This window comes from Globicephala melas, chromosome 2 (assembly GCF_963455315.2).
Source record: "Globicephala melas chromosome 2, mGloMel1.2, whole genome shotgun sequence".
NCBI classification, from domain to species: Eukaryota; Metazoa; Chordata; class Mammalia; order Artiodactyla; family Delphinidae; genus Globicephala; species Globicephala melas.
In genome coordinates, this window is record NC_083315.2 from 165,265,603 (window position 1) to 165,375,388 (window position 109,786).

General features: G+C 45.3%; 1 protein-coding gene and 2 non-coding genes across 4 annotated transcripts; all 3 read right to left on the reverse strand.

Moving 5' to 3' along the window:
• Positions 1–18,219: 18,219 nt before the first annotated feature.
• On the reverse strand, positions 18,220–101,535 carry FBLN5 (fibulin 5). 2 transcript variants are annotated; one of them, XM_060295197.2, is made up of 12 exons: positions 101,439–101,535; positions 101,068–101,275; positions 97,504–97,558; positions 95,296–95,347; positions 91,234–91,488; positions 43,208–43,330; positions 40,215–40,331; positions 36,524–36,643; positions 31,996–32,118; positions 30,802–30,928; positions 27,019–27,214; positions 18,222–19,268 (listed from the first exon to the last, which is right to left on the reverse strand). In XM_060295197.2, exons 2-12 carry the CDS (start codon positions 101,082–101,084, stop codon positions 19,107–19,109), a joined length of 1,347 nt encoding a protein of 448 aa, XP_060151180.1. In that variant the 5' UTR covers positions 101,085–101,275; positions 101,439–101,535; the 3' UTR covers positions 18,222–19,106. The 2 variants fall into 2 exon arrangements, with proteins under 2 accessions (XP_060151182.1, XP_060151180.1); XM_060295199.2 differs by lacking the exon at positions 91,234–91,488 and having other exon boundaries at positions 18,220–19,268; positions 101,068–101,532.
• On the reverse strand, positions 68,749–68,883 carry LOC115867400 (small nucleolar RNA SNORA1). Its single transcript, XR_004045110.1, has one exon. It is a non-coding gene; the product is annotated as a small nucleolar RNA SNORA1 (small nucleolar RNA).
• Positions 101,536–105,871: 4,336 nt separating the features above from the next.
• Positions 105,872–106,017, reverse strand: LOC115867427 (U4 spliceosomal RNA). The gene has a single exon (XR_004045133.2). It is a non-coding gene; the product is annotated as a U4 spliceosomal RNA (small nuclear RNA).
• Positions 106,018–109,786: the final 3,769 nt, after the last annotated feature.

Genomic DNA, 109,786 nt, shown 5'->3' on the forward strand with positions numbered 1-109,786 from the left:
CTGCCTTTCACTAGCCTCTCCCACCCTGCTAGTTTATGATGGGACTGAAAATGTTGGGATATTTTTTGAGGAAATGTGGGAGGTCAGCAATCCATTTCCTACTTGATGTGGGTTTCATTTACCAGAAGGAGAAACAACAACAACAATGCAAGCGCACTTCCAGCACAGCTGGACAGCATCTCCGTGCACTGGCTTTTAAAGAGCTATCCTATCACTCCGCGAGGTGACAGCACTCAGGGGACAGGACAGGGTCTGTGAAGGCCAGTGAAGCATACCCTTCCATTCCTGAAAAACATCCCCTCAGGAAACAACTTGGCGTTTCCGGCAAAACATGAACTTGCTTGGCAGTCTGACCAACTCATCGCTCCTGTTCATCACATACTGCTTGTCTGATTAATAACAATAACTAGTCCAAAAACAGAGTGACTACAACTTCAAAAGGAAAGGGGGAAACAGGAGATAAACAGTGCCCTCGCCAAACAAACACATGTGCACACAGGTTCCCACCCCCCTAAACATAGAAAGTCACTTTAAAAATGTCGAGAAATACAAAATGACTCAATCAAAACCACTTTACGTTACTGGAAACAAGGTTGAAAATTACTTCTCATCTCCCATCCAAATATGTTTGGAATGATACTAGCTGCCATTCTTCATTGACTTACCATGTGCCAAGCACTGTGTTAACGGTTCATATACATACACTTTTTAAAATTCTTGCAAAAACCCTGCAGAGAAGATATCTAAACTTTACAGATAAGTAACCTTTCCAAGATCACAAAGAAGTGATCAAGGAGCCAGGATTTAACCCAAGGTTGTTTGTGACGCTAAAAGTCAAGCTTATTTTATGAAATCGCAGGCTTGATTGGTAAACTGTGAAGCCCAGGCGTAGTTGTTTTCACATAAACCCAAGCCATTCCTCAAGGCCCATGGAAATTATCACCTCATCTATAAATACTTGACTTGTTCTAGGCAAAGCTCTGATGGTTATAAGTAATAGAAATCCACTCAGATTCATTCAACTGAAAGTGGATGGGATCCTAGTCCCAGCCCTATCCTGGTAAGAGAACAATGGAAACATATAGGAACTCAGGATCTGAACAAGTGGACCTCAGAAAGGTCAGGACCTGAAGCAGCCCAACACCCCTCAGTCCCTACCAGGTCTCTGAGCTCCAGGTTTAGCCCTTAATTTTAAATAGCCTCCTGATGCTCTCCAATTGCCTTCTATTGCCTTCTATTTATTTTCTAGGTTTCTAGAGAACCACATCTTATCATCATGATATCTGCAACGCCTAGCAGAGTGCTAAGAACACAGTGGACACTTAAAAATGGTTTGTTTTATTAGAGTTCATTGTGGGGTAGAACAATGCAGATGATCAAGAAGAATTCCTTTATTCCTTCCTTTGCCCACAAAAAGATCATCGGAATTAGAAAGAGAATATCAAATGTGATCCCAAGTCTTTAACCTCACTGGCTTAGCTACAGCACATGCAGAGAAGGAAATGAATTTGACCCTTTAGTACACAAACTCCAAGTCTCCTTCCAAATCTTAGAAGGAGATGCCTCAAAGAGGCATCTAGGCCAATAGCTCTCAACCTGGAGTAACGCTCCCATGAACTATATCCTTGCTCTGATGCCATCCTCTTACCACCCATTCAGAGAAGTCTACTAGAATTAAAATAAATGACTCTTACACTATTATAGTGGTAAGCTTTATTCCGCTCTGCTTTGCAAAAGAAAAATTAGTTTCAAAACCTAAGTATTAAATTATTAGTAACTAATTATTAGTAAACATATTAAATTGGTATTGTGATTGAGAGTGGTTAATATAAGACCTTCTGCTGCCCACAGCTGAGATGACACTAATTCTATCAATAAGAATGTTTTCTGCCATTAATAACAGAAAACCCAGCTTGAATAGTCATAAACATACGGAAACGTAAGAGCTGGCGTGGTGGCTTGAAACATGCTCGTAATTCTTTGAAATTCCTCTCATCAAGGTTGGGATCTATGTCCTCTCCCCTGTGTCTAGGGTAACCATAGTGACTGACTGACCAAGAGACTACTGTGGAGATGACAGAATGTGGAGATAACAGAATATGCCATCCAAGGCTAGGTCATAAAAGCAATACAATTTCTGCTTGGTTCTCTCTGTTTGCTTACTCTTGGAATCCAGCCACCATGATTTGAGGAAGCCCAAGCAGTTTGTGGAGAGGTCCACATGACAAGGGCCATGACTCTCACATTGACTGAGCCAGCACCAACTCTCCAGCTATGTGGTGAGCCATCTAGAAGTGGATTCTCCAGCCCCTAGTTGAGCTGCTCCAGCTGATACCTCATAGAGCAGAGAAAAGCCTTCCCCACTGAGCCCAGCTGACATTGCAGATTCATGAACTAAATAATGATAACATGTCGTTTTAAGTCACTATGTTTGGGGAAGGTTTGTTACACAGCAATAGGTAATTGATATGTCTAACCTAAAAGGAAGCCCAAAGGTAGATCAGATTTCAACAGATTGATGATTGATTCAACAATTCAATTTCAGATTGATTCAACAATTCAATCATTTATTATTGACAGTTTTTCTTCCCTTTTGTCTGTTCTAGATTATGTGAACATCATCCTAAATCTAGTTCCCTCATGTTTATAGAATGGCTTCCAGGAACAATTAGACCTTCCTCTTTCTTTCTTTTTTTTTTTTAACTTATTTAATTAATTGATTTATTTATGGCTGCTTTGGGCCTTTGCTGCACGCGGGCTTTCTCTAGTTGCAGCGAACGGGGGCTACTCTTTGTTGCAGTGCATGGGCTTCTCATTGCATTGGATTCTCTTGTTGTGGAGCGCGGGCTCTAGGCACACGGGCTTCAGTAGTTGTAGCTCGCAGGCTCTAGAGCACCAGCTCAGTAGTTGTGGAGCATGGGCTTAGTTGCTCCATGGCACATGGCATCTTCCCAGACCAGGGCTTGAACCTGTGTACCCTTCATTGGCAGACGGATTCTTAACCACTGCACCACCAGGGAAGCCCTTGCTTAGCCCTTCTTAGTCACTATCTCCCCATCCTTCACTAGTTTCCTTTCACTGCTCTGGACCATCTCCAGATTCCACCTTCCTTCTTCACTTCCTGGACTGGCTAAAAGTAATGAGGACTCAACTTTTCTACCTGAAGTTTTCCTGCTCATCACTTTTGACATTGTGCTGACCCCTTTAAACACAGCACAACACTGTGATGGAGTTCAGCAAATATTTCATTTCCCAAAATTGAATAGGATAGTTCTGGAAAAAAAATAACTTTGTGGATTAAGTTTAGGATGTCCAGAGTAGACATCTATTCAGAGTCTGATCATGGGAACCACACCTCCTTCCACTCCAAACTTGTACTCCTAGGAGAAGCTACTATATCTTCCCATGATTTCACTCCCCTAATCAGTTGATTGGTTCATGAGAAGGCATCTCACCTGAGCAGTGTCAATCACAATCTTTCTCTAGAATCTTTTTTTCCAAACTATAACCAGGAAAGAACAGTTAGTCTTCTTTTTAGCAATAGAAGACACTTCGGTGGCCATGTCTCCTAGGAAGAAGTCAATATATAATAAAAGAGAGTGAAGTTGATATGCTTCCAAAGGCATTAGACTTCCTGGTTCCATTCAGTCCTGAGGGAAGATGCACCCTGTTGTTCCCTCGTACATAAGCCACATCAGGTATAAACCCATAAATGGCATCCTTTGCCTAAAGTAATGCATGTTTAGTTTCTGACCCTTAAACACAAGAGACTTGATATGAGTTCTCAAAAAACTAGGTCCCTGTAAGATTCTTTGAAACTGGGTCTTTGGCATTTTCATCCCATTGTGATTTGCATACATTTTCATTTGCTTTAAGTGCTCACCTCTTAGTATTTTGTTTATGACATGGAAAAAAAAAAAAAGGAAGGGCAGCCCCAAAATACTATTTAAGGGAAGCCCCAAAATACTATTTAAATGTAAATTAATATGATTAAGGCCACAACAGCGGAGTATATATATAAATATTTTCATTGGCACGTTGAGTTGATCTTGGGCTGAATGACAATTTCAGTGTTGTGAACAAAACTTCCTATAAACAAGATGTGAGGGCTTCCCTGGTGGGGCAGTGGTTGAGAGTCCGCCTGCCGATGCAGAGGACACGGGTTCATGCCCTGGTCCAGGAAGATCTCACATGCCGCGGAGCGGCTGGGCACGTGAGCCATGGCCGCTGAGCCTGCACGTCCGGAGCCTGTGCTCCGCAGTGGGAGAGGCCACAACAGTGAGAGGCCCACATACCGCAAAAAAAAAAAAAAAAAGTGAAGTGAATGGAACTTTTGTCCACCATCCCTCCATCCACTCTTTGGTTATGCTCCCTCTGGTGCAGATAATGTGTCAGAGTGTGTCTGATCCCAAGTTCTAAAAGTAGCCAATGCTCTGCAGCCACTGGATGCTGTTGCAGAAGCATCAAGATGGAGGCGATGGTGAAGAAAGAGGTTATTAAAATGATCTAAGGCCCTTTCACTTATAACTAGCACATAACCTTACTTCTCCATTCAAAGCATCAACACATCTAAGGCTCCCACAAAAGTCTCAGGATGCAAATTTCCCATTTGTGACTCCTTTTTCCCTTCCTAATCACCCACATAGAACTTTACAAAGAAGACACAGGGACTCAAGAAGCACAGTTGCCCGGGGCCATTCAGTGTACGGACAAACAGACCTACACACTGTACTATAATATAGCAAAGTGTAGCCACAAGGTTTAAAATGATAATTCTGAATCATCATCAAGTAAAACTTTGCACATAGCATAGTCTGGCTACTGAGGCAAGAAAGTGGTCAATACTTCATTTTAAAAATCCATCAACATGACTAAAATTATTTTAAAGGTTTATTGCTTCAGAAAGTATGTTCTGAATTGTCTGAAACACATTTGAAAAATGATTCGTTTTTCAATTATTCAAAAGAACCTTTGTTTTTGGGTATCGTTATTTATCCAATGGTTCAGTAAGTTAATTGTAAGCATTAGATGCCCATAACATAAAAATCCCTACTTAGCGTTGTACAGTAGGTGAAAATGAACAATCTCCCAACAATAATAAATATATTCCATTGGGATAAAAATGTTTTGCCTCACTAACCTTGACTTTTAATTTGTAAGGGAAATCTGTCTTTGGTCAAATTTCCTACAGGTAAAGATTGTTGAAAAAAATGAATTATTGTGGGCTTTGGATTTTTCTTTTATCCCCACCAATAGATCACTAAATTGTTGTTAATTGTTTGAAACAAATCATCTCCCACTTTCCTACCTTAATAGATGTAATATAATATGTAAGCCATACAGAAGAAAGGCATGTTTGCATTTCTCGCTGTTCTCTCAGAACAGTGAGAGGGCCAGAGGCACTGGGTGAGAGAAGAGAGGATGAAGAGTAGAAACTGGGGACAGAGGAATATGGGGTGGGATTCGGGGTAAAAGGAGATAGTGTGGGCCATTGTAAAGACATTTGCTTTTACTCTGAATAGACTGAGAAGCCACTGGAGGATTTGGAGTAGAGGAATGACATGAACTGATTTAACATTTATATAGATCAGCTGCTGGGTTGAGAATAGATTGTAGAGAGCAGGAGGAAAGGTGGAAGCAGAGAAACTGCTAGCTGATGAACTAGAATAGAGGTGAGGGAGATGGGTCACTGGGACCAAGGTGGTAATAGGGCAGTAGTGAAGATGTGAGGATTAAATGATATAACACATGCACAGAAAACAGCATCATGATTGGCACAGTCAGTGCCCAGTAGACACTGGCTAGTATTAGTATTACATCATTCTGAACCCCAAGACTCATCAGTAAATGGTTGGTTGATTGAATGGCAGAGCCAGGTGAGTGATTACAAATTAGAGGGTCAATAGTAGGATTAGAAAAGGAACTTTTAATTTTTTTTTTAACATTTCTGCATAGATCAACCAAAATGAAGTGGAATTGAATCAAACCTAAAGAGTTCATGCTCCCCCTCATTGAACTGTCTGCTTGGATTGTTTTTTAAATTACACACACACACACACACACACACACGAAAAATCGAAGAATCTGTGGTCAAAATGGTTGTTGAATTGCTGCCATTGACCAGAATCCAGCCTGACCTTGCAGCACTCCTAGATATTAAAAATCCTTTCCATGGTCTTACATTTTTTGGTTTAACAACTATAAGAGGCCATGAACTCCAATATCTGAAGCAAACGTGTTAAACATCTGGGATCTGGCACGAGTTTCGCCTGTGGGATGCTTTGTTTGGGCAAACTTTTATTGAATTGAAAAATAAGTAAGGACTGAGTTTCAAAATATTCGTGTAACCTAGTAAAACTATTTCTCTGAAGCCCGAGTCAAAATACAGAGTTCTTCAAACCAACAAATAAACCTAATTTAAAATCAGGCTAGAAATCAGTTCTTAAAACACAAAGTGGTGTCTAAAGGGAATCAAGCGGACGTATCCAGAGCTCTTGCTCCAACAAGAAGACGGCTAGTCTGAATTAAGTGGATTTTTCTAGACTAAAGGCTGCAGTTCACAACTACTCGAAGAAAGTCCATGACATTTGCAGGAAGGGCACCAGTCTGCAGTTTGGGGCAAGCTCTGTCACTTAAACACAGATGATCTTGGGCAACTTACTTTACCTCTAGACTTAAGTTTCCTGTATATCCCATAAAAATTGGAAAGAACAACCACCCCATGGGTCTTAGAAATTTACAAGCATAAAAAAATAGAATAATAAGGGTGACAGAACATTTAAAAGCTCCTATAGGTACATAGGAGAAGAGGAAATATTGTAAGGAGGAAATAGAATGCAAGAGATTATTATTAGAAGATGCAAGAGATCAAACAAGCTGAACAAAGCTTTCAAAGAAGAGAAGCCAAGGGTGGTCTTCTGGAGTGTTCTTCAGGGCAGGCTTGTATTCTTTTAGTATCTCCCCGAAGTGCCCAGGGCAGCATCCACTGACTGACAGACAAACACATCCCTCTCAGCTTCCACCATCTACATCCTGACATTCTAAAGGGTGGGGTGAGGGTTACGGTTAAGGCCAACAACCTATTCCATTGTGTCTGGCAGGCAGAAGGATGGAAGTAAAGCAGGAACATGTCTTCTGAAAGGGGGACAGAAATCGTTTTTAAAACCCACCTTTCCCTTTTAAGAGGAAAAGTATTTTCAATCAACCAACCATTTACTGATGAGTCTTGGGGTTCAGAATGATGTAATACTAATACTAGCCAGTGTCTACTGGGCGCTACTCCCTGCAAAGTATTTTGTGCAGCTGAGTATCTGGAGGGGTTTTGGCCTGAATGGTGAGCTGGGAGCTGAGTTTGAGAGTAGGCATTCTGCATCCTAGAGCCAGATGAATCTGGAGTTTGTGGACTTCACGGGAAGCAGGGACAAAGAGGCAAGTTGAATGGAAGAGGAAGAATAGGGCGTGGCAGAGGACCTACTGAAACAGCAGGGATGGAGAGCTGAAATGTAAATTACTCTCTGTCCCACCCTCCACTCTCAAATCCTCAGTAAATTTTGACTCCATACACAAATGAAAACAGTGTTTGTATTAGTTTCCTAGGACTGCTGTAACAAAGTACCACAAACTGGTGGCTTAAAACAACAGAAATTTATTCTCTCCCAAGTCTGGAGGCTAGAATTCCCAAATCAAGGTTTCAGCAGGACCATGCTCTATCTGACGCTCTAGGGAAGAACCCTTCCTTGCCTCTCTCCCAGCTTCTGGTGGCTCCTGGAAATCCTTGGCATTCCTTGGCTTATAGCTACATCACTACTCTTCTGCCTCCATATTCACGTGGTCTTTTTCTCTCTGTATATCTTTGATATGTCCTCTCCTCTTCTTATAAGGACGTTAGTCATTGGATTTGGGGCTCACCCTACTCCATTGTGACCTCATCTTAATTTGATAGATTATCTGTGCAAAGACCCTATTTCCAAATAAGGCCAACTCTGATGTTCTGAACGGGTATGAATTTGCGGGGGACACTATTCAATCCACTACAGTGTTGTTGCATCATTTTTTGCGTAAAAATCAGTTTCATGTCAGAATCAACTGGCAAGGGACTGGGGGTCGGGGGACTGTGTTGGTGGTGAAATGGCCTATGAACCAAGTAAATTCAGAGAAGTTCAGAGTTTGAAGTCAGAGGTGACCACCTCCCATGAGAGTGTTCAGAAATCTGGAAAGGCTTTGGAATTCTACAGGGCATGGAATGAGGAGCTCAAAGCAATATTATCTAGATCTCATGTACCAGGAGACCATAGCTGACTTCCGGGTTATCGATGAAAGAAAGACACCTGGAAGAGGGGGAAACAAGTGGAAGAGAAGGAGGAAGAGGAAAAAAGGTGGGGAGATGAATAAGAAAGACAGACGAGTTTCTAAAGGGAGACCAAGGAAAAAGAAAGCAGGGATAAGGAACTAATGTAAGACCTGGTATATTAAAAGTGCTCAAGATAGGGCTTCCCTGGTGGCGCAGTGATTGAGAGTCTGCCTGCTAATGCAGGGGACACAGGTTCGAGGCCTGGTCTGGGAAGATCCCACAGGCCGCGGAGCAACTAGGCCCGTGAGCCACAACTACTGAGCCTGCGCGTCTGGAGCCTGTGCTCCGCAACAAGAGAGGCTGCGATAGTGAGAGGCCCGCGCACTGCGATGAAGAGTGGCCCCCGCTTGCCACAACTAGAGAAAGCCCTCGCACAGAAACAAAGACCCAACACAGCAAAATTAATTAATTAATTAATTAACTCCTACCCCCAACATCTTCTTTTAAAAAAAAAAGTGCTGAAGATAAGTTTGGAGAAGAAAGAAAAGGAGAAAGGGAGGGAGGAAGAGATGTGCATGGGAGGCCTCACACAGTGTCACCAAAATTGCCTCCACTGTCACCCAGAGCTGTCCGTATCGTGGTGGCTTGCTCATGACCCTGATCAATTTCAAAGACGAGAGCACCATGTGGGAACCCTTATTGCTTCTCTCTCTGTATCAGTGTTCTGTGGACTAAAGAGGTCGCAGTCCATTTTCCATCCAAGGGCCCTGAAGTCTTTTTTTCCGATAACGCATATTCTGTCTCAACTCTAATTTGAGTTGCCACATACTTGTGATCTCCTTGTGGTTTTTGCTGTCCCTCATTGTGCCACAGTTTACCTTACTGAATTCCCATGAAAGGACATGACAGTTGTCTAAATTAGTGAATGTCCTTCAGCACGGAAGGGCAAGGAGAACGCTTGTGGATTAAGCGAATAGCTTTCAGATCACTTGAGATACAGTTTAAATAGCTCAGGATTGGAAAGATTCTGTGGTTTAGGGGAAAGAGAACTACTAGGCCAGGAATCGGGAGACCTATAGGTCAATCTACCACCAGGTTACCTGGAGCAAGTCAATTCCCTATTCTCAGCCTCGGAATCTTCATTATAAGGCAATTGGACCTCATGACATGATTTCTAGATCCTTTCGGTTGTCATGGTCTATATGGACGCATTATCAATAAAATCCAATTAAAATGACCTCCTTAGGACATCAACAGTGTATTGGAAGAGTGAAAATGTGGCTGGAAACCACATTCCCACTTTGTACAAAGTTGAGATGAAATGGACCTGATTTCAAGTTGAAATGAAATGAAATGAAATGAAATGAAATGAAATGAGAAGGAAACTGCTAAGAGTATGCTGAGAGAAGTGAGGCCACTTTGGTCCTTCAAGTTCCAAGAACTGTTTATAAACTGAGTCATTGCTCGGGTGAATGGCTTGGATACTTGGAATATTTGAGGTGAAGAAAGGCATGGGGCAATTGCTGCTTGCTAGGATAATAGGGAAGAAAATCACAAAGCATTTCCACATACATCACCTTATTTCTCAAAACAACAAGGAGGTATCATTAACCCCATTTCACAGATGAGGAAAGTAAGGCTCAGAGAACCCAGGCAACTTATTCCAGGTCACAGACTGATAAATGGCAGAACTGGGACCCAAACCCAGGTCTATTCAACTCCAATCCCAGTGTTCCCTCTGCATCCCCAGATTGACACTATTATACCCAGTTGTCTGAGCCAGAACAAAATTCCTGTAAAGAAGCTGAGCTGTGCATACCTCATTTTTTCATCCTCTAGTGTAAAGAACACTTTCTAGTGTAAAGGCATACTTTCAAATTGAGAGTGATGGTTATCTGGCCAGAGGCCAGAGCAAAGAACTGTTTGAGCAGGGATTCTTAAGCAGGTCAAATCCAAGAACAGAGTAGAAACTTGAAAAATATTTGTTGAGGAGTCAAGTGAGTACAGGGTTCGAGGTTAATATTTTTTCAGGTTACAGGGAAAATCTGAGGCTCAGAGAGGCCAAGTGTCTTGCGCTAGGTCAAGAGAGACCTAGAAAAGTTCTCTCTTTGTCCAGAGAGAGCTGGAAAAAGAACCAAAGATGTCTAGACTTCCAGACTAGAGATATTCCCACCGCATCACCATAACTCCTAAGGCCAATAGAATTTTTCCTATACATTTAATTAAATGCAGTATACTTTAGGGGGAAATGAATGCTAACCTCCAGCCGAAAACATTTATTTGCCTAATGGGTTAATAAGAAAATGACTCTGCTGTTTCGGAATAGATGGCATGGTTAATGTAATTTTCAGTTTTGATATTGGTCCATGAGTCATTTTTGTTTATCTTAGCATTCTTTCCTCAGGTGTGGTATGTACTGACCATAATTACTGGGAATAGGAGCCCCGTCACTCACTCAGGAAGCAATTGACGGACTCTCAGGGAGTGGATGACTGCTTTCATGAGTGTATTTGGTCTTTTAGGTCAAAAAATGGATCCTTGGGCTTCTCATCCTCAAGGAGCCACCTCATCTGCATCCCCGGGACCACTTCTCAAAGGACCCCAGAACTCAATCTCTAGCGTCAAAATCTCTCCTCCAACACATACTTCTGACCATCTTCAGAATACCTCCACCTGGATGTGTTACAGCCGCCTCAAAGCCAGCAGATTCTACCTGTCCAAGGCTATCTAACTGTGCAGTTAAGACCTATGCACCTCCCTGTATGTAAATTATACCTCCACACAAAAATAAAAATAATAGAGCAAGTTTAAAATGGAGTTCATCTTCCCCTACTTCCCAAACCCCTCCTCCTGAGGTATTTCTCGGCTTGGTTCAGGGTGTGCCTTAGCTCCGTAAGCCTCCACACCCAGTAAATCAGCAAGACCTATTGATTCCATCTACTACAGTTCCCCTGACTCTTTCCCCTTCTCTCCATTTTCTCTTGTCAGTTCCCATCATCATATTCACTTGAATGACCCTGACCCCCTACTTTGTGCCAGGTGCTATGCTAGCCCTTAAGCCTATAGTGATGAGCAACGTGTAAATGGTGTTTTGAAGGAGTTTGCAGTTTAGAACTCTGCACGATAATCACAACCACAGGAACACAGGTAACAGGAGTGTTTCTTTCTACACAGGAGTAGAGGGCGGAGTTGGCAGTGTGGTTGCAGGGTTTCAGGGATGGGTCTGGAAAGCTCAGAGAGGAGCTGATCTCTGAGGGGAATACTGACAGATGAAGAGGCATCTGGCAAGTGGACGAAGAGAAGCGCTGCCAGTGAGAGGAGTTCTAGCAGGAGCAGCTGAAGGGAATATACAAGCCTTTCAGGTTAGGGGAGAGGGGTGTTGTTTGTTTGAGAATTTGTTATGAAGGAGGGGAAAGTGATTGGAGATGGAACTGGAGAAAAAGGCAAGAACCAGAACATGGAAGGCTTTGTCAGTCATGTTCAGGAGTTTGAACTTTACCCCATGGGCAGAGGCGGGGCTGGGGGTCAGTAAAGACTTTTAAGCAAGGAACTAGTCAGCCTTCTCTTCAGAAAGATCAACTTAGAGGTAATGATCTTTTATGTGAACAACCTGCAGTATTCTGCTTGATTCCCATTTCTCCCATCTCCATACACCACTTCCAAAGTGATCTTCCTAAAAATAAGAGAACGTCCCTTTCCTAATTAAAAAGCAAAGCAGGGGCTTCCCTGGTGGTGCAGTGGTTGAGAGTCCGCCTGCCGATGCAGGGGACACGGGTTCGTTCCCCGGTCCGGGAAGATCCCACATGCCGCGAAGCGGCTGGGCCCGTGAGCCGTGGCCGCTGGGCCTGCGCGTCCGGAGCCTGTGCTCTGCAACGGGAGAGGCCACTGCAGTGAGAGGCCCACATACCGCAAAAAAAAACAAAAAAAAGCAAAACAAAATAAAATACAAACCCTACCATAGTTCCCCCCATAGCAGACAGTAGAAATTCCCAAACTCTAAGGAAAATTATTACTGGAGACGTTGATAGTTGTTCTGGGGGAAAAAAACATTTCCCTTCCAAATAAGTTTGATTCACCTATATACAAAAATTAACCAGGTTTCCTTTTCATTGTAGGACTTCTCAGAGGCTTTAATTTTCTAATATCAATTGTGAATCTTTCAAAAAGGGACTCATAATTCAGATTCCCCAATCTAGTAAACAAGCGAACTCCTCAGTCTTGGAGCACTGGTTAGCATCTCGCTGGGCTAGTGTTCTGTGAAATTCTGGTCTCTACAATAAAGTACAAACTCATTTAGATGAATAGGGCCATCAATAATGTAAAGAATTCCATTGCTCCCTTCCGTACACACACCCTTGAATCCTCTGCTCCAACCACATTGGTCTTCTCAGTGTCCTTTCCTTCCTATGCTTGAGGACTTCACGGTCATCCTTTAAGTCACAACTAAATCCCAATTCACTGTGAAAAAGGGGTGTACGGGTGAAGGTTGCAAAGATATAGGTGGATCTGCGGAAAGGTTACTGTCCATAAAACCACAGTATGTTCTATTAGGGAATAGTTTGGATGAATAATTCTATAATCTGTGAATTTACGAAAAGTGCTAGCCTACATTTTACAAAGAAAGTTAAGGGTGATTTGTTACTGGCAGAGAAACCCTGGTCTTTAGAGACCGTGCACGGTCCTGAGTTTAAACGGACTCCAGTTTTCCCCAGACTCTGCTCCAGATTACACGAAGACTATAGGCACCACGTCAAGCTGCTAGATGCCACGATGGACTAGGGACAGAGAGTATTGGAAAGATTCTTTAAAGTGCATTTCTGGTAATGAGTGGGGGTAGCCTGGCTCCTGACGAAGGGGTGTTGGAATGAAGGAAGTCGAGCCTGGAAAGGAGAGACTGCAGGTCAGAAGGGACTCTGAGAGTGAGTCCTCAGGAAGAACAGCCACAGGGAAGACCCAGGGTCAGATCACTGGATAAAGATTCTTTCTTTTTTGAGCAGGAATGACAGGAGAAAAATGAGAAAAGGGAAGTCGTGTCTTTGCTCAGGAAGGGGTGTTCTGGAGACTGGAGAGAGGTTCTGTGTGCTTGGGAAAGAAGAGCAGAGGAGGTGGAGGGAGAAGGGATCAAAATGTATCCATAGTCTTGTACTTTGCCCCTCAGACCCAGCTGTGCTTTCACTGGACAGGACCCGACCACCAACTCGCAACTTTGGGATGGAGATCAGGCAGTAGGGGTCAGGGGACAGTGCAGAAAAGGAAAGAAGAGAGAGAATAAAGGGAAGAAATGAGAGGAGGAAGAGGAGGAGAATGAAGGAGGCTCCTAACCCCAAGCCCACAAGCTTACTCAGAAGTAAAGCAAGGAAACCGAGTTCACATTCCCGAGGAGGAACAAGAGAAGCTCCATCTCTATCCTCGTCCTCTTCTTTCGCACCTCAGCCTTCAGCAGGTTGTTGAGGAATCAACAAAGGAATGGAGTGGGGCTAAGTGAAGTCTGGTGAAAATTAAGAACCAGAGTAGCCTTGAGGCAGTCTCCCAAGATGGAAGCTTGCAGCTGGAGGGAGGGAGTGTGAAGAGCAGAATATTTATTAGCTGAGTATTAGCAGAGTACTGGCTCAGTATTAGCTGGAGGAAGCAACATCCTTTCCTTCCAGAGCCTGGCCCTTCTCTACAGCTGCTCCAAATGAGGCAACCAGCTCCTTTTCCACTTGTCTTATTGTCCCAAATTCTTGCAGTACACCTGGGAGCTCTTCGCCACCTACTTGAGAAAAGTCCTGGCTTTTATGATGGAAAGTGATGCCAAGAGTTTTAAAAGTTGTACTGAGGGCCCTAAGAGGTTATACATTGAAAGTTCCAACAACAAAAGCAGGAAGCAAGAGGGCCTAGCTCTCCCCCAGTGTGCATAGATTCCGAGCTGAAAGGATTCTCTTGACTAACCGCGGTTTTACTGAAAAAAGTCAATTATGATTTCAATAGTGCCTTTGCACTTAAAAATGCTGCCTCTGCAGCAGTGTTATTGGCCCACATATCTGCTTTTCCGAAAGACTGGGAAAATGCTGTGTGGAAATGCCAAGCTTGGGGTGGACATCTCTGTGGGGGTCTTTTTTAAAGTGGAACTGGAAGAAAATGAAACAAAATAAGACAACACAAAATTGTAAGACTACAGAATCACTGTAAAGAGCTAAGTTATTTGCGAATACCACAGCTTGGTTTCAATAACTTTTTTTTTTTTTTGGTAAAATTTTTAAGAGCAGAGGATGGAGGACATTAACAAATATAAGAGCAATCGATGCTCCTCTTTATGGACAAATTATAAGTGGTTGGTACATTAAAGCTCAGAAGAACACAAGGCATGTGTTTGAAGTCTAGTAGCTACCTTGTGATAGAAGCCAGTTCTGCAAGATCAAATGCATTCTCAGTAGAAAGTAGGAGAGCAAGAATTGGAAAAGAGGCTACGTAGAAACCAAAACAATCCTCCCCAAACAAAAACTACTTTCATGGCATCCAGCTATCCAATGACTCTCTGGTAGCCCTAAGTCAGCATTAAATTAAAAACATCAAATCTTGATAAATAGGTATCATAAGGACCTTGGTGTTTGCATCCATGCACAGTTTACTCCTACATTCATCTTACATTATTGCTCAAGAATACTCCAAATTCCTGAAAAAAGTGTTGCTAGTCACTGCCTGTCAACATGTCGTTACCTCTTTGAGAGAACACCAACAATGACAATATAATCGATCTGTGTTGACACCTATTTTCTTACCCTAATGATCTGTTTCACTGATGGATGCTGGTGAAGATTCAGTACTAGGAAGCATTAGCAAGTCAAAGATTCTAATTGGATGCTGCCACTTCCCCTGCCTCCCCACCCCCGGCAAAAAAAAAACTACCAAAGTGATAAATCTTGCCTCAGTGCACTCCTTTTTGTCCTGAAACTTCTTGATTATTTTTTTTAAAAACATCTCTTAGTTACTTATGTTAGGGATTCTAATGAAGCTATCAGCCATCTGCTAAGTAAAGGCACTAAGAAAATTGAGAACAAAAATATCAACAAGAAAGAACAATCTGTGTATCTCTATGATAGTTGATGAGCATTGGCCAATTTCAAAATAATGAAGAGCTTTACTAAAAGTTTGCTTTTCTTTTTCCATAGAGATTAAAACATTGCATTTCAAGGTACATACAAACAGTATCCAAAAGAAAGAAAATTTTTAGCTAACATTGATTTTGTGTTTCCTTTCAGTGTATTTAGTAAGCCTAAGCAGAGACATCTTATTCTAAATTTCAAACATGTTTCTGAGAATGTTCATAAGAATTTTTGTTGTATGAAATAGACATGTCAATAATTATGAAAATCTAACCAAAATCATTTTGTTCACACTGCTAAAATGCACCCACCACACTGTATTCCAGTTTTGTCTCAGAAGCCACATAAACCCTTAGATAAATATCTTATCAGGGGCTTGTATCTATCTTGTTCATCTCTCTGAATCCAGAAACTGGCCCAACCAAAGTGGGGTGGGTAGGTGCTTAACCAAAGTGTGTTCTCCTCTTACAAAGAAAACCTTCTACAAACAGGATTTCATGCGCTGAGAGGAGAGAAAAGAATAGTTGCTCCTTTATCGCATAATCTCTCTCTGGGTGACCCTCTTGGCTCACCCAGATGAAGAGTTTGTACATATTACAGTAAACACTCAGTCCACAAGCATACATTGAAACCACCGAAAATGAGGTAATCAGACCTGCTGAAATGTTTTCACCATCTGGGAAAATAACACCCCAAGGGCCAAGACAGTTACCTAAGAAAATTGCGAAGTAAGTTTTCCAGGCCCGAGAGGCTACAGGTAGGTGGATTCTGTGCCAGTTAGCAAGTGTTATGATTGGCAAATGGCTGTGAAACTCTCAAATTGCAGTTTAATGGAAATGCTGGCTGTCATCCCCAAAGTACATTTCAAGAAATCACAAAACTTTAGAATTAAAGGCAGCTGAATGGAAGGTTTCATCCACATTGAACCCAGAAGCTTAGGTGGTAACGCAAGAACTTTTGCAGGTGTCCCAGCTCTTAATCTGGCACCTCTTCCACCACAGAGTCCTTCATTCTTCCAGCCCTGATGGAACAGAACGGAGCGGGGTTCATGTGACAAGCTCTCTGCCCAGCTCGGAGATGGGGCAACGCTGATGAGGGGGGACAGGTGTGGAACGGCCTGATACCTCAGGGTCCAAGGGGACAGCCAGCTCCAGCAGACTCCCGCGGAGGGGGCACAATGCTGAGATTTGAAGAGCAGGCTTCTCCCCAGTCTTGTGAAAATAATAACACCCGACTGTTCCCAAGGGGTGGCCGAAGGCAGCAGCTTTACGGGTTCTGGGAGCCTCTGTAACTGTTTCCCAAATGTCTGGGGTTTGGCCCTACAGTACGTACACGCTTAGCCCCAGGGCATTTTCCCCTTAAGTTTTCAGTTTAGGGTATTTTAAGGTAAATTGATCCCACATGCTTCTGATTCATTTACACTGAACTCATCAGACTATGTTTGGAAAGAACAAGCTGCAGGCCAAGAAGTCCTTTGAGGCTGCTTTTATGAGTCTTTCTGTGCCCTTTTTCTTAGAAGTAGGAAGCCACGTCTTGACATGAACAAATAAAATGCAAGTCCTAGAGACTCAGGTCTGGTTCCAAATGTGGCACCTCTGAAACCCATGGGTCCTCAAATCACCAAGACAAGGCTGCCCCTCCTTCTTTTTCAGAAGTTAAAGGAAACCTTACCCTCGAGCTGTGTTGAGCCTGAGTCAGTCATTCGGAGCGGCTCACATCAGCCTTCAGCATTCTAACTCCACACCCAGTCCTGACACCTAAGCCTCCCCACCCAGGGGGAGCCCAGGGCTCAGGGCCACCACGGCTCTCTGCTCTGTGGAGCTGGGTCTGCACACTGGCAAGTCTGTAGGAAATTGTCCTTTCTCTTCTGAGCTATGAAACTGGGGCTGTGTGTTGTTGATTTGTTGCTGGTGCTACTGTTAACATCACTTGAACCTGACGGAGTGGGCACAGTGGGGAATGGTTTGGAAGAGCTTTGTTTTAGGAAGGAAGAATTAACATATCCCCTCTGGAGGCCGACCGGAACCAGGAAATGTTTGACTTTACTCCTTCCCCTTTTAGTATAAAAGAAGCCTGAGGTCTAACTCAGGCAAGATGGTTCTTTGCAACATGAGGCCACCGTCTTCTCGGTCTGCTGGCTTTCCAAATAAAGTTGCTATTCCTTGCCTCAATAATTAGTTGCTCAATTTATTGGCCTGTCATGCAGCAAGCAATACGAGCTTGGACTCGGTAACAGGGTTGACTCCTGGGATGGGACGCAAAGGTAGCTGTCCCCACCTGTCCTCCCATCTGTGATTTGCACTGTTGACTCTCTTTGTCCCTGCCTGGGGTACCAAGATTGAAGGGAATTCAGGTCCCTGACCAGGAAAAGAAAAATGAACCCTACAAGTAAGAAAAGATGTTGAGGGCAAGGTGACCAGGGCTTGGGCCACATTTGTCTCCCTCTCTTTATGCAATGAGCTCTCAACTCCACCTACTTATTAAAGGTTTTAAGTTTCCCCATGCCTGGGCCCTACCTAAGACTGACTAAATCAGAATCTCTGGGGGTGAGGCCCAGGAAGTCAGGTTTTCTTCTAGAAAGCTCCACTGGTTATCTACTACGCAGTCAGGGATGAGGACCACTGATTTAAAGTAACTTGATACATTCCTGTTCTGGAAAAGTACCTGGAAATAATCTACATCATGGGGGGTTGTTTGCTGTCCTCCAATTGAACGGAATAAGATTCAGGCTTGATGCTCTCCCCTCCCTCCTCCACCACCATTTCTCTCCCCACCCTCTCTCCTTATCATGTTGTTAACAATGATCTCACTCTCCAGAGAGCTTTTCAAGCCAGTACACAATAAACTAAAGAGAACAAGAACCAACCCCAAATGCTCAATCATCTACGATGTCAAAATGAACCAAACACAAGATCTCTTCAAATATTTAATCAGTTTGGAGACCTCTGCCTTCCAACCCAGTTGTGTAAAAATTCTAAAGGAAGCATGATGAAGGGGTCCTCAAAGAAAACGTTGGGCTAAAATGGAGAGGAGACTGGGTTTGGGAAGACAGAACATAACACGTGCCTTAAGGCCTTTTGAAGGAATTCTACCGTGGATTAAAAAAAAAAAAAATACTCAAATGAACAAGAAAGGATTAAACAGTTATACAGATTTAAGGACAACTAAAACTTCTTTTATGGCTGAAAATACCAGACATGGCTTTGAAATAGACTCTTTAAAAACCCTTAGATCCTGCGGTAGTTTCTTTCCATAGCCTTCTCTGTACATGCAAGAAGCAAGCTAGCTACACCCAGCATCCCCAGGAGCATTTTGGGCCTTGGCAAAGAAGCAATCAGCAAGAGATAGAAAGAAGGCCTGGAGCAGGTGAGAGGAAGCGGTTCACAGTTTTTGAACGTGGACTCAGACCCCAGCCAACCTAATCTATTTTCTTTGAAAAATATGGAAATAAACTGAAGGCCTTGAAAAATCACCGTCAATCTCAGGTTAGGGTGCCAATGATAATGCTTTTTGATAACTGTGTCATAGCAACTGGGGAAGCATGTCCTTCAAAGTGACGGGACGGGGTTTATAATAATACAGGCGTGGTCAGGACTCGGGGCTGACTCCCCAGGAGACATTCGGCAGGAAGGGCATCACGTCTTTCTCACTCTCATTCTCCCTCTGGTTCCTTCGCTTCTCCTGTCCCTTGGTGCTGTTGAGAGGCAGTGTCAGAGGCTCCAGACCAGGGCTCAGAACGGGTACTGAGACACGTATATCCGCAGTCGGATCACGGAGCTGCCTCTGAAGTTGATGACGGTGTTGACAGTGATCATTTCCAAGTCCAGCTGTATTTCCCGGGGCCCTTTGATGGGGCGTGTCATCACCAGGGTGGCACTGATGGGGCCTGTTTGCTGTGGACGGAACCGGGGATACCAGTTAGAGAAAGTCTGACTGGCTTAAGGAACCAGGGTGAGCCTGACCCCAGAAGCTGTTGAACAACGGCAGAGAGGGTGAGGAAAGCTGTCCGTCAGGAGACGTGGCCTCTGGGACAGTCACCAAAGCGGAAGGCCAGGTGGTCTGGCCACAGCCGGCCTCTGTGGCCCCAATCGGGGCGCTCCTCTTTGCCCACTGCTGGCAGACAGCCATCCCTCGATGCCAGGCTCTTCCCCCGACTTCGTTCATGCTCCACCTGGCTTCTCCCTGCTGTCCCTTCAGGTCCCACCTGAAATATCACCTCCCCGGAGGAGCTTCTGTGCTTTCCCCCATCTAATTCAGGTCCCTCTGACCCTCTGCCAGTGCACCCTCTCCTCCGCCTAAGAAGGAAGGTGTTCGTTACCATGTGTCATAGTCCACGCTAGACTATGAACTCTGTAAGAGCAAGGACCGGGGGCAGGTTTTGCACCCCTGAACCCCCCAGCACCCAGCACGGTGTCTAGCATGTGGTTAAGTGTTCAGTGACTGTATCTCGAATGAAAGAATGAATAATTGTCCAAGCTAACTACGTGACTCAGGGCTGTCACTTCACTTCTCTGTGCCTCGTCTCTAAAATGAGGGTTTGTACCAGATCAGTAGTTCCCAAGTAAACAGCTCCAAAGCACCTGGGACACTTTTTAAACTAACAATTCCAGGGGCCGATGCTAGGATTTTCTGCTTCAGTGGATTTTTCGATGATGCCTGGAGAAGTGTGACCTGTTTACCAGCCTCCAGGTGGTTCTGAGCGTAGCCCCTGCTGGGGGTCCCGGCTGGACACTCTGCACTCACCTACAGCTTCACCACTCTGTGACCCTCTCGCTGTGGTCCTGATAACTTCATGTGAGCTTTTTTCCTCCTCTGAATCTTTTTCTGAAGCTTTCAAGGAGGTAAGGAGAGAGGACTGACATAACTGAGCTTCCGCCCTGTGTGAGGCGCTCTTCCGGCCACTTTTATGTATATGTGCTTATTTAATCCCCATAAAAGCTCTGAGAGTCCTGGCTACTCAAAGTGTGGTCCCTGGACCAGCATCATCGGCATCATCAGGGTGCTTATGAGAAATGCAGGATCTCAGGCCCCCGTAAGACCCACTGAGCCAGAATCTGGAGCTTAACACAATCTGCAGGTGATTCATGGGCCCATTAACAATTGAAAGGTGCTCATCTAAAAGCACAGGACCCAGGCTGGGGAACCTAACTGCCATACTAAAGGTATGTCTCATTATTTCTGTTTTTCACTGTTCCTTGTGAACTGAGGCTCCATGAGTTAAGTCATTGCTTAGGGTCACTCGATCAGTCAGGGGCAGAGACAAGGGATACCATTCTGGTGCTTTTGTCTGACTCCAAACCCCAGGCCTTTTTTACTGCACAACAATTATCAGAAAAGACTGATGCATATTTTACTTCTTCCTAGCACTGCCCTGAAGGACAGATGCTTGGGGTCGGGGGTCAGTGTAACGGCCAGAGAGTGGGTCCCTGGAAAGGAAATAGCATAAGGGAACAGGACATCTGGATAATCCCTTCCTACAAGCTGCAGAGTCCAATGCTGTGCTCAGAAACTGAAAGCAACAAGCTCTGCAAAATCAAGAAACTTGGCTTCTTTAAAGCCACACCAGGCATTTTATCTGTCTCCTTGAAGGGAGGGCTCCCCATAAAGTTCTGGACAGCCCCAAGAGCTGCCACAGGTAGGCCAAGGGCAGGGCAGGGCAGACAGGTGTCACCCAGGTAGTGGGACCTCCCCTGGGCTATCAGCAGCTTTACAGCCACGCCATTTCCTCTTGGCATCAGCTCCCTCCATTCCCGTCAGCATCCGCGCAATTGACACCCTCTCACGCAGAGTATCGCTAGCACTTCCTTGTCAACTCTTGCAAAACCTCGGAGCCCTGGGCCAGGACTTCAGAGGGTACAGCCAAACAGGGAAATGCCCAGGACATTTACATATACAAATACCTCACCAGCTTTCACTGTTTGCATGAACAAAGGCCAGGAGCTGAGGACCCTGAGCTGAGGGCGGGCCTGGAGGGAGAGCTGCAGAGGCTGGGACGGGGAATGGAACAGCTGGAAACTTCCCAGTTGTCCCTTTGGGCTGTCCTTGTAAATGTCTCCAGAGTGTGAGAGCATCGTTGCCTCTCCTATTTGGAAGTAATCTTAGAGCTCAGACAGTCTGATCCCCACCAGGGTCAGATCTACAGCAGCCTGAGAAAGGCCTGCCCACAAGCACTCAGAGGACTTAAGTGCCTGCCAAGACAGCTAAGGACCGACATCTCCACTCCTCACTGGGCTTTTAGGGCAGAGCCAGGGCATTAATGAAATAGGCCTCCCAAGAGGCTCTCGTCATTGGTGGACTTGGTGGTCACTGGTACAAAGTGATGACGGTGACGGTGATGGTGGTTGATACTAGGCATTTGGTTATGACCTTGCATACATCCCTTATTTAATCCTCATAACCCTATAAAGTAAGTAGGTTAAGTACACTAGCACATGGTACTAGAGCATCTGACTCCAGAAATCAAGCTTCTAGCCACTAAGCTGTACGATAAGGTCTCAAGTGTCTCTCAATTTCCTGACGTCCCGTGGCACTCGCTCTAGTTGAGAATCACTCCTTTGCATTGTAAATGTTTGCCTGGTTGTTTTCCCCTCCCTACCACAGTGTGGATTCCTGGGGGCAGAGGCCACATCCTGTTTGTCCCTAAACTCTCAATGCCTGACTCAGAGCTGCACATGCAGCGGTGCTGAATTAACCTCCATGACAGAAGAAGGAGTGAGTGACTGAATGCCTGTGAAGCTGCCCGCATGGGAGTAGCTTGCAAACAGCCCACCCGCTGTCTGGCGGTCTGTCTTCCGTGGCCCTGCTCCTACACATGCTCGGGTCTGTTCTGAGTCAACTCGCGGGATGGCACTGTCTGACATGGGGCAAGCAGCCAGGCCACAGCAAGTCAGCTTCCCTTGGCCCGGCCACGTGATCCCCGTGCACTTGGCCACAGCCTGTACCCTGTGACCGTGCTCCTTCTTCTGGCCCTACTTGTGTCCCTAAGTCACCTGGCCAAAGCCAATCACCAGTCCTCTGTCCAGGGCTCAGTGTGAGACAGATCGCCAACGGGGCTCATGAAAGGGACATGCGCCTGCATATGCACCTGTGCATTTGTGTGCACGTGTGCATACCTGTACCTATGCATACAAGCAAGTGTGTGTGCATGTGAGTGTGTGTGTGCATGAGAGTGTGTGTGCATGAGTGAGTGTGCATTTGGTGGGTGTAGCTGTGCATACCTGTGTGTGTGTGTGTGTGTGTGCACGCGTGTGCATGCATGTGTGGGTTTGTATGCATGTGGCTTGCCTGCTGTGTGAAAGGAAGCTCTTCCCAGGTGCTCGTAATACAGTCAGTGACTCTCAGGGTGGCAGAGCCTGAAGAGCCGTCAAGCCCCACCCCTCACAGGATGCTCCAGTCCCTTGAGCATCTCTGGCCTCTCCAGGGCCCAGCAGCCCACAAACTCTTAACAACAGTAGCAGCAGCAGCAGAAACGATGCTATCGATACAATCGTAACTAATGCTTATTGGACACTTTCTATTGTGATCAGATGTTAAGGTAGACTTTTCTTGTTACCTCAATCTCGGCTGAGACCCCAAAGCTAGGAAAGTAGGTGAAGATACCCTGCATCCTAAAGAGAAATGGGAGCGTATGTACAGATACTGGTGGTAGACTGCCCGAGTTCGAATCCTGCTCTGGGGCTTCCTAGCTGTGAGATCTCCACAAGTTACTTCGCCTCCCTGTGCCTCAGTGCTCTCATCTGTAAAGTCGGGAAGGTCAAGCAGGCCCCAGAGTACAGGATTGTGGTGAAGATAAAAGGAGTGAGACATGAAAAGTCCTTGGAGTGTGTCCGGCCCCGTACAGGATTTGCTGCCAGCGCTGTCTGTGTAGTTCCTGTTGCTGTTGTTATACGATAGAAGTGTATTAAACACACTTACCAGCCCCAAAATCAAGCAAGAGGGGCTTTCACTGCGGGTCCCTTGACATTAAAGGATGCAGAGAGCAGCATCAGATTTCCCCGGAGAAGTCTAGGGAAGAGAGCCCCAGAGCTGCCTTGCACCACGGGGAGGAGACGGGGCTGCAGGGGAGCGGCTGTTGGTGTCCTGAAGGCCCCGTGTAAGGTCTGCCCGCCAGCGTGAGGCAACACACACACACACACACACACACACACACACTTTCTGAGAGAGGTTTGCGGTGACAAGCAGCCAACTAGAGGCCCTCGCCCACATCTGGGAATGGTCAGTGCAAAGTCCTCAGGGAAATCTCCAAAGAACCCACAAAGCATCCCATTAAAGCAAGAGCATTTGGGCTGTGCCCCAGAGTGAGGAAGAAGGCCTGCCTACAATGGCTCCATCCCTCCTAACCACTCCCCTTCCACCATCTGCATCCCCAAAACCCTGGAGGAGGAGCCAGGGCAGCACGGTCGGTGTGGGGAGGGGAAGAGGAAGGCAGTACAGAGGCCAAGCTGGAGGGGGAAGGGGAGGGGGGAGGGGGGAGGGGGAGGGGGTGCTGGGTGGAACTTTACACTGAAGGAGAGACTGGGTAGTTGAAGTTTCCACGTAAAGCAGCTGGTTTGATAAAAACAGCCGTTCTGTTCTCCAGGCACTGTGCTAAGTAGATGATCTCATCCAATCCTAAAGTAGATACTGTCATTATCCCCTCTTTACAGATGAGGAAACTGAGGCTCAGAGAAGTTAGGTAACCTGCCCAAGGTCATACGGTTGGTAAGTTATAGAACGCAAACGAGGCAGGTCAGCCTGTCTCCAGAGCCGACATTGGAATGACTCTGTGGGGCCTCCTGAGGAGGGCACTGCAGCTTTGCACAGCTTGGAAAGGGAAAGCCCTGCTTCCTCCAACAGATTTCTGTCTTCCTGGCCCCATGCCCTGTGGCGTCACAGGGCCCCTGCACCGAGCCTGTTTTCTCTTCCCACGGGCAGCCTTCGAGATCTTTCCAGCCAGGATCCACCTCCCCATCCCTAAGTTCCTTCAGCCATTCCCAGGGCAGGTCTATGTTCCCTCACCCCCTTCGTGTCCTGACAACCTCATCTGAATAAATACTAAAGAATTAGGGCCCTTCTCAATGTTCTCGGAGAGAGAGCAAACCACATACAGCTCAAAGTTTTGTGAGTTTCAAGGGTCCCCTAGTCGCTGTGACAATCCAGGCACTAGAGGAAGCTGCCAGGAAGGGGCCCTCCCACGTGTTCACTCCACCTGTAGAAGAAGACAATCTTCTTCCCACTCTTCCCCCGCCCCCCCCCCCACACACACCATTGTGGTGTGGCTCTTACAAGTCAGCCTCACAGGGAACATTTGGGTCTAGGGAATTTTAGGAGGTGGTGACCTGGGAGTGAAATCTTGCCAAGACAAGGCCACTTCCTGCAGATCCTCTATTCTGCTGGGGGGTGGGGGGGGGGTGGAAGGGTAACTGGAAGCAGGTAATGTGGGTGATGGTATTTTAAATCCCCAAGAGGGGCATCTCTGTGCCCTGTGATTGGGACCCACTGTGTCTGTACAAATGACAGAGGCCAGATTAGAGAATCCTAGGTGGGCTAGGCTTATGCTCGGGGGGTTGGGGGGGTGCGTCGGGGGGTGGAAAGCCCCCAGAGGCTCAGGCAGGTGGGCTGTGCTGGGTGGCTATGGCTTACGGGTTTGGAGAAAGGACTGACAGAGGCGCAGCTCATCTTTTTCATCTTGAGAAGTTCCTCTATCCTCAGCTCATTCCATCTTCTTCCAAAGCCCTTGACCTCACTACACTGATCTACAGAGGCTGGGTCCGCAGGTATGTTATCACACATGACCCAGCCCTGTTAGGGTCTTGCCAAAAACGTATTAGTGAGGAAACAGGCACGATACCAGCTCCTGGGGCCTTTTCTAATCTGTTTTAATCCTGCTTCTGAGACCTCTCTGTTTTCCGACAGTCCCAGCACCAGAGGCAAGGACTGGAAGATTCTGCCCCGGGGCTGGGGAGAGGGCAGGGAAAGATCTCAGATATGTGGTTCCCTCACAGGCCAGTGGGCTGTGTCCCATGAAAGTGTGTAAACTTCTGAGTCTAGCGCCCCACAGGGACCCTGGAAGACCACATACTGTATTCGTTAGTAATGCAGATTCCTAGGCTGAATCATGGCCCCCCAAAGTATCAGGTCTTAATCCCTGGAACCTGTAAATGTTATAAGGAAAAGGGATCTTTGCAGACATGATGAAGTTAAGGATCTGGTCACGGGGAGATTATCCTGGATTACCCAGATAGGCCTTCAACCCAGTCACTGTCAATTCTAAGAGACAGAGGGAGATTTGATACACACAGAAGAGGAGGAGCCTCTGTCACAATGTGACAAGGGATGCAGAGATTGGAGTGATGTGGTCACGAGCCAAGAAATGCTGGCAGTCACCAGAAACTGGAAGAGAGAAGGAATGGATTCTCCCCTGGAGCCTCCAGAGGGAGCATGGCCCTGCTGACATCTTGATTTCAGGGCAGTGAAAATGACTTCAGACTTTTGGCTTCCAGAATAAATTTCTGTTGCCTTAAGCCACCAAGTTAATGGCAATCTGTCACAGCAGCCACTGGAAACGGACACACTAGGCCTTAGCCCCCATCTTCTGAAATAGATTCTCTAGAGAGGACGCTCTGGAATTCCTTTTTTCAACAAGCACCCAAATTCACACTGAAATGTGAAAAGCATCGCTCTAAGCCAGGGGGCTGTAAAGACAAGTGATCACCCCAGAGGTTGCAGGAGATGAAGCTCAATAATAGAAATGGTACAGTATTGGGTGTATGTAATTTACAAAGAAGCAAATCTATTTTAGGGTGTGTGCTCTAAATTTTTTTCCCGATATGGATAAGCTGGTGCTGCCCCATCGAACTTTCTATGATGACAGAATTATTCTATATCTGAGTTAGTACAGCAGCCACATGTGGCTACTGAGCCCTTGAAATGTGGCTAGTGCAACAGAAGAACCTAATTTTTAACTTTACTTCATTTTCATTAGTTTAAATTTAAAAAGCCACGCGGCCACTGTGTTGGACAGTGCAGGTTACAGCCCACTTCTGTGAGGAATGCCTTTAAGTTCACTGCCATGGATGTGCCACGAGGGCAGGGATTCAGGACTGTTTTGTTCACTAGAAGTCCTTCTAGTTCCTAGAAGGCCATAGTAGGTACTTGATGAGTATTTGTCAAACGAGTGGATGGAAAAAAATGGATATGTGAATTCCTCTCCCACAGGATTGCAGGAGGAATCTGAAGAAGAATATACATATGTAGATAGATACAGATACAGATATATCTATATAAATATAACTGAATCACTTTGCTGTACACCTGAAACTAACACGACATTGTAAACTAACTATACTACAATTTTTTTTTAATGGTTAAAAAAAAGAAAAAAGAAGAATTGCAGGAGGAAAGAGACCTACAATTGCATCTTGGCCTGATTTCTCACTGCAGTTGAGGGTTCTGAGGCACACAGAGGAGAAGCAACTTTCGCAAGACCACACAGAAAGTGAGAGGAGCCAGGACATTGGAGTCTGACTCACATCCGCTTCCCTCTCCTGCCTTTACACCTGCCCCTCCTGGCTGCACTCTGGCCTATTTCTAGAAGCATGTTCCAGGCTAGACAACAGAACACCTTGTTGAAGATGGTGACCATCACTCAGCACCCCTTCTTACCCGCATATAGAATTCTCTGCCCTCATTCCCAGACTTGATCTGGAAAATGTAATAAGCCCCAGGGTAGCGGGTCGTTGCTTGCATTTGGAAGATGTCAGCAGGAACAGAGCGTCCAGACACCACGTCCATATCCCGGTACAAGATGGTGAAGGGCTGGTCTCTGCAGCCAGGATTCTCAGCGGGACACATACAGCGGCTGTCGGAAAGGGAAATCATGTGAGAACTCAGGAAATCCTTTCCAGATGCTGGATGTGCCTACTTCCTCGCTTAAAACACTGAAAAGGAGGCCACCCCGTTTTCACCATCCAAATGCTGTCACTGTAGAGGCTCTCTGCTCCCGGCTCCGGGCTAAAAGCTCTCCAGCATGTAGGTGAGCTCTCTGTTTCCTAGAGAATGTCCTGTTCTGGCCAGTCAGCTATTCTTGCTACTAGAGCATAAACCTGAGATGTCTGGTTTTCAGAACACTGGGGACATCCTCTAATGCACTTCACATTTGTCACATATTTAGTCAGAAAAATGGACTGCATAGCCTGTCACTTCCCCAGCCATCCATACTCATTGAGAAATTTTAAAAGTGAGAAAGTACATTAGACTGACACGTCTTGAGTGGTCACTCTACATTTTCTATTGCACTTACCCCAGTCTGTGTGGAATATAATTCAATATTTTCTTTCTCTAAACAAGCACTCAGAACTCACTGTGTATAAGATACAACATTAGGACATGACTTTAAGATGTTAGGACATTATTGCAACAATAAATAAGATCCTGATCTTAAATTCACTCTCTAACAGGTGAAATAAATCACAGACACAAATACTTCTAATACAAAGCATCTAATTTGTAACACTAGTAATAGCATTATCATAGTATGAAGTTGAGTCATTACCAAGGTATGCCTGTTATAGACACCCCTTGATTTATCCCTAAGCACCCCCGTCTCTCACCTCATCCCTGAGACTCCCCCTAGGGGGTCAGAGTGCAGAACAAGATAAGAACATCTGTTGATCTATGCCTTGGTGGCCAAAACCGGGAGTAAGCCTTGCTGTGCTTCTGTCACTTTCCCTAACTTCCAATCTATCTTCGAAACCTATCAGTTCTACTTCTAAAATGTAGTCCAAATCCAACCACTCCATCTCCACTGTCAGTGCACTGTCTCACTCACTGTCTCACCTGGACCTCTGTGACAGCCTCCTGTGATGGAGTAGAAGGTACTCCCACTCCAATCTGTTACGCCACAGGCAGAGTGCCCCTTGTGGAACGTAAGTCAGATTACGTCTCTATCCTGCTTCAAGGTTCTACGGTGGCACCCATCGCAACTTGGACAAAAACGAAACACCCATTTCAGCCTCTAAAACCTCATGGGGTCTGGTCTCTGTCAGTTTCTCTAACCTCCTCTTGGGTCACTGTCCATGTCGTTCATGAGGCTGCCGTTTCTTCCGGTCCCTGAAGACATCAAGGTCACTCTTGTCTCATAGTCTTTGCACACACTGTTCCCTTTGCTCATCCACCCTCTGTTAACATCGATTCCCCTTTCCATTCCAGCCCAAGGGTCATTTCCTCAGAGGGGCTTTCGGATTATCCAGGCTAGACCAGGTCCAGCCTACTCTTTCATTTTGTAAATTTCTGTTCTTCCTGTTCACAGCCCCTGTTATCATCTATGATCATGGATTCATTATATGACCATTTGTTTACTGTCTTCTCTTCCACTAGCATAAGAGCAAACACCACAGCACCTGGGAGCAGATGTGGCACAGAACAGGAGCTCAACTAACCTTTCATAAGTGAATGTCTAGAAAGAATTTTTAAAGTTCTGTTTTTTAAGGCTCCATCAAAATATCCAAGTCAAAATGTCCCGGGTGCCAAAATGGTCGCGTTAAAATGTCACGTGTCACACAGAAAAGAATTGTTTCCTAAAAGAAGCCTGAAGGAGGGAGAGATGGCTCCTAGCTGAAGAGGATCACAGACAGCTGGGAGGGGTGACACTGGAGCTCAGATCTGAAAGATGGGGCAAATCTGTCCGTGTGGCAATGGCAGGAATGCCTTGCATATGACAGAAAATGTGGGCATGGAAGCCAGAAGGCTGGACACTCTGCGGCATGGGTGAAGGTGAGAGCTGGTCCTGTTCAGGTTGGCGGGAGTGCAGGACACCTGAACGAGGAAATGAGCTGGATGCGGGTGGCTGGAGTGAAACTGGAATGGGGCCTGGAGACAGGGAGTCTCCCAGCGTTCTCAGTGGCTAGTTGGGGACCTCGCCAGTAACACCAGCTCAGTGCTGCAAGCTGCAGGTCAGGTCCGCACCACAGACAACAGTGGCCTGGAGAAACCCAGGGAGAACCAGGATGGGAGCTGAGGGCAGCCTGAAGCTCTGCTCTGCTGCAAAGTGCCCTGGAACCAGAAATCAAAGAACCCTATACTAAAGGCTACTTAGAAGCACAGCTCTTAGCAACAAGTGAAGACGTCTCTAAGGGACCAGCCTGTCCCTGCTTTGTCCTCTTCTGTCCAGCTTTTGATCAGAGCAGGAAGCACAGCTGTGGATTTCTCTTAGAAACTGCATCCCTAGAGGGAATGAATGATAGGCATGTCCATTCATCCCTTTATCTCCAGTGGGAGGGCTGGGCGATGCTCAGGGCATTTGACTGGAAGAGAGAAGGGCAAAAAAGACATCCCTGCATGTGTGCATGTGAGTGTGTGTGTGTGTGTGTGTGCACACGCATGCACATGGGCTGAGGAGGAACTCAGATGGTTAAATAGGAGCTAAAGAGAAGGAAAAGGAATTCCTAATACACCAGGGGCAGAAAAACACTGTCCTAGGGCATTCACCTTGTAGAGGTTGTCTTCAATTTAGTTCTCTCCTCAACTCTAATATTTGCCATCTGGTGACTTTGTAAAATCACTATTGTGGGACTTCCCTGGTGGTGCAGTGGTTAAGAATCCGCCTGCCAATGCAGGTTTGATCCCTGGTCCAGGAAGATCCCACAGACCGCGGAGCAACTAAGCCCCTGTGCCACAACTACTGAGCCTGCGTTCTAGAGCCTGCGAGCCACAACTACTGAGCCCACGTGCCACAGCTACTGAGTTTGTGTGCTGCAACTACTGAAGCCCGCATGCCTAGAGCCTGTGTTCTGCAACAAGAGAAGCCACCGCAATGAGAAGCCCGCACACTGCCACTAGAGAAAGCCCACGCGCAGCAACAAAAACCCAACTCAACCAAAAATAAATAAATAAATTTAAAAAATCACTATTGTGACATCAAAAACTTGATTAGAGCAAGCTAGGTACCCTCGGTTATTGAGAACTCTCTGTTGACCTCTCTAACCCCTCACTACTCCCAGCAAGGTCCAGGGAGACTGGAAGCACTCGTTTCATCTGGGGGCTTGTCTGCAAGGCTGAGTCTCGCATCACCCCAGGCCCACAGAATGAGAATCTGCCTGCTAACAAGATCCTGGGTGGTTCCTATGCATGTGACCTTTGAGAAGTCCAGCTCTAGAAGACTCTGTGTATCCAGAACAAAGTCCCTAAAGAGAAAAGGAGGTTCATGAACCCTGCCTCTCCTTTTGGTTAGCTTTCTAGAAAATCTTCATATAGCTCTGGCATGAGTGGGGGAGTGGTAGAGAACAGTGTGTGTGTGTGTGTGTGTGTGTGTGTGTGTGTGTTGTGTAGTAGGCAGTAGGCCAGGTCTCCCAATGTCCTGGAGGTACACTCTCCTTTACACCACACTGGCAGCCTTCTGAACCAGGCCCCTCACCATGTTCCCATTTCCCAGGGGAAGCCATGACTTACTTATCGCTGATCCGCAGATAAGGCTCCTCGCAGCGGATGGGGTCAATGCACTTGAAGCCCCCTTGCAAATTGTAGCAAGTCTGCTGCAGGATGCACGTGTGGTTTCTGTGCTCACACTCATTGATGTCTGAAATGCACAGTAGACAGGAGGATGGTCACAGGCCAGATGGGTGGGAATGGCGAGGGGGCTGCCTGGGTCTTTCTATAGAGCTATGCTAGCCAATAAGGCAGCCACTGGCCACACGTGCTCACTGAGCCCTTGAAATGTGGCTAGTCCAAACCGAGATGTGCTGTTGCATGGAAACTATATACCAGATTTCGACGACTTAGTAAAACCAAAGAATGTAAAATACCTTCTCAATAATTTTTATATTGAGTACATAGTGGAATGGTAATATTTTGGATATATTGCATAAATAAAATATGTTCTTAAAATTAATCTTGCCTGTTTCTTTTTACTGCTTTAATGTGACGAGGACATGTGACTGGGACATTTTAAATTACATACGTGGCTCACATTTGTAGCTCACAATATATTTCTACTGCCTGGCACTGCTGTGTGGAGAATTCTTGCTTAGTGTTTGGGTTAGGCAGGTTCAAGGAGCTGAAAATGAGTCTGTTGCTCAGCTACCAGCCTTCTCCACTTGCCCCAGTGAGTGGAGCATGGGAGGGAAATCATCTCAAACAGCCAATCTGGAGGAGACCCACCCCTTTCACAGACTGGGGTCCTGACCCTTGGAGGGACACAGCAGTTAGAGGTGAGAGGTATCCCCAGCATCCACTCTCTAGGAAGTCAGTAGAGAAAAGCTGACCAGGCTTCCCTGCAGGGGCCATGAGAAAACCTGCTCATGGACCAGGGCCAGGCCATAAGATGTCCTGGTCGGGTACGGAGCAGTCCCCAGAGGGGCCGCAGAGATCTGCCTGGGAAGGCACGACCAGCCACCTGTACCTCCAGAGTTCATTCCAGAAGCGAGAGTGGCCTTGTCCTTTCTGAGGCCAAAGGATGGATTGCAGGGCAGGAAGGCACCAACCCTGGCATCCTGCCCAGAGCCTGCCACTCTGGGAGTCACCAGCACCCACTCACACCCTCACCTCTGCCACCTTCCCCAGGTGAAGACATCCAGGTGACCCCCCCGAGCCAGCCCCACCTCACACCTCCCCTCTGAACAGCCAGGTCCCTCTGAACAGCCTTACCCTGGCAGCTTCGGTTGTCATCCAGCAGAATGTACCCAGCTGGGCAGGAGCAGAAGTACGTGCCAGGCTGGTTCACACACTCATGTTGGCAGAGGAACTCAGAGAAGCTGCACTCGTCCATATCTGCGAGAGACAAGTTACACCTGCTATTTATAATCACAGACTACCCAGGGATGAGAGCTTAGTGCTACTTCAGCTTTATTTATTCCAGCTTCCACACTCTCCTGACACATAGGATAGCTTTACTGCCAAGAAGTTGCTAACTCACTACTTGAACACTTCTGGTGACGGGGAGCTCACTATCTATCAAGGCTGCCCATTGATATCTGGACAGCTCTAATTGTTAGAAAATTCTCTCCTACATGGAGTTGAAATCTGTCGCCATCAAGCTTCTAACGCCCTTTGCCTCTGGCTCAGCTACGTCATCTACTCATCACTGGCTCATTTTTGCTGTACAGGTGAATCCACCCTCCACCTCTGGAGGGGAGATTTGTTTGTCTGCTGGAGTTTTCTGGGTGCAGAACTCTTCCCCCAGACGTAAAAACATTCACTGGCCCCAGTCTTCTGAAAGGGCAACTTTACCAGGGCTAACTCCCCTCTAATCTCCTGCAAGTTGAGAAACAATATTATTCCTAAATTCGCAACTAAAAGGGACATCTCCAGAAGGCCAGGGGGTGTGAATTATATTAAAACTCCAGGGACTTCCCTGGTGGTCCAGTGGTTAAGACTTCGCCTTCCAATGCAGGGGATAAGGGTTTGATCCCTGGTCGGGGAGCTAAGATCCCACATGCCTCCCGGCCAAAAAACCAAAACATAAAACAGAAGCAATATTGTAACAAATTCAATAAAGACTTTAGAAATGGTCCACATCAAAAAAGTCTTTTAGAAAAAGCAAACAGGGCTTCCCTGGTGGCGCAGTGGTTGAGAATCTGCCTGCCAATGCAGGGGACACGGGTTCAAGCCCTGGTCTGGGAAGATCCCACATGCCGTGGAACAACTAGGCCCGTGTGCCACAACTGCTGAGCCTGCGTGTCTGGAGCCTGTGCTCCGCAACAAGAGAGGCCGGGGTAGTGAGAGGACCATGCACCGCGATGAAGAGTGGCCCCCACTTGCCACAACTATCGAAAGCCCTCGCACAAAAACCAAGACTGAACACAGGCAAAAATAAATAAATAAACAAATGTGGGGTTTAAAAAAAAGAAAAAAATTACATTAAAAAAAAAACAAAAAAAAACCCAAACGAACAAAAACAACTTCATTGTGCCCAAAAACCTCCTTGAAAGAGAAAACTGCAGTGGCATGGGGTGGCCCTCCTGCCTCAGGTGATCCCTGGGACGTGGGACCTGGCGCTGGGCCAACTCTCCAGCCGCAGAGGTGGGGACGTGAAGGGGGAGCCATAGAACTTTTACACTGTGGCCGCTGATGCAGAAGCAGGCGTTCCAGAAAAGCCAACTCTTCATCACACACAGCGTTTGGCAACAGAGCCCCCATTTGAGCCTCATGCGATAAGTACGCCAAAGAAAACATGTTTTTCTTTCATTTGTTGTTTCCCGAAAACTTGCTTTCTCTGTTTTCCCCATGTGATGTGTCCTCGGATTGCTCTCTGGAATCACCCAGAGAGGGTGTCAGCGCACGTGAGGCTCCTTCTCCACCATCTGATAATTCCAGGTGTTACATGCCTGACGTCTCTCACATTCGAGAGGGAAAAACTCCTTCCCTTTTCTCCCAGGGGCCTTTGGGCGACAGGTTATGAGCCAGCAGAATTGGGAGGCTGATTTGAAAATTTAAATGATAGGGAGGGTGGGAGGGAGACGCAAGAGGGAAGAGATATGGGGATATATGTATAGCTGATTCACTATGTTATAAAGCAGAAACTAACACAACACTGTAAAGCAATTATACTCCAATAAAGATGTTAAAAAAAAAAACAAACTCACACTCAGTGAGTCAGATCTGCTCTGTCCTGCCCGCCTCCAGCTCCCCGGGAGCCTCAGAGAGTCTGGTCTTGGCCCCAGACAACATAACAGAGTGTCCTGCTTATTTCCCTTAAACTTGTAGATTCCATTCATACCTTTAGTAGAAGCAGTGATAAAAGCTGTCATTTCCTGAGAGCTCGCTGCGTACCAAGCCCTGGCTTAGATGCTTACATGCCTCATTTTATTTAATCCTCACCTCGGCCCTAGAAGGAGGTGCGATTACTAACCACACCTTACAGAGAGAAAATGGAGACTCACAGAACTTAGGTAACTTAACTAAATTTCCTGATACTGAGTAAGCAGGAAAGCTGGGATTTGAACCCAGCCAGCGGCCCTCCAGATCCTACACTCGTCAGCACAGCGCCATAATGTCTCCCTAAATGTAAGTCATGCTCAGGACTTGAAACTGGTGGATCTGGGGAGTCCTAGGGTCGGGAAATCCCCTGAGCGGGGCTAGCCCCAGTGCAGGTGGAGAGGGTAGCACCCACCTCCACCTAACAGACCCGCTCAGTTTATCTCGGTCAAAATCCCCAGACTTTACTAAGGGCTGTGGCTCCATCCTCCACTTGAAATACAAAAGCTGAAATACAAGGCTGGTTCTGGCAGAGAGCCCACATGAGGCCATTTTCACGCAATCACATGAGAACCCACCATGGTTTCCAGGGTCAGCTCACTTAGCAAATCTCTAAGGGACACGGCTAGGAAGGGTCTGGGGCTGCACGGAGGGGCCCCACCAGCTGGGATAACACAGTGAAGGTAACAGTTCCTGGGGGCGAAACAAGCAGCACAGAAAGGCAGTAAGTAGGAGGGGACAGACAGCAAACTCCCTGAAAACATCCCTGCCTACTCTTGGGCCAGCCCTAAAGCCCGCAGGGGACAAGAAGGTGGGCATCGTGGTGAACGTGCAGAAGATGGCCATTTTGGTTAAAGTGAGTCAACTGAAAATCTTTGCCAAACCACCACGGATGGCTTCTTGAAAAGCGTAAAGTCCCTTACACCTACACTTAGAGGAAGTAAGTTAACACATAATGACACTTAGTTACTACAGCTCATTTAATCTTTATGAGCACCCTGTGAAGGTGTTTGTTTGTTGGTTTGTTTTGTAACAAATGGGGAAACTGAGGCTCAGGAAGTGACTTGGCCAGGGAAAGTACTAAACAGGAGAACCAGACTTTGAACTTGGCTCTGTCTGACTCCACAGTCGCTCTCCCATACCTCCTGCGCAGGCGCCCAATAGCCATCTGTGGATGGGCAGACAATTCTCCAAAAACAAATATTCCCATCTCATAATGCTAAACTTTCCACCTTTTAGTTCCTTGGCCCAGATTCCCCAAAGGAGTGCCATGGCAGGAGGAAGGGGGCGGGCGGTGAAACCTAGGAAGAAAGTGGCTTTTCATGACTGAGGGTATTTTATGGCTGTTTCTGGGACTGACATTTAATCGATCTAAGGCTCTCTGTAACTGCCTACTTGCAGCTCTGGCTTTCCTGGCCCTGGGGAGAAGTGTTCATTTGTTTCAGAGAATTCTGTCCCTAGAACACTCCAGTCCTAAGTGAAGCTATTACACAAGCCCCATTCATGAAACCCAGGATTAGGAAACTTTCCACTCTGGAGGACAAAAAGATTTTCACACCCTCGGGTATGGCCCACTCATTGTGAAAAATACAGGGAAGCATCATTAATTTGTACTGTGCTCGTTTACAATTGCTGATGATGCTAAAAGTGGATGGAATAGAGTTTAATTCAACATTTACAAAAAAATAGGGCAAGAAAGAAAAGAAGGAAACATTAAGCAAAAGATGAGCTGTATATGGCTCTGTGCAGGATGCTACAGGGACAAGTATGAGTAAGATGCTGTCTCTATTCTCAAGGAGCTTACAAGAGTTTACACGTTTCTAAGAAAGTTATAATAGTGTCCATACGCTAGCTTGGGCAGAGTCATAGCTTCTTGGGCTTGGAAGGAATTTGCAAGAGGTCAACTGAGCCATCTATGTTTTCACAACAAATTAAGATTTTACTCATTCAACATCCAACCATTCATTAGTTGATTTGCAAACTAGTTATTGCATGCTCGCAGTGTGCCAGGCCTGGAGCTAGGCACTGATTGTAGAGATTTTAATAGTTTACATACACAGTCTCATTCATTCAACACTCCCCCTCCCAACCCTACCCTGTGAGACTTGCTCTTATTTCTGCTATGATTCTATTAGTACTATCTGCTCTATCCCCAAGACTTGACTCAGTGCTGGGTGAGGACAGATAACTCAACCCAACATGCAATATTAGGCAACTCCTTTTGCTCTTCAACGTCATGTCAGACCCTAAAAAGTAGCTCCACTGATTTTTGCACTAAGGGTCAAATGACAAGGACATGGGACTGCACTCCACCTTTCGGGAAGTGACTCATCTCTGTTTTGTGTGGTTGTGACCCACTGCACTGGAAAATGTCCCAAACTGGAGATGTGTCTGGGAAATGAGAGGAAACACCTGTGAAGAAAGCCCCCGCCCCTGTGCCCCTAGTACAGGTGGAAATCTCTAACGCCAAGCCCATTACCACTGCAATGAACTCCATCATCCTCAAGTTCATATCCCGGGTCGCAGCGGCAAATGAAAGAGCCATAGGTGTTGACGCAGGTTTGCACGCAGGGGTTCTCAGTTGCACACTCGTTCACGTCTGTGGAAAACCAAAGCACATCACTGACCATTCCCCCAACAGAACATTTGTACTAACCAGGCAGTAAAATGCACCAGCAACAAAATTACTACCACTAGGAGACCAGATCCACAGGCACCAAGGATCTCCATCTAGGACCAATCAGATGGAGAGCTCAGACCCCAAAGTGTTCACTGAAGAACCAGGGCCTCCATTCATATGTCCCTTCTGGGATTGCAAGCTGGGAAGGGTGGAAATGGCATGTATACATATCATATACATGTATACACATGTACACGTATACACCTCCTAGGAAGTCCACTCTCCAAGGCTCACCAACGGGAATTTCTAGGCAACATCTGCTCTTTCCCATCACCAATTGAATTCATCTCCAATTAGCTCTTCCCTCACCTCCATTGACTTTGAAGTTTCAGGTAAAGAGGTAAATAATCATGACAATTTAAATAATAACTCTATTCATTATTGCTGTGGACTGAATTGTGTCCCCTCCAAAATTCATATGCTGAAACCCTCACCCCCAAATGTGATGATATTTGGAGATGGGGCCTTTAGGAGGTAATTTAGGTTAAATGAACTCATAGGGTGGGGCCCTCATGATGGGATTAGTGCCCTTATAAAAAAGAAGCACCAGAGAGCTTGCTCTTGTTCTTTCTACCATGTGAGACATAGGGAGAAGGCGGCCACCTACAAGCCAGGAAGAGAAGCCTCACAAGCACCCAACCACGCTGGCACCTTAACCTTGGACTTTCAGCCTCCCCCCCGTGAGAAAATAAATTTCTGTTGTTTCAGCCACCCAGTTTATGGTATTTTGTCATGGCAGCCTGAGCTGACTAAGACAGTTAGACAGAAATAATGTCGCTGATTATTACAAAAGGATCTCACACTCACAGGGTACTTACAGCCCTGTTTCAGCACCATCACCCCATGTTACAAGTTCAGTAGAATAAGGAGAAGACCAAAAAGGCTCACAAGGAAACTTTAAGGAGTGATGGAATATTCATTATCTTGAGGTGGTGATAGTTTCGTGGGGGTATACATAAGTCAAAGTGCATGAAATCATGTATCTTTAATAGTGCAGTTCATTTTACGTCAATTATACGTCAACAAAGATGTTTACCTCTCTTTTGAGGTTGAGAGATGTGCCCAAGTCCCCAAGCTAACAAGGGCACAGTTGAAACTGGGACATAAGTCAGGGGTCTTTCCACAATACCCAAGATTCATTCCGCACAGCTCGGAGAAGGGGGAGGGAAGGAGGGAGCCCCTGTGTACAATGGCATCAGCTGACCCGTTCTGAGCTCCCCCATCCTGCTGCCACGCTCCATAGGGCAATGACCAAAGTTCCAGCTGAGAGAATTTCTATCCCCTTCAAAGTCCAGGTTAACCTCTGGAGACTCTTAACAGAGATTTGAGGGCTTTCAGAGCTAAAAGGTAAGTGGCTTGAGAAGTTTTTCTTACAGAAGAGGGCAATCCCATGCCCACACAGCTCCTGCTTCCTGGCATCTTTGAAACTTTCAGAGGGGAAAGAAAAAACAGATGGCCATGCATGGAGGGTCCAGTGAGATACCAGTCTCCACTGGTGCCCAATGGGAGTCTAGAGGCTGTCCACCCAGAAGGCCAGGAAAATGTCGTGGTGCCAGGCTGTCGAGTGCAAGTTCAGGCAGAACAACACTAATGAGCATTAAGGGCTGCAGTCCTCGGCTTCCGGCCGGATGCTGGCCATGCAAGGTGAATGAGCTTACGGCCCACCCTCTCACAGCTCTCAGCTGCTTGCGCTTCTGCCCCCTGGGGCCCTGGCTGCCCTCTCCTGCCAGCCCTGGCCTGCACACGTGCCCAAATGCCCTTTGGAGTCCTTTGGGAGAAGACCGCATCCCACTCTGACCTGCTGGACAGTAAAGCTGGATCCTTGGTTCTACACTCATCTCAGAGCTGTGTGACTCTGGCCAAGCTGCTTAACCTTTCTGGTCCTCGATTTCCTCATCTGCCCTGCCTACCTCATAAGGTTATTGTTGGAGTTCAGTGAAATGAACAAACGTGACAATGCTTTGAAGAGGGAGGGCAAAGCACTCTTCCTTGCTTGATGTGTTAGGAATACAAAAGCTCGCCAGAGTATGTAACATCCTGTGTTGCCGCGGGCCCTGCTGATGCAATATCCCAGTGGCCAAGTGCCCAGTGTCCAGGCCTGGATGCCGTGCCTGCTGCTTAATCACACTGCTGGACTTGGCACTGAGAGGTATGTTCACTGTTCCTCGTCAAAGGCCGGTCCCTGAAGGACACATGGGCCTTTTGGCTCTTCTGTGCGTGGCTGTTCCTTAGTGGACGCTGGGGGACAACCTGGGCTGGCAACTCGAGCATCCAGCCCTGGCACAGAGAAGCCTGCATCTGCTCTGAGCCGCTTATCACAGCAGCAAAGGAGCCAGGCGCCTGCTCCCTGCTCTATCAGCTCCCTCAACCTCCCAGCCCAGGCTCTGCTCTCAAAAGAAAATGAGTTCTCCCGGCGAGAGGAACGCAGTCGAGACTTCTTGGAACAAGCAGCAGAACCAACTTTGGAAGAGAGACTGAGAAAGAATCCAGGATCCAGCTCTTTAACGCTGATGCCTTCCTGTTTACCCAATGATTTCGATACGATTAAACTAATGGAGACATAATCTCCTCCAAGTAGCTGGCCAGGAGCCTGCCAGCCAGACCTCGAATGGTGTGACAAGGAAATGGATCCTGCAAAACCTGGTGACAGGCTCCAAACAAAGACCTCATTCTGAGTCTCCGGCGCTGCCTCCACCCTGGATGGGGCAGCTGCCAGGGCCTGGAGGCCTGGGCAGCGGGCTGGGGGCGGGGAGCTTGAGGCCAGACAGGACTTGCACTAATTCTTGGGTCTTAAGTCCCCCACTCACTTCCTGAGCAGAAGAAGCCTTCAGATGGAGGCAATAGGCCTGGAACTTGTTTTTCTTACTTATCAGTATTTGAAGCGATCATGTGAAAGTCAGAAAATGCCTTTGTTTCTTTCATTCTGTTACTGCGGGGAATGCTGGGTTGTAGGGGAGGTGACCACCACCTCCAGACGCTCTGCTAAATAACAGGCCCTCCTAACACGGGTGAGGGGAAACTGGACGGAGAGGCATCAAAGTCGCCCGTGAAAACCCCGCATAGGGTGTACCTGAATATTTCACAATTCATCCAGAATCAGAAGCCCTCTTTCCTCATCTCTCTTTGGGCCTCAGGAATTGAACTCAGGCTATAGGACATGTGAGAACATTCCAGGTTGGCCAAAAATGCTGGCAAGGCTACTTGTGGATAGCAGATACACAGAGAGAAGCAAATCCATGAAACCATAAGCTCCCAGCTGGTGGATAACTGTGGTTCTAATTTCAGCAGTACTCAGAGGACACTCTGACATGTTTCACATAACCTCAGTTAGGATCTCAGGTTTCCGTAAACAATGGGATGGGCAGGCAGGGACAATGAGTGGAAATACACTTTAACAACAGTGTTTCCTACCAACATAAACTGTCAGACTCTGAAGAAGACAGCATCGAGGGTTTCACATTGTGTTCGAGTTGTCATTCACATCACATACCTTGGCAAGACCTCCCATCCTCGTTGAGGGTGAAACCAGGGTTGCACGTACAGGAATAAGATCCAGGAACATTCGCACACAGCTGCTGGCAGTAGCCGTAGCGACATTCATCAATGTCTGGAAACAGAATTGCAAGCCAGGTAAGATATGTTTTCTTCTCAATCACCGATGCCACCCCAGCATCATTACTGCCTGTCTCTTCTGGATCAGCATCACAAGGGGAAGCACAGCGGAACTAACACAACAATAGCACCTACGAAGTGTCAGGGATGGTGACACCCTCTGGATTCTGGGCTCAATCTCTCTACCATCCTCCCTGACCCATCTCAGTGCTATGAACACCTGAACCTATATTGAAAGTTGTAGAAGAAATTTCTGCTTAGAGTGGAACATTGGTCAAGATGGCCTCTAAGATTTTAAGCAAATCTAAGATTTAACGCTAAGGTTTATCCAACACCAAGAGTCACCCTAAGATCCTACTTAAACGTGTCATTGCCCTGGAAAGGGACAAGTTGGCTTAAAGTGTCAGGGGTATCCATAGCCTGGCTCCTGTAGGCTCTTTGCCAGCTCCACTAATGATGAATATGTCCAGCTGTCAGGAACAAGAGTGAGTGTAGGCCAGGCCAAGCTGGGTAGCGCTGTGGTCTTGAGACCTACGAATCCAGGAACACAAGGATGCCGGAGTTGGCCTTGGATCTCCTCCTTGTAGCAGAGTGGACATAAAACTCTGGATAAACACACTTCTTGCAAGCCATGATTGGCCTTTCCTGAGCAAGCAGCTATGTGGGTGAATGGTTCCTTTTAGCAGAGCCAGGCTGACATGTACCAGTCAACAGGGAGGCTGACGTCATTGGGAAAGCACTTCTTAATACCCCAAGCTGATGGGCTGACGGGCTGACAGCTGGAGAATTCACTCCTGCAGGATAGGGTGTTTCGAATGAAGCCTCCAGGTGGGGACCGAGTCTCACCTGACTATAGCTGTAACTGGTCCTTATTTCATCCTCACCTCCCCCTAAACGTTCCCCCTCTGGTACACCACTTCCTTTGGAACCAGGGTCCACCAAGGGCTCCGAAGGCCAGCTCAGAACTTGTCTCTGTGCCTGGTTTCTACTACCTACTGCCAAAAAGGACCCCATCTCCACCTTACTCATTGTTCAGCCCTCCTCAGGAACCATGCCCTGCCCTTGTCATTCTGTTTCATCTCTGAGTTGCAGCTACTTCTAACCTGGCTCACCCCACTGCCCACCAAGTGCCCTGCAGCTCCTGCTTATAAAGCACATTGACCTCTGCAGTTGCTGATCCTGACCTCCTACGTGGGTGCAGTTGGGCACGTCCCCAAGCCAGGGAGGCAGCAGGGGGAAAAGAGGGCATCTTCTGCCTAGGGGTACCTTGGAAGAAAGGCGATTCCCAGCCCCTTATTTTTCTGCAAAAGCAATGCCTGCAAAGTCGCACAGAGTGGGGGGTGGACGGCTATGGAATTTGCATTTTGAAACAGAAAGAAGAGTTTGGCTGAGAGAAGGCATGAGTTTAGCCCATACTGAGGAAAGCTCTTCACTTTGGATGTAAAGTGTAAGCAGGCCATGCATGCGGCACCACGTCAGGCCTCCAGGAGCATCCCTCCCAAAACTTCATGCTCTGTGGAAGAGAACAACCCCCCCGGTAGAGGAATGTCCCAATTACTGCCCCCACTCAGATGGGGAGAGCTTTCCTGGCCCCAAGGTCTCTGAAATCTGGCCTGTATGTCCTGGTCACCTGGTTCTCTCTAGCACCTTCTTGTGGTGGAAAAAAACTGGACTGAGAAACAGGAGACAGATTTTAGACCCACTCACTCTAACTTTGTCCAACACGTTGCTCTTCTTTGAGTCTCAGTTTCCAACTCTATAGAAGTTGGATGACATAACATCTAACACCCCATCCAGCTCTGAAATTCTACATACTGACTCTTCCCATACAAATAACTCACACGGGTCTGCTTATGTTCAAATCAGTGGCGTCAAATTTTCCATAATAGCTGAGGTTGGTTAAAATGCAAAGCAATCATCATATTTACACATGCTCGTGTGCAGCCAGCTCTTTGGTGCCTGGAAAGGGGAACCGAGTCAAGCCTAGGCTGGCTTGTCAGAGCCCAGGATGCTCTGGACAGGGCTCTAGAGGAGACCTCAGCTCAGTCTCAATCAAGAAAGACCTGGAAAGAAGAACCTTGTTGTTTGTTTGTTTCCATGATGTTGTTTGGATTTGTTTCTCAGCTCCTCCAGAACTGACTTCCGGGAGACAGAAGAGTGTCGTAGAGGATTTAAACTAGTAGGGCTTTTCCAAGAAAACAGCAAAGAAATCTCACCCTACAAAGAGAAACTGAAGTGACAGCCAGAGATTGCTATGAATTCATTCACTTGACTAAACCAAAAACTAAAGGAGAAGAAAGGAAAACAGCCCTCCAGTAAAAATAAACAGAGAGATCATATAGCCGATGCCAACCGCAAGGGACAAAATTCTCAATTGGTGCTGACTGACTCCTTAAAAAAAGACCAGAGCTAGTGGGGTGGGCATGGGGTAGGGGCTGTGATGGGGTATTAGGAGGAGATGATATTAGACCAGATTCCACTGATCCACATTTGAGACTTGGGACATTTCTGTGACTAAGCAAGAATTCCCTTCTCTTGGTATGATTTCTAACTGGGACAGAACAACCATCACCCCTATCACTTCCTGCCTTGGTTATCAACTTCCTAAAGGCAGAAAGAAGGTCTAGGTAGAATCAAACATGAACCCTTAAAAAGTACGTTCAAAAACTCTGATGACGACATGCAGTGATGCGGTGACGGTGGTAACTGATTTTAAAGGGTGGGACTACACGTAAGCTCAACAGCCTTCTGCCTCCCCCACCCCCAAAGAAAAGCCCGCTGCCCTTAGACCACCAGCCATGCCCACATTTCACTATACCCGACACAAGCATTAACTCTCAAGAGTTTCTGTGTAGCCCATAGAGCTGTTACCTAAGCACTGGCCTTCGAGCAGCCAATAGCCGTCAGTGCAGGAGCAGGTGTACCCTCCTTCTGTGTTGATGCAAATCTGGGTAGGGTTGCACTGGTGGGAATCCGTTGCACACTCGTCCACATCTGTAACACAGACATATTCCAAAGAATGTCACTTACATGTTTAAAGCCCTGCAGCCACTAGAGGTGCCAGCTGCTTGCTTGTCTGGCTGGGAGGCAGTTGATAATGTCCCTGGGTGATATCCAAGGAGACGGAAGCACCTCCCTAACAGGTACCACTAGGAGACCCTGACCTTTTCGGAGGGGGTAGAGCTAATCTGCTCCCTGGAAATCCACAAGGGAAATGGCCAAAAAGAGAACACACATCCTTAAGCACTTTTCTGCCATCCTAGCCCATCATTCTCTGAAAGCAAGTTCAACCATTACTTGGTTTAGAAACGCGTTTTGTATTAGGCTTACCCATTCACATATTAAACCGGTCTGTTGTGTACCTGCCGTGTGCGCAGAGCTATGATAAACACCACTGAGAACATAACAGAAGAAAAAGGAACGTCCCTCGCCAGCGGAATCTTGTAGTCAAGTCACTTGATTACATCCATGCCCCAAAATCTTTCAACGTAGAGCTCCTGTTCCTTCATGAAGCTTCCCAGAGCCCTCCAGTCTTCCTTCCACGCCAGAGCTCCGAGGGCTGATCTCTTGCTGCCCTCTGCTTACATTGGGTTTCTCCAAGCTGCTGCGTCCCCATCTGTCTGCCAGTGTGCAGGTACTTATGTCCAAGCCAGTCGGTCCCGTTTCCTTAACTGGGAGCTCAGAGCACAGAGACCAAGTTGATTTCATGGCCACATTTCTCATCTGTTGTACACAGCACTCAGAACTGTTTCACCTGAAACGAATCCTTCTTCCCTTTCTCCCCACACTGCACTCTAGAAAGAGTGCTCAACCCTATAAGCGGTCCTCCTGACACCACGCTCTTACTTTGACCTAAAGGACAAGACCCCCTAGACCTTTGGCTATGAAGGGATTCACCCAGCGCCCTGGATCCGCCTGGCCAGGCCCCACCTCTCCTCATCACTCCTGCCCTCACCTGCCTGCACTTTAGGGCTCCTGCCTTTTGCCCCCTCCTCACTACAGGCAGGGTTTGCTCATCTACCCCTTCTCCCCGCCTCTCCAGAACGGACCATCGTGCCATCGGAAATAACTTTAAAACTGCACTTCACTGAGCCTGCGCAGTGCGCCCGACTCCTCATTTTTTCTCACAGTTGCTCCATGCGGTGAGCTGGTGACCCCCACTTACATATGGGAAAACGGTGCTGAAGGTGCTGAATCACCAAGGCCAGAGCCGAGTCCAGGCTTCTCCACCTGCTGCCTCCCAACCCCCTCTGTGCAGGAGTGACAGAGGTCACACTGCGAGGCCCAGGCAGGTCAAGCAGAGGAGAGAGGGCTGAGCTTTTGCTACCTTTTCCTGCCCCGCCTGGAAAATTGTCTGCCTCTTGACATCACAGATGGCAGACTGTGGTGGGGCTGGGGGGCACCTAGGATTCCAAAGTGTAAGCTCCTTGGGTAGCACAGGTGTGCACTCAGGAAGCAAGCACAGCTGGTCCAGTGAAACGTCCAGCCAGGTAAGCAATGGTCTCCAGGCTCCAAGCGACACCACCACAATCCACCACCATCGGCATCACTGGTCAACACCAATGACGCTGGTCCGTTCCCATCGCACCCTCAATGACCAGCCCGCAAAACATGGACCACCTCCAAGAACCCGCTTCCAGGGCGGCAGCAGCCTCTGCTCCACCCTGACACGTGACGACGCGCAGCCTCGGTGGCAAAGACCCGCCGCCGTTCTCAGCTGCAAGAGCTCCTGCCTTTGCCCTGGGCCTCGCTTCCAGCCCCAGGTCTGCCCACCCAGCAAAGCCTCCCAGGGGAACCGGCCAGCAGCCGCTCCTACTCAAATCCATATCGAAGCCTGGGGTAACAACACCACTATTGGCCAGTACATATTTACATGTCTTCAGCGGGAAGTGATAGATGGCAATTGTACCCTGGGAACAACATTGCCTTAGGAATTTGTGCTCTTTTTCCTGCTTCAAGGGGAACGCAGGGTGAGGGAGACTTAAGGGGCAACAGAGCTGTTAGAGAGACTTGGTGATAGCAAGTTCCCAAGGCTCTGTGCTTGTGTAAACTGGGTGCACACAACGTGCCCCCGAAGTCCTGCACCGTGGAACCAAACGCTCAGGAGGGGCCAGACTGGGCTCAGAAGGGCACGTGAGGTCTAAATGTGTTTGCGCACGTGCAAACTATTCAAACCCAGAAACAAAATCTCTAAAGTTTAAAAAAAAAAAAAAACTCCACCACTTTTACTGAGTTAAAGAATTAACTCAGTTATACCACATTTCTGTTGATGTACGTTCAAAAACCTCCTTGAATTGATTGATTGAATGGGTTGAATCAATCAACTGACACTGGATTGTCAACATAAATATATTTTGAGAACTCAATAAGTTTGGAGTCTTTGGTGGATGTATGTCCCATCTTTATAACCTCAAAACATACCTGGGGCTTCCCTGGTGGCGCAGTCGTTAAGAATCCGCCTGCCAATGCAGGGGACACGAGTTCAAGCCCTGGTCTGGGAAGGTCCCACATGCCGCGGAGCAACTAAGCCCACGAGCCACAACTACTGAGCCTGTGCTCTAGAGCCCGTGAGCCGCAACTACTGAAGTCCGCGCGCCTAGAGCCCATGCTCTGCAACGAGAAGTCACTGCAATGAGAAGCCCGCGCACCGCAACGAAGAGTAGTCCCCGCTCGCCACAACTAGAGAAAGCCCACGCGCAGCAACAAAGACCCAACACAGACAAAAATTAAAAATTAAAAACAAACCTGGTTTAACCTGGGTCCATAGTAAATGTTTAATAACTATTTGGTGAATGAATGAATGAATGAATGAATGAACACATGGGCAACAAACTTTAAGGCCTTTGAGCCCCCAGACAAGCTTTTCCCAGCCAACTTGCTGACAAGTGCCTGGACTTTGAAAACCACCACCCCACAGAAAACCCCCATCAGCTTGCACACCTGTGGGGCTGAAACTGGGGAAGTTCATGCTGTGGGTTCCACACGAGGCTAAAAGACTCATCACACATTCCAGCTCACAGCTAAATTGTTTACATTAAATACATTTGACTTAAATAACAGAAGGAAAAGTACGTTGAACACTCCAAGGACATTCTTTGGCAAAGGGGCCTTTTCTGCATCAGTGGAAAAGTACAAGTTACGGCAACCTGAGTAAGTGTCATTATCCTTGGACGCAAACCATGCCTGTTACTCCTTTCCTTTTCTGTGGGATGTTTAGGAAACATCCCTTAAGAGAAAAGAATGCTGGGTTCATTCAATCATTCATGTACTCATTCACTTATTAATTCTTCATGTTCTACTGTGTGTGTGTGTGTGTGTGTGTGTGTGTGTGTGTGTGTGTCCTCCTAAATTTCTAGGCCACTGGGAGAGCTGGTGTCGAGTGCAGTCCCTCTAGCTGTATGGTTCACGGAAGCAGAGGGTCCCTCCAGGGGGCTGTGGCCCTGGGCAGCTGCCTGGGCCCTTCGAGGATTCCAGCACAGCAACCATGGCTCATCTCTCCCCAGCTGGGACAACCGTCCCAGGCGACCAGCACCCTGGCTACTGAAGGAAAGTGCTCACTGACATCTCCAAAACCAGATCAAAGCCCAGCACTGTGCCTACCCAGGAAAAAATCATCCTCCATGTTGAGCAGCACAGCTCTGCTGCCCCACGCAGCTCTGAGCTGTCACTCCTTCCTTCAGACATCCCCAGGGTAGCCTTCAATTACACTCTCAATCTCAAACAACAACTGCTCACGTACGAAAGTCCTCAAAGCAGTCAACCTCATTTCCTTGACACCCTTCCAGAAGGCAGAAGTGAGCTCCCGGCCTTGGGACAGCAGCCTGCACGGCAGGGATATTCATGTAGGATGTCATACCGATAGCTGTGTCCCATGTCCCCAGCAGGTGTGCTAAGGCAGTGTGAGTGAAGAACGTCCTTCCAGTCCCGTCAAGATCTCACAGAGGTGCCAGATGGAGGAACTGGGCTCAGACTTCAGAATACACCTGCCCAACAAACTGGAACAACAAAAGGAACAGAATCTTCCAGGCTGAGACCTTAGTAGACATTTCTCCAAAGAAGACATACAGATGGCCAGTAGGCACATGAAAAGATGCTCAACATCACTAATTACTAGAGAAATGCAAATCAAAACTACAATATGGTACCACTTCACAGGGATCAGAATGGCCATCATTAAAAAGTCTACAAATAACAAATGCTGGAGAGGGTGTGGAGAAAAGGGAACCCTCCTGCACTGTTGATGGCAAGGTAAGTTGGTGCAGCCACTATGGAGAACAGCGTGGATGTTCCTCAGAAAACGAAAAATAGAATTAGCATATGACCCAGCAATCCCACTCCCGGGCATATACCCAGACCAAACTATAATTCAAAAAGACACATGCACCCCTATGTTCATAGCAGCACTATTCACAATAGATAAAACATGGAAACAACCTAAATGCCCATCGACAGATGAATGGGTAAAGAAGATGTGGTACACGTATACAATGGAATACTACTCAGCCATAAAAAAGAATGAAATAATGCCATTTGCAGCAACATGGATGGACGTAGAGATTATCATACTAAGTGAAGCCAGAAAGAGAAAGACAAATACCATATGGTATCACTTATATGAGAAATCTAAACTATGGCACTAATGAACCTATCTACAAAACAGAAACAGACTCACAGACATAGAGGACAAACTTGTGGTTGCCAAAGGGAAGGGGGGTGGGGGAGGGAAGGACCAGGGGTGTGGGGTTAGCAGATGCGGACTAGTATATATAGGATGGATAAACAACAAGGTCCTACTGCATAGCACTGGGAACTATATTCAATATCCTGTGATAAACCACAATGGAAAAGAAAATTTAGAAAAAGGAATGTCTATATGTGTATAACTGAGTCACTTTTCTGTACAGCAGAGATGGACACAACATTGTAAATCAAATACAGTAAAAAAAAATAAAATTAGAATCTTTTAAAAATTTTTAAATTTTATTTATCTTTTTATACAGCAGGTTCTTATTAGTTATCTATTTTATACATATTAGCGTATACATGTCCATCCCAATCTCCCAATTCATACCACCACCACCACCACTCCCCCCCACCCCACTGCCACTTTCCAGGCTGACTTAAGGGACAACATGAGAAAAGGCCACAGCCTACAAATCTGCTAGAAGGTTTAGCCCTTGGAGCAGGAGTTCTGTGATGGAGGCAGGTGGTGATTGGCAGGTCCCCCCTCTCTCTTGTCAGACGGAGTTCTCACAGGGCGTCGTGACTATCATGCTATTGGTTTATGCCTATTATATGTCCTTCCTTGGGAGTGGGTTAGTTCTCAGCATACAACCCATTTTTCTGTCCCCCGTAAAACTAATGGTTCCAAGTATGATCTTAGGGTTAACTCACAGGTTGTTATATAAAAATCTCTACTGGCAGGTATAATGGACAACGTACTGCTATAAATATGCATGAATATGTTTGAATACAAATAATACGCGTATGTACGCCAGCTACTTATTATATTTGAATGTACATATTATATACCTACACGCATTTACATTTCAGCATTCCTAAAAGTTCAAGGGAAAATAGTTAAACTGTTTTCATAACACAAATTCTCATTGAAATAAATATCCTTTAAAAATGGTAAAACAAAGCAAAACAAAACAAAAACTAATGGTTCCGCCACACCCACAGGGAGAACATTTCCTAAGCCATTCTGCCAGCACTAAAGCTTAAGAGAAAAAAGACCAAAGGGCTGTGACTTCCCCAGAAAGGGCTACTGGGTAAAAAAAATAAGAACTTTGAGAGGCAGGCAGAGCTGGGTGTGAATCCAGGCTCCTGCACTTAATAACTGAATATTACTGACAAGTTGATTGATCTCAGGGATGCTCAGATTCTCTGCAAAATAGAGCTGCAGCAGCCTGCCTCCTAGGCTGCCAGGAGAGTTCACAAATCAGCGTGTTCGCAGGTCCCATCACCATTGCCTGGCGCATAGGAGGTGCCCAGGAAATTATAGTTCCCTTCCCCGGTGAGGTGCTGCTTCTAACAGCCAAGAAAGATAGGGGAAGCTTGGTTTCCAATACTGTCAATAAGGCAGGGCTGACTTTGTGAGCCTGTGTACACACCCTCGGCTGAATGTCTCCGTTCTTGAGTGAGAACGGCCATCAGCCAAAGGGAAACATTCTCACTGGGTGACACGGGGAGAAACTGTCGAAAAACGTTCGGAAGACTGCACCTTTCCAAAGTCCTCCATGAGTCCTTTTTTGGACACGGCCGAATCACTTCCTTGGTAGTAAATTTTTACCCAGTGAAACAACATGTTTTCCCAGCCCGTTTTTGTTCCTTCCTCGCTCAAGCTAATGGGGCTTGATAAGAAAGAAGAAAATAACAAGGCACATTCCAACGCCTCCAATTGAAGCCAGTTTTAGGCCTGCTGCTGGGCTGGATGGGGGCCAATTTTCATCAAGACGACCTCAGTGAAGGCTGGAAGCTACACAGACAGGACAGACTTCCCAAACACCTGCTTAATTAAAGAGCTCAGCATTTGAGAACTTGCTTGTTGAATTCCCAGTATGTCTGCATTCCACGTGTCTTATAGGTCCTGGGCAGTCACCAGGAACCAGATTTTTCTGTGTTTACAGCATTTGTCCCAGTCCTTGATATCAAGCTTAGAATACAAAGCTTGCTCGTTTTGTGCCTCTAATTAGGCAACAAATATGTGATCCATTTTCCAAACAACTAAAAATCCTCTCCTTCTGGATGAAACCAGCTGGACTGTAGCTTCCAACCTCTGCACGGGTTCTATTTTTCTATCCATAAAGCGAGAACTTGGAGGAGAGCTCCGAAAGGCCCTTCTAGCCGTGCCTTCTACAGAAACAAAGTATGAAGATAATGGGGGTCACATTGTTTGGTTCTTGGGTAATTATTTTCATCCAGAGTGCTTGGTAAACATCAGCTGACTCTAGCTGCTTTCAAACTGGGCAGGGAACTGGCTAAGCTCATTCAACTTTTTTTTTTTTTAAAAGGTTTTTGCTCATTCAACTTTTGACAACGTATGAATTGTTACTGCAGTTCCAGGGGTGGGGTGGGAGCAAGGGGTTAGTGACATATATGTTCCTTCTTGAGCATCATGAATTGTCCTGAGAGGAAGGGGACAAGGCTGCTTATTGCCAATGTAGACATGTTTGTGTTTTTTTTTTTTTTTTTTTTTTTTTTGCGGTACGCGGGCCTCTCACTGCTGTGGCCTCTCCCGTTGCGGAGCACAGGCTCCAGACGCGCAGGCTCAGCGGCCATGGCTCACGGGCCCAGCCGCTCCGCGGCATGTGGGATCCTCCTGGACCGGGGCACGAACTCGTGTCCCCTGCATCGGCAGGAGGACTCTCAACCACTGCACCACCAGGGAAGCCCGACATGGTATTTTTTTAAAGGGCATGAGGCTTTAGCCATTATTGTGATTATAAACCAGACAAACATGGAGCTCAAACTAGATTGTCATTTACCAAAAGTCCTGCCGTTTGCCCATCAACAGAGAAGGATTTTTGAAACTATACAAGTCAGTGGTTCCCAAACCTAGCTACACAAGAGAATCACTGGGCTAAATCAGAAAGTCTAGGGTGGAGGATTGGAAAGCTGTTTAAAGTTACCTAAATGATTCCAATGTAAAGCCATATCTGGAACTTGCTGTGCCAGACGAGTACTTCTTGAACTGTAATGTGCATATGAATCAGTGGGGATCTTGTTGAAATGCAGGCACTAATTTGGTCAGTTCTGCATTTCTAAGTTCCAAGTCTGCTGGCCCAGGAACCACACTTCGAGAGGCAAGGTGCTAGATTATTGTGGGTGATGTTTGGTTCTCTATCCATGCAACTTACTCAGAGTTTAAGAAGCTGTTCAGGAGAGTCTAGGAGGGAATTAAGGGTTCAAAAATCAAGCTGGCAATCCCTAACCAGATTATTCTCTAAGATCAAACCTGCTGGTTACAATAGTATTGTGATTTTTAAGAGTCTTATTCAAGACGTTCTCAGCACAGCCTAAACCACAGTCTAAAAAATGCTTTTCTGGGGCTACAGACTCAGCCATTACTCATGTCCACCTGCAGCGGCTGGGCCCAGAGCACTGTGTACCTTCAGAAGGTTCTCCTCCTTTCAGTTTGCTGGTGGTGTTTTGATTGCCTAAGAGTTAACTCAGTTCCCTGAATCTTAACTAAGTTCTTGGCAATACTGGCCCCCAAAGTGATGACAAAAAGTGCAAAAGATTCCAATTAGGAGCAAAGACAACGTTTTTCCTTCAATACCGACCATCCCTTGTTCAGTAACGCAGTCTATAAATATCATAGCTCTTAAATCATGTCATCTCCACCGCATCTCCCCATAGGCTCTGGCTCCCCTTTCCCTCTGAGCATATTCCTCCCCCATACCCTTCTCTCCTGATGCTGTCACAGTTCACGGTGTCACCGTTGTCCTGAACCTGGGGCTAGAAAGCTTAGCCACCCTTAAGTCCTTCCCCCCAAACCCTACTCTCACACAATTCACATCCTGGAAATTCTGCAAATTCTTTCTTTCCATCCCTTACCCCCAAATATTCCAAGGCCTTGCTGTCTTTTCTCTAAACGGTTGGAATAACTCTGTACTAGTCTGCCAGCCTCCAGCCTCTCCCGCTGGAAGCAAGTGAAACACAACCTCCAGAATGATCCAAGACATGGAAACGATCATGGGGCCCCACTGCTCAACACTTCACTTCCCTCCTTAGAAACCACACAGCTTTCTTTTTACACCTCGGCAACAGAGCACGTCAAGCCTACTTTTATACTCACACATGTGCTAATTAAACACATCTGGTTTTATAGCATTTCACACTGTATGACAGAATTAGCTGTGCAGGGCTCCATCTCCCTCCACCAAACCGCGAGTTCCCGGAAAACGAGAAATGGGTCTCATTCACATTTGTGTCCTAAGCACCTAACATAGTGCCTGGTGTGATGGAGAGCATGGAAGTGAATGATACTGGAAATGAAGATACTTTGTCCTTGGACTTTTCTGAAGGCAAGAGGGGGAAGTCAGTTATACCACAGGACAAGAGAGGAAGCCAGTTGGGCCAACCACCTCTTCGGTGGCCCCATGTCTCACGCCATGGGATGGAGGATATCTGGGAACAGTGCCTGCCCAGCAGAGCCCCAGGCCCCCACCTCTAGTGCCCGGGGCCTCATCCCTGTCCCAGTCTTTGCCCAGGGCTGATCTGAGAGTGTCCTCAACCTCCAGAGGCTTTGACATGCCATGTGCTTGGCCTGATGGAGGGAGTTATGCTTCCTCCTTCCTCATAAAGAGCCGTACATCTCAGACGAGGAAGAAGTTTATTCTCAACAATCACAGGAGGGAGGAACATCAGAGGAAAGAAAAGACACACCTTTTCCTGGCCTGAAAATGGGCACCAGCAGGACCCCTTAGGGCACAACCAGCCCAATCCATTTTGCAGGCTCAGGACCAAACCCTTGGCCTGGTGCAGGCTGTGAGATTACCAGGGTATGCAAATTCACCCCAAGGAATCAATCAGCCTGTCGTCAGCAGCAAACACTCCCTGCCAGTCCCTCTCAGAGCACGAGAATGGAATCTGCACATGTTCTCCTCCCCACGCCGGGGTCAGAGACTCTGCTACCACTTCTGACTCCATCACTAACTAACCAGGGCACCCATGTATATGTCATTGGCCTGCATTTGCTTCCCTGCCTCTGAAATGGGGCCACCATCACCTGCCCTCCTAGGACTTGCAGGCTAGTGGGGAAGGCAGGCGGTGAACAGAAACCAGTGTGGAGAGCACTGCAGAGGCCTATGGGAACACATAACAGCGAGTGTCCCACATCTGGGAGGTGAGGCCAGGTCTTGACCACGGACAGTGACATAGGGGAACACTTCCTTCACATACACCCATTCCTGGAACCCTAGGACAAGGGAGGGGAGTCACAGATGGCTCTTTCAACATAACAAGTTACAAGCAGCAGGCAAGCAGGTGATTAAGAATATAAATATTTCGAGAGAACTTCAAGGGGGCGGAGGAATAAGACATGGAGATCACCTTCCTCCCCACAAATACATCAGAAATACATCTACATGTGGAGTAACTCCTACAGAACACCTACTGAACGCTGGCAGAAGACCTCAGACTTCCCAAAAGGTAAGAAACTTCCCACGTACCTGGGTAGGGAAAAGAAAAAAGAAAAAACAGAGACAAAAGAATAGGGACGGGACCTGCACCAGTGGGAGGGAGCTGTAAAGGAGGAAAGGTTTCCACACATGAGGAAGCCCCTTCACTGGCGGAGACAGGGGAGGGGTGGGAAGTGGGGAAGCTTTAGAAACACGGAGGAGAGCACAGCCACAGGGGTGCGGAGGGAAAAGTGGAGAGATTCCCGCACAGAGGATAGGTGCCGACCTGCACTCACCAGCCCAAGAGGCTTGTCTGCTCACCTGCTGGGGCGGGCAGGAGCTGGGAGCTGAGGCTCGGGCTTTGGAGGTCAGATCCTACGGAGAGGACTGGGGTTGGCTGCGTGAACACAGCCTGAAGGGGTTAGTGAGCCACAGTTAGCTGGGAGGGAGTCTGGGAAAAAGTCTGGAGCTGCCAAAGAGACAAGAGACCATTTCCTCGGAGTGCGCGAGCAGAGGGGATTCAGAGCACCGCCTAAACGAGCTCCAGAGACGGGCACAAGCCGTGGCTTTCTGCGCGGACGGGCATGAGACGCTAAGGCTGCTGCTGCCGCCACCAGGAAGCCTGTGTGCGAGCACAGGTCACTGTCCACACCTCCCCTCCCGGGAGGCTGTGCAGCCCACCACTGCCAGGGTCCCGGGATCCAGGGACAACTTCCCCGGGAGAACGCACGGCGCGCCTCAGACTGGTGCAATGTCCCGCCGGCGTCTGCCGCCGCAGGCTCGCCCCGCATCCGTACCCCTCCCTCCCCCCGGCCTGAGTGAGCCAGAGCCCCCGAATCAGTGGCTCCTTTAACTCTGTCCTGTCTGAGCCGGAACAGATGCCCTCAGGCAACCTACACGCAGCGGCGGGTCCAAATCCAAAGCTGAACCCCAGGAGCTGTGTGAAAAAAGAAGAGAAAGGGAAATCTCTCCCAGCAGCCTCAGGACCAGCAGATTAAATCTCCACAGTCAACTTGATGTACCCTGCATCTGTGGAATACATGAATAGACAACGAATCATGCCAAATTGAGGAGGTGCCCTTTGGGAGCAACTGTAGACTTGGGGTTTGCTTTCTGCATCTAATTTGTTTCTGGTTTTATGTTTATTTTAGTTTAGTATTTAGAGTTTATTATCATTGGTAGATTTGTTTATTGATTTGGTTGCTCTCTTCCTTTTATGTATAGATATATATGTATTTTTCCTTCTCTTTTCGTGAGTGTGTATGTGTATGCTTCTTTGTGTGAAGCTGTATAGCTGTGCTTTACCAGTTTTCCTAGGGTTCTGTCTGTCCGTTTTTTTATTTGTTTTTGTTTTTCGTATAGTTTTTACCACTTGTTATCATCAGTGGATTTGTTTTTTGGTTTGGTTGCTCTCTTCTTTCTTTTTTTATTTTTCTTTTTTAAATTACTTCTTAATTATTTTTATTTTTAATAGTTTTGAACATTTTATTTTAATAACTGCATTTTACTTTTATTTATTTATTTTTTCTTTCTTTCCTTCTTTTATTCTCCCTTTTCTTCTGAGCCATGTGGTGGGCAGAGTCTTGGCGATCTGGCTGGGTGTCAGGCCTGTGCCTCTGAGGTGGGAGAGCCAAGTTCAGGACATTGGTCCACCAGAGACCTCCCAGATCCATGTAATATCAAACAGCAAAAGCTATCCCAGAGATCTCCATCTAAACGCTAAGATCCATCTCCACTCAATGACCAGCAAGCTGTAGTGCTAGACACCTATGCCAAACAAGTAGCAAGAGAGAAACACAGCCCCACCCATTAGCAGAGAAGCTGCCTAAAATCATAATTATGTCACAGACACCCCAAACACACCACTGGACATGGTCCTGCCTACCAGAAAGACAAGATCCAGCCTCATCCACCAGAATACAGGCACCAGCCCCCTCCACCAGGAAGCCTACACAACCCACTGAACCAACCTTACCCACTGGGGGAAGACACCAAAAACAATGGGAACTACAAACATACAGCCTGCAAAAAGGAGATTCCAAACACAGTAAGTTAAGCAAAATGAGAAGACAGAGAAATATACAGCAGATGAAGGAGCAAGGTAAAAACCCACCAGACCAAACAAATGAAGAGGAAATGGGCAGTCTACATGAAAAATAATTCAGAGTAATGATAGTAAAGATGAATCAAAATCTTGCAAATAGAATGGAGAAAAGACAAGAAACGTTTAACAAGGACCTAGAAGAATTAAAGAGCAAACAAACAATGATGAACAACACAATAAATGAAATTAAAAATTCTCTAGAAGGAATCAATAGCAGAATAACTGAGGCAGAAGAACGGATAAGTGACCTGGAAGATAAAATAGTGGAAATAACTACCACAGAGCAGATTAAAGAAAAAAGAATGAAAAGAATTGAGGACAGTCTTAGAGACCTCTGGGACAACATTAAATGCACCAACATTCAAATTATAGGGGTCAGAGAAGAAGAAGAGAAAAAGAAAGGGACTGAGAAAATATTTGAAGAGATTATAGTTGAAAATTTCCCTAATATGGGAAACGAAATAGCTAATCAAGTCCAGGAAGCACAGAGAGTCCCATACAGGATAAATCCAAGGAGAAACACGCCAAGACACATATTAATCAAACTACCAAAACTTAAATACAAAGAAAAAATATTAAAAGCAGCAAGGGAAAAACAACAAATAGCATACAAGGGAATTCCCATAAGGTTAACAATTGATCTCTCAGCAAAAACTCTGCAAGCCAGAAGGGAGTGACAGGAAATATTTAAAGTGATGAAAGGGAAAAACCTACAACCAAGATTACTCTACCCAGCAAGGATCTCATTCAGATTCAACAGAGAAATTAAAACCTTTACAGACAAGCAAAAGCTGAGAGAATTCAGCACCACCAAACCAGCTTTACAACAAATCCTAAAGGAAATTCTCTAGGCAGGAAACACAAGAGAAGGAAAAGACCTACAATAACCAACCCAAAACGATTAAGAAAATGGTAATAGGAACATACATATAGATAATTACCATAAATGTAAATGGATTAAATGTTCCAACCAAAAGACATAGACTGGCTGAATGGACACAAAAACAAGACCCATATATATGCTGCCTACAAGAGACCCACTTCAGACCTAGTGACACATACAGACTGAAAGTGAGGGGATGGAAAAAGATACTCCATGCAAATGGAAATCAAAAGAAAGATGGAGCAGCAATTCTCACATCAGACAAAATAGACTTTAAAATAAAGACTATTACAAGAGACAAAGAAGGACACTACATAATGATCAAGGGATCAACCCAAGAAGAAGATATAACAATTGTAAATATTTATGCACCCAACATAGGAGCACCTCAACACATAAGGCAAATGCTAACAGCCATTAAACGGGAAAATCAACAGTAACACAATCATAGTAGGGGACTTTAACACCCCACTTTCACCAATGGGCAGATCATCCAAAATGAAAATAAATAAGGAAACACAAGCTATAAATGACATATTAAACAAGATGGACAAAATTGATATTTATAGGACATTCCATCCAAAAACAACAGAATACACTTTCGTGTCAAGTGCTCATGGAACATTCTCCAGGATAGATCATATCTTGGGTCACAAATCAAGCCTTGGTAAATTTAAGAAAATTGAATTGTATCAAGTATCTTTTCCAACCACAACACTATGAGACTAGATATCAATTACAGGAAAAAATCTGTAAAAAACACAAACACATGGAGGCTAAACAATACACTACTAAAGAACCAAGAGATCACTGAAGAAGCCAAAGAGGAAATCAAAAAATACCTAGAAACAAATGCCAATGCAAACACGACAAACCAAAACCTATGGGATGCAGCAAAAGCAGTTCTAAGAGGGAATTTTATAGCAATACAATCCTACTTCAAGAAACAGAAGCATCTCAGAAAAACAACCTAGCCTGACACCTAAAGCAATTAGAGAAAGAAGAACAAAAAAACCCTATAGTTAGCAGAAGGCAAGAAATCATAAAGATCAGATCAAAAATAAATGAAAAAGAAATGAAGGAAAGAAGAGCAAAGATCAATAAAACTAAAAGCTGGTTCTTTGAGAAGATAAAAAAATTGATAAACCATTAGCTAGACTCATCAAGAAAAAGAGGGAGAAGGCTCAAATCAATAGAATTAGAAATGAAAAAAGGGAAGTAGTAACTGGCACTGCAGAAATACAAAAGATCATTACAGATTATTACAAGCAACTCTATGCCAATAAAATGGACAACCTGGAAGAAATGGACAAATTCTTAGAAAAGCACAACCTTCCGAGACTGAACCAGGAAGAAATAGAAAATATAAACAGACCAATCACAAGCAACAAAATTGAGACTGTGGTTAAAAATCTTCCAACAAACAAAAGCCCAGGACCAGATGGCTTCACAGGTGAATTCTATCAAATATTTAGAGAAGAGCTAACAGCTATCCTTCTCAAACTCTTCCAAAATATAGCAGAGGGAGGAACACTCCCAAACTCATTCTATGAGGCCACCATCACCCTGATACCAAAACCAGACAAAGATGTCACAAAGAATACAGGCCAATATCACTGATGAACATAGATGCAAAAATCCTCAACAAAATACTAGCAAACAGAATCCAACAACACATTAAAAGAATCATACACCATGATCAAGTGGGGTTTATCCCAGGAATGCAAGGATTCTTCAATATATGCAAATCAATCAATGTGATACACCATATTAACAAATTGAAAGAGAAAAACCATATGATCATCTCAATAGATGCAGAAAAAGCTTTCAACAAAATTCAACACCTATTTATGATAAAAAAATAACCTCCAGAAAGTACGCATAGAGGGAACTTACCTCAACATAATAAAGGCCATATATGACAAGCCCAAAGCCAACACTGTTCTCAATGGTGAAAAATGAAACCAGGACTTCCCTGATGGCGCAGTGGTTGAGAGTCTGCCTGCCGGTGCAGGGGACACAGGTTCAAGCCCTGGTTTGGGAAGATCCCAAATGCCGCAGAGCAACTAGGCCCGTGAGCCACAACTACGGAGCCTGTGTGTCTGGAGCCTGTGCTCCGCAACAAGAGAGGCCACGACAGTGAGAGGCCCGCGCACCATGATGAAGAGTGGCCCCCCTCGCTGCAACTGGAGAAAGCCCTTGCACAGAAACGAAGACCCAACACACCCAAAAGTAAATAAATAAATTAATAAATTAATTTTTTTTAAAAAAACTGAAACCATTTCCTCTAAGATCAGGAAAAAGACAAGGTTGTCCACTCTCACCACTATTATTCAACACAGTTTTGGAAGTTTTAGCCACAGCAATCAGAGAAGAAAAAGAAATAAAAGGAATCCAAATCAGAAAAGAAGAATTAAAGTTGTCACCATTTGCAGATGACACGGTACTGTACATAGAGAATCCTAAAGATGCTACCAGAAAACTACTACAGCTAATCAATGATTTTGGTAAAGTAGCAGGATACAAAATTAACGCACAGAAATCTCTTGCATTCCTCTACACTAATGATGAAAAATCTGAAAGAGAAATTAGGAAACACTTCCATTTACCACTGCAACAAAAAGAATAAAATACCTAGGAATAAACCTACCTAAGGAGACAACAGACTTATATGCAGAAAAATTTAAGACACTGATGAAAGAAATTAAAGATGATACAAACAGATGGAGAGATATACCATGTTCTTGGATTGGAAGAATCAACATTGTGAAAATGACTATACTACCCAAAGCAATCTACAGATTCAATGCAATCCCTATCAAACTACGAATGGCGTTTTTCACAGAACTAGAACAAAAAATTGCACAATTTGTGTGGAAACACAAACGACCCCGAATAGCCAAAGCAATCTTGAGAAAGAAAAAATGGATCTGGAGGAATCAGGCTCCCGGACTTCAGACTATACTACAAAGCTACAGCAATCAAGACAGTATGGGTCTGGCACAAAAACAGAAATATAGATCAATGGAACACGATAGAAAGCCCAGAGATAAACCCACACACATATGGTCACTTTATTTTTTATAAAGGAGGCAAGAATATACAATGGAGAAAAGACAGCCTCTTCAATAAGTGGTGCTGGGAAAACTGGACAGCTACATATAAAAGAATGAAATTAGAACACTTCCTAACACCATACACAAAAATAAACCCAAAATGGATTAAAGCCCTAAATGTAAGACCAGACACTATAAAATTCTTAGAGGAAAACATAGGCAGAACACTCTATGGCATAAATCACAGCAAGATCCTTTTGGCCCACCTCCTAGAGAAATGGAAATAAAAACAAAAATAAACAAATGGGACCTAATGAAACTTCAAAGCTTTTGCACAGCAAAGGAAACCATAAACAAGACAAAAAGACAGCCCTCAGAATGGGAGAAAATATTTGCAGATGAAGCAACTGACAAAGGATTAATCTCCAAAATTTACAAGCGGCTCATGCAGCTCAATATCCAGAAAACAAACAACCCAATCCAAAAATGGGCAGAAGATCTAAATCGACATTTTTCCAAAGAAGATACACAGATTGCCAACAAACACATGAAAGAATGCTCAACATCACTAATCATTAGAGAAATGCAAATCAAAACTACAATGAGGTATCCCCTCACACCAGTCAGAATGGCCATCATCAAAAAATCTACAAACAACAAATGCTGGAGAGGGTGTGGAGAAAAGGGAACCTTCTTGCACTGTTGGTAGGAATGTAAATTCATACAGTCACTATGGAGAAAAGTATGGAGGTTCCTTAAAAAACTAAAAATAGAACTACCACATGACCCAGCAATCCCACTACTGGGCATATACCCTAAGAAAATCTTAATTCAAAAAGAGTCATGTACCACAGTGTTCACTGCAGCTCTATTTACAATAGCCAGGACATGGAAGCAAACTAAGTGTCCATCAACAGATGAATGGATAAAGAAGATGTGGCACATATATGCAATGGAATATTACTGTCAATGGAATATAGTCTGTCATACAGAGGAGTGAAGGAAGTCAGAAAGAGAAACACAGATACCATATGCTAACACATATATATGGAATCTAAAAACAAAAAAAATTGGTTCTGAAGAACCTAGGGGCAGGACAGAAATAAAGACACAGACGTAGAGAATGGACTTGAGGACACAGGGAGTGGGAAGTGTAAGCTGGGACAAAGTGAGAGAGTGGCATGGACATATATACACTATCAAATGTAAAATAGATAGCTAGTGGGAAGCAGCCACATAGCACAGGGAGATCAGCTCGGTGCTTTGTGACCACCTAGAGGGGTGGGAGGCCAACATAAGAGGGAGGAGATATTGGCATATATGTATACATATAGCTGATTCACTTTCTTATACAGCAGAAACTAACACAACATTGTAAAGCAATTATACTCCAATAAAGATGTTAAAAATAAAATAAAATGGTCAAAAAAAAAAAGAATATAGATATTTCATCCTGAGACCAGCCCCCCCTGCTGGTCTCCTCTCCCGCCCCCCACCCTCTATGGTCCAAAGCTCCCTGCTCCTCATCACTAGCCGATGGCCTCAGCACATCAGAGAATAACTGCTGAGGCTACAACTGAAGAGGAGGTGAAATTCCAGGGGATGGGAGGAAGAGGGGAAAAGCAGGTAGGGACCCTGAAGGTAGGGGAGAGGATGCCAGAGAGAGAGAGAGAGAGTCTGAGGGATACTGTCTGCTGACTGAGGGGGCCACATGTCCTGAGAGTCTGGAAGTGAGGGCCCCACCCCAAACGGCACAGGACTGAAAGAGCCACACATGCTCCCCACCAGTCTTTGGACTTGGTAGGAGTTGGATTGTATCACTTAAACCTAAAATAAATATTTGAACTTATTAAACACTTCTCAGGATTGCATGTTCATCTAGCTGATGGAGTAGGGGCTGCCTTCTTCCATCCCCCACCCTGTGGTCACTAGCAGACATCTGGATTTCTCTAGTTCAGACGGCAGGGAGGTGAAGGAGCTACATGCAGGGCCAGCCAACTAGCTGGCCTACCGACCAATCTAGCTCTCCCTCCCACCATGAAGAGCACAGCGCCCAAATCCCAGGGCCAAATAACACAGCTATTCAGGATTCATTTACGCCATGCCCATTCACTGGGAGTCAACACTGCGGTAGGTACTAGGGATTCAAAGATAAATGACATGTGGGCCATGTCTGTTTACAGTCTAGCAGGCAACAGATAAGGGACCAGATAATCCCAATTCAGTAGGGTAAGTGTCACCCGGAGAAAAGAATGAGGGTACTTCCAGGAAGAAGATACTTTCTGGAATAGAAGATATTTGGGTGAATCTAGACAGATGATGTGGCAAAGGCTGCCACAATTGGATATTGCCCTCCAATATCCATTCTCCCAACTAAAGACTGAATTTTTCAGCTTCCCTTACAGTGAAGTGTGGCTATGTGACTAAATTCTGGCCAGTGGGATGTAAGTAAAAATGTGTTACAACTTCTGGGTCATGCTTTAAAAGAATGACTGTGGTTCCCTTGTCACTTCTCTCCTCCCTCTGGCTGGGATGTAGGTGTGATGGCGAGAGCTGGAGCAGCTATCTTGGATCCAGAGGTGAAAGCCACACATTGAGTTTGGTCTAGCCACCCTACCATCCCTGAACCACCTGCCTCTGGACTGTACCATGAGAGAGAATTTTAATTCTCTCTGATCTAAACCAGTGTGTTGAAGGTCTCTTTGTTATAGTAGCTTAGCTTGCACCCTAATACAAATGAGTAGGAGTTAGCCAAAACAAGTAGGTTGGGAATGGCATGTGCAAAGGCACTGAGGCATGAGACGCATAGCACATTCAGGGACCCAACAGCAGTTAACACAAGCAGACATATGTGGGTGAGTGAAGGGGAGGGAAGGAGGAATAGGAGCCCATTTGTAAAAGGATCATGTGCCAAGCTAAGGATGCTGGAGGAAGAAGAAGAGAAGGGGAGCAGAAAGAACAGGAAAGGGGAAAAGAAAAGAAAAAAATGAAGAGATGATGAGGAGGGAAAGGAGGAGAGAGGGAAAGATAAATCCAGTCATCCTCTCCTGCATGTGGGAACTTGTATTGGTTCTTAGTCAACCCCCACAAAAGTCCTAGCCCTTTGCAGTTCTGCAGCAATTAGCATCAAGTTTTATGTCTTGATGAGCTGAGTTAGCTTTGATCAGAAAATTTTAATGTACATATTTTTTTTAAAGCCACAATAAGCTAAGCCTCCCCACCGCCCACCAAAAAAAATTTAATTTCTGATGCTAAATGGTTGGGTCAAGAGTCTGCTCAGTTGGTTTCTTTTTTTTTTTTTTTAAATTGGAATATAGTTGATTTACAATGTTGTGTTAGTTTCCACTGTACAGCAAAGTGAATCAGTTATACATATATATATATATCTCCTCTCTTTTTTAGATTCTTTTCCCATATAGGCCATTACAGAGTTTTGAGTAGACTTCCCTGTGCTATATAGTAGGTTCTTATTAGTCATCTATTTTATATATAGTAGTGTGTCTATGTCAATCCCAATCTCCCAGGTTATCCCTCCCGCCAACTTTCCCCCTTAGTAACCATACGTTTGTTTTTTTACATCTGTGACTCAATTTCTGTTTTGCAAGTAGGTTCATTTGTACCATTTTTTAAAGATTCCACATATAAACAATATCATACGATATTTGTCTTTGTCTGACTTACTTCACTCAGTATGACAATCTTAGGTCCATCCATGTCACTGCAAATGACATTATTTCATTCTTTTTTACAGCTGAGTAATATTCCATTGTATATATGTACCACATCTTCTTTATCCATTCCTCCATTGATGGACATTTAGGTTGTTTCCATGTCCTGGCTATTATAAATACTGCTGCAATTAACATCGGGGTGCATATGTCCTTTCAAATTATGGTTTTCTCCTGATATATGCCCAGGAGTGGGATTCCTGGATCATATGGTAGCTTTATTTTTAGTTTTTTAAGGAACCTCCATACTTTCTCCATAGTGGCTGTACCAATTTACATTCCCACCAACAGTGTAGGAGGGTTCCCTTTTCTCCGTGCCCTCTCCAGCATTTATTGTTTGTAGATCTTTTGATGATGGTCATTCTAACTTCTGTGAGGTGATACCTCACTGTAGTTTTGATTTGCATTTCTCTAATAATTAGTGATGTTGAGCATCTTTTTATGTGCCTCTCAGCCATCTGTATGTCTTCTGTGGAGAAATGTTTATTTAGATCTTCTGCCCATTTTTTGATTGCGTTGTTTGTTTTTTGGATATTGAGCTGCATGAGATGTTTGTATATTTTGGAGATTAACCCCGTTGGTCACTTCGTTTGCAAATATTTTCTCCCATTCTGTGGGTTTTCTTCAACTGCATTCTTAATCAGGTTTTTTGATAAGAGTTAGTAGCAGTAGTGGAGGAAGTGCTAACAAAAAATAATGAAAACAAATGGCCCAATGTAACTCTCCCCATAACCACCGCATTTTTCTGGGTCCCTCTGCCACAGACTTCCTGGAAGTAGTTGTCTACAGTCGCTGCTCTGCCTCCAGACCTCCCACTCTCTCTTTAACCTGCTCCAATCAGACTTCCATCCTTTTGATTTTACTGAAGCCTCTCTGGTCAAGGTCACCAATGATTTCCACAAGGTCAAATCCAATGGTTTAGTCTTTATCCTTTGTACTTCTCAGCAGCATTTTGTGCAGTCACCCTCTCCCTTCTTCTTTAAAGACTTTCTTCATTAGGCTTCCATGATCCCACTCTCCCCTGGTTTGGGGTCTTCCCTAAGTGTATCCTGGTAGTCAGTATGGGTGGGTCAGGACACATTATGGGTAGTCATTATGGGTGGGTGGTTACAGCATTATTCATAGTATCCAAGAAGTGGAAGCAACCCTACTGTCCATTGATGGATGAATGAATAAACAAAATGTAGTCTACACATACAATGGAATATTATTCAGCATTTAAAAGGAAAGAAGTCCTGACACGTGCCACAACATGAAAGACCCTTGAAGACATTATACTAAGTGAAATAAGCCAGTCACAAAAAGACACCTATTGATGATTCCACTTATATGAAGTATCTAAATGTAGTCTAATTCATAGAAAACAGAAGGCAGAATGGTGGTTACCAGGGGTTGAGGGGAGCGGTAAAAAGGGAGTTAGTGTTTAATGGGTATAGAGTTCTAGATTTGCAAGATGAAAAAGTTCTGGCATTCTGTTTCACAACAATATGAATACACTTAACACCATTCAACTATACACTTAAAAATGGTTAAGGTGGTAAATTTCATGTTATGTATTTTTACCCCAATAAAGGTAATATCTGTAAATCAAAGCATATTCATTGAATTCCATTCTAAATTTTATCAATTTTTCCTACCTGAAGACATACTTGACCTGTGATCTGAAATAAAATCCCAGAGAATACGCATATGGCAGCATCCTGTGCTTCTGAGGAGCTTAACTCTCTGCCCAAACAGCTCGCATCCCCTTTGTAGCTCCCTTCTCCACAACGGAATTAAGACTTGAGTGTCCCTGGATGGGAGTAGAGAATCAGGAGAACAAGCATGGAGGGGGAGAAAAATGAAGGCATAGACAGATGGGGAGGGAAGTAGGGAAGCAGGAATAAAGAGGTCTGGACTATGATGTGGGGCATCTCATACTTCTGTGAACTAGGTTCAAAGGACAACAGAGGTTGGTGAGAATGTGGGTTTTGGAGTCAGACCTGTTTCAAATCCTGCCACACCCAGGTTTTTAGCTGTGTGATTTTTTTTTAACATCTTTATTGGAGTATAATTGCTTTACAATGGTGTGTTAGTTTCTGCTTTATAACAAAGTGAATCAGTTATACATATACATATGTTCCCATATCTCTTCCCTCTTGCGTCTCCCTCCCTCCCACCCTCCCTATCCAACCTCTCTAGGTGGTCACAAACCACCGAGCTGATCTCCCTGTAGCTGTGTGATTTTAAACAAGTCTTTTTCTTGTTCTTTGTTTATTTGTTAGCCCCTAAAAGCCTTGGTTTCCTCATTTGTAAAAGGATCTAGTGATGGTACATTACTCAAGGGGTTTTGTGAGGCTCCTATGTAAGTAAAACCTGTAAATCAGTGCCCGACACAGAAATGGCCCTCAGTCAAGCTTGATTGCTCCAGCTTCATGTCAGAAAGTAGGAGGAAGAAGAAGGGGAGGAGAGGGATGGGAGGAGGAAGGAAGCCCACCTCCTAAAAGAAGAGAAAAAACTAGGAATTCAAAGCCAGGTCCCAGTCCAGAACTTCCCACTAGCTCAATGGTGGCCCCAAGGCAAGTTCTTCTCAGCCTGTTTCCTCCTCTGAAAAACAAGGTCTGAGGTCCCCTCCATCTGGAAAGGTTGATAAATCTGAGTCCTCTCTGCTCCAGACGAGTTTCCTACTCTCATCACTCACTGTCTATACCTCTTACCTATGCAGGGCTGTGGAGGCCCTCTGGAGGACACAAGAGGAAAAGACATAAACATGGCCAGGAGCTGCTCACAATTTGACTCAGCATACAAAATGAGGACATGACCTTGTAGAACAGACTATTACAAAGTAGGGAGAAAACGCAGGGTAAGAGAGTAGGCTGAATGGGGAAGGGCTTCTTATCTGATGCTTTTGGTGAGCACAACTGAGTTATATCTTCTACTTTCTGTTTGGCCCCATGTCAAGTGTCTATTACAATATACAAACATTATTATCACGCATGACTATTGTTATAGCATATGAACATTATCATAATATGATGCAAATATTGTTACAATATACGAATGCTCATGTAATGTATAAACATTGCCATCTTTCCTGAGATTTACCCTGTAATAAGGATGTTTTCATATTTCCCTTCGGACCTCTTTCAAGACCTGTTGAATAGGCATCTTCAAAAGGCCTTTCTCAGGGGCTTAGGAAAAGACAGAGAAGCTATTAATTAATTATTTTCTCCTTCATATGCCAGCTTCACCACTAACTAGGTTTATGCCAGTTTTCCCTTTTTTTTAAATGGGGGTATCATGCCTAACTACTTTCAGGGACTCAATGAGATAAGAGTTTCCTTTGGAGGAAATGCCACCTTACACATATTTTAAACTATTACCATTATAGAAGAAATGTTTTTCTCCAGAAATACGTACAAAGCAATTATCTAATTCTATTACACTTAAGACTGGGTCTGATAGTCTCACACTATCAGTTTTGCAAGCAACCTCTCACCCAGCCACTCAGTGTCTGCTTCTGGGGCCAAAGGAGGAAGGGTGTGAGCAGGATAGAAGACAATTTTGGCGGGCCATTATATTCCTAGTGTGTATTTGCAAGCGTATTTTGGAATAAGATGTAGCTGGCAGGATTGGACATCTTGGCTGAGGATAAAGAGATAATTCCTCTAATGCCTGGTCACTAGACATTGATTCATCTGTCATTCATTAGATCGGCATTTACCAAACAACTTCCACATTCTTGGCATTATGCTAGGTATTGTGGACATAAAGTGAATAAATCATGTTCCAGACAAATTTCACAGAATCAGTTACACACAAATCATATTCCCTGATGACAATGCAATTAAGTAGAAATCAACAACAACAAAAAGATAAACCCCCATAAATATGTAAAATTTAAAAACTCATCACTAAATAAATCATGGACCACAAGAAGTGGTCACAATAAATCAGAAAATCCTTAGAACTTAATAGCAATGAAAACACTACATATCCAAATTTGCAAAACACAAAGAAAAATATATAGTCTTAAATATTAGGAAAGAAGAAAGTTTTAAAATTAATGAGCTAAGCATCCAGTAAAAGAAATTAGAAAAGGAACAAAGAAATCCAAAGGAAAAAAAAATTAGAAAGAAGATAATAAAGATAAGAGCAGAAATTAATGAAATAAAAAGCAAAAAGTAAAAAAAATAAAGATCAACAAAGCCAAAAACTGGTTCTTCGAAATGACTAATAAAATAGATATGACTTTAGCATATTTTTAAAGAGCACAAAAATATTAGGAATGAGACTAGCAATAGAACGACAGATTCAGTAGAGATTTAAAAGATAATGCAAAGAATGCTATGAAAAAGCTCATGCAAATTAATTTGAAAACTTAAATGGACAAATTCCAAGAAAAATATAACTTTGCAAAACTGACTTAAGAAGGAGTAAAAAGTCCTAACAGTCCATAACTGTTAAAGAAATTATATCAGTAGCTAAAAATCTTCTCTCTCTCTCTCTCTCACACACACACACACACACAAACACACACACACACACAAAATCAGATCTCAATGATCTTACAGAAAGATTACAATAAACTTTCCATGAAATAGATAATTCTAGCCTTCCAGAGAATAGAAAAGGAAGAATATCTCACTGTATCAAGCTAATATGTTGATACCAAACCCAGCAAGAGTAATTTTAAAAAAGAAAAGTGACATGTCATTTTAATATATAGACAGTGGTGAAAAAAATCCTAAACAAAATATGAGCCAAACAAATCCAGCAGTTTACTTTAAACAAATTATACTATATCATGACTAAGTCAGTTATACTAGGAATGAATGAAAGGTGGTTTAATAAGAAAATCCATCATTGTAATTCCCCAAAAAAGTAGACTTTAAAGCCTATAATTATCTCATAGTTGTAAAAAAGCATTTGATAAAATTCAATACCCATTAATTATTAAAAAAAGAAAAGAAAACTCAGCAAAACTCATTCTTAGTGAGGAAACATTAGACACAGTCTTTTTACCACCAGGAAAGAGACAAGGATTCCACTGTCAACACCTATATTCAACATATTCTAAAGGTACCAGCCAGTGATATAAGACATGAAAAATAAATAAAAGGTATAAAAATTAGAGAAGAAAAGAAACAAAATTCTCATTATTCACAGACAGTGTGTTTGTCAGAATCACCCAAAAGACTCTACAAAGTATTGGAAAGAATATGAGAATTTCACAAGCTATCTAGATATAAGCTCAATATATTAAAATAAGTTGTGTTTCTATATACTAGCAACAAAAGAAACACTGAATTTTTAAAGATATCATAAAGATAGCAAAAAATATATATATATACACACACACATATATACACACTTCCTAGGAATGAATCTAGACAAAGATGTGCAAAAAGGGAAGAGATTTAATGTCCATGGATAAAAAGGTTCAATAAAATGAAGATGTCGGTTCTCTTCAAATTTATCTAAAAACTCACTGAATTGCAACCAAAATTTCAACAAGTTTTTTCTTTAAAAAAAAAAAGTTACATGTCTCACTGTCACCACTGCAATAATATTACAGTGATGGAAGCAAAACCTGTGTTCTCAATGTAGCCACATTAACAATTTATGGGCCGCATGAACAACAGTGCCCATTTTCAATAGAATGAGGCTTCAACAATTTTTTTTTAAGGCACTTGGCCCAAGAATAGCCAAGACACTCCTGAAAAAGAAAGTAAAAGGAGTCTGTCTTATTAGATAGGAAGACTTATTAATGAGCTATAATAATAAACACTGAGTAGTATTGGTGCAAAAACTAACAATGGAAGAGAGTAGCAAGAACACAGATACAACACAGGTGTAGACACTTGATAAGTAAATGAGGGGACATTACAGAGCAATGGGGAGGGGAGGAGCTACTCATTAAAGGGTGTTAGGGTAGGTGATTATCCATATGGAGAAAAGTGAAACTGGAGCTATACTTTTCACCATATACACTAATAAATTCCAAATAGATTCAAGAGTTATATGTGAAAAGCAAAGTCTTAAAACTTTTAAAAGACAATATAAGAAAACATATTTATGATCTTAGGGTAGCGAAGGATTTTTCAAGCAAGCCTCCACAAAAACATTCAACTACATTAAAATTGGGAATGTCTGTAGCTCAAAAAATACCATGAAGATATTGAAAAGATAAGCCATAAATTGGGAGAAGATATTTGCAACCCATACAATTGAAAAGGATTAGTATCTAGATATATAAAGAAATTTCTACAAATCACAAGTACAAAAAGGAAAGAAAATTCAATAGGAAAACAGGCAAAAGATATGATCAGACAATTTCACAAAAGAGGAAACACACGTGGCCAATAAATATATTAAAATATGATTATCCTCATTAGTAACCTGGAAAATGCAATTAAGAACACGAAAACTACCATTTTACAACTACTGGATTGGCAAAAAATTAAGAAGTCTATCAATACCAAGTGTTGGTGAGACTGAAGAGCAAGAGAAAATCTTAATCACTGCTTAGTGTGTAAACCAGTATAACTATTTTGGGAAACAACAAAGCATTGTTTTGTAAAGGTGAAATTTCCATACCTTACAGCACAGGTGTATAGCGCTCAGAAGAATGTTCATAGTATCATCCTTTGTAATAACAGAAAACTAAAAACAACCCAAATGTCTTCTAATGAAAGAATTAATTAATAAACTGTGATACAGTAGAGTCTCATTGTGGAAAAGTATACAAAAGCAAAAAATAAACTGCAGCTACACGCAACAACATGGATGGGAATCTTAGAAATATAACATTGAATGAAATAAGCAAGTCTCAGAAGACCTTGAAAGGAGATACAAGGTGTGATGGTGGAGAAGCCCACAGGTTCTTAGGTTGGGTGCTGGGTTCTCCCATATGCATAGTTAATAAACATCTGGCTTACATATGTTACATTCAATTTTGTGTGTATATAAAATATTGCATAAGTCCTTTCCCAGTTTAGTTCACGGTTTACTGAGACAGCATGACAACAAGTACACTGCATTCTGATAAATATAATGGAGCAAGTTATTTTAATGCTCTGGAAACAATTCTGCAGCTTTTATAGGTACTAAAGCCTCTACTGCATCACTAATAATGCTGTGAGGTAGGCAGGTCAGGAATTGTTATCCCCATTTTACAGAAGAGAAAACTGAGATTCAGAGAGTTTAAGACACATATTCAAGGTCACACAGCTAGTGAAGGGCAGAACTGGAATCATGTCCAGATATCCTGGCCCTGGCCCTGAGGTCTTCCTACGGATGCTTCTCGATTAAACACTCGGAGGGAATATTCTAGTCTATTTCTGACATCTCAGTACTATGCCCTGAGCATAACTATGGTCCTTTTCCAGAAAAGCATTATTCAATTTCTTCAGATTTTCTTTCTTGGTCATGGAGCAGTGGTGAATCCCTGGGCCATCATTCCAGTTCGAAAGCTCTTAGAAGCTATCTGCACTTTGTAAGTGACCAGTGGGGGCTTTTCTTTAAGGGCAGAAGTTAATTACTGTCATGAAGCATGTCTTAGGGAACATATGGCTACATATAGCTATGCCTCTTACTTATTTTAACATCACGTGCTTTATATATATTCTTTTAATCCTCACGGAAAAACTTATGAGATAGGTATTATCCTCATTTTATAGATAAGAGAACCAAGGTCATTGCTAAGATTTACTATGATAAGGGGCCAGGAGATAAAAGAATGACCAACAGCTCTGCACATGTGAGTGTTGGCAGTTACCGTACATGACCAATTAACGTATCACTGCCATTAAAATAAAAACGGAATCAGAGACACACAGGTGCTTTGATGTGGGATGGTGAAGATGATGACGATGATGACGATGATGATGGCTACACACAGTACTAATCTACCATTCTTTGTTTTTTTTATTTTTTGTTTTTCCTAAGGGCAGGATAAGAAAGACAATAGCACAAGTGATTCAAGTGAGGTACTAGGCACTTCTTCTTGACTCAAAGAATTATAACAACCTGATATTTCTATAAAGAGACTTCATGGTATTATCTCCCTGACAATTTTTAATGAACAAGAGAGTTCGCTGTGTCTGAGGGACAGTGTGGATAGCTGCCTACATGAGGACAGATGGGTAGCATAAATAACAGTTCCGGGCCCCTGCCTTCTTTACTGGTGACCATCCCCCAGTGTCCCAGAAGAGTGCATGTATGAAGGACACCGAATCAGCTGGGGAGCGCATTCTCCATTATCTGTCACTGTTGGCTCAGAACAAACTAGAATCCTTCCATTTCCTCTGTTTCCACATGGAAGCCGGAATGCCAGGTATAGCTCTTGCCCACTCAACGTCCAAACTCCCTTCAGGAGGTAACAGCATTCCGATTTTCCTTTGAGAAACCATCTTTCCTCACCTTTAGCGTGGAAAGTGTGTTCCAGATAGCTTTACATCCACTACTGGCTCCGGCATTGGACCTGTGATGCAGGTTTGGTAAATCAAAACCCCACGTTTCTGGTCACAGTGATGAGTTTAGGAATGGGCGTGTGACCCAAACTAGCTAACAGAGTCTGACTTTATCCTTTTAAAAGAGCTCTAAAGATTGAGGCAATCTCTCTGTGTTGCTAACCTGGTAAGAGAAAAGCCTGCAGCTGCCAGGGGCTACCTCTTGAGAGAGCCTGCCCTGAGAATGAAGAAGCCTTTGTATTGGAGACAGGAGATGGAGAGAGAAAAAAACCAAGTCCGTATGATATGATCCAGTCATCCAGGGCTCATTCTACTCGTGGACTCCTCAGTTATGAGAAAATGAATTATGTGGTCATGCAGTTGTGTTTGTGTTGTTGTTGTTTTATTTATTTTTTTGCTTAAGCAACTCTGAGCTGGGTTGCTGTTACTTGCAACCACAAGAGTCCAGATGATGAATACATTGAATGTAATCAAATTTCCCTACAACTTTACTGAACCACAGAGTCCTAATATTGGCATTCATTTTGTCCAAAGCCAGAGCACCAAGAGTCATAAGTGAATGTGTTTCCTTTTAAAGGGTAAATATTGAGAAACCTGCTCTGGGATCCTAGAAATCTCTGCAGAATACATCAGTCTAAAGCAGTCCTCCCCAACCTTTTCCATTTGGGGGCACACACAGAAAATTCTAGAAGTGTGTAAGGCACAATGGAGAAAGCAAAGGCAACTGGCCCAAGGACTCAAGCATCCCGAGCCCTTGGCAACCATCCCAAGAGCTGAAGGGACCAATCCCCAGGCACCCCTGCCTCCCAGGGACCAGGTGGGAAGCTTCACTAGAAGAAAGTAAAGGTAGGAGGCGAGGGAAAGTAGAGGTAGGGATTCCAGAGCAAATCCTCAAATGAGTCTTCTCTTAACAAGATGGGTGACCTGCCTTATCTAACAGTACATTCCTCATCCTCCATACACCATTCTGAAACAAAGTGATTTTCAATTATTAGCATTGTTCTTCAAAATCAGCCTGCCAAAACCCAGCTGTTTCCGCACAGTCAGGCTTTCTGGGCTGTGTGGCTCTGCCTTCGTGGGAAGGACCCTCGCTCTGATGAAACTGCTTCTGCTCTACAGCAGACCCAGACGTTCAGCCAAGAAACAAGGGGACAGAAGGTCACTGGACTGGGGGTGGAAGGCGGAGTATCCGTAGAGCCGGGCCGAAAGAATGCCATTATTCAAGAAATGATTGAAGAGTTTCTCCAAGACTGGCCAGAGGAGTCACCGTCTTTGAACTCTGGGGGTTTAAGAACGCTGAGCACCCAGTTGGCAGATTCTTCCGTTGACCCTTTAGGTCAAACAAGGTTAGAAGGGTGGAAGGAGCTTCTTTTCTTTATAAATCCAGGAGCTCGACTTTGTCTGCGAGTGCAAAGACTCTTAAGGAAAGGCACGTTGCTGTTTTATTAATAGCTGCATCTTCCTGTTTATCCAGCACTTATTACCCAACTTTCTCGGACAGCCGGCCCGTCAACAAGCCAACAAATGTTATCAAACCTGCTCTATATGCAAGACAGGAGGCAGGGGATATGAGAGAGACACAAAGATGCCTAAGACATGTGGTTTCAATAAGTCAGGAGCATAGACACATTTCTAATTAAGTCTAAGGTAGATGATGATAAATGCCCCAATAGAGGTACCAGCTAAGTGTTTGGAGAACTCAAGGGAGGTGGGGAGGGAGTCCAATGGGCTTGGACGGGGTGGTAAAGATCTAAGAAGGCTTCCTAGGGGAAATCACCTAAGGTCTGGGTCATTAAGGATAAGAGCAAAAAATGGCATTCCCAGTGGCTTCTCATGTCACATGGGTCCCCCTCCCGGAGGAAAAGGAACTGTGTCTTGTGTTTTGGGCTGAATTGTGTACCCCCAAAATTCATATGTTGAAGTCAAATTGTGTCCCTTAAAATTCATATGTTGACGTTTTAACCCCCAGTACCTCAGAATGTGACTGTCTTTGAAGATAGGGTCTTTAAAAGTGATTAAGTTAAACTGAAGTCATTAGGGTGGATCTTAACCCAATGTGACTGGCATCCTCATAAGATGGGGGAGTTTGGACACAGAGATACACATAGAAGGAAGACGATGTGAAGGTGACTTTTTATAAGCCAAGGAGAGAAGCCTAGAACAGAACCCTCCCTTGAGGCCCTCAGCAGGATCCAACTCTGCCTACACCTTGATCTTGGACTTCCAGCCTTTGGAACTGTGAGAAAATAGATGTCTGTTGTCCTAGCTCCCTAGTCTGTGGTACTTGTTATGGCGACCCGAGTACACTCGGACTTTCTGTGTGCTTCGCCCTGGCCCTGAACACCTCCCACCCTGGAGACTGTCCCCAGCCTCCCAGAGGGACATGATCGGCTTGCCCTCCTCCCTCCCCCACCTGGTCTCAGGGTTCTTAGCGTGGCTGTGGCTCGCTGGGCTCAACTCTGGAACTGCACACGTTCTTCCTCATGGTCAGTAGGCTGCCCTGGAACGCGATCCTGGCGATCCTGTCCTCCTCATGAGAGCTAAAAGCCAAGTCACACTATCTCCTACTGTCTTAATCGCTTTCCATTTTATTAACCCTTCTGTGATTCGTCCACTTCTGAAGTACCAGGGTCTCCTATCTCCTTTTAATTTTTTTTCATCTTCAGAGGGAGATCATGCTAACAGCCACATTGTTCCATTTACAACTCTTTATGGAGCTTGAACGTGGAAAGAACAGAGCTGTATGACATACAAAGTAGATGTGGCTTGGCCTGCCCCTGCAGCTGGGTTGGGGCAGAATTCTTGTGAAACCAAACTCCAGTGAAAGGAACTGAGGCCGATGCAATGAGCCTACTTTAGAAAGACAGTTCAATTCAATGCCCTGACTCACCTTATCCCGACAAACACTAGCCTGGCCAAACTGCTTAGAATATAAAAGTTAACACGGGCACCAGAATCAGAGCTCCCGCCATTGTCTGCCTGAGATCCTGTGTTGTTCATTTGTTATCCCCACGATGAGTGAGCGCACCTAACTAATCCTATAGATCACGCTCCTCTGTGAGGCCCACGGAGAAGAAGGGACCTGTTCAAGGTCACTCCGCTTCCAAATGCAGTCTCTTTCCACAGCACAGCACAGTTTCCTGGGATTAGGAATCCTGCGCCTTTGGGCTTTATCCCAGCTCTGCAAATGACAGGCAAGGTGACACTGGACAAATTATTTCCCATCCCTGGTCTCCAGATTCCCAACTCAACTATGACCGTCCTGTCTCTGGGTACACTTCCTTGACTCTCTTGGGCAGAGTTAGTTGTCCCCACAATACTTATGCCAGGGCAGCCATGTGGTGGTCTCCGAAAGAGCTGGCAACCCCCCATCCCGGGGATACACACACACACACACACACACACACACACACACACACACACACACACACATATACTCCATTTCCCTTGGGTCCTCAAAGGAGCCCTGCCCCCAACTAAAGGACGAAGCTTGGCCCTAGCCCACCCTCAGCACTCCCCCAGCCACAGTGCTACCTTGGGAGGATCCATAAACACCTCAGACCTCATCTTCAACTCCCCTTAGACAGGGAAGATCAAATTTTACATTTAAAACCCAATTCCAAATGTAAAATAGCTAGCTAGTGGGAAGCAGCCTCATAGCACAGGGAGCTCAGCTTGGTGCTTTGTGACCACCTAGAGGGGTGGGGTAGGGAGGGTGGGAGGGAGACGCAAGAGGGAGGAGATATGGGGACATATGTATATGTATAACTGATTCACTTTGTTATAAAGCAGAAACTAACACACCATTGTAAAGAAATTATACTCCAATAAAAATAAAATAAAATAAAATGCACTAGTGAAAAAAAAAAACACAAAAAAAACCCCCAATTCCAGTCTGGCAAAATCTCAACTTTGTTCTTTTGAAACCTCAGGGTAGGAGAGGCGTCAGACACTTGAGAGTTCTGAAAGTACCACTTTGGGAGTTAGGAGAAGTGTTCTACGCAAGCCAGTCATAAAATTCTAATTCATTTACCCGGAAAGTTCCCAAGAGGTTTACAGCTGTGGCATCTGGGCTGGGTTGCAGTTTGTTTGAACAAAGTACTGACAAGCCCAAGATCAAGGTTTCTTCCCTTAGTGCCAATCTGCTCGTCACAAAGGGAAAACCCTGAGTCATAGTCCCAACCTATATTCTCCCTCCCGCCCCCATCGCAGCTAGCTCGCCTGTAATTTGTCAAAGGCAGAAGAGTGAGGATGTGTGGGCTCTTCCCCACCTGCTGACAGGGGAGATGAGTATCAAGGTTTAAGTACAGCACAGAGACATGGCAGACTCAGGGAGCCACACTTGGCCGGATGCCCTATGGCTTGGTTGGGTTTTGGACAACCCTCCTTGAACCCAGACAGCGCAATTCATTGGAATTTTATAAAAATCGTCCATGAAATCTATACATAAATTTAATAATGACCCTTAGAACAACAAACTAGTGAACATAACAAAAAGAGAAAGAACGCACAGAGATAAAGAGCAAACTAGTGGTTACCAGTGGGGAGAGGGAAGGGCGAGGGCAAGATAGGGATAGGGGATCAAGAGGTACAAACTATTATGTATAAAATAAACTATAAAAATACATTGTACAACACAGGGAATATAGCCAATATTTTATAATAATTATAAATGGAGTAAACATTTAAAGTTGTGAATCACTGTGTTGTACGCCTGTAACATATAATTTTGCACATCAACTATACTTCAATAAAAAATAATAATAATAATGACCCTTAGAAAAAACTTGAATGTGAAAAAAGTTAAAGAAAAAGGTAATGGGGAGAAGAGATCAGACCAAATAACTCCCAGGGTTTCTGTCAATGTTTGACCTTCCTTCTTAGGTGTGGGATGATTATAAAGCAAGGAGTCCGACTGAGTCTTCAGTCAATATTCATTTGACAAATACAAACGATGGACCAGGCACTAGGGATAGAGCAGAAACAAGATAAGAGATGGAATAGATAATAAACAAATAAGTACAGCCAAGATATGGAAACAACCCACATGTCCATCTGTGGATGAATGGATAAAGAAAAGGTGGTATATACATAATATAGAATAATATTCAGCCATAAAAAAGGGAAATCTTGGGCTTCCCCAGTGGCACAGTGGTTAAGAATCCACCTGCCAGTGCAGGGGACACGGGTTCGAGCCCTGGTTCAGGAAGATCCCACATTCCGCGGAGCAACGAAGTCCGTGTGCCACAACTACTAAGCCTGCTCTCTAGACCTGTGAGCCACGACTACTGAGCTCACGTGCCACAATTACTGAAGCTCCCACGCCTAGAGCCCATGCTCCGCAACAAGAGAAACCACTGCAATGAGAAGCCTGCACACTGCAATGAAGAGTAGCCCCCGCTCGCCACAACTAAAAGAAAGCCCGTGCCCAGCAACGAGGACCCAACGCAGCCAAAAATAAATAAATAAAACAAATAAATTAAAAAGAAAAAAGCGGGGGGAATCTTTCTATTTGCTACGACATGGATGGACCTTGACGGCATTATGCTAAATGAAATAAGTCAGAGAAAGACCAGCTCCTCAGACCTCACTTACATGTGGACTCTTAAGGGAAAAAAAGCTCATAGATACAGAGAACAGATCGGTAGGGGGTAGGGGTGGACAAAATGGGTGAAGTGAGTCAAAAGGTACAAATACCCAGTTATAAAATAAATAAGTCATAGGGATGTAACATACCTCATGGTGACTATAGTTAACAATACTGTATTTCATGTTTGAAGGTTGTTGAGAGTAGATCTTAAAAGTTCTCATCACAAGAAAAAAATTTTTTTAACTATGTATGGTGATGGATGTTAACTAAACTTACTGTGGGGATATGATATATACATTGAATCATTATACTGTACATCTGAAACTAATATAATGTTACATGTCAATTATGCCTCAATAAAACTATTTAATTAAAAGATAGTCATTGGGCTTCCCTGGTGGCGCAGTGGTTGAGAGTCCGCCTGCCGATGCGGGGGACACGGATTCGTGCCCCGGTCTGGGAGGATCCCACATGCCGCGGAGCAGCTGGGCCCAGGAGCCATGGCCGCTGAGCCTATGTGTCCGGAGCCTGTGCTCCACAACGGGAGAGGCCACAACAGTGAGAGGCCCGTGTACCGCAAAAAAAAAAAAAAAAAAAAAAAAAAGATAGTCATCAATCAGTGGTTCTCAAAGTAAGGTCCCGGACCAGAAGGATTAGCATCACTTGAAAGCCCAGGCCTCACCCCAGACCTACCGAATCAGAAATTCTGTGGGTGGGAGCCAGCAATCTGTGTTTGAAGCCCTCCAGATGATTTTACACACTCTCAAGTTTGGGACAAGTAATAATGATACGAGCTGTGACGGAGAATGATTGCAGGGTGACTTTGGACAGGTTGGTCAGGGACAGGCTCTTTAAGAAGGTATCATCTACTGAGCTGAAGCCTGAAAGAGGAGAATGAACCAGAGAGAGTTCCAAACAGAGGGACTTGAAAGTGCAAAGGCCCTGTGGTAAGGATGCTCTGTTTGAGAAGACAAAGGAGGCCAGTGTAGCCCGTGATCAGTAAAGAGCATCTGGCCCATCTTACGGGAGGAGGAGGGTCTGAAAGTCAGCAAGTCTACACTCTGGTTGACCTCTCCCATGGATAAACTGTGGGATATTGGGACAGTCACAGAGCCCTTCCAAGTATTCTCTAAAATGGGGAAAACGATCCTGAGCCTGCCTACTGGGCTGCCTGAGAATTCAGTGGATGCGAAAGCATTTGGAAAAGCGAGAGGCAGTGTTCAAGTGGGAATTATTATAATTAAGGGAGTCCCTTAAGGATGTAACTATAGGATCCAGCTTCCCACAGTGAGTAACCATCAGACCACAGGCCAGCACCACCTGGTCCTGGGCCAGCTCCTGCTCTCTAGAGCTAAATGAGATTGAGACAATCCTTTAAAAAGGGTCTGTTTAGAAGGTCTGAGGTGCAGGATTTCCCAGAAAGGTCTGATTGTGGAACTCTTACATTCTTAGCCCATTGGTCAATCTAAGAAGATTCTTGGCTTCGCAAGGAATTTGTGTTTTGCTCCGGCTGCTTGCAAATTCTCCCCAGGTGTCATAAAGGCAACGCCAGATTTCTTACAGGACCAGGCCATGTGCTATCATCACAGTCAGAGCTAATTTCATCACCATCCAGTGATGGTGGAACTCAAAAAAGGGATCCTGGAGGAACTCAAAAAAGGGCTCATCTCTGCCTCAAGCTTAAAAGAAGGCTCCAATCATTACTCTTAGAGAGCATGGAGGCGATATCCTTAGAGGCGGTCCAATCATTACTCTTAGAGAGCATGGAGGCGATATCCTTAGAGGCGTTCCAATCATTACTCTTAGAGAGCATGGAGGCGATATCCTTAGAGGCGGTCCAATCATTAGTTTAGACTTACTGCAAAATCGCTGCCTCCAGTGAAGAGATACTATCTCTAGAATCTACCTGCCTCCGGAAGGTACCCTCACCTAGTAGTCACAAGCATGTCCACATCCTGAGTGGTCAGGGCTGGAGGGAGCCTTGGAGACTGTGGTGCGGCCCCTCTTGTATAGATGGGGAAATGGAGCCCCGAAAGAGAGGGAAAAGGAGCCACGACCCCCCACTGAGTTTGTTGCAGTGATGAGATTAAATCAAGACCCCAGTCGTGATTTAATTCCGGGGCTCCTAAACCAGGAATCTTCTTCAAACAGATGTCAAGACACCACTTAAAAACCAGTGTTTACAGAACAGAGTCCAAGAGATTGGCATGGCATTCAAGTCCATGCCAAGTTCCTGCCAAGTTCCTTAGCCTCATCTCTCACTCTACGGCTGCCCCGACCCCACCCCATGTCCATGCTGCAGCCGTGCACCAGCTGTCGTAAATGGGCAGGTGACCAATGGGCTCACGACCAAGGCTGGTCCTCACCAGTAGTCCTCAATGTGCCGTGAAGCTTCTGGCCTCCATGTCTTTGCCCAGGCTGTTTCCTCAACCCAGAAAGCCCTTCACCATCTCCCACATGAAAATTCTACTCACGCCTCCAAACATCGACTTAGAGGCCGTCATATCCATTGCCAGAGCGGAATCTCTATCCCTTGCGGGCACCCCTACAGCACCCAGCCATACTGCTCTCACCACCCCTCACACTCCGGCTCACGTAAAGACACTGATGAGTTATGGGCACCCACCCTTCCCCAACTCTCACTCACATCTGCTCAGCTGTGAGATCCTGAAGGCAGGGCCCAACTCTTATTCATCTTTAGATTCCCTCCCAGCACTTGGCAGTGTCTGACACAGAGACGTGCTCAGTGAATACGTGTATAATCAAATGGATGCACAGATGTGGAACACCTGTCCTTATGGAAGGATTCTGTGATCACTGCAGCCAGGGCCAACAGAGAGCCTCGTACCTGCTTTGGCTGCTGTCCCATTACCTCGGGCTATAACTATGTATGTGTTGGGCTCCCTACGTCCTACCAACCTACCTCAACTCCTGGCAAGAGACTGTGAATTCCCGAAGGTACTGATGATGCCTGATTTATCTTTGTGTGAACAGCACAGACCCCAGCATGGAAATGATAAACGAATGAAGTCCATTAATGATAATAAATTAATCTATGTGGACAACTGTACCTGAGGTGTAATCAGTTTCTCTCACTCATTTGAACACTACATACGATTCACCGCATGTCACTTTTCTGCTTGTTCAACAAATACTTATCAGGTGCTAAAAATACAACAGTGAACAAGACAGAAAGTTCCTGCTGGACAGACAGACATTAAATAAATAATCACAAATGTCTATTTATCACTGTTACGGAACATGCAGCAGAGGACACAGTACAGGATGCTGTGGTCACTGCTAAGTTGGCTCTGAGTTCATCGCCCGCCCTAGCGCCCCCCTCCCATCATGTTTCATTTTGGTCACAGTGGCTTCAGCAGAAATGGCCACCCCTCATCCAGCTCAGATGCAGAAAACAGATGACTTGTCTTTCTCCCCAACGGGAATGAAGCAGAGTCCAGGTTTTTTGTGTCTTTGCAATATTTAATATAATCTCCCTTAAATTATTATCCCTTGCTTCCCATGGGAACTGTTGAAGATGCCAATTTCATACTGATTCCGGATGCAAAGTCTGTTCTGTCTGACCTCATTGATTCCTGGGGGATGCGTTAAGACCTGTGAAATATGTGGGGCTCATAAATCAACTCTGGCTGGGTTTCTGCACATGTTTTAGCTTGAAGGAAAGTCAGTTCACACTGACAAGTCCCCCACGCCTCATCGCCTCCCAGCCCCGACCCGCCCGCGTCCCCTGGAGCCTGTGGATGTTGGCTGCCTGGGGCAGGGCCCAGGGCTGGCTGTCCCCATCTCCCCTCTGGCCCGGCTCCGACAAGCCGAGGGGAATGGGAGGTCAGTCCTTAACATCCAGTCTGATGTCTGAGTCCCTCTGGAGGGAAGGAATCCTGTGAATGTCCTTTCCCTGCCAGCCCCCAAGGAGATGGCCCGGGGACCCTTCCCCAAGCATGCACCTCTGTTTCCAAGGCAAACAGGAACCTCCTGCCGCTTGCTGGGCTCCAGGGGATGCCAACAGCGTGTCATACAATTGAATGGAGCCCCTTGGAGTTTTGCGAGGAGCTGACCCTGGCTGGAGGCGGATCCCTGAGAGCCAATCCCTCCCATGGCAGAGAAACAAAGTCGCAGGTCCAAGGTGGAAAGAACACAGCCTTCCACAGATTTCCCCTGTGGCACAGCCCAAAGCGGAAAGGGTGGTGGAGGTGGGTCTCTTTGTAAATCAGTCTGAACAGATGGCTGTTCACAAGCATCTTTTCCCATCAGCCCCTCAGCGACAGTGTAAATTCAATTCAGTTCAACACACACTGAGTGCCGGTGGTCCAAGGAAGCATGCCGGGTGCGGGGGCCACACACAGTAACCACGGCCCTGGCGTTCAAGGAACAGAGACACGCTTGGTTATCTTGGTCCTCCGTTGGCACTCAGCACAGTGGGGGCCGGTCGAGGGGGTGGGCTTTGAGGGGTGATGAGAGACCGAGTATGGAAGTGAGTGAAGGTACCCCCACTCGCCTGAGTTGAACGGTGCCCACACTCTCCTTCCATTCATCCCTGCACTCATTCATTCATTAGTTGTCGATAGCTTACTGAGAATTCACGCTGCCGGATGCTGGCGCATCCGGTGGATGCTGGCGCAGTGGATGCTGGCGCAGTGGCTGCGTCCAAGGAACCCTCCCGCCACAGTCCCAACTCCCAACACCCACGCCCTGGTGAGAGCACGTGGGCACCGGCCTGCCCTCTGTCACACACCTGGGGCATGCCAGGAAGCCGCGGCCTTTCTGCCTCCAAGTGGGAGACCAGCCAGACTGCTCGGGGGTCATCTGACTCAGGGGTCTCTCTGATGACGGGTCAGACCAGCCCACCAGCACTTCCCAGTCACTGCCTGCTCGGCCAGCGTGGCCTGGCCGAGCAGGCAGTGACTGTCTGTCTTGCTGTCTGTCTGCGTGTCCATGTGTCCAGAGAGGCTGGCAGCCAAAGGAAGAGAATGAATGTACCCATCTGCCTCCTAGGCACCCCCAGGGGTAAGAGGGCCCCAGAGAACAGCTCAAAGGCAGGCCCTCTGGCTGAGTGGAGCCGGGGAGAAGAATCAGCGTGTGGTCGCAAACCCAAAGGCGGTGCCTTTCCCTCGCCTTCTTTTTTTTTTTGGCCACACTGCTTGGCATGCGGGATCTTAGTTCCCTGACCAGGGATCGAACCCGTGCCCCCTGCAGTGGCAGGACAGAGTCCTAACCACTGGACTGCCAGGGAATTCCTCCCCTTTCCCTCTCCCTCCTCAAACCTCCCCACCTGGGATAAGCTGCCAGCAAGCACCTGCCCTGTCTGCCCCTGTGGCTGGGCAGGGATTGGCAAGATATGACGCAACAGAGTTGCTGCCCCTCCGGGAAGGGGTAGGGAGAGTGACAGCAGCTGTTGCTTAGCGGTTGCAGACAGGACTATCAGACACTCAGCACATCCTTTGCTAAAAACAAGTACTATCATCCCATCTGGTAGACAGGCCACTCGAAGGGTTTACCGCTCGGAGCCAGGCACCTGTGCAGGGGTGGGGTTTGAACCCCAGCATCTCTGAATCGAGAGCCCACGCTCTCCCCACGCATCCAACTGCCTTCCACCACTCCCTGGCCTAGTCACCGACTCCTTCCAAGCCTTTGAGAAAACAAAGATCCCCTTTCTTTGGGTAACAGCAGATATTATAACTTGGGCCTTGCAGATGATATTTGCTTGAGGCTGTTGTTGGCAACAATAAATACGATTCCTAATTTATGGTTTTAATCAGTTTCATACTGATTTTGAAACTGACCATACTGATCAGTTTCATATGGTTTTCAATCAGTACGCATGCACACACTCTCCACAACACTGATACTTTGCTTTCATATGGTATTTGTACTTCTTTATTTCATTTAATCCTTTCCTAATAGCACAGAGAGTTCCCAAATCACTGTTTCTTGCATCACGCTGGGGTGGGGGCAGGAGCCGCAGACGCCATGCACACACGCAGAGCAGAGCCACGCAGAGCTCCCGCAGAGGCTGCCAAGGCAGGCGCAGAACCTATGCGAGCAGTTCTGCTCTCAAGTTTTCCAGTGGTGTGCTCACCCCCCTTCATCAAAAGGATCTTTGAAAAGAAATCTACAACCAGTATTGACGACAAAGGAGGAGGTACAGACACCTTCCCACACATCCAGAACCACTGCGCCTCTTTGAGAAGCATCATCACATGCACCTCCCACTAATTTCAAGCACACGTGGCTGAACGGGCTGCAGTGGCCCTCCAGCAGGGGCTCTCTGGAGATCTGGCCTTAACACCCGCTTTCACTGGGACCATCCAAAGCAAAGCTGGGTCGTGCTGCTGCTCAAAGTTCCCGCTTCTCCATCCTCTTGCGATCCCCACACTTGCTCTTCACACACAACTGACTAATCCCAGAATGGAACATATTGAAAAGGAACACGACCAGACCAAGGAACATAAGGTGAGAGCCAAGAAAAAGTTGTGGTTCATTGAGAAAACTGCCACGCTAGGCAGTGGGGAAGTGCCTATTCCACACACAAAGGCACCCAGGGCCGGGCGTGCCCCACAGTGGGTTTCCACCCAGCGCGGAGGCTGGCCAGTGCCCTGGACCTCACCGCAGGCCGGGGCCAGTCCCCGTGGGTGGCTCCAACTGTGGGTGGTTCGGGCTTCCTCATAAATGGAGGACTGACACGGTCCTAGCAGAAGATGTCACCAAGTGTGTGGGCTGGCTGAAACACACGAGTAGAGAAGGACCACATCCAGGTGAGAGCGAGTTAACAGAAAACCCAGGCTGTCTGGACACAAACATTATTTTTCCTAAGGACTGGGAATTGAAGAAATCATCTGGTCCAGGGAATGCGTTTTGCAGACCGATGAAGCCATGGACCCTTTCTCAGAATAATGTTTTTAATTGCATACATTAAATTCACAGGATTATGAAAGAACCCAATTACACTGAAAGACAGTTATCAAAATATTTTTTAAACATATATGTAATATGTATAGTAACATACATGCTTCTTTATCAGTGACAAAAATTAGAAATGACAAGACTGGACAGCAGGTCTAATATCTCCTACAATTTTCAAGTAACGGTAAGTGAGAATACTTCAAAATAATATTTCAAAATACATCAAAAACTTCAAAATATGTCAGAATAACTGGTACAGCTGTAATGGGATGTATAAATATCTGTGTTTCTCTTGTTAATACTGCCACAGGTATTGCTAAGAGTCCTGTGGCTTACTGCCTCTATAAAGAAAAATCATACTAAATTTCATTAGAAGTTAGTAGAGAAAAAAGATGAAAATGGATCCCCTAAATTCCATCCACAGACCCCATATTAAGACCCTTAATCCCTTCTTTTTACAGATAATAAACCTTAGGCCAGAGAAGCCAAGTGACTTTCTTAACGGCACACAGCTGCTCTGGGGTCAGAGTTCAGCTCTTACTGATGTCCTGTCTCTACCACTACAGCATGCTGCTTCAATTTAGGCTTTAAAAACATTTCTTTTGGATTTTTTGTTTTTGTTTTTAAACAAAAGTAATACATTCTTCTAACAGATTCATATAATATGGGAATTTCATTTAAAAAATAAAGTTTCTACCTTTCTTTAAATGCAGGCCTATCTAAGAGTAGACATACGGACAAGAGCCTTCCTGACCAGCAGGATCACATCATCCAGGAGCTTCTGCAAAAGGCAGAACCTCGGGCCCCAGACCAGACCTGCAGAGTCAGATTCTGTATTTCCCCAGGTGACTCGGGGGCACATTCATGTCTAAGAAGAGCTGCTGTGAACAACCTCCTGGAGCCCCTTCTCTGCTGCATTCTCCTTGGAAGCACAAGTAACCCCAACCCCTGACACTGAAAGTGGCGAGAATTCAACCCTCAACCCTCTAAAAGCCTTGCATTCTTAAGTCTGATTCCCAGAGGAAAGAATAAACAATAACAGAATAACAGGACTAGGGGTTTGGAGTAGGAGAATTCATCACGGAATGATGAGATCTGACACAGTAAAAATAACATTGTAACAACTCACTGTTATTAACCCTTACTGAGAGCCAGCCTCCATACTAGACCAGGCACATGCACTATCTCATTGAATTCTCACAAATATCCTACACTAATAGTTAATGCTGTCGTCCCTATTTACAGATGGAAAAACAGGTTCAGAGAGGCTGCGCTGCTTGCTCACCTTCCCAGTCAATGATCGGGAGAGACCTGAAGCAAGATGGGACAACCTGAGTGGGGGGGCCGCATGTGAACAGGCTTGCTGAGGCCCAGTTCACAAGGACATCTGAGCAAACCTGACTGTGTCCCACCTCAATCCTGGGTCCCCCTCCTCACCAGGCCTGCCTGGTCCTGATGCCTTTAGCAGCTAAAGAACCGAGTGGTTTCTGCTTCCTGTGCTCTCTTTCCGGTCTCATCCAGAGGCCTTGGTTTCAAACCTGTGTTAAAAAAGTAAGAAGAAAAGCCTGCAGGCGGCTGCCCCATCCAAGCACTCTTGCCCTTGTCTTACCTGCTGGGTGGTTAATTGTTTTGTTCTGCAATTAAATAAACCTAGCCTTTGCCGGCATCTCGAAGCATCTGACTGAAGTCTCATTAAGCACTGAACTGGGCAAAGCCCAGCAAGGTCTGCAAGGTGCGTGAGTACCACGCTCGGTTTTAGGTCATTTTAAAAGTTTTCAAGAACTAGGCCCTCAATACATTTTCAGACTCGATGACTCTCTACAGGTTATCTCAAGACCCTAGGATCTTTCTCAATTAACATTTACCACGTGATACTCCATGCAGACACCGGGCAAGATATTTTCACAAGTTATCTGTGCGGTAGGCATTGTTGTACCCATTTTACAGAGGAGGACACTGAGGCTCCAGTCTCACAGCCAGGAAGCGGCCAAACCAAGGTGAGAATCAAGGCCTGGCTGGCTTCCCAGTTCCAGCCCTCTCCACTCCAGCACACACGGCCTTCCCATCTCTGCCTTCTCTTCGAAATTCTCAGGAATCAATCAGAGGCCACCTGGTACACAGCTGCTCTGGGATCAGAGTTCAGCTCTTACTGATGTCCTGTCCCAGAGGCTGCTTGTTCCGTGACTAATCTCCCTTCCTTGACGGTAAGCTCTGAAGACAGCCCCACGGCTGTGCCCAGACTCCCTGCCCCCTCAGTGCCTAAGCCAGAGCCTGGCACCAAAGAGGTGCTCTATAAACAGTGACTGAATACACATTGGCCGGCTTTCAGGAAAAATAACTCAAGAGAAAGCCTCAGGCCAATGCCATTCATCTTCCAAAAGGATCCATTTGTGTTCCTCTCTGCCCGCTCAGGCACTTTGATCAATGAGAAAACCCCAGGCCAGGAGGGAGTATAAAGATATTGCTTGTAACTTCACAAATGACCAGAGGAATTCCTTCAGTCCCTGGGGTAGCGCGGCTCTCGTAAAAGACTGCTTTCTCAGTTGTGAAACATTTCACGAGCATCAGTTATTGGTGGAGTCCCTAGATTTGACACTGCGCCAAGCTGATTAGCAAAGCCAGAACGAAGAATGTCCACCCAGAGTGGTGACGAGTGGAGCCCCAAACGGGACAAATACGCGTAAACAAGTGGCATTAACATTCAGGGACCCTAGCCAGAGGTCCTATTCTCAGAGGCAGTATGATGATAGAAAGGTTCCTTAATGGGGGTTCAAATCCCAGGGGCCCAATCGCTCAGCTCACCCCTCCCTGAGTCTTCAGCACCAACACTGTTAACGCCACAGCATCCTGCCTTTCCTGCAACAGCCCTTTCCTCTTTGCCAGTAACCATGTCTATCTGGCTCTCCATCGTCTGAGATGCTGACCACCAGATCGCCCAAGGGGCCAGCATCTGGGGGACACAGTCTAACCAGCCATGAGTCCACCACCCTCATGGAAGTTGCCCTGGTGCTGGGCACCCACAAGCCAAGATGCCAGTTTTCTTGATGACAAAAACCTTCTTGGTTCCTGAACTGTAATTCTTGGATTACTGCCTGCGTCAAAGGTCCTGAGTGATCCAGATTTACATCTCGGGGCTTGTGGACTCAAATCTGAGGCCAAACTTTGTTCCAGAAAGAGCAGGGTCTAGTCACCTCCCAAGTGGAACACCAAACAGAGAGGTCAACAAGGAAGCTCAGGGCTTCAAGGGACCCGGGCTCTGAGCCTGGCCCGGCCCAGCCTGCAGAGGCAGGGGACAAGGCAGGAAATTGCTACCTTGAAAGTGGGTCCAAAACCCAGAAAGAGTAAAGCCTCAGTGAAAAGTGTCCACTTGCTTTTTTAAGGCAGACTTACTTACAGTTTATGGGAAGAAACCAGGGCATGGAAAGGACAAAAGAGCAAGGGCACTACATAGGAAACAGTTGGCCCCCAACTTTAAACTTCAATTGGATCAAGTCTCTAGATTTAACTATTACCAGTTTACGGAAAAGTAGAGGGGTTGAAGGAATACGTTATATACCACACCGACAACACAAGCAGCAATATCCCAAATGTAGGAAATTCTACAGGACAAACGACTCAGCCTCTTCAACAAATACGTGGTAAGAGAGACAAAGAAGATTAAGACATAGTTAAGAGATCTGTCAACCAAATGCAATCTGTAGACCTTGTCTGGATCTGATTCTAAAAGAAAACAATAGAAAGGGGACATTTACGAAATGACCAAGGAAAGTTGAATCCCACCCAGATATTTAATGATAAAAAGGAATTATTGTTGATTTTGTAGGTTTGATAATGGTATTGTGACTATGATTTTTTAAAGAAGCTTTATCTCTTAGAGACACATTCTGAAGTATTTAAGGATAAAATGATTTGATGCCTGAGATTTGCTTTAAATTGATCCACTGGGTCAGAGTAAAGAAGAAATGAGAGTGGGTCTGTGTTGAGAATGACCAAACTGGGTGAAAAGTAGACAAGTGTTCATAATGATCTCTCTGCTTTTGTCTAGGTTCAAAGTTTTACAGAACAAAAATTTATTTACAAAAAAAACAAGGCAAGAGAAGGCCCTAGTTTTTCATCATGGCTCCAGGACTGACTCTTGAGAGGCTTGAACAAACTTTTACCTCGCTGAGCCTCAGTTTCCTCATCCAGAGCCCGAATGGGTTCAAGTCCTGGCTCGGCCCTCATTTGCTGTGTGACTTTGGACAGATTCTTAACCTCTCTGTGCTTCAGGGCCAACAGGAACAACAATAGTCCTACCGCAGGGGTTGTGGTGAGGATTCAACATGTTCATTCAGGTAAAGATCCTGGCACGCAGCACTACATGTTTGGTTTTATTCCTACTGCTGCCATCATCACTGTCGTTGATTATTTTCTACATTGAAGAGGAAGAGGAGAAGAAGGCCCCCTGGAGATGTGGTCCTCCCCTCGCAGAACATCCAAGTTTTAGAAGCGTTTCCCAATTCTCCCCATCACACTGGAGCTGCTTACTCCAGCTTCCTCCCCAGGATCAGACCTACACTCTGGGAAAAAGGGACACTCCTTCTCTGGCAGTGACGACCCCAATCACCTGCTTCTCCTTTCAACAATGTCCCCGTCTTGGTTCCTTTGGTTCCTCCCCCCTCTCCCCCTCCCCGTCTCTGAGCCCTGCTTCCCTGTGGCCTGTTCCCAGGCCCGCCTCTCTCATCCCTGTTCCCGTCCTTCTGGGGCCCCCTCCCCATGACTTCCCCTCTCATAATGCCCAGAAGGACCTGTGTAAACCAGAAAAGGCAGGGTGGGGTGAAGGGAGGTTGGAAGGAACCCGGGACTTATGAATGCTTAAGGCTGAACTTTCTGGAAGTGGACGGGCCGGGTGCCAGTCCTCCTAGGGTTCCTGGATCGTATTCTCCTTACAAAAGGGCCATTATGAAGACTCCACATCCCCCGTGTGACAGGTTGGGGGCCTGTAAAAAAGTGCATGATGTCACAGGGACCAGGAGATAAACAGCGTTCCCAGCTGCGTCTTATTCTCGAGGGTACTGGGATCCTGGAAAGAGGGCTGTGGGAGGGAGGGGGGTGCTTCAGAGAGCCCTGTGGCCATTCCAGGCTGTTCCCCAAAAGGGGCCTGCAGGACTGCCCAAGACATCAGGGAGCCCTACAGCCATCCGAAGCCCCTCCCGAAACCCTGGAGTGACTCGGCGGCTCACTCCACCCCCTTCCTCACTTCCAGACGTGCACATGGTCACTCAGCTTGTCCAGCCCCACAGGACATCGTGGAAGAGCATCACCCCACCCCCAACCTCTCTTTCTCTGCATTTGCTTCGGGATCATTTCTCTTCTCCCGAACGAGAGAGGTCACATGGGCGAGTTAGGAAAATGTGGGCTGGTTGTCAGGAGAGCTGGACTCCCGTGATTACCTAACTTGGTGGAGTCCACACTCCCTTTTTTATAAAAGGAAGAGGCTGCAGTTAAAGACTGTTAAAGTCCCTGCCAGTTACAGCGGCCTATTGTTCTACAGGTTCTAAGGAAGTACGTTACTATCTTCCCCACCAGTGCTTCAGTCCACGGCTTGATTCAGTCTACTCTTTCCCATGAACACTTATCTATGTTCAAAGTGACCCTCGGCCAGCTCCCCGCCCCCCCCCACACACACATACACACACACACACCCCTTGAGACCAGTAAGAATAGAGAAGTTTAGTTAAGGTGTATCCAATTTTCCCTTTTAGCTCTGAGAGATACTTGTTTGCATATTATTTCCATGTCGTCAAATGGAAATGCACTCATTTGCATGAACATATAGAAGACATTACAAAATCACCAACACAGCCTCCCTAACAGTGGGTTACAGCTCAACACTTCAGAGCCCTGAAATGGGACCAACAAAAATCTCACTAAGTAGACTAATGGTCTACCAAACTTTCAGGGTATAGGAAGGAAATATTAGAATTTCAATTCATATTTATTTTGATCAGATCCTTTAAATTTTTCTATTTCTTACATATACTTTACACTCCTCCAACCATATTACAATAACAGGATACGCATGTAATTTATAAACATGCATATAGTAAGGGTCCAGGCTCAGAAAGATTTTGCAGATGGGGTGCACGATCAAAAGCTTTGCAGCCATCATCACTCTAGACCATCTCCCAAAGCTGGAGGCAGTTGCAAAGTTTTGGTCCAGCCAAAGCTGAAGCAACAAGGGAGGATCCCAGGTAAACCTCCACCAAGGCCACACTGGCCAACAGAGCACCAGTGCATACCAGGGCACCTGTCATACCACTTGCCAACAGCCTGGGGACATCATGGCATATGGCGTCTCCTTCCTCCCCAAGGTCCACTCTTGCTATGAGCTCCCATCAGCGAGGCTCCTTTTGGTCCAAAGAACCCTGGTCCCCACCCAAGGACCCCACTTTCTTTCCAGAACAGTTGGCCCTGGCCCTCAAGTCTTCTTTTGTTTCAGGAGCAAATGTTCCATTCGAGGGTGAGTAATGCTGAAGACCCTAGAAAGCTGGTCCTTTCTAGAGCTTCTCTCTGGGATTCACTTACTGCATCTGACCAGACATATTTGTTATCGAAGAGAGAAAACATGACCTTGGTCTTCAAACAGATAGATGATAGATATGACCTAAAGGCAGATAGACAGATACATAGATGAATGATTGATAGACAGATAGACATAGATAGAAATAGATAGATGACAGATTGATGATAGATGATAGGTAGATACATAGATCGATAGATAGATACATAGATGATAGACAGATAGATAGATGAAAATAAAGAAAAAACAAATTGGCTTTCTGGGGGACTATCAATAAGACAGCACACTAAACTCCTCCCTGGGTGGGAGGGTACCCAGAGACACAGGCTGCTAAGAGTGAAAGAACCGTGTACCACGTAGGTTGTTTCACTGGTTCATTGCATGAGAACTGACTTCCCATTTGGGGCTGACCTGCTAGACTAGGACGATGCCTTCACCAATGGAGAGGAAGCCTAGGACGCTGGGCTACTCACCTACACACTGGTTGCCTTCATCCATCTGGTATCCAAGGCGACACATGAGAGGCCTCGAAATCGTGGGGTAGTTTGGAGCTGACAGCGGGGGTGCAGCTGCTGGGTACGGACCTGAGTAGGGGTTGGAGTAGGGGTTGGAGTAGGGCCCTCGATACACTGGGTTTGTTCGGGGGATGCATAAATACCCGCCGTTTTGGTTAACACACATCATGTCTCCTCGGCAGGCCTCGGGGATGGTCCGGCACTCATCAATATCTGCAAGGGCCACAGAAAGGACAGGCGTTAGTGGCCCCTTGGCCACACTGTGCCAACTTCAGCAGAGCTCTGTACCAAGAACGCCATGAAGGACACCCAAACACTCTTTACCAGCATCTGCTCCCAAACATGTAGGGCTGGGCCTGGCAGCTACTCCCCAGATATTGGCTGAATTGAATCAAACTGACAAGTGTCATCCAAACGTCAGCCATCAAATACCATCATCATGATGTTTGGGTCACAGCTACCAAAACCTGTACTGTCACATGCTTAATACTTTTCTCTTAAATGAACCCACACTGAAAACCCAAGTGGGGACTTCCCTGACGGTCCAGTGGTTAAGACATCGCCTTCCAATGCAGGGGGTGTGGGTTTGCATCCCTGGTCAGGGAGCTAAGATCCCACAGGCCTTGGGGCCCAAAAACCAAAACATAAAACAGAAGCAATATTGTAACAAATTCAATAAAGACTTTAAAAATGGGCCACATAAAAAAAAAAAGAAAGAAAAAGAAAACCCAAGTAAACATATTTTTTTCATCTTACGTCACGACAGCAAATGAAAAAAACCCTATCAATGATCAAAGATAGAAGGTAAGTAAAAATAAATATATAACTATTAAAATAAAGATGGTTTACCTGTGGATGTACCACCTAAAAACATCTCAGGTATTCTTTTGTGTCCATATGACACTCGGGAAACGCTGGGATGGACCTAATAATTGTACCCACTTCTACTCCAAATAACAGCTGGGCGGGGAGAAAGAGTCCGCTGCGTCCAGAAAGACAAGGCTTGGCCGAGAGCTAGTTTCTTATTAGGAAAGCAGAGACTTACTTGAGACTCGGCTCACACCGTGCCAACAAACAGGGCCCGTTTCCAGCCAGGCTGGTGCTCTGCTTGTTGTGTCTAGAGCGGGGTGTGGGAGTGGCAGGGGGGTAGGTTCTCTAGAAAATCAGCCTTGCGGGGCCAGGGACAGGGGAGGCCTGAACTGAGGCGCCAGCGTGAGCAGCTGCCCCAACCCCCCGCACCGGGGCTTCCCACCAGCCTTGGGGTCTGCTCCATGTGGGGCTGGAGGCTGGGAGAGAGAGGCCTGAACCCTGACCGCTCACTCCAGCCACCTCATCTGAGACTCGTGCCAACTCCCGCCTCAGGAAAGGGAAGCGTGGAGTCCCATTTTCTAACTGTAAGCCTGAAAGCGTCATTAAAACTGGTGGGCCACAAAAGACGGCTGCCGTCCCTCTCTGCATCCCTTGGCACATTCTCAACCCCCTTCACCTTAAGTCAAAGTATGAGCCTAGAGCTTCCAAGGCAAGGCTTTTTCCCCACCACCCATCATTCTTTTCAACCCTAACTAAGCTCAGAGACTACAAATGATTTGGCCTAAATCAAATATCATTAAAAAGGTAAATATATCCCCGAGGGGAGAGCCTTATTCCTTTTCTATACTCTATGCTCCATCCACAACAAACTAGTCTATACTCTGAATGTCTTTTCAATGCCCTGATCTTTGCTTATGCTGTTCCTACTACCTGGGATGCTATTTCTCAGGATCCTATTCATCCTTCAATACCCAATTCAAATGTGACCTCCGTGAAGGCTTTCTTTATTGACCTCAGACGTAAGGCATCACTCTCTCCCCTACTTCTGCAGGACTGATTGCTTTTACCTCATCTTGACAGTGACTTTATTCTACCCTGTACAGTTTACTCCATCTAGACCTACCTCTCCCACTAGAGGGAGCGCTAGGAGAACAGCCCCCAAATGTCTGTCCTCTTCCTTGGAACCTGTGGCTACATTAGGTTACATGGCAAAGGGGAATTAGGTATGGATGGAATGGAATTAAAGTTGCTAATCAGAAGACCTTGAGATGGGGACTTCCCTGGTGGCACAGTGGTTAAGAGAATCCGCCTGCCAATGCAGGGGACACGGGTTTGAGCCCTGGTCCGGGAAGAGCCCACCTGCCATGGAGCAACTAAGCCCGTGCGCCACAACTACAGAGCCTGTGCTCTAGAGCCCGTGAGCCACACTATGAGCCTGCATGCCACATCTACTGAAGCCCGCGTGCCTAGAGCCCGTGCTCCGCAACGAGAAGCCACAGCAGTGAGAAGCCCGTGCACTGCAACAAAGAGTAGCCACAACTACAGAAAGCTGGTGGGCTGCAACAAAGACCCAACACAGCCAAATATAAATAAAATTTTTTTAAAAAGGGTTCTCTTAAAAATAATAATAATAATCTTAAAAAAAAAAAAAGAAGAGCTTGAGATGGGGGAATTCTCTAGGATTATCTGAGTGGGCCCAGTGAAATCACACAAATCCTTAAAAGTAGAAGAAGAGGCAGAAGGACTGGTCAGAGAAATGAGGCAACAGAAACATGTGAGGGACTTAACTTGCTGGCTTTGAAGATGGAGGAGGGGGCCACGAGCCAAGGAAGAGGGTGGCCTCTAGGAACTGCGAAAGGCCTTCAGCCGACAGCCAGCAAGGAACCAGGGGCCTCAGTCCTACAACCACAAGAAACTGAATTCTGTGGGAATGTAAATCCATGCAGCCACTATGGAAGACAGTGTGGAGGTCCCTCCAAAAATTAAATCTAGAAATACCATGTGATCCAGCAATTCCACTTCTGGGTATATATCCAAAGGAAATGAAAACAGAATCTTGAAGGGATATCTGTACTGCCATGCTGATTGAAGCACTATTCACAACAGCCAAAATATGGAAACAACCTAAATGTGCATCAGTGGATAAAGATTTGGGATGGATAGATGGATAGATAGATGTGATATTACTAATATTATCATCATATGAATAATATAATATTAATAATAATCATATGAATATTACTCAGCCATGAGAAAGAAGGAAAACCTGCCATTTGCAGCAACATGGAAGAACCTTGAGGGCATTATGCTACGTGAAATAAGGCAGACAGAGAAAGACAAATGCTACATGATATCACTTATGTGTGGAATCCAAAAAGCCAAACTTACAGAAATAGAGAATAGAATGGTGGTTATCAGGGGCTGGAAGGGTGGGGGAAATGGGGAGATGTAAGGGTACAAACTTACAGTTAGAAGATAACTTCTAACTGGAAGGAAATAGTGCACACTACTGTGATTATAATGAACAACACTGTATTGCATACTTGAAAAATACTAAGAGAGTAAATCCTGAATGTTCTCACCACAAAAAAGAAATGGTAATTATGTGATGTGAGGGAGGTGTGAGCTAAGCTACGGTGGTCATCACATTGTAATATATAAGTGTATCAAGTCAACACATTGCACACCTTAAACTTACACAATGTTGTATGTCAATTACATCTCAATTTTTTAAAAAAAGAAACTGAATTCTGCCAACAATATGCATGAGCAAGAAAGTGGATTCTTCCCTCAAGCCTCCAGAAAAGAACACTGCCCTGCCATCACCTCGATGTTAGCCTGGTAGAACTTCCATCGGGCTTTTGACCTGTGCACCTGTGAGATCATATATTTGTGTTGTTTAAGCCACTAAGGCTTGTGGCCATTTGTAAAGGCAGCCCTAGGAAACTGATACAGATGGAGAGCTCCTTGAGGCTGGGGATCAATTCTTCCTCATCTCTGCCCTGTCGCAGGGCTTACCCAGTGCCAGGCACAAAGAAGGTGATCAATGGAAGGGTGTCGTTGATTTCAACCATCCCGTGGCACTGTTTTCTTCCACGGGCAAGGCTGATACAGATTTGACAATACTGAGTGACGGCTGAGACAGAAATGGTCCTGTGATTGAGCTGTCCCTGCACCCCACCCAGAGAAGGATCTTCAGTGGCCTCCTACCTAAACACTGTCCTGATGAGCGGTCCAGGTCAAAGCCGTTAGTGCATTGTTGCTGCAGGAAGGGAGAGAGAGAAACAGGAGAGGTCATTCTGCTTACTTACCTTTTTTTTTTTCTTTCACTATAAAAGTATTCTAACTGCATCACAGGAGGTATGGAAAATGGGTAAAGAAACAAGGCATTTATAATACCAACATCTGTGTTATAACCTCTATTTGTCCCTTTTTTTGGGTATTTTCTTACAATCATTTTACACTTTAGCATTACTTTTTAAGCCCCTGCATCATTGCTTCAGAATGCCCATTTTTAGCAGATGGTTATGGGGACTTCTCCCTGCTCTGGTCATGAAGAGCAATACTAATCGCATCTGATCTGCCCAGTGAGGCTTGCCCTGTGCTCAGCCCTTTCTGAGAGAGGATAGGACTGCTTTTAAGGGCAACCACTCTCTTTCTTTGGGTGCTATTTAACCCCTTTGCAGCGCCCGGCATGAATTCTTCGCCCCCCATGAAATCCTCGACCTGATTACGAGGTCTGTGTGTAAAATAAATCTGCACAGTGATGTAGTCAGTTTTTTAAGAAAAATAGAATTGGGGAAATTCTTCCATTTTAACCTCAGGAAAACAATTACACAAAGATGAGATGCTTCCAGAGACCGCCAGGTCTCAAAAGTCCCTGAGGGCTGCAGGCTTCACATACAACTTGAGTTACAACTTCATGCATTTAGAAAAATCTCATGGGCTCAACAATCACCCCTAGAGCTGACATGTTATAGGAATAAGTCAAGGAGGTGTGGTTTTGCCCGTGGGGGTCTCTTCCCTGGCCTTCCCTACGGTTTATGGGGTTCAACTTCCCTGAGCTATGCGCTGGTTTGTGGAGATGATGGATTTAGCCTGCATTCCTGGGAGTGGGGCCTTGGGGCCAAAGAAATGGAGCGGATGAGCCAGGAGGTAGTGCCATGAAGTTCAGGAAACCAAGAGACTCGAGTTGCAGCCCTGGCTCACCAACTACGTGCAGGCGTGGGTTCAAGCCCACTACCTGGCTTCAAATTCTCACTCTAGCCCCTGTTCACTGCATAACTTTTCTATGCCTCAGTTTCCTCATCTGTAAGATGGAGAGGATACTACTTACTTCTGAGTGGTTGTAAGGACTAAATTGTTAGTGCATGTAAAGTGCCTACAGTGCAATAAACACTATACTATAACCCGCGCCCTCTCTGGATCTAGATGTTAACTGTCACCACAGAGCTAGATCAGAGGACGCCAAGGTCCTTCCAAGGTCTAAAAGTCTTTGGTACTCTTCCCAAGATTCTTTCCACCTCCAATGAAATATATTTCAAAATTCTTAATATGAAGGGAAAAAACATTTAAAGGGTGTGATCAAAATAAATATGAATTGAAATTCTAAGATTTCCCTCCTATACCCTGAAAGTCTGGGAGACCATCAGTCTACTTAGTGAGATCTTTGTTGGTTCCATTTCAGGGCTCTGAACTGTTGAGCTGTAACCCACTGTTAGAGAGGCTGTGTTGGTGACTTTGTAATGTCTTCTATATGTTCATGCAAATGAATGTGCATTTCCATTTGACTACATGGCCCCTCAGCCCTGCTCAGAGGTGGGGCTTCTCTCATTTCTGAGCTAGAGATGCAGAGGGGCTGCCCTGAGCTCCTCAGGAGGGATCTGTCCACATTTCTCAAGGGCTGACACAACCGTCACTTTGTAAAGTCAGGGATGGTGCAGGCTTCTCTGCACAGTCACCCAGGAGCCCAAGCTCCCCCTACACGCTCCTCCCAGGGGTCCGGGCCAGAGGTGGGTCCTCACGGGTTGGGCGCTGAGATGCCTCACAACTGCATGTCGGCCACACACACCCACGTGGGCCACACGCAGGCACCCAAGGGGCACCACTGTCCAGAAACACTAGAACACGCTTGACTTTTTAACACTCTAAGTCAAGACCCCCAGCCCCACCAAAGGGACAGAAATGAGGCAGCATGATCTGATTATAAGAGTCTTGGATTGGGAACCAGGACACCGAGGTCCAGCCCTGCCACTTATATACTATGTCACCGGGGGCAAGTCTCAACTTCCCTGAGCCCCAGCTTTAATCTCTATACAATGAAGAGCTCGGTTTAGGTAAACAACACAATGCGTGGCTGGACACCCTCGCCCTGGTTTTTAACACACTTCCTGATAAGTAACAAAATAAAAGTCTTACCTGTGCATTCCCAGGACTTGGAAGACAGAGAGCCAGAATGGTCACAGTGAGTATCCTGTGGAAGAACGAGAAGTCAATATAAATGCTCAGGATGCTCCCAGGACCCAGGTCTGGGGTAATTCGTGCCTCTCGTGCTGCCTGTATGTTTACAATGATGACTTCACCTTGTGCTTGTCTTTGGGCAGGGGGATGGGGGGCGATGCTCCAGAGAGGCCGGGGAAACTCCAGATGCCCCAACCACCCCAAACAGAACCGTGCCCCCTCCACTGGTTTCATATGTTGGGATAATGTGTTCGGTGGCATTTTTATAAATAAAGGGTCTTGCTGCTCCAAATCTAACGCCCACCGCCATGGTATTAACAATGTATTCACCAGCCGCTTGGCCTTTACTCTTGACACAGGGGACCTGCCTGAGTTTTGAACATCTTCATTCTGAAATGACCACAGTGTGAAGAAGCCGTCGTGCCCTCGGATGATGAGAGGAAAGGAAAGTACAAACGTGAAGCACGTGAGCTCCATGGAACAGAGGTGTCAGGGGGAAGGAACGCACGTGCTCCCAGAGTGCGCCTCACACAGACCCTGATGGAGGAGAGGACGCGGGGACCTGGGCAGCCCCAAGAAGGAGCACAGCTGACACTTAGGAGGAGGTGTCAATAAACTGTGTTTCTGCATAAGCCACCGAGCCCTGATCCTGCGATTTCTACTCTTCATCATTCACCAGCTGCTATCCAACAAAATCGCGGTCGCCAATTAGCTTTAAAGATAAAAAATCAATACCACCTTACATCCAACAGGATGGCTACAACCAAAAAAGCCAAAAGCTGGTGAGGGTGTGGAGAAACTGGAACCCTTGTGCACTGTTGGTGGGAATGTACGTTGGTGCAGCCACTATGGAAAACAGTCTGGAGGTTCCTCAGAAAATTAAAAATGGAACTACTGTATGATCCAGCAATCCCACTTCTAGGTATATATACAAAAGAATTGAAAACAAGGTCTCAAAGAGATATTTGTACACCCATGCTCATAGCAGCATTATTCACAATAGCCAAAGGGTGGAAGCAACCCAAGTGTCCATCAACAAATGAATAAACAATGTGTTATATACATGCAATGGAATACTATTCAGCCTTAAAAAGGAAAGAAACTCTGACAAGTGCTACAACATGGATGAACCCTGAGGACATTATGCTAAGTGAAATAAGCCAGCCACAAAAAGACAGATACTGTTTGATTCCACTTATATGAAGGATTGACAACAATCAAAATTATAGACAGAAAGCAGAATGGTGGGTGTCAGGGGCAGGGGGAGGAGGGATTAGGGAGGTGTTTATGGGTATAGAATTTCAATTTTTCAAGACGAAAAGAGTTCTGGAGGTTGACTGAGCCACACTGTGAATGTACTTAACACTACGAACTGGACACTTGAAAATTGTTAAGGTGGTTAAAAAAATCTATGCAAATACAGAGCTTTATTTGGTGCTGTTATTATTGAGTTCAACAGGGGTTTATCTGAGTAGTTACTAGCTGTGAGCAGGGACCCTAGGTAGGCAGAAAAACTACAAAACTATGACCCAGATGCTGCCCTGGAGAGCTGGTGGGGGAGCCACGTGAACCAACAATGTCTATACCCTTTGGTTAGGGCACTGATAGAAATGCCCACTGAGTGCCAGGAGAGCCAGGCTGCGGGTAGGGAATGGAAGGTCAGGGAAGGCTTCCTGGAGGAGGTGATCTCAAAGGCTTCTTCAGTAATTCAGTGGACCTGGCACCTGGTTGGATTTAGTGACCTGTTACTGTCAATGTATACCTTCACTTGACAATCCCTCCCTTCAGAAAAAGAGCGTTCAATAGACTGCAAAACTCACTCAATCCATGACAGAAGGCGCATATGAATCAGCAACGCTGGGGTACTTGGAGGGCCCCAGAATTAAGGTGACATCCAGAGGAAACAGGACTCTAATGTGCTGTTGGGAGAGGCAAGCCCACTTCCTTCATCGAGTCCTCAATCCAAAGAATAAAGACCCTGGAAGCCCACAAGTTTTCCTTTCATCTGAGTGCCTGTGTGAGCCAGATTCTAGAACACTGGAGACAGCTCTGACCTTATAAAGTGCAGAGCCAAATCCCAGGGCTTTTTGATATTCACAACAGCCAGATTTATATCTGGAAGGAATGAAAGAACAATAACAAATTTATTTTCCAGGCTGTATATTATGAATTTCAACGTTTTCCTGTTTCTTCACATGAAGTTTCCTTTCGGTTGGTTATAAAACCCTGTCTCGTTTTTGTTGGAGACAGGACAGGCTGACAACGCAGTGGACTTCAAGACCTAGTGGAAAAGGCATGCTAATCCATTTCTCCCCCTACCCCACCTCCCCTACTCCCTTTGGCTAGAGGGCAATCCTCTTTGGCTAGGGACAGGTCTCCTCTGAGAAAGCCCATCTCAAGCCCGGCCTCCTGCAAGGGCCACAGCTGGGGCCTGGGGGCCAAGTAAGCTCCAGGCTTAACTGAGACGGTTTCCCAAAAATGACATAACATCCAAGCATTGCTGCTCTCACAGCGTCACCCATAGCTGCACTTTGTCATGAAAAACTCTAGAAAACTCCAAAATTAATTAACTATAAGAAATTTGGGGATCCTTTGATGTTCAAAACTGGTCCCCGGAACTTTCAAAAGCAGGTGGGTCCACCCATTTTGGGCTCCATCCTCAAGTGGAGGAAAGCTGGGCGGGGGTGGACGTGGGGATGGAGGTGGGGGACCAACTGAATCTCAGGGCTGTCTGTTCAAGAAGTGCTGGTCCCCGATCCAGGATGACAGGATTACAGCTTCGTTTTCAGCACACACACGCACACACACACACAGACACACAGACACATAACACACACGCACGCACGCACGCACACACACACACTTTGTCTAAAGCAGCTACGTTTTCAAGAGTGCGCTGGATAAAAACTGCAGATGTAATCTAGATAAAACTCTTTAAGCTTTAACGATCCCTTGACTGGAACTTCAATTTCCTTAAGGAATATCAAAATGTTTGCTTACATGCATTTCTGTCTGCAGTCCCCACTTTTCATTGGCTCGAGACTTCTGGGTCGCATGCCCTTTGAGAATCCCACACAGACATAGAGCAAATCCAGCCCCGGGATGTGCAGCTAGCCCGTTCGCTTGTCCAACAGCCGATGCAGCAAAATAATTGCTAGTGAACTAGTAATTGATCTCTCAAATTTAAAAAAAAAAAAACTTAAAAAAAAATTTAAACGGCACACAAATTTGCTGCCCTTTCGGAAAAGAAAGAAAGAATCAGGCTCTGAGATTTTTGCCGACCTCTGTCGGATGCTGGCTTCTGAAACTGTCTTATAAAATACCCACTCCCAAAAGAAGGCTTCAAGATGGAAATTACAGAGGCGCAGCTTTTTACAATTAACAATATCATTGCATCACTAGCTAATGCCTTTTCCAACATCCTGACACAGCCTGAATCACGGCCATAGCCATTTTCCACCCATCGGGTTTGCAGTAAGGTTTCCAGACCCTGGAGGAAAAAGTCCGGAGCAGAGAACGTACCTTTTAAATCCTGGCATGTCCAAGACGCGTGGGCAGGAGAAGCAAGGGGGAAAAGATGGAGAGCTCTCAGCGCGGGACCCTCGGAGCAGTTCCTGAACTTCGGCCTCCTCTGGGCCTGTGGGGCTCGCCGATACTTTTATTCCAGGGGGGACGAGCGAGGCGAGGAGAGGACAAGGGGAGAGCCTGGGTCCTCCGAGCCACTGGAGAGCTGACAGAGAAAGCACCTGGTTTTGCTTAGCCCTCTTCAGTAATTCAGCATTAAACCAATTGGAGGAGGAATGTTAAAAATGAACACTTCATTTTCTAAGTATGTTAAACAATGCAAATGGAGCCTCAGTCTGGACACAGCTGGTTCAGATTACAGCACTCACCAACTGGCTAGACGCCTCACAACAATCTTGGGGCGTCTGCCAGGACCAAGTGCTCAGTGCTGGGAGGAGAGCCCTTTCCCGGGCGGCAGCGCAGCCACACTCAGGCTCCCAGCATCTCTACGGGAGGCGATTGGCGGGCAAGTGCAGGAGGGTGGGGTGCGGCGGGCGGGGGGGGGGGCGGCTGGGAGGACCTGTTGACCCTTTACTTCCCACCCGGGGAGGAGGTCCCCAGGCTGGGCGGTCGTGGCTGAGGCGGGGGTGGGGATCCAGAGCATCTGCACTTGGTCATGGCATTGGAACACCCATGAAAGTTATTCCCCTCTGGGAGAGGAAGAACTTGAACTCATGACAAACACAGCGACAGGGACTAGAGTCTTGATTTATTGGGAAACCAGACCCAACGAAGCAGAGGCTTGGGGTAAGCGGCAGGAGACTCACGATTTTCCAGAAGAAGGGGTGGGGAGCCTGAGGGGATGGGAAAGAGGAGGAGGATGGAAATTGGCTGACACTTATTCAGGACGTCAGCTTGTGCAATGCAAACCTTGGGGAGGACACTCTCCCAGGCCCGCCCTCAGGCCCTGATTCTCGGGGCCTGTTCTTGCTTTAAGAATTGTCCATGGACCGAATCAACATGTTGTACACCTTAAACTTACACAATGTTATATGTCAATGATATCTCAATAAAGCTGGACAAACATTTTTAATTGAAAAAAAAAATGTCCCTTGGCTTGAAAGTGATTTTAACAAGTAACAAGGTGATTTGAAAAGACAAAAGGACAGTCAGGGAAACCAGAATGATGGATAAATAATAATAACAAAAGCTCTTTGGTAAGTCCTTTATATTTGTTGTATTGGTGGTTTCACACTATTTCTTTTTCTTTCTTTTCCTTTTTTTAAAGCATTAGATCCCTTTTTATCAAATGAAATCTGACCAAAGACACTATTCTTTAAAAGATGAAAATGGATTGGCAGTAGTCCAGGCCCCTGCTTCCCCACCTGCACCTTCCTTTGGGCTCCACAACACAGCCCTACCTCCAGCTGGGAAAGCACTGGTGAGGTCCTTTCTCCTCATGATAGGAATTATTACCTCCATTGTACTGGAGGGGCTTATGAGAGGTTAGGTAACTTCTCCATGGTCACACAGCTATTCACTGATTCTGCTGAGCCTCCAAAGTCTGCATATTTAGCCTTCCTAAAGGGCATTTTTTTTTTGTAAGTAAACGGAATCCTACTTATGAAAATACATTCAACGAGAAAGGCAAACTGTTGATAGTTGTTGAAGCTGAGTGTCCATTATACTATTTTATTTACTTTATATGTGTTGTACGTTTCCCATAATAAAATATTTTAAAAATATATTATATTTACAAGGTTATTCCTTGCTCCCATTGCTTGGAATAGCAAAAAGAGTATAAAGAGCCTTATCCATCAATTAGGCATCGATAGGGTTAAAGTAAGGGACTTCCCCAAATAGACTATTGCGCAACCAATACAAAACAGTGGACATATAAGAGGACATACTGGATGACACCTTTGATACAGAAGTCAAAATGAGGTAGTCACTGGGAGGGGGCACAAAGGACCTTCTGGGTGCTGGTCATATTCTAATTATTCATCTGGATGCTGGTTCCACAGGGGTGTGTACACTTAAGATTTGTGAAGTCTTATGTATGTTACACTTTATATTAAAAAAGAAAAAGACTGAAGGAGTTCCTTATGGGCTGGTATTGAAAGACTTGCAATAAATTTTGTAGGTCAAAATTGTAGAATATCGGCAATTTCACATCGATCAAAGTAGTACGTTAATAAGTGTAACAATAAGTTGTAGGACTGTGTGTAAAGCATGCCACCGTTTGAGAATAATGTATATACACAAGTTCTTGCTTGCATGTGTATAGAGAAGACCTCTCCAGAAGGATATAGGAGAAGCTGTTAGCATTGTTTGCCTCCTAGGAAGGAAATTGGGTAGGCGGCTGGGGAAGAGATGTGAGAGGAGAATTAGCCCTTCCCTGCTCACCTTTTACTATAATTTGAATTGTGTACCATGTACCATATTTTGTACCTATTCAAAATATGAGGTTAATTTAATAATATACTCTATTTGTGTAGAGCTCTTTGGTGGGGTAAGGAAGAGGTATTTTTTGTTTGTTTTTTGGCGTTTTTAAAAAATATTTATTATTTATTTGGTTGTGCCGGGTCTTAGTTGCAGCTCGTGGGCTCCTTAGTTGTAGCATGGGCACTCTTAGTTGTGGCATGCATGTGGGATCTAGTTCCCCAACTGGGGATCGAACTCAGGTCCCCTGCATTGGGAGCACAGTCTTAACCACTGTGCCACCAGGGAAGTCCCTAGGAAGTTTTAAATGACTTAGTCCATTACTTCACTTATACTATCAACCCTTCTGAAGGATAAGGAGGGAGAGGAAATCAGTATGACTGTTCTCTGCATGAGCAAATGGAGAGCCTTGAAAGCAAAACTGTCCAGAGACCCATCTTGGACCAGAGATTGCTCCCACCTTAAAACTATAGGGTTGGGCTGTTAACTATAGAAAAATAAATAAAAATTTACCTTGCATAATCAGGAATTTAAATGAAATGAACACTCTCTGCCACTAATAAGTTACCATAAGTCACTGCATCTTGATTTTTATAATATTGGGTATTTCCACTCATAAAATTAGTGTAGCTCTTCATTTTTATTCTTTTTCAAACTTCCATATTAATTTTCTTTATAAGGTTGTGTTTACTTCTGTTAAATTTATATTTAATAGTTTTGGTTTTTGTTTTCCTTTTGGCAATCAGCATTTAGTCATTACTGAAGAATGTCTTTTTTAGACTTGTAAACAAATAAGAACAAACCAAAGAATGATATATTCCCATGTGAAGACCGCTGAAAGAATTAATGTGGTATTTAGTAGATCCTCAAATTATTATAGTAAGAACTAATCAACCAAATCCCAATTATAGGGCATTCTGTGTTTGTTTACTCCAAAAAATTCAAATATCATAAAAAATAAAGTGTGGGGAGCATTGCTAGAAAATAAAAGAGAATTAAGTGTCATATCAAGAATATATAATGGGTATAATTTATGAATCCTGATTTGAAAAACTCAGTAGTAAAAAGACATCTTTGAAGCAACTGAGAAAATTTAGATATGTATATTTATTGCATTAAAGAATTATTGTTAAAAAAAAAAAAAAAAAAAAAAACTATAGGGTTGGAAGAGGGGAGAGAATAAGAGTTCCAATAAAATTCTGAGTCTTGATTTTGCCACTTACCTGTTGGGTGACCTTGGACAAGTCACTTAACCTCTAGGCATCTCAGTTTCCTCACCTGCAAAATGGATACTATTTACCTCTCAGGGTAGCTGTGGGAATGAAATAAAAGTTAGTTATCCTCGTGATTGTCACTGTGTCTAAATTCCCACCCCTACACACTCCTGTCCCAAATATCTTTAATAACTGGTAAATTATCCACTTCCACGGACGAAACAGCCCCACTCACTGTTGAGCAGGTCAAATTGCTGGAAAAGTTCTGTAGTGTATTGAATCCAAATCTGCTTCCCTATGTGGAACTACCTTCCATGGATTCTAATTCTCCCCTCAGCAGCCACGGGCTAGTCCCTCTTCTACGACGCAACCAACTGCCTTTTCGTGAAAACAGTTCTACCCCTTGACCTGGCTGGTATCCTCTTCCCCAGGCTGAACAACGCCAACCCCAACCCTGCCCCGCCGGTGTCACGTGACCCATGTGTCACGTGACCCTGCGGCAGCCTGGTCTGTCTCCTCCTCCCTGGGCTGCATCAGTTCTTGGTTTGCACTGAACTTGCACCAATGAAGCAACTTGGAGTCCACAGGCTGCTTAACACCATCTCTGCCATCCCACGGTTGGGTTGCAAATTCTTTTGAAGGGAGAACAGGTTTTGCATGCATCCCTATTAAATTTTTGATCATTGCACAAGATCTTTTTCAAGATGAATTCTCCTATCTAAAGTATTAAGTATCACTCCCAGCTTTAACAACTACAGATATGTTGACCTTGACCTCTGTGACTTTATCAGAGTTATCAATAAAAAATTTACTGGGACAGGCGCTGGAGTGAAGCACTTGGTCCAGGCTGGCACTGATCCACTTCTTTCTTCAACATTTTGGGGCCACTGCTGATTGTCTAATTCAGGGTGCCACCCACTCCACTCAGATCACATTTCCCCAACTTCTCCACAAAGACTGGGTGAGAGGCTTTGTCAACTGTCCTAACATCAAAATGCACGTTTTAATCGCATTCCCGATTTAGCAACTCTGTTTTAAAAAAGAAAATGCGATTTGTGAGCATGAACTACCAGTGAGTCTGATTAGTTTCTCAGCACTTCCCTTCCTAAGTGCTTTTTGTTTCTTTTTTGGTTTTTAGTTGCAAAATAAGGATCCCAACCTCTGCCTCTTCTCCCAGCATCAGAATCAAATACAACACAACTAAAGAACGACTTACGACGTGTAAACTGTAGTAGAGGGAAAAGTTTTCAATCAGCAGTAATCGCGCCTCCGATAAACCTCGTTGGCTGTGATACTGCCACTGTGCAAACCTAAATTGCAGTATAAATGTAAGAGGTTATCACCGGCTGAATGGGACTTTCCTGGCTCCAATGAAACTCAGTTTGCTCACAATGCCGTGGGTTGGAAGACAGATGGGCCATTTTTTTTAAAAAAGGTAATGCTTCAAATTGGAGGAAAAATTCACAAAATTCGACCTTTAATGATAGATTTTGACGATTAATATTAAATAAATTTTTGACGATTAATATTAAATTTTTTCACTGTCCAAAAATAACTACATTGTAGTGCCTTTCTAGCAGTGAATGCAAAACGCTGAAGGGGACTATCAACTGTCTACGGTTATGCTGGTGTCTACACACACTCTCTCCTTTGACCCCCCACAATAACTCTGTCAAAGAGGAAACTCTCCATTTGGCAGAGGAAGAAACAGACCCAGAGAGATCAGAGCCACACCGACAATAAACAGTCCAGATGGAAGCCCAAACCGAGCCTATCTGGTTCTGGAGCCCTCATTGCCTCCAGCTGGCCAAGCCTTGCTACTCCTGACTTACAAGACTGGTTCCCGCCCTTCGTCTTAGCTCCTCAGGAACACTCCAGAACTCCCTGGGCCCTTCCATCATTACCTTCTCTTTCTACTTCCTCAGTACTAATAAAGTCTTTCACTTCTTATATTGTCCAAACTTGGCCCAAAGCAATCCGAAAACTAAAATGGCAGCCAACGCCAAAGAACGGTATCGGGCAGAAGCTCCACTACACAGGTCCTCCCACCCTAGAAGGCGGGAATTGTTGTCCTGATGCCCTAGCGGCTTCCACTGTCCTCCTCCCTCCATCAGGCCTCTCAGTGAGTATGTGTCAGTTACCACCTAGTCCCGCCTTAACCCTCTGAAATCTCACGATGTCCCCACCAGTCACCCAAGATGGTGCTCCCTAAGTTTCCTAGTGATCTCATGGCCAAATACAATGCCCTTTACTCCATTCTAACTGTTCCTTTGTCTCTTTGAAGTGTTTGACCATTGATGACTCATCTTCTCTCTTGTGTCCATGACTGTTACCTTGTTTTTCCCCATGTGTCTGACTACATTTTCTCCAGCCCCTCCCCCATCCCCCACTGTTTCTCTTCCTCCCTGATAACCAGAGTCCCCCAAAGTCAGATCCAGCCTTTCTTTTTCATGTGGTTTTTGGTTTGGGGTTTTGAAGAGTGGTGGTTTGTGGTTTCTTTTTTTAATAGTAATAGCTCAACAGTTATGTTTGATGGCAAAATGATATATGTTCTCACACTACGTTCTGTTGGTTGGTGGTTAGGGCTAACTAGTATGGCAGCCGTCTCTTTAAGGTACCAGAGATTCAAGCTCCTTCCATCTTGTTGCTTGGCAGTCTCTAGACCTTCCTCTACCTAGTCCAAAATGGCACACCACAACCACACCCACAATTCAGGAGGCAGGATAGAAATTGACAGCTACACCTAGCTGCAAGGGATGCTGGGAGATGTAGTCTATGTTCTGAGAGATCATGAACCTACTTACCTAAAAATCTGGAGTTCACTTACTCTGAAAGCAGAGAATGGACATCAGAGGACAAGCAGCAACCTCTGCCAGAACCCTTAGGAGCATCAATTTCATGCTCAATTTCTCTTTCTTTTCCCATCTTTATTTCCATAGTGAGGATATTTCTCCATTGCCATTTATGTTGCAAATAGTTTCCTCAGTTTGTCTTTTGCCTTTTAATTTTGTTCACAACATTTTTGGAAACACACAGTTTTCATTTTTATGTATTTAGATGACTTAATACCATCCTTCAAGGTTTCTGCCTTCATTGTCATGCTTATGTTAAACATATAATGACCTTTAAAAATATTGGTTCTCGGAGACACTTATAGGGATATATGTATACGTATAGCTGATTCACTTTGTTATACAGAAGAAACTAACACAACGTTGTAAAGCAATTATACTCCAATAAAGACGTTAAAAACTATATATATATATATGTATATATAGGTTCTGTTTCTCTGGAGAAGCCTGACAAATACAGGACCCTAAGCAAGTTTTTAACCTTGCTGGGCTTCAGGATGTCAGCTATAAAATGGGAGCAAAAATATATCATGGTGTTGTAACGGAGACAATATTCATAAAGCCCCTAGCAGGTGTCAAGACACAGTAGGCTCTCAGCAAAGGTTAGCGCTCTCTCTCTCTCTCCCTCTCTCTCTCTCTATCATGAGGCACTGACTGGTCAACAGTGCAAGTAGGTGTGCATAAGCCAAGGAAGGGCATAACATTGGTCAATTACCAGAGCCCCCAAATGGTTGTTTTTGACCATTTTAGTTTTTTTTTTTTTTTTTGCGGTACGCGGGCCTCTCACTGTTGTGGCCTCTCCCATTGCGGACGTGCAGGCTCAGCGGCCATGGCTCACGGGCCCAGCCGCTCCGCGGCATGTGGGATCTTCCCGGCCCGGGGCACGAACCTGTGACCGCTGCATCGGCAGGCGGACTCTCAACCACTGCGCCACCAGGGAAGCCCTGACCATTTTAGTTTTATACTTGTTTTTTGTAGGGAGGATTGACTGACCTCTTCACACTGCCCTGGCCGGAGGTCCCTCATAATATCCTTATTGTCTATTCTTAAATGTTTAAAACATTTCACATATACACACACACAAATTAAAGGATGGCGGCAGGGGTAAATACTTTTCACCCGCTAAAACTAATGTCTGAAGGGAAAAAAATAAAAGTGAAAAGACTTATAAAAATGGAAGTGTTAATATCTCAAGTAGAAATTTTGTGGAGAATTGATGTTTACCATCATCAATATGTTTCAACACAGGAGCTACAGTTGGCAAGTGCAGTCCTAAAGGAAGCGACACAGTTTGAACGCCTGTATTCAGGCTACTCTAGTAGTAAATTTGCATGAGGCCCTGCAAATGCCTTAGAGAGATGACTTTGAAATGATTCCAAAATTTTTCAAAGACTGTGCATTCCATATAAGTTTTCAAAAATAAAAAATTACCTCAGTAGTCTACAACTTGTAACTTTATTACCATCATTCCCTTTTTATTTGAGGAGAGTGCCTGAAAATGCCTTTTATAAAGGGACTAATGTGTTAGCTCCCATATAACACCGTGGTTCTTTAAATACAGCTAAATGGAAGGAGCTGCGTAGGAAACTGAGCAAACTTATGTTACTTTCTTTCCAACTCTTTTCTTTAAATGAAATCATGATTCCCTTCACCACCTGGGATTGCCCTTGCCCTTTGGGAAATCTATGCGCTTTAAATACACACCCATTTACCCATGGGTCCATAGGGCTTGAGACTGATTCACCATTGTTGGACAATATAATGTCTTTCAACATCTAAAATGCGTTATATTTTACAAAGTAGAATAATGTATCTTACATTCTTAACAGTCCAAGTATATCTAGAAAACTTTACCCAGCTCCTAAGTTACATTAAGTTCACAAATATTTTCAATCACTGAGATTTAATTTTTGAGGGTCAGAAATAGTTCACTGAAGCCTAAGAATATTTGAGGTGAAAAGGAGAGTACTCTTGTAAAATAAAGTCACAGCTGAAAATGATCACGGTCATAACATCATTATAGGGCAAATTATTAATTTCTTAACCCGAGAAGGGCTAAAAGACGGATACACAGTAATAGCCAAGGCAGAAAACCAACTAAGGGTTCAAATATTTGCCTCAAGTGATCCATTTATTAACATTCTTAAATTTTTCTCTATCTCCAAAACAAATATTGTTGTAATTATAATGGATTAATAATTTACTGGATGTATTAAATTATGATAATAA

Excerpts from the sequence above, each read along its gene's own strand:
- FBLN5 (XM_060295197.2), bottom strand. Across the intron at positions 91,489-95,295 it reads CTCATCAGGACAGTGTTTAG|ATATTGATGAGTGCCGGACC; the intron begins GTAGGAGGCCAC and ends TGGCCCTTGCAG. Across the intron at positions 30,929-31,995 it reads TGACAACCGAAGCTGCCAGG|ACATCAATGAGTGTGAGCAC; the intron begins GTAAGGCTGTTC and ends TGTGCATTTCAG.